Source organism: Hetaerina americana, unplaced genomic scaffold (genome assembly GCF_022747635.1).
Source record: "Hetaerina americana unplaced genomic scaffold, ioHetAmer1.1.p SCAF_1, whole genome shotgun sequence".
NCBI lineage: Eukaryota > Metazoa > Arthropoda > Insecta > Odonata > Calopterygidae > Hetaerina > Hetaerina americana.
The window spans coordinates 115,674,020-115,818,198 of NW_027286069.1; the positions used below are offsets into that span (position 1 = coordinate 115,674,020).

General features: G+C 37.6%; 3 protein-coding genes across 5 annotated transcripts; 2 read left to right on the plus strand and 1 right to left on the minus strand.

The window, feature by feature from the left end:
* Nucleotides 1-53,234: 53,234 nt before the first annotated feature.
* On the minus strand, nt 53,235-71,755 carry LOC139695888 (DAZ-associated protein 2). Of its 3 annotated transcripts, none has more exons than XM_071594595.1 (5): nt 71,619-71,755; nt 68,923-68,997; nt 65,604-65,725; nt 64,355-64,552; nt 53,235-56,105 (listed from the first exon to the last, which is right to left on the minus strand). In XM_071594595.1, exons 1-5 carry the CDS (start codon nt 71,632-71,634, stop codon nt 55,923-55,925), a joined length of 594 nt encoding a protein of 197 aa, XP_071450696.1. In that variant the 5' UTR covers nt 71,635-71,755; the 3' UTR covers nt 53,235-55,922. The 3 variants fall into 3 exon arrangements, with proteins under 3 accessions (XP_071450696.1, XP_071450697.1, XP_071450698.1); XM_071594596.1 differs by having other exon boundaries at nt 68,923-68,982; nt 71,619-71,753; XM_071594597.1 differs by having other exon boundaries at nt 65,619-65,725; nt 71,619-71,753.
* Nucleotides 71,756-71,777: 22 nt separating this feature from the next.
* Nucleotides 71,778-89,489, plus strand: Cul1 (cullin 1). Its single transcript, XM_071594594.1, has 14 exons — nt 71,778-71,994; nt 72,363-72,524; nt 74,992-75,154; nt 78,126-78,235; nt 79,070-79,278; nt 79,912-80,066; nt 80,533-80,826; nt 81,427-81,690; nt 81,861-82,040; nt 83,054-83,203; nt 83,357-83,475; nt 84,162-84,479; nt 85,929-86,148; nt 88,283-89,489. The coding sequence occupies exons 2-14, from the start codon at nt 72,385-72,387 to the stop codon at nt 88,361-88,363; spliced, it is 2,403 nt and encodes an 800-aa protein (XP_071450695.1). The 5' UTR covers nt 71,778-71,994; nt 72,363-72,384; the 3' UTR covers nt 88,364-89,489.
* A 7,763-nt stretch (nt 89,490-97,252) lies between these two features.
* Nucleotides 97,253-111,134, plus strand: LOC139687012 (protein FAM136A-like). Its single transcript, XM_071584098.1, has 4 exons — nt 97,253-97,507; nt 97,634-97,774; nt 110,715-110,792; nt 110,875-111,134. The coding sequence occupies exons 1-4, from the start codon at nt 97,421-97,423 to the stop codon at nt 110,992-110,994; spliced, it is 426 nt and encodes a 141-aa protein (XP_071440199.1). The 5' UTR covers nt 97,253-97,420; the 3' UTR covers nt 110,995-111,134.
* The last annotated feature ends 33,045 nt before the right edge of the window (nt 111,135-144,179 follow it).

Consider the following 144,179-nt stretch of genomic DNA (forward strand, 5'->3'; position numbering starts at 1 on the left):
AGTGGATGAAGGGGGTATTGACCGGCAGTGGGATGTTGAAGAGTGTAATTGAGGGGAGAATGTCAGGCAAACGAGGAAAGTGCAGGAACGGGATAGGGATGTTGGACGGGATGAAGGGAGGAAGAAAGTCCTCAGAGATGAAGAGGGACCTGATGTATAGTAGGTTGCTAGCTTTTGTGTTTTTTTTTTTAGGAATCACAAAATATTAATGTGGTAGTTGTTTCTATCCAAAACCTACATTCACCGGTAGATTACCTTATAATAAATTAACATTAAGAGGCAACTTTGTAATTCCTTACGCATTTCATTTAAAACGCAACCTAGGTTTCGACGTTGGACCCAAAACCTGATAATGACGTCTAATGTCGAAATCTAGGTCGTGTTTTAAATCAAGTGTGCAAGGAATCACAAAGTTGTTTCTTTCGTTCAATGCGTGGAAGGAGTTTTTATTTGCTAATCCGCATAATTTACGAGATAATAATTTGGCTGAAAGGCTTTTGCGGTATTTCTCATTCCAAGAACAAGAGAGCCACGCAAAGAAGCATGGGAAATACTGAAGATAGTCATGAAATTCTGCGGGAAATTTACAAAATCAGTTAGGTATACAGATGACCAAGATTTAGGTAGCCAGCCAGCCAAGGGGTTACAAGCATTGCTGACTGTATTAAAAAATTAGTGCAGTAGGTACGGGATGAGGAATCAATGCATACATTGTCTTTAAGGAGAGAACCTGTAAATATTACTGCGTTCGTCGGGCAATTCAGAGGAGAGAGGTTGGAATAGAAAAGAGTGAATTCAGTGGACGTGAGGAAGAATTGGATTTGTTCGTTGATATCTAATAGATTTTATAAAATCGAGGCATTTATTATATTCCAAGGTTTTTTCCGAGAGCATTTTTAGAAATTTCACATTTTTACCCGCTATGGAATGAAGACGGATTTCTCGTAAAAAACTGCTGAGTGAAAACATAGTTCACACAAAATACGCTAGGAACAGTTTCATATTCTACTCTCTGTTCGAAATGGAATATTAAAAAATAAGCGCACATTCAAAATTAGAATTAAAGTAAACTTTCATCTGTGTTATTGCAATTTTGCCGCACTGAAACTGATTCAAAATGGGCTCTGAAGCATATGTTAATCTTCGTAGATAACGTGCATTTATTCAAGTTCGTGATTTTATAGGACCCTGTAAAATCACGAACGACATCGGAGAGAGAGAGCTCCGCCATTCTCCTTCTACGCGAAAATCGTGTCCATCGTCAAATAAAAGCAATTATCTCGGATGATGAAGCGAACGGAAAGTTAGGGGGGATGGGTTGGGTGTCGGAGGGAGCCCGGGCATAAAGGTCAGCATCGGGAGGTGGTGTGGCCAGGCGCAAGGAAAAGAAACCACAGGAGCAAGAGGATGGAAGGAAGACAAGTGCTGCAGTCGGCTTCTACTGGATACTCGTCGCCATTGTTTTTTTTGACTCTGATCAAAATTATTTTCAATTGCGCCAAAGATTTTACACGATTCATTCCACAAAAAATACTGGCTTAACGACCAATCTTTTGCTAAGCTATTATGTATATTTCATACAAAATGCTATCCTTGACATTGTCTTCTGGGAAAGGGACTCGCAAAAATTACGGCTGGTGGTTATCAGGGTATCCGTTGGGTATCAATCCCAAGGGAGGGTTACGGTTGCCTTCCCGCAATCCTATTCTTTGTTAACCTTTACACTCCGTTCCATAAAGCCTTTCATCGCTTCTTGCTCGCATTTAGCTTAAAGTAAAGTGCAGCTTTATTCTTGAAATCCCAAAACCGAGTCCTCGAGTTGAATCTCCTGGGTCTCACTCGCCAAACTTTTAAGTCCGTATACTTGATTATTGTTATTATTAAAAGATAGTCAAGTCAGTTCGTTTAACCACTTGTTCCGTAACTTGTGAAATGCGTTTTTTCTTAATCGTATGTCATTCCCTTCCCCCAATGCGTTTCCATCTGAAATGAAATGCGTATCATCTCTCCAATAAACTGGGATGAATATCATTGTTTTGCCGTATTGAACGCCTTCCAAACATAGTGGTTAGTTTAGCCGATAAAAAGTAATCTGAAATTATCATCAAAGCCATAGTAAAAATTTGATTCATTTCCCTACTTTGGAGCTAAAGTATAGTTATTTGTTCGCTTAATAGTTGCAATGCAACATTCATTTAAGAATCTGCTTAGTTATGATTATTTTTCTCTGAATCTGTGTTTTTTATTTTTTTCTCCTCTGTGTTTTCACGCTTTTTACTTCATTTCGAATTCCATGCTTGGCTTCATTCATCTCCTCCCCTGTAATTTGTATGAAAAGGTAAGTAAAATTTTCACCAATTAAAATTTATTTAATATTATTATTTAATTATTTTTAAGTTGAATTTCGACCTCATAGTAAAAACAGCCAAAAAGAAGCGCGTTTATGATACATTAATATCCAAGAAACTGCGGGAAATTCCGCAACGGTAACGTTTGACGGAGTCATCCGCTGATATGCATTTCAATGCAACAATTTCAGAACGTAAAAATCATTCACCTTTACCAGGATTCGAACCCGAATCTCTCTATGACTGGGCATACATTGCATATACAAATGCATCACATACAGACATTCATTACATACGTACATACATTACATACATACCGGTATATTTCGTCAAAAACTATAGTTTTTCATGAAATTAAAATGGAAGAGAGTCCGACACTTCCTACGTACAATCATACCTGTGAGTATGTTTCTTAAGACGAGTGGCAGGTTACTTCGAAGGTTTTGCCAATGTCGACAGGTTACAGAAAAACTGATTTGAAAAAAATTAAAACAAGTTCTTTCCGGCAAAAGATACTACAATACCATTTACCATAACATAATTGAATGCATGCGACAAAAATCAATTCTTACTCTAAACACCTTTGCAACCTTTAAAAGTTAACAATAGCCGTTATTCAATTAAGTTAAAGGTCACTGCTTTACTATGATTCAACACCAGAAAGTGGCCCTGGTTTTTTTACCGGATGGCCAGCAAAATTCTCTCATATCGTGTTCGGCAAAGCGAGGCCAACAGAAAGTGCAAAGAAGGGGTCTCAAACGTGCTGTCCGCTCGACAGTTAAAAAGGCAAGGGAAAATTATTGGGCTAAAAAAATAGGACAAGGGCGGAACGTATGGATAACTTGAAATAAATAATAGTCCCTTTATTGTTTAATTTTAAAACTTTTAGCTGAAACTGCGTCCTTATGAGCGAAGGAAAACTGATGGCATCAAAAATAAACATCAAACAAAATTATATATACGCTTCCTGGGATAAATAGGTAGTCGAGCCCAGCGTTGGGAATGAAAAATAAGGTTAATATTAACATTTTGTACGGTATTTCAGCTCGATATTTTAAGACATTTCATCTGAGTTTCGCTTAATTACTTAGTTGCAAAACATATCATGACGGGAATAATTCAATGCTAATTGATTAAGAGATTCTCATTTAAGCTTCCATAACTACAAGTACTTAAGAGTTATCACGACTATTTAGGCGATATTTACCAGAAAAAGATTTTCTATTCTCGTGGCTTCTCCAAATATCTCCGTTTTCGGTATTTCAGTTCAAGAACAAGTTTCTTATCATTTTAAATTTAATTTCAATATGAAGAATTTCCACTAAGTGACGCCAGAAACTGTTTCATTTATCAAGTTTCTTATCAGGTAGGCTCCTAATAAACACAACGCTCTAAGACAAATTTAAGTCGCCTTTAAGATTTCGAGTTTATGTGGATTGTTGAGGTTCTTCTGCCTGTGTACCTAAAACATGTTTTAAATCAAAATATCCATGTCTGTTACTCGTATTTTTGTCTTTTAAACTTTCAAAGGTTGTATAAAAGGCAATTATTATGCGCATCAACGTTCAAAACAAGAAGAGAGCACTCAAAATGGAAAATTCCGGATCTTCTTTTAAATTGTATATAGTATTACATATTTTCGGGGTTGACTGCAACTTTTTTTTTAAGTCTCGGCGTCTCACTCCACTTACTGGGAGTATTATTAGAATAATTCACCTACGTATCTACTTTCTATTATGACCTTTAACATCCAACAAACTCTTGATATTTTCTCCATCCACTTGTTCTACCTTCTTCACCTATCAACTCCTTCCTCTACCACATTAAACATTTTTTCGTCAATCTTCCTGTATGTCCAACTTCTTTTCTCATCTTATTCCATGTCTACATCTCAGAAGCTTTTAATCTACTCGCATTCCCTTCCATGAAAGACCAGATTACGGAATCCATATTCAAATCTTTACAAATCTCTTCTAGACCTCCTTACTCACAGCACCTGCCATCAATGTCCTCTTCTGGTATAGCTGTTGAAGAGCTACTCCTAACATAATAGTAACTAATACATAACTAAACTTCCATTTTTCTCAAAAACCCTTCCCAAATACGTAAACTACCCCACCTACTCCGCCTACTCTGGCGTTTAAGGTGAACTTCTCACTGCTATGAAAACCTCGGTGCTTTGCATTTCTTTTGTCTCACATTCATCTCATACGTCTCCCACCAGTCCTGCAACAATTGAAATCTTTTAGCTGTCAGACATTATACCGTTATCCGCAAAATTGAATAACCTAATCATCTCACCACCCACTTTAATTCCTTCGCCCAAGTCCTCCCATGTCAACCCTTGATGTTTCCTCAGTATAACACTGAAGAAGCACAGCGATAACGAAAAATCATCTCTCGGGGCACTGCCTATCGCCACCCATCCCCATTCACCCTCTACTAGCCTTACATATGCTATATCACCTGCAGGTTTCAAGTAAGATATCTATTCTTTCATTTAACATCTGTAATCCTTAACAATTCCATCAGCTTTGTCCACCCCGCGTTGTCTAAGGCATCGAAATCGAATTAGCAAAGTAAGACACACCCTATTCCGAGTTCCTCTCTACTAAGATTATATTTACCAAAATAGCGTTGTGCGTTCCTCTCTTCTTCATATACCCAAACTGATATTCGCTTTCCAATGCAACTATTTCAAAGTGTAAAAATTTACCAGGTTTCGAACCTAAATCCCTCGACGTCTGGCCGAGTGCTTCAGCCAGTTAAGCCATCGAGCTTTCCTCATGCAACATGAAATTTTGGGGGCTTTAAAGGAACAAGATGTTGTGACGAAATACCGTGTATACAATGAATGTCACGGGCATTCGTAGTCATGCGCGACGCGCCACAGTCCACGAGATTAAAGCCAACTTTTAAACACTTAGGCTCTTTATATCTTTAACAAATTCCAAGAAACTGCGGGAGATGCCTCAACAGTAACTTTTAACGAAGTCATCCGATAATATGAGTTTCAATGCAACAATTTGAGAGTGTAAAAATCGTTCGCCTTGACCGATAAGTTTAAGAGGACGCCTCGATCAAAATATATGTTCTCCCGAGAAGCTGCGGGAGTTGATGCAGCTGGTACCTACCTGTTCTTCAATCCATGTCTAACCATTATGTAATCTAAATGGTATCTACCCGATTCTTGAGACATTTTCCATGCATATCTTCTGCCATATCTTCTTTTGCCTGCCACTGCTTTCAAATCCACCGTCACTAATAGGTGATTCATTCCAGGTACGTTTCAAGTGATTTTTCCTAATTCATAATAAAAACTGTCTATTTCTTCCTCCCGGTGACTATTTGCCGGAAAGTACACCTGAAATGCCACTAGAGCGGTCGGCTCTTCTCTCTACCAATAGTGTTCTATCACTCACTTGCTCCATATTTAATAACCTTCCCCGTAGTTTCCTATTACGAATTACGGCTTCATCAAGTTGACTCTCCTTCCCGCGCTATAAATTATCTGTATTGTCGCTCCGTTAACCCCCACTATCCTTCTCTATCTCACGTCATACAGACCTAACATGCCGACACTTATTTTTATAAATTTCTATTGATGTTTCATAGCATCCCTAATCTTAGCATTGTCTTAAGACTTATTTGTCCAATTCTGCCATTTAGGATACACTTCTTAACGCACATACAATTAGTAGAAGGTAAAGTGAGCGGAAAAACTGTAATGCTTTACTTCGTGATTACATTCGGATTGGGAAGTGAGAGGCTACGGTCACGGAATTGTATAATTGAAAGATGTGATTATAATGATCTTTCAGCGCCACCTTCATCTTAACAAAATGAAGATGGCGCACGACGACACCCTTGAAACTTGGTAGCCTTACAGTTATTATACATGGATATTAATTTTAACAAAAAATCGAATAGTAATACGACTAATAATTGAATATTTAATTCAATTTCAAATCATCACCTCTGTTTTCGGTAATATGTCATAATGAACACCTGGGAAACTCCAGTGCTCATTACAGTATGAGCATCAAGTTTAACTGCTTTAATAAATTCTTGATAAAATCCAAATCTCCGCGGCGTATAGTTGGGTGGCTTCAAAAATATTTATCGTATTTCCACTAAGTAATTCAATAGTTTCCGCATTATAAAATAATTGTATTTAAAATACATCGAATTAACGCCTAAGTAGTCTTGGGAAAGCCCTCGAAAAGACTGACTGTAGCTTAGTTTTCCCAGTTTCGCTGATTCCCTTTTTTTTCCCAATCGCCTTCAGCCCGTTATATTTCTTTGTCCATTGATTTTTTAATTACTTCGTAGTCTTACAAATTCCATCTAAATTTTGCGACTTGGACATCCACATTAAGTCGAAAAGTAAACATTTTGGTGCACGCAAGGAAAGCCAGTGGCACAAACATTTCCGTTATGTTTTTAAGACTATCCGCTCGCGGTCCATATCATGCTACCGATTGATTTATCCGCGAGGAACCGAGCGAAACGAAGAACGGAAATTTATCGGAGATATATTATCGAAATAAACATTAGGGACGCCGATTTCTCGCCTCAGGGACTCACAGGAGTGCATCGAGTGCGCCCCAATTGTCACTTGAAATTAAATCCGATCGATGCTATCCGCGCCGAGTATCCAAGACGAAACGAGACGGATCACAGGCAACAATAGGCGAGTAAATTGCATTATTCAACCACATCGTAGAGATGCTTATATGATGAAAAAGAATTTGAGGGAATTGATAACGTTTTTCTGGCTGAAAACGCGAGATAGTTATTAGGGACACAATGTATAAATACTACACTGTCGTTTGCGAGGCAAATGCAGGCCAATAAAACTTCTACTCGAGTCAAAGATAACCGTCTCATCGAAACAAAAATACAACGAATAAGAATATAAATTATTATATTTGATGGCAGTAATCTTTTTAAATTGATAATTTTATGTTTTCATTTGAGTCTTACGCTACATATTTTAAACATTTTTTATGCAACACAATTACTCGTAAATTATCAACAACAATAAATTAGCCAAGATTTTCATTGTCATAGATACTCATGTTTATGAGATTTTATTATTTAAATATATCATTATTAAGTTATCTACCGGTTAAGGTAGGATTTGGATGGACACAACTACCAAATTAATATTTTGTGACTCCTAAAAAAACACAAAAGTTAGCAACCTACTATACATCAGGTCCCTCTTCAGCTCTGAGTACTTTCTTCCTCCCTTCATCCCGTCCAACATCCCTATCCTGTTCCTTCCCTTTCCTCCTTTACCTAACATTCTCCCCTCAATTACAGTGTTCAACATCCCGCTGCCGGTCAATACCCCCTTCATCCACTTTTCCTGCCTCCATAGGATTGCTCCCAACAAACCTCTCTCTTCGCCCACCATACCAAGTACTTCCTCGTTTGTTTTCTTCTCTGTCCATTTCACCTTCTCCATTCTTCTCCACACCCACATTTCAAAAGCTTCCAGTCTACGTCTATCCTCCTGCTTCAATGACCACGTTTCCGCGCCGTACATAGCTACGCTCCATATCAAAGTTTTTACGAGTCTTTTCTTGATATCCTTAATACTCAAGGTCCCCGTCATCAACTCCCTCCTCCTTGTGAAAGCCTCTTTGCCTAGCGCAATTCTACTTCTTACGTCCTTACTACTTTGACCGCGTTGGTCCAAAACACTTCCGAGATACGTAAACTGTCCTACCTGCTCTAGTTTTTGCCCTCCTATTCTAATGATAAGCTTAGAATTTTTATTTCTAGAAAATCGCATAACCTTCGTTTTGTTAATATTGATTCTCATCCCATACCAGTCGCACTGAATTTCCAATTCACTCAGTAATGCTTGCAATCCCTTGGCTGACTGACAAACTAATGCTTGGTCATCAGCAAACCTAACTGATTTTACAAATTCCCAACCCACTTTCATTCCTACCTCCAGTACTTCCCATGCCTCTTTGATCATTTCCTCCTCCTTGTGAAAACCTCTTTGATACGTTGCACAGCACCGGTGATAATGGGCAACCCTGCCAAACATCTTTTCTTAACATTGCCCATCTTGACTCCCCGTTCCCCACTCGCACCTGAGCCGTCTGAGAGATGTACATGTTGCTGATTAGCCTCTTGTCCATCCTATCTATTCTTATTCTCTGCAATATACTCATTAGTTTTTCCCAATGCACTATATCAAACGCTTTTTCTAAATCTACGAAAAAGGCAAATACGTTCTGATTGTGTTCTATATTCCTCTCGTTGATTGATGTCATCACTTCTATGGCATCGCACGTGCCTAAACTAAAACTGGTCATCCCCTGAGTAATCATTTTCCTGTTCAACATCCTTCTGTTTATAATCCTGAGAACAACTTTAGCTGCGTGGTAAATCAAACTGATTTACCACGCAGTCCTCAGATAGTCCTCACATGACGTGGCCTTTACCTTTTTCGGAATAGGAACTAAAACTGATCTCACAAAGTCTTCCGGCCAGATACCTTCCTCATAAATACTACTAATCAGCCCATATAGCCTCTTCCTCCCACATTTTCCTAAACATTTCAGTAGTTCCGCAGGAATGTTATCCACCCCCACGGCCTCATTTAGATTCTTCTCCCTTAATGCCCTGGCCTTAATGAAAACTTTCTATCTCATCGTCGAGTATGCCGGGACCTAAGCTATCTTCCTCTACGTCATGTTCCTTTTCTATGCCTAACCTTGTTGGTGTAAGTTCTTTACTATATAGCTCTTTTATATATTTCTTTCATCTCTCTTGGATATTTTGTTTCAACTCCTTCTCACTCCCTCGTTGAGAGAAGGGACACGAGGTAGGTCTCTAATCGCCCAGCCACGTGTAGCATTCGGACGAAACCGTGCATCCCTATGGGTGTGGCGGGTATTTCCACCCCGAGCACCATCTCTCCTGAGGGGAGTCCGGCCGGCGATCTCCGATCGAAGCTCCCGCTCCATCCTCTCCAACATGACGATACGGGCCCTTAAAGCCGCGCATTCGCCAGTGCCTTCGAGCATGGCAACGGGGACCTATATGAAGCCATCCTAATCTAACCACCGAATCCCCAACAAAAGCTAACCTGTATACGCTACGCTAAAATTTCTAAGAGGGGTTTGCTAAATTTAGCTCCATCAATAAGTTACGCTTGGAAAGATAGTAAAGAAAGTAAAGAAAGTAACCAATTAGTTTCGAAGGTTAAAAACCACCGCAAGCCACTAAGAGTATCCTCTAGGGATACCACCACACTATTAAAAACTAATAACAAGCAACACAAAAGTTAAATAAACTTAACTATTTCACAAAATTAAAGCTAACACTAAACTACACTTCACTAGGGAAGAACAAACACAGAAGTAACAGCAGGCACGCAGGTAGTCTCAGGTAGCGTCGAGCCGGTTCTAGGGAGCGAGCTCGAGCACGTCTGTTCTCGGCAGAAGCCAGGCAGAGAATGATACAGTACAACTACTGGCAGGAATAACTCACACTGACCCACATTGTAAAACATTTTTAATAACACGTTTCCACCATTCACCGCCATAAATTCAATACATTCCCGAATTCACGTTAAGGAATCGTTTATATTATCCGAAAGAAGATATTTAAAGATGGGTAAAAAATATGAGCACGTCAATAAGGTAACCTTCCTTGCCACCCCCATCAAAAAGGATTCGATTCCTAGCAAATTCACTCCGAGATTACTGCGTCGCGGTAATTGTATTTGCTGTAACAATTAGAAGGATCTTTAACCGAGCCCAAATTGCTTATACAGCAAGTAAATATTATATGGGTAGATCATATTATATAGATCCATTATTTCCATATACTACCTTGATCAAAAAGTTCCCGGAATAACCACCGTGTGGCGCTCCCATCGTTCCGATTTGAGTTCTGTTTTTTTGTTAAATTGGTACATCTGTTGTTGATATTCCCTTTAAATCTTAGTGTCATAACTTGACATTTGCAAAAGTTACGTAGCCAAGAGTACATCTATCTCTGTGTGTGTTGGCGATTTTTTACAATTGCAGAAATGGATTTAAATTTGCAACAACGAACTTGTATTAAATTTTGCGTAAAAAACGGATTTAGTGGCGCACGGACGTTGGAAATGTTGGAAAAGTGTTTCGGCAACGATTCTCTAAAAAAAACGGTCGTTTACCAGTGGCACGAGCGGTTCAGAAGTGGTCGTGAGTCAATCGAAGATGATGAACGCAGTGGCAGACCATCGACATCGAAAGTCGGTGAAAAAATTGATAAAGTAAAAGAAATGTTGGTCAATAACCGCAAATTAACCATCAGAGAAATAGCGGAGGACTTGAACATTGCCTATGGATCCGCCCAAGACATTGTGGTTAATGATTTGGGTTTCCGTCGTGTAGCAGCAAAGTTGGTGCCGAAAGACCTCAATTTCATGCAAAAAAGAGACCGTGTTGACGTCGCAAAAGACATGATTTGCGAGGCTGAATCCGATCCCACATTCATCAAAAGGATCATTACTGGAGACGAGACGTGGGTTTATGAGTACGACACGCAATCCAGACATCAGGCAAGTGAATGGCGTTCACCAAATGAGCCGAGACCAAAAAAACCACGTCGTTTTCAGTCAAAAAAGAAGGCAATGCTGACGGTTTTCATGGATTACAACGGTGTAGTGCATCATGAATTTTTGCCAGAAGGCCAGACAGTAAACAAAGAGTATTATTTGGGCGTTATGAGACGTTTGCGTGAAGCAATTCGCCGAAAGAGACCAGAAATGTGGGCAGAAAACTCGTGGATTTTGCACCATGATAACGCACCGTCGCACAGTGCTATCATTATTCGTAATTTTTTGACGAAAAATGCAACAAATACCATCCAACAGCCACCGAATTCACCTGATTTGGCTCCTTGTGACTTCTTTCTGTTCAATCGAGTTAAAAAACCATTACGGGGAACGCGTTTTAGCAGCCGAGAGGAAGTAATGGAAAAATCGCAGGAAGCACTGATGGACATACCGAAAACCGAATATAAAAAATGTTTCGAGGATTGGATCAAGCGCTGGCATAAGTGTGTTGCAGTCGATGGGGATTACTTTGAAGGGGACAATATAGATTTAGATGAATAAACTTGTATTTTTAATTTTCTGAATAAATTCCGGGAACTTTTTGATCAAGGTAGTATTATATAGATCCACCCGTTGTCCACGTTTTTTTGTTTCACATCATGGCGGCGTTAAGAAAGTTTACACGTAGCGCCTCCTGAGTTCACTGAGGTAAATCTAAGCCTTTACTTGTTCGTTCTCTTCAGTATAATATCGTTTCTATCCCAGTAAATATGTATTTCCTGAGACTATTTGATACAGCGCAGAATGGTGTATTACTGACCGTTATAACTTTTCTTATCTCGAAGTGTCAAGGGGGATGCAACATAAATGGTTCTCAATTTATGCCATTTGCCATTTGGGCCATTTGTCATTTTTAGATCATTAATACTATTTTATTTATTAAGTAATCGAATTTTTATTTTGCATTTTCTAAAGATTTGAATGTTAATATTAACAATATAAATAAAAATTCAAAATGTTCATGATATTTATTGTTGCACATTTTATCAACATATAAATTTCCCTCTATATTTTATTTCTATAAGGAGAAGCAGATTTCTTTCATCTTCAAAAAACACAAACTAAATCACATTAAAGTTTTCCAAACCCTTTTGGAAATCCTTTTGTCGACAGACATGACCTAATATTCATTCCAACCGTAAAATTTTAATGCCATGGTAAGGAAAATAATTTCAAAGCTTATTTCTTTTCCTATGTTTAATTATTTGTTTTAACGGGAGTGGCATTTCGCCTGGCATTCGCCCGGGGTGAAGGGAAACCCGTAAAAACCTTCACAGGCCGCCTCATAACCCAATTTATATGACATCAACACAAGTTCATGCAATTTAAATGGACATACAGAGGAGATTCGTGGAACATGAACGATTCCAGATACTTACAAAACACATTCACAAAGTATACAGGTGATATATTTGTTAATTCGCAGTGTGTTAATAGTGACTCATACGCACCAAGCACCACTCTCAAACCATACACGTTCGCACAGGTCAGTTATTACAGTTGGAAGTACTAGTTCAATAAACTACAACTGGTTAGGTCGACCAAAACTCATATGAATATATCTGTTAATTAGAAACCAATGCGTTAACACACACTCCTAAATACTCGCATCCAAGCACACAATGTGTATCCTACGAGGGTCGTCTGAGTGATTGGAGGTGTTGCAGTGTTCATATTTACATCCATAATACATAGAACCCTTTACATTTGAAACGTGTACAACAATACATTTACAATATACAAAAGTGAGTGCAAAATCTTCTCAGGCAATCTCCTCTTCACCGCATCCATGGAAGGCTCTCTGCGTATCGTCGGTGCGCCTGGCCTAAAATCACGACACACCTACAATCACTACAGAGTCATACTGCAAAATAACATCTTTTTATACTTGAGAGAACACAAATGAGTACATCGCATGAATCATCTTGAGGCTAAAAGGGCTAATTCAGAATTATATTGCGCAATTTTTAGCATTCCTTGATAAAACAGTATGCTCTAGGACTCGTTTCTGAATATAAATTTATCTGATTTCCTCGCATTAATTGAAATAATCATTGGATATAATTTCAATTTGTCCAAATATTCTATTTTGAAAATCATATGATAGTAATAAAAATATATCAACAGACTAGGTTAAAAAACAAACGATATATATGCGATACTTTTTTCACAAACAAAATTTATTTTCATAAAATTTAGCATAGTCACCTGGTATTAGGTAAAAACGTATTCATTTTAATAAAAAACTTAATGCTGCTACAATCACTGATCATTGAATTCGTTCAAAATTATCAGATTCTGAATCAAAGACAATAACAAGATCGACTCTTCTTTAGAAGATTCTGTGAGTGATAAAATATATATTTGTTTTAACACAACGATAACAAGAACAAGGAATTAGCGTAAACATAACCTCATGATCAAGAGAAATACTGTTCCAGGAAAAATGATTATTTCGTGTATGCTTAATTATTTCATGGCAAAAAAAGATTTTGTAAAAGTCTTAATATGAAAAAATAAGGTAGCAAAAAGGCTTAAAATTTCCTTGAAAGACTGACTAAAACGTAATCATTCACACTAAAAAGATCTGAATATTGTAGGGTAAGGAATTTTTTCATAACATTAAAAAATTTATTTATTTCTGCTGGCTTAGATTTTTATATAAATCCTAAAAGACGCCCTCAATAGGACCAGGAGAAACTTAAATTATGTCTCCTTTCTTGCGATGATCCTAAAGACTCAACATCACGATGAAATACAAAAAATTCAAAAATGCCCAGTGCTCAGGTCTCCGTACCAGAGTGAGACGACGAAAGCACGACATGATTGTGACCCTGAGTGCCGGTTATAAATTATGGCGTTTGCAGTACATCAGAACAAAACAAATTAATTTTCAATGAAAAGGAAGTAAGACTTAATATGTAAAATAATATTTATATTTCTCAGATTAAGTGAAGTCTATCATAAAAATATGCTTTGCATGAAAGCCTTCAGATTAATTAAAAGCATTTTGATAATACTTCCTGTTCTTGTAAAACACGACTCGAAGTACGAGATGAAGTCGTTAGTTGCGATATTTGCACATGTGTATACACCATAAGTGCTCCGGCTTAAGTGATATCACATTAAAAGCTCTCTCGGACTGCCATGACATTTCCTAGGAGTGTTTTTATGCCGTGTAAATAAGGCCAATATTTTCAATATGGCGGCCGACATTGAAAATGGAGCTACGGGCTCTCCAATCTACTGGATCTACGGAAAGTATTCCCTTGCAGTCAATTGCAAAGAAAGCTGTTACGTTTTATTCGCAAATGAAGTCTGAAGTCAAAGAACAATTAGGCCTCATTAGTGACAACTGCGATTTTTGCCCAAAAATGTAAACACAAAATTTAACACCATGAGTTCCTAATTCATCGTTACCGACGAGGAAGTTTTTCAAATGGTGAATTACAAGAGAAACAAACGCAAACGAAATATGGTGTTCGGAAGTTTTAAGCAGCCTACTGTTACGTGAAAATTTGTGGGAGTTCCTTGCAAGACTCTTCTACGTTGGTCGTGTCCAGTCCAATGAAACGCCTGATGACATTGTAAAGCATCTGTCCGGAATATTTGCTGGGAATGAATTCAAATGTGAAAGTTTGAGGGTTGGTGAAGTATATAGTTCTTTTGAACTCAGTGCGCCAATTAACCTTAAAGATCATGTTAATTAAATGAAGAATACAATGTATCTTCCCACTGTATTCCTGAGGACAGTGGGAAGATACATTGTATTCTTCATTTAATTAACATGAATTTCCACAAAGTTGAGCCGGGAACAATTGAATATTTAAAGATCATCTTCTTAAAGAAGATATTTGGCCCGTTGAGGTGATAGTGGTGAAATTTTGCCCCTCAAAACCACGGAACCTGACCCCTGCTCATGAAGAGACAGATAATATTCCAGAAGCTTCAGCTGCGGTGATAAATCGGAACTCCGAGTTGAAAGCTTGTGATGCGCCGGTAACCACCTCAGCAACAAGGGGCCACAACGACAACACTACGGAAATTGGTAGACAACCTTTTCCGAAACGAGCACGCTCAGATGGTGGAGGACCACGTTGCCAATCTCCCATTTCCCTTGCAGCCCACAACCATCACCACAACAGCAGAAACACGGCACGATACCTCAGGAAATATCGATGAAGACGACCTAAAATACGCAAGACCATGGAGGAACACCGCCCCACGCGAAGATGGAATCACAAGCGCACAGATAAAACATGCCCCTTCCTGCTACCCATCCATGTTGAAAATATTTAACGCCATCAACACCATTGGCTACTACCCTAAACAATGGCGCAAGATGACCACCGTCATGCTACCAAAACCTGGCAAAGACACAAAGAAGGCAGAGAACTACAGACCAATAAGCCTCACCAGTAACCTGGGGAAATGGTTCGAAAGAATCATCGCAGGGCGGATGAGAAACACTTTCGAGGCAAACGGAGTGTTGCCAGCACATCAGCACGGTCTCCGTGCAGGAAGGACCTCTGCAGACCCTCTTGCACTGCTCACAACTGAAGCGGCAGAGGCTATAAACGAACGCCACTTCATGGCAGCTCTCTTCCTCGATAGAGAGAGAGCATTCGATCATGTTTGGCACAACGGACTCATATTCAAGCTTTCCAAAATGCCAGGTGTCTCACCAGCCTTCATTACCCGTATTCACACATTTCTTTCCGATAGGGTTGCCAGAGTAAAAGTCACTAACAAATACTCAACACCCTTTTTTCCCACTGCTGGGATACCGCAGGGCACCTTGCTGTCCCCATTACTGTTCAACTTATACTGCTGGGATATGCCGAAAGACGAAAGACCACGGCGTGTCGTCATCACGGCGCAGTACGCCGATGACACGGCCATCTGGACGTTGGCACGGTGGCAAATCTACAGACACACGCCATGGAACTAGAGGAGTGGTTCCGGAAATGGCGTTTACGACCAAACCCTAACAAATCAACCCTGATGATTTTTAAATGTCATTTAGAACGAAGGATGGTGGGGCGACCAGAGCCCCGGCAGCACCGCATCCCGACGTCTACCTCAGTGAAATATCTGGGGGTCAACTTGGACAAACATTTAATGTTAAAATTACATGTCAGGGACGCCTGGGCGAGATGCAGCCGTCGAAGCTATCTCATAAGAGCAGTACGGGTGAGGGTTAAGGGGGTCTCCATAGAGTGTGGCCTACTCCTATACAAGGCCTTTGTACGCCCGGTTATGGAGTACGCCGCACTGGCGATCCTCCTCGCGAATGATCAATTAAACATGTGGGCAGGCTAAGGCAGTTGCATCTTCTGCCGCCCAAGTTTCCCAGCTCGGAAATATATGCCGTCACTAAAACCGAACCTTTACTCCACAGACTTTGCCGACTCCGAGCGCGCGCAACAAACCGACTTGCCACATATAACAACTCCCTGCTACAAGATATCCTGGCATGCACCAGCACAGTGCTGGGGAAATGTCCGCAGCAGAAACTACTCTCTTCAGCACGCATCATTCATGAACAGTTTCAGATGTACTTCCCGGAGGCAACCCTTCCTGCCCACCGAATTGGCCTTCAAATCCCGGTTCCGGAAACTCTACGCCCCAGAGAAGACTTCCCTCTATTTACAAGGAAGAAACGCAAGCGCAAAACAGCAAAAACTGACAGTGAACAGTGATCGGTGTTTTTGTGAACATGCACGGTGAAAGTGAAGTGTAACTATTTATCTATTTATTTATTTATTTGTTATATAATGCAAGTGATGCATATAATAGGGACATAAAACTATATTCCTTCAAACCTGTCCTTTGCGGCGGTCTGCGGAGGGTCTTTCGGGTTTCCCCTCCGCCGCGGGCAAATGCCAGACCAATGCCATCCCGAAGAAAGAGTTCCAGATATAAATCAAATGTTCTTTCTGCTACTGCTGAACACAGACTTTTAACATTCAGTGGAAAAAGACCCTGAAGAGGCTTGTTGCCTAAAACAGGGCTTCCTAGTAGGTGCACTGTTGAATTTTATTAAATTTTATTGTTACAATTGTTACTTGTTAAATGTATGCACACCTACTTGGATAAATAAACACTTGAAACGCGAAAAAAAACACTTCGCAAAAGTGTTCATCAGAGAAACGTGTTACCCGGGAATATCACAACCTAAGCCCTTCTGACTACGTAGTGGCATTAATTTATTTGGCCAAAATGTGAGATGTCTATGAAATAAGATAACGTAGATAGAGCCAGTGGTCAAGCATGGTGGCTACAATGTGCTAATTCTCAATGAACACTGGATTAAAAAAATTAGCTTGGCATCATTCTACAGCCGATCTGTAGCAAAAAACGGTGGTACCTGTATTTATGTCTTGAAAGGTATGCCCTTCAAAGTAATTGACTTGGACAACTTCTGACTGGAATTGCACTTCGAAATATCTGCGATTATGTTGAAGGACCTGAATCTGATCATTGCCTCTGTGTATTGCTCCCAAAATGGTGTATTTGAACATTTCTATCATTCTTGACATTGAAATATATTCCCTATTCTTGACTCTGAAAGCCAATATCATAATTTGTGGAGATCTCAACATTGGCATAACACTAAAAACTAGCGATTCTCAGGTCATCGGAAATCTTTTGCTTTCATATAATTTATACTGTGCAAACAAACAGCCTACTCGATTTTCTGCCTGCCTAGATAATGTAATTACCAATTATGGTCCTGAACTGTACAGTTTAAGTGTTATTGACTATCTCCTATCTGACCATCAAGGTATTAGCTCCACTTTTAATACAAAAATAACCCAAAAAATATTCTCAAATAGAGGCAATACCATTATCATGAGGCCCATGACAAGAGAATGTTCAGAGAGACTGCTTCTATCTTCTATCAGTTGGCATGGTATTCACACAGACTCTGTAGAGCAAACATGTTTTTCAAGTTTTTTAGGTAATTTCCTAGATATCTTTGAACAATGCTTTCCTAAAAAAATACTAAACTTTATGCCCACTAAAAATAAAAATAATCTCTAGTATACTGGGGAATTATTGGCTCTTAGAAATTACTTACTTAGTTACTACCACTCTTACAAAACCAGTGGAAGCCTGCATGACAAAGAGGCTTACTTGAAATACAAAATAGATTATTATAAATCAGTTAGGTATGCAAAACATAAAGCTTATAAGGATTTTATATTGACTGCAAAAAATAAACAGCAGAGAGCATGGAGGGTAATCAATGGAGAAGTTGGTCATGATAATGGAAAAGAAAATCTTCCTTTCACCCCAGATGCTGTAAATAATTTTTTCTTAAAAGCTGTTGAAGATAATTTGTTCTCTTGAAACGTTGATGCTGCCAATATTGGCACTATGCTGCAAAGTCTTCCTCCAAATAATATAAATTTTAAATGGAATTTTGTTACTCCATTTGATATTACATCGACTGTTAAAATTTTTTTAAATCCAAGAGTAAGGATATTTATGGTCTGTCTGATTCCCTAATAAAGGACATTATTATGTTCATTGTAGAACCATTAGTTATGTTAGTCAACTTATGTTTTGAGACAGGAGATTTTCCGACAGCTCTATAATTTTCCAAAACAGTACCTGTCTATAAGAAAGGTGATAAAGATTATTTAACTAACTGCCCCAGTTCCATATTTTGGGAAAATTTTTGATGCTATAATGAAAGATCAAATATTTAATTTTTTTGAGTAAAATAATCTCTTTGCCATATTACAGTATGGCTTTCAATTTGGGATATCTACAACTTTGGCAGTAGAGTCCATAGTTAATAATGTTATTAATGCAATTGAAGAGAAGGTGTCAGTCTCTGTGACATTATGTGATCTTAGTAACGCTTTTGACTATGTTAATCATTCAATATTACTGACAAAGCTAGAATATTTTGGTAGTAAGGGAGTTGCACTGAAACTAATGAAGTCGTATTAGGATGATGGCCTCAAATTGGTTGATGGCTGTGGATCTACAGCTCTTAAAGTAAAATATGGTGTCCTACAGGGCTCTGTGCTTTGCCCAAAACTTTTCATCATCATGATTTATGATTTGCCCCGTTATATGAAAGCTGTATCTGTTTTATATGCTGATGACACTACTTTGGTGCAAAAATATCAACATCTAGAAGATGCAGAGGTACGATCTAGTGTTACCCAAAGACAGGGTAAGGAATGGTTTGGTGTTAATCATTTACATTTAAATACTAACAAAACTCAGCATATTGTGCGCAGTCTTAAATAAAAAATAATTGATGTTGAAACTGCTAAAATACTTGGAATTTATATTGATACAAAACTTAACTGGGAGACTCACATCAGTCAGATCTGTAATAAACTGAGTAAAGCTGTTATATGTTAATAAAGCTCACTTTCTCATTTCAAATGAGTATCCTTTAACCCCTTTCCATGTCTTCTTTCAATGTCATTTGAATTATGGTGTTGAGCTATGGGGTCATTCCCCTCTTTTTAAACAAATTTTGCTACTGCAAAAGCCTTGCTAATATACCACCACATGAATCCTGCAAACCTTTTTCTATTAGGTATGGAATCATGACTGTATTTAGTTTATATATCTTTAAGGCTCTTTTTCATGTGAAAGTTAATCTATAAGCTTACCAATTAAGATGTAACATCCATAACTACTCCACAAGAGGTAAATCAAATCTAAATACTACTTATTGTAGATTGTCATCACCTTACAACGCATTTCATAATATGAACATATGACTGTATAACTATCTGCCTACTCAGTTGAAATCAGACTGCATCTAGAGTTTCAAGAATAGGTTATATACCTGGTTAATTGCTCCCCCACTTTAATCATTGAATGAATTCTTTTGTGACCATCTTCATCACATTTAAGAACTTTGTAGTTTTCAGGGGAGGCAACCGACAGCTAAGGTCATTTGCGCCATAGGGGATGGACAGGAAAGGATGAAGGGTGGAGAGAAACCCGGCGTTGGCATTAGCCTAGTCTTAACGAAAAACACACAGATTAACATCCCATCTGATGGACGTTGTACTCACTCAAAGTGCCCTCCACAAAGCACCTCAAGTAGGGATCGAGATACCTCTGAAAAATATTCAACACCGCTGGGATTTGAACCTGCACCCTCTGGGTGGGAAGCCAGTACGTTAGCCCCCGCACCATCTCGATCCCCTTTAAGAACTTATGTTTATATGTTAAATAATATTTATATTGACAATATTTAATATGGTTGTACCATTTTTCAAAATGAATAAAGTATAATTATTATTACATTATATACACAGTATCTGTACAGCAGAAACAGGTAAAGAGACATTTATCCATACAAAAGAGAGCAATAGAAACCAAACAATGGTACAACAGGGAGGTGAAAAGGGTTTGGAGACAACAAAGGAAATTGCACTCCAAATAAATACAAAATAACTTTGAAAAACGGCCAAGGAACAACTGTATTTATTTATTCTATTTATTTATATACCTTGAAAGCCACTGCTAGGGTGTGTGGCAGGGGATAATTACAAAGCAGACTTATTTTTGTGATAACATGACTATTGCGGTCCGACAATATTATTATGAACCAATATCGGTCATAAGAAAAATGACATGGTGAATCTATCTAGTGTACACTTATTCTATCTAATTTAATGGACTTGATAACTCCTTCCATCCTACGATGGGGGAAATAATAAATTTTCACCATTACTGCTAAAGAGACCTTCCAAATTATGCAAGAGTTTCAACATATAATTTACCCTTCACTCCATGATAGCGTATCTCCTCTAATATTTTGGACATGCAAATTCAGCGCTTATGTAATAATAAAATCTTATTTGCTATGTGTTTATTTGGGTTTATTCCTCATTCAAATATCTTAAAAGGTAGCAAAGAAGATAACAATTATTCATCTGTTGAAAACAGTTGCAATGTATATTTAAGTGGTGACGAAATGTAATATTATTATCATTGTGAAGGTATGTAATGTAACCATCATAATGCCAAACAAACAAATGGGTATTTTTCAGTCCTTTTAAATGATTGATGAAAGAAGTCAATAAAGGCATTATATATTATGAGCTACTTATTAGGGGTCCTCTGCAAATTAATTGTAATATATGTAAATGCAATGTGCAACAACAATGGACCATGCGCCATTCCTGTTAGTCAAACCCAACAACACTGTTGTTATCTAGACATGTTTGGAATCATTTCATCACTTCAAAAATGGGTGTATGTTTGTGCGAGCAGCACTTTATATCCTCTTTAGTAATATTTCATAATGTCTACAAGAGTTGTCTTATTTTAAATAATTAATAATATCATTCACAAATAATTTTGTGGAATCAGTGGGAAATAAATAACCTTGGGGAATTTAAATACTTCCTCATGTGCCTCAATACTCTATGCAAACGGTCAATTAAATAAAATTGCCATTACATGCATACATTTCCTACCGCTTTTTAGGGCTAAAAGATAAGAGTCTAAACCTTTTAAACATCAAATAACTCCTTCAATGTAGTGATGCATCAAGAAAGGTTTTGGCATGCTATTGAAGAGCATCGAAAATGTATTGAAAACCCTGAAAAATAGAAATCACATGTGGTCCAGTGATTTTTAGTGTGAGAAGTACAATGAATTGCTGAAAAAAAACAGAAATTCCAAAACAAAAGGATTTTCATAAATGGAATCCTACTTCTTCTTATTCCCAGGTTACTGCAAATCAAAAAAGGAGGAGGACAATTTTTATACTGATGTCGACAGAGGTGGTGAAGTGTTACAGGAGGGAGGAGAGAGCATTGCGGTGGAAAATGTCAACGTTGGAGAAGAAGGTAACATTGGCGACGGGGACTGTGGACTGAAGGGGGTTGATACAGGTTTGCACCCAAAAGTGGTAGGACTGATTTTCTCTGGCGCAAACAGAGCGGTGGAGGGGGGTCTGTCTGGCAGGGTAAGGTGGAGGGGGCTCTTAGCAACAGACCGACACCAACCTTAGTCGCCTGCGGGCTGTCGTTGAGTGAGGACACAGTTTTTAGTGAAGCAAGTTTTTTGTCCGCGTCGAAAAACAAAATGAATCTGAATTTAGAGCAACGTTATTCCGTGAAGTTTTGTGCGAAACTCGGGAAGACGGCAACTGAGACCCTCGATAAGATCAAGCAGGCAACACACTGGGGACACTGTCTTAAGCCGTTCCACAGTATTTGAGTGGCACAAGTTGTTTAAAGAGGGTAGGGAGCTCGTTGAAGACGACCATCGCTCCGGACGGCCGTCGACGGCAAGAACCGACACGAATGTGGACAGAGTGAGGACACGGCTGAACACAGACCGACGCTTAACACGTGAAGAAATGGCAGACAAGTTGGGTTTGTCTGCATCCAACGTCCAACGCATTATTTCACAGGATTTGGCCATGCGCAAGGTGTGCGCCAAGATGGTGCCGAAAATTCTGAGTGTCGACCAACAGGCAATGCGTGTGCGCATTTCCGAAGAAGTGTTAGCCAATTTGCACCGAGTTGAAAATTGTTTGGACAATGTGATAACTGGCGATGAAACATGGGTTTTCCAATATGACCCCGAAATGAAAAGATAATCCGCCGAATGGCACACTTCCGCGTCCCCACGTCCAAAAAAGGCTCGCATGAGCAAATCAAAAATCAAAACGATGTTGATTGTGTTTTTCGACCGTCATGGAGTGGTTTACAAGGTGTTCGTCCCACCAGGGGAGACTGTGAATGCGAAATTTTACGTGCAGGTGCTCACCCGCCTCCGAGAACGCGTGAAAAGAGTCCGACCGGCCTTCGCAAACTGCTGGGTGCTTCATCATGACAACGCGCCGTGCCATGGCGCGCTCGTCGTCAGACAGCTCCTGGCCAAATACGGCGTTGCCACGTTGCCGCACCCGCCCTATTCTCCCGATCTGGCACCACCGGACTTCTTCTTCTTCCCCCTGATGAAAAGACAGCTCAAGGGACAACGTTTTGACTCGATAAAGGCCGTTCAAGAGGCTTCGACGAGGGTCATCAACGGCATCCCCAAAAAAAATTTCCAGCGGGCGTACGGGGAATGGGAGCAACGTTATACTAAGTGTGTAGCAGCTCAAGGAGCATACTTTGAAGATTATTAAGTTGATGTAAGCATATCTTCAATAAAATTCTTGCAAAAAAATCAGTCCTACCACTTTTGGGTGCGACCCTGTATCCTTGGTCAAGGTCCAAATGTAGCCAAAGGATTTTAATAAAAGTGGAAAGAAGAATTGAGTGAAGAGATAGTCAGGGCCTTGACCTCAGTTTCTGGTGGTGGGCGATCCTTCAATAGCTATTTTTGTTTTCTACTGCTCTGTCCAAATGAGATATTGCTCTTGTAAGTACTCATGCATGAGGTGTCAGAAAAGGGATATTTGCTAGAATGGAAGTGTGTCATTTGCCACCACATATATATGAAATGCAATTTACCAATATGCATTTGCATGTTGAGGATATATTGTTGTCTTTACTGTTACTAGGTATGCACCATTGGCAAATACTGCATTAAAGCGCAAGGGGAAAAGGAAATGTTTCCAAAAAGAATACCAAGCACTAAATGTTATGCATTGGTGCTTCTGCATCAATGGTGAGTCTTTACATTGTAATGAATAAGATTGACTGCAGGGTCATGGGTTACATAGACATAACCATTGTTCCTTTTCTGTAGGTTCTTTGATTTTTATTTTCTTTTCTCTTTGAAGAAACTTGGATAATTCAAACGTGGATATTCAACTTAAATGAATTATAATATGAATTATAGAGATGACAGAAATCTGGTTCCCATTTGTGTCACTTCAGCTTCAAATTGCATGCTTCAGCAGGTATCTCCAATGGAGAAAGGACTTATTGCAATGGATTTTGCTAAAAAAGTACCCTTGGCCTTGTTTTGATGGTTCTCCTCCTCGTAATGTTGCTGGTTGTTTTTAAAACACATTTTTACCTCTGTGTGTGTTCCAGGATTGCAAAAACCTTGTGCGAGAGTTGCAGGGTTCTTGAGAATAGCATGTCCTCATAGGGATGCCATTGGGTGTCAAGAAGCACCTCCTGCTCATGGACCCAGAGGAAGTGGTAAGGCGCCTCCACTCCTAACAGTACCTCACATCTTGCATTCACTCTCCCACTTTGGGTTCATCCAACTCCCTTCAAAGTGCACCATTTTAAGTCATTTGTTACACAATAAAAATACTAATTGGTTTTCAGTTTCTTCAATAGGTCTTTCTCTTTAAATATTGAGCACACTTCATAAATTGAAAGAGATAGAGACAGACGTATGACAAATACCACTAGATTCAGTTTGTGATTGATGAACATCAATATGACAATGACGCCCATCAGAAAGGTGATACAGCAAAATAGGATTACATACTGATGACCTATTAAATAGATGTATTCAATTCTGCAACAAGAGTTTATGATAAGTTCCCAACATTTGTGAAATCTTCTTTTAAAGCCAAAATCTAACGAAAACTGAGAAAATTCCTCCTGGGAAAAAAGTTTCTATGAGGTGAAGACTATTTTCTGTAACCAGATTTGTATTTAACTCTTCATTGTTAACTCTGACCCTGCTTTGTGTCAAAGTTTTGACTTAAGAAGCCAATAAAGACCACAGCTACTCTTAAGTGATGTGTGCGGACAAGAGAGTTTCTTGCAAAATCCGCAATGACATGTTCCATCATAAATGTAATGGTTTAAACGGCATATACTTATTGAGTGACTCTAGTTACATGCACTGGAAGCGTTTTCATATCGACATCGAAAGTTTCGATTCGTCAAAATCGTGGTCCAAAACGAGGCTCTAAAATTAGAGTTAAAAACTCTCAAACGGAACTTAGTGGATGATCAGAAACTATCAGCGAAGAAAAAAGTGACTCATTTGTGGATGTAGTTAAGGCCGATTCTAAACAACAGAACACGGAATGTGCCACTCAAACTCTAAATGCCAGAAGTCAACGAGAGATCGCGGACCCTGCTGCATATAAATTAAACAGAAGTAAGACTTATCTAGGGAGCACTATTAAGTTCTTGCAAGAGAAAGTAATCCATTATCTGGCTATATGAATCATGTCGATATTGCGGCGGCCAGTGATGACCTATTCAACTACTTACAATGGGACAGTAAATGTATGAAATTTGGTTCATTTTGTCTTCAAGAGGGCAAATTTTGCACCGTTAATGTACTCAATTCATGTGCGCTGAAGGAATGAGTGCTAAGACACGAAAGGAATCGAAGATACTCAGAAACTGGGAAAAATATACGGCAAAGAAAATCACTCCTATAGATTTGAGCAACAACCGCCTTTATTAGGAATGTTGAAGCTTACTCGGGGCTAACCGATTGTACTTCCAATATTTATTTCAAATTTATAAATGGGAAGGGAGGAATATCGAATGTACGTGCACGGCAGTTAGTAGGTACAATTTGGATTGGCTAGTAATTATAATTTGGATGGACATACCTCATTATGCATTGAGAGCTTTCAATTTACCGTGAAAATCTTTTTCGGTGGTATATTGCACATTTTTCTCTGTTTAAAAGACGAAAGTCGCATTTTGAATCACACGCGGATTGCTAACTTTCAGATAGATTTTAACACACAGTGGCAATCACACGTGCATATACTCAACCTGGAGTTTTTTTTAGTTGACTTCATACTTGGACTTCACACTAATGCAGGTCACCAAAACTTATTCGAATATTAACGCCTAATTGCAAAGGCAAAGTCTTAATGTGGGTTTACCGGCTATTAAAAGTTTTCATGGATTTCTTTGTGTTAGAAACACAAAGGAAAAGAGATTGTCATGAAAGAATTCATCAAATGAGTAAAATGGATAAGTGAGCAAGTAACCAGTTATATGCCCGATTCTTGAAACTCTGGATACGGTCCAATTTCAACTGAGTAGGCAGATATTTATGCAATCGTATGCTGACATTATGAAATGTGTTGGAAGTAAATGACAACCTACAACAAGTAACACTTAGATTTGCTTTATCTCTTGGGGTGTTGCTATGGATGTCAGATATTTATCATTTCACATATCTATTTTTCTACTTGGTTCCTTCGTGCAAAAATATGTACCTACGTTGGTGTGAGATGCAAGATAATTTGACTCAAAGTTATCTTTTAAAAGGCCACCCAGGTGCTCGTCTTTGAAGAAAAGACCGATCCTTTGGAATTACGTAATAGACGTCGAACCCACTCAACAGCTTAATATTTGCGAATGCCTAATAATCAATTTTGTTTATTCCTGGTAACTATGGTTTTTAACGTGTTTATGTCTCCAACCACAGCTAAGCATTTGTTTAACTTTATTGTTGCTGGAAGCACATTAGCACTCTTGTATTAATTCTTTGAGTTTTCCGATCCTAGAAATAGATCTCAGGGTATAGATAGAAGTTTTAAGTTAAATTGAATTTACGTAATAAATGAATTGTACTGATATTCAACTTTGAGAAAGAAAAGTACGATACGTGTGGTATTTCAACCAGGGTATGGAACCGACAGAAATGAATGGTTCTGACTCATCTGCTTGTTCTAATGATAAAATGTATGATGAAGGCTCATCCTTGGAAACGTCTTTAGAAAATATCAATGGAACTAAATGTGGTGCAAGTACAAGTAGCATGCAAGAAAAAACAATTGAAACAAAAAAGCAGCCTATAAATGACAATGTTTCTGGCAGTGATATAGATCAGACCTTGAGGGATGTACCTAATGATGAAGAGGGTAACTGTGAGCGCATTTGTGATGAAGGTATTTAGGGTAAAAGTCTTCTATTAAATATAATAACATATTTCATCTATATTTTTCCCATAATGAATGGCCAAACATTTCTGTGGTCTTTCAAGATTTACTGTAACATTCTAAATAATGAATTTATTTTCTAAATGCAGACATAAAGTTCCAAAAGATTGTTCAGAATCTTGCAGAGGAACTTGATAGGGCTGCAAAGGTAACATTGCTCACTAATGTCGTTTTTAGATTAAAAGAAAAGAGGGAGTTCCAATAAATTAGTCGCATATTGAATGCCAAATCAATTTATTTTAGGTGATAAAAGAAGAATTGGGCGAAATTGAAAAAGAGGTACAAACTTATAAAGACCTGAGAGAAACATTTGAAAAAATATCTAAGGATTTTGATGGGAGTGGTAAGGTTTACTTCGATAGCTATTTTTTTATTCAGAAACAATGCAAAATTCAGCATATTCATATCTGTATAATTACTTGAGACCAATATTGAATCAGCTAGAATGTTAAATTTATATTACTTTTCAGCTGGATTCAAGCCAAAATCATTATTGTCTCACCAAGTTCACGCCAAGCAACCCAAGCAGGTAGGACAGCTAATTTTATCCACATTTGTCAAATTTCATCAATGAACATTACTAGTAGTTTAACATTATCTCTCTTTCCTCTGTTCATGAATCAGCAATTAGGGTGTTAAGCAGAGAAACAATATTTGTGAAAAATATATGTGAATACTCAGGTAAAGTAATATGTACTGTGACTGACCCAAAAGCTTGTCTCTATTTGATCTGCATAGAGTAGTGAGGATTATTCAAAAGAGATGTATTGGGGATAAATTAACATTGGTCCTAACTGGACTAGATCACAACTGGTCTGGACTGAGAGGCATAGATATGGACTGAATTATGCTTTCTAAAGAAAAATATCTCATTTTCCAATGATAGATCCTGGCTTATGCATATCATCCAAAAAGATGGTCTAAAAATGACCTTTTTATCATCAGGACTGTAATTGTTTCAATTTTAAAGTATTTCCATGGTAAAATTTCAAAAAAATCAATATGAAATTGTTTAAAACAATTATAATATCAAAAAATTATTATGACATCATTGTCAATTAACCAACTGTATAATGAGCAATTGGGTGGGAAAGGTGAACAATCATTTTCTTAAATATCATTCATTAATCATCAGAATTCTGTTATTCCTATGAAATAAAGAAATCCTGAATTTATCAAATTTTAAGTCTCCAATTAAAATGGTTATGATGGGCACAACTCAATGAATGGATTTACCAATAGTAATATAAATTGAAAATTTGTATGTAACAAGTGCATTGGTAGAAAACATTTTCACATAACAGATCTTAATTGAACTTATTTTACAGGAATAATGCATATGAAGTTGTAAAATTAGATTATGGAGTGATATTCATAATTTTTGTTCACCATCTCCAAATTTAGCAAAATATTGAAAACTGAGCACACCCTAGGCCTGAGATGACTAGCCTTTGGTGTTTGAGTGCATGGTATACATGTATGTATGTAATAATGTAATAAGAGTATGCTCCTGACTGTCATGCCAACCCATCGAGTGATCATGGAATTTCCAGAAGCACCCTTCCAGCTCTGCATGCCAATATAATTGCTTTGGGCATACATGCCATAGGTTTGCCATTCCCTCCCTAGGCTATGGTACAGACTGATGTGAAGGCTGAAAAACTCATCCACTCGTTCCTCCTCTTTCATCTTTTTTCTGAAACAATAGGGTTTATGTTAAACTGCTAATATTTTTTAAATGCATTAAAACACATGTGTATGAATTTATATCGTACTTCAAAGTTTCACAAGTATTCTAAAAGTGCTGCCGGCTCCCGTAGTGTGCATCATTTTAGCTCATTTGCTCAGAAACCTTTCTGTCCTAATTTACCCCACTTTTTGATATGAGATAAAATTATACAATAGTACTTATATGGTCATATATTTTAATAGTGAATTTTATAAAACTGGAAGACTAAAAGTATTCTTTCTGTGCCACAATTAAGGTAAAAATTTCTCAGCTGATCTCATCACAAAGATGTTTACTTTTTTCATATTGTGCCTTCATTTAATTCTAATTGATTGATTTTTCATTTTTGAAATTGATTTTTAAAAATCTTTTGTAATTTTTATTCAAAATATTAATTAATATCTCAATTAAGGGTTATAGGATTGTACCAAATATTAAAATTTATTTTTAAAGATGTGATTGACTTCAAATAATACTCCCTCATAATCTCCCTCAATTGACATGAGAACAAATGAAAGTTTTCATAGCCTCAAATAATAATTCCCAGCGATTTGCAGGAATACTCTGTTGTCATATGCCTTTGTGAATCAAAAAACTCTCAACCAAATTCCTCCATCATATCTATCAAGTTTGCTATCATATCCATCAAGCTTGCTCTCTTCTCATAGCAATATTCAACAGATAAAGCAGATTTTTCCTGAAACTTTTCCAATGCTTCAATTAACATTTTTTTCTTATCGATCCTAAGTACTTGATGGATAAACATAAAAGTGTCCAGTTTTACTTTGTGGAATTCCTTGATGATGAGGGTAAAAAAGAAACTTAAAACTTCCATGATTAAGATTTAATATTGCACGACCATGGTTTTGATGCTGTGCATCATCATCAGGTAACATACAACTCACATAGTCTGGCTCCAAGAGGGAAGCAACTAAGGGATAGTAAGGGAGAGGGGGTAAGTTGACTATAGGATTAGCAACTTATTCGTGGGCTAGGGGAGTGGGAGGGTATGTATTGGAAGGTTTCTGATTCAAATTTGTGAAAGTTTATGTTGATTAAATGATCATTAAATGAAGAACATAATGTGACACTCCATCGTTCTTAGAAATAGTGGCGAAAAAAAAACATATTGTGTTCTACATTTAATCAGAGGGGGTGTTTGTCTACCTAGGTTTGGCCTTTATTAAGGGACGGTCGATGATCATCACTGCCTTGGTGGGGGTGGGGTGGGTGCGGAAAGATATTGATTGGAGTCTTTGAAGAATTTTAGGAGGGAGAACGGGAGAGGTATAATGTTTCATTGACCACCTCAAACCTGTCAGACTGAAGGGATTCTCAAATTTCCAACTCCTCCAAAGCATTCAACCTGCATCTCTTCATTTCAGTGTGAAGAATGTCTGCTGTGAAGTTACTTGTGTGATTTTTATCTAAGAGGTGTTTGGCAAAATTGGGATCTGTTGTCTTTCTTTGTGAAGCATGAACGGTGTTCTTTGATCCTAATATCAAATGTCCTCCCTCTCTGTCCAATATAGATGGCATTACAGTCCGCACAATTGAGTTTATAAATCCCGCTTTGTTGTATTATGTCAATTTTTTCTTTGGGTGAACCTATCATGTTTTTTAAAGTATGTGTGTTGTAAAAAGCTGTGTTGATTTAGTTTTTGGAGAGTGTTTGTTGTATCCTGAGTGAAATGTGGCCAAGAAATGGAATTCTCTGCCATCGGTGCATGTCAAGTTTAGAAGTGTGGTATATGGATTTTTGGGGTATCTATGTTTGTCTTCTGTTGTACATGTTGTCAATTATTATTTCCCTGTAAACATCATTGACTGCAATTTGTTTTATAATACAGAGTTCCTCTTGTTTGTTGTGTGGTGACATGGAAATATTACATACCCTGTTAACATGGAATGAAAGGTTGCAAGTTTTTGTGAATGGTGATGCTTGGATGTGGAGTGGATAATTTGGTCGGAGTAACACTTTTTTTCTGAATGTGGAAAGGTCAAACCTTTGATTAATTATTTTCACTGTCAAATCCGGGAAATTCAAGGCACCATATGTTTCCAACTCACTTGTGAATTGCATAAATACATCTAAAGAATTAAGAGTCCAGAATTGTTCAATTGTCTTTCGGATCCAGTCCAAGCAAAGAAGATATTGTTGACATATCAGAACCAAGATAACACATTTTTTGTAGGGGATGGTTTAAAGCAAAAAATTGTCTTTCCCAATTGTCCATATGATGTCCGCTAGGATAGGAGAAGAGGTGAGCCCATGACCAGGCCTTCTAATTGTCTATAATGTTGACCATTGAATACAAAACTACTTCGATTCACGCATAATGCTAGTAAATTGCACAATTCACTCATCACAGGAGATCGTGTTTTCGCCATTACGAGGGCTATCTGAGCTAGTTGCTGGGCTTCCATCCTAGGAATACTTGTGAACATGTTGGTAATGTCGAAGGACACCATAATACATTTTCGCGGTATTACAATATCTGACAACGTAATCGCGAGCTCATTTGAGTTCTTGGTGGCATATTTTGGGGGAAAATGAGCATGTTATCTGAGTAGGTTGTTTAACTTATGAGCAAGTAGGTGGGCTGATGCGGAGACACTAGATACCACTGGTTGGAGGGGGCTATCACTTTTGTGAATTTTAATGATGATGATTCGATGAATTTTGAGTCTATTTGATGGATATTGCCAAATGTGACAAAACGAAAACAAAGCAGTACCTCTCTTTCCCCTGTCATTATATTTTCTTACAACCGGTCAAATGAAACCTATTTTATTTAAAGCTGACATACATAATTTTCAATGTGTGTCCTCCACAAAGGCTTTTAATAAAGTGTATCACCAAAGTATTTGATCTTTTCTGAGTTGCCTAAGGTGAACTTTTACTTTGTCTTAATCCATGTTTATTAATTATCAAATGTTCATTTCCATGAATTTTTGTTATAACCCTCATTACACTCCAATATCTGGTCCAATTCACTAAAGAGAAAAGCTGCCTGACCTTATCCCTCTGTAAAACAGAGTGTCACCTGCAAGCAAAACGACCTTTCTAATAAAGCAGATGTTAGATCATCAATGTTAATGAAACAGCTAGATCCTCCACCACTTGCCTTTGAAACTCATAATGTTACAGCTGCCCCTTATGAACTTAGCCAATGAAAGACTGCCTTTTGACTACTACTGATTGCTTGATATATTTTGTTTGTACTCATATAAGCTTAAAATTATAAATCATTGTTAAGATAATCATTGTAAAATTCTCACTAAAATTTACAACTAGCCAAATATTCTATGTATGTGAACAATTTCAGGGCATTGTTTCTGCTTTTAATCCTACTAGAGTAATTTAATTATTTTCAACCAATATGCATTTCTTTTGTATGTATGTGTATGTATATATGAATGTATATACTTGTACATATACATACATACAAGATCCGTTGAAAGGTTTACACAGATCAAAATCAGTCTTGTCTTTTTTTGATCACACCTTTTGTACATATATTCGTATTCGTGCGCGAGGCGCCACGAATGCCTGTGACATTGTATGTACGGCATTTCGTCACAATATCTAGTTCCTTTAAAAGCCCCAAAATTTCAGAGTTTAAGAGGATGCCTCGGTAGCTTAAGTGGCTAAGGCACTCGACCGGATATTGAGGGATCTGGGTTCGAATCCCAGTCAAGGTGAATGATTTTTACACTCTGAAATTGTTGCATGGAAATGCACATTAGCGAATGACTCCGTTAAAAGTTACTGTTGCAGCATCTCCCGCAGTTTCTTTGGAGACATGTACAGGTTGCGGATTAGCCTGCTTTCCCTCCAATCTATTCCTATTTTTTGCAATAGACTCATTGGCTTTTCCCAAATCACTCTATCAAACGCTTTTTTGAAATCTACGAGACCAGAAAAATACCTCCTGGTTGTATTCCTTATTCCTCTCTATTAATAATCTCATTACAGCAATGGCATCACGTGTACCTCTCCTCTTCCTAAACCAATATTGACCGTGCCCTACTCTCTATTCTTTTGTTGACAATCCTGAGAACAATTTTAGCTGTGTGGGATATCAAACTTATTGTCCTGTAGTCCTCACATGATGTAGCATTTACCTTTTTCAGAATAGGAACTAACATTGATCTCACAGTCTTCCGGCCAGATTCCTTCCTCATAGATACTTTGAATCAGCCCATATAGCCTTTCCTCCCACATTTTCCTAAACATTTCAGTAGTTCCACAGGAATGTTATCCACCCCCACGGCCTTATTTAGCCTCATTTCCCTGAATGCCCTTTCTATCTCATCATTGAATATGCCTGGACCTAAGCTATCTTCATCTATGTCATGTTCCTTTTCTATGTCTAACTTTGTTGGTCGAAGTTCTTTACTGTACAGTTCTTCTATATATTCCTTCCATCTCACTTGGATCATTCTTGTGTCAACTATTTACTTACCCACCTTATCTCTAACTGTTAGCATGTTCCCTTCCTTCTTCCCGATAAAGATTTAACGTTGCTGTACAGTGCACCAATTTCTCCCTTCCTCTGCAGACTTTCCATCCTCGCACTGCATCTTCCACCATGCTTCTTTCGCTTTATTTGTTGCCCGCTTCAATTTATTGTTTAATCCTTTATACTTCATTTTGCCTAATTCTGTATTGACATTTTTCCATTTTCGCCGCTCATCCATCTTTGTAATCATCTCATCCTTGATCCATGGTTTCCTAGTCCTTTTAGCGTTAACGGTTCCAATAGTGTCTTTTGCGGCTTTAAACAACCCTTTCTTGATACATTCCCATTTTTCTTCGATAGTACTTAGCTCTTTACCATCCTCCATGATTTCCTCTACCGCCTGTTTGTATTCCTTCCTTTTCAAACCATTTAATGCATCTACATTCCATTTTCTAACTCGCCGCCCCTGCCTTATCTTTTTGAAATGGATGCTACATTTCATAACAACTAAATTGTGGTCAGAGTCCGCATCCACTCCCGGGAAGCTGTGCGAATTTATCACACTGTTCCTAAACCTGTGTCTAACCAGGATATAATGTAGCTGATACCTTTCTGAGTCACCTGGCATTTTCCATGTTTACCAGCGTGTTTTGTGGTGTCTAAACCAGGTGTTTGTGATAACTAAGCCCTGTCTCCTGCAAAACTCAACTGCTTTCTCCCCGCGGTCATTCCTCGTGCCTAAACTGTAGTCCCTGACCTCGTCACCATCTCTTCCTTTGCCTACCGTCGCATTCCAATCCCCCACAACTATCAAATGTTTCCCTGCGGGAACACACGCGGTTATGTCCTCTAACTGATCCCTACCTATCCAATCAACCTCTTCTTCCTTCTGGTTGCTCGGTGGCATGTATACCTGAATGATAACCAAGTTCGTTGGTTCTGCTTTTATCTCTACTAGTAATAATCTCTCCGTTACCTGCTCTATGTTGACTACGCTTCTTCATACCTCTTCATGTAATACTATGGCAACCCCTCGTTGGCTCTCGTCCCCTTCGCTGTATATTATTCTATAATTATCACTCCAGTAATCCCCGCTATCCTTTCATCTCACCTCGCATAGACCTAAAATATCTATAGTTCCCCTTTCCATTTTACGCTTAACATTCTCCAATTTCCCTGTCCTCATCATTGTCCTAACATTCCACATTCCTATTCTAACTAATTTGATCTTCTTCTCCTGATTCTCCTGTCCTGCTGCTGCCAGTTTTCCCTTGCAAGGGTTTCGTGGGATGACGACCGCGGAAGGCTTGCCTCCCCCACTGACGGGCACGACACACGGCCAATTGGGCCGAGCCCCATGGTAGCTAGGACTCAAAATCTCTGTAGTGACCATCATATTTATCTTAGGAATAATAATTGAGGTGGTTTCCCATTGTCTTCCTCAATAATGGTTTTAACATGTACACCATCACTTACTGGCCACCCCATATGCATATATGTACACATGTATATATGTATATATATATACATATACACATACATATACATATATTTACATATATATATATGTACATATATATATATATATATATATATATATATATATATATATATATATTACTATATATATTTATACTATAACTACTACTATATTATATATATATATATATATATATATATATATATATATATATATATATATATATATATATATATATATATATATATATATATATATATCCTTACATATGTGTGTAACACATGCGTGTGTATCATATATATATATATATATATATATCCTTACATATGTGTGTAACACATGCGTGTGTATCATATATATATATATATATATATGTTATACACACACACATACATACATATAATCCAGGCCAATACTGACCGCATCAGTATTCATTGAGATTTTGTAAGTGTAATTGTATCTTAATCTAATAATGGTATATCAATTTCTAGACAGATAACATTCGGCACAACACACCAACCACCCCTGTGTCTGTGAAATCAACAGCAGAGTTTTCAATGACAACTATAAATCCTTCATTTTATTACAAAGTGAGTACTTACATTATCCATACATGAAGGCCATTGAATACCCTTTAGTTTCAGTAGACTAAAAATTTTATGGATAATTCTCTCTAAAATAATTAATTTATATGGATATACTCTCCATGCAAATATAGAGGAGGTTCATTCATGTGATAGATAAGCAAATGAAAAAAACGCCTAAATGCCTTTCAAGTGTAAAAACTGTATAAATAAAATACTACCTTGATCAAAAAGTTCCCGGAATAACCACCTTGTGGCGCTCCCATCGTTCCGATTTGAGTTCTGTTTTTTTGTTAAATTGGTACATCTGTTGTTGATATTCCCTTTAAATCTTAGTGTCATAACTTGATATTTGCAAAAGTTACGGTCGGTTTTCGGTATGTCCATCAGTGCTTCCGGCGATTTTTCCATTACTTCCTCTCGGCTGCTAAAACGCGTTCCCCGTAATGGTTTTTTAACTCGATTGAACAGAAAGAAGTCACAGGGAGCCAAATCAGGTGAATTCGGTGGCTGTTGGATGGTATTTGTTGCATTTTTCGTCAAAAAATTACGAATAATGATAGCACTGTGCGACGGTGCGTTATCATGGTGCAAAATCCACGAGTTTTCTGCCCACATTTCTGGTCTCTTTCGGCGAATTGCTTCACGCAAACGTCTCATAACGCCCAAATAATACTCTTTGTTTACTGTCTGGCCTTCTGGCAAAAATTCATGATGCACTACACCGTTGTAATCCATGAAAACCGTCAGCATTGCCTTCTTTTTTGACTGAAAACGACGTGGTTTTTTTGGTCTCGGCTCATTTGGTGAACGCCATTCACTTGCCTGATGTCTGGATTGCGTGTCGTACTCATAAACCCACGTCTCGTCTCCAGTAATGATCCTTTTGATGAATGTGGGATCGGATTCAGCCTCGCAAATCATGTCTTTTGCGACGTCAACACGGTCTCTTTTTTGCATGAAATTGAGGTCTTTTGGAACCAACTTTGCTGCTACACGACGGAAACCCAAATCATTAACCACAATGTCTTGGGCGGATCCATAGGCAATGTTCAAGTCCTCCGCTATTTCTCTGATGGTTAATTTGCGGTTATTGACAACATTTCTTTTACTTTATCAATTTTTTCACCGACTTTCGATGTCGATGGTCTGCCACTGCGTTCATCATCTTCGATTGACTCACGACCACTTCTGAACCGCTCGTGCCACTGGTAAACGACCGTTTTTTTTAGAGAATCGTTGCCGAAACACTTTTCCAACATTTCCAACGTCCGTGCGCCACTAAATCCGTTTTTTACGCAAAATTTAATACAAGTTCGTTGTTGCAAATTTAAATCCATTTCTGAAATTGTAAAAAATCGCCAACACACACAGAGATAGATGTACTCTTGGCTACGTAACTTTTGCAAATGTCAAGTTATGACACTAAGATTTAAAGGGAATATCAACAACAGATGTACCAATTTAACAAAAAAAACAGAACTCAAATCGGAACGATGGGAGCGCCACACGGTGGTTATTCCGGGAACTTTTTGATCAAGGTAGTATGTTTCAAAACTGATAGCTTTTAACCAAAATTAATGATTATAAAATTTGTTTATGCATAATTTTTCATCAATTACTTCATTTTCTGTGGAACTCTGACATTTGCTCATTTCATCATTTTTCAAAATGTAATTAAGTGACCAGTGCCATGTTACATCCTTATATAATATGATATGCTATCCCATTGAAGGGCATCTTTCATTATTTTGAGAATAATATCTAAAGCTTACATGCATTACTAGATAAAATATAAGTAACTCATGCATGTTTGGCCAGCACTAAACATATTGCCAGCCAAAATATTTTTATCTTTCTTTACTAAATATAGGCAAAAGCATAGAGGTGTTTATTTTATGATGATCTTTAGCTAATTTAAATAACTATTGAACAGAAATACATAATCGTGAGTGCAGTGCATACAATTTTGAATTCTTGAAAAAAAACAAATGAAAATAATGGAAAGAGGGTTGATAGTCTTGCATTACGAGGGTAATCCCAAAAGTAAGGTCTCCAATTTGAAAATAAACCATTTATGTTCTATGATATATACATAATTTTAAAGATTGGTCAATTACCTATTTTTCTACATAATTGCCATTTTGGGCGATGCATTTTTGTAAATGCTGTGATAGTTTTTGTATGCCCATGTTGTACCAGCTTGCCACCATGAATGAGTTGATTCTTCTCGTGAATTTCTTCGCCACTATGCAAATGAAAAGGATAGATTTTTGACTCGATTGTCACGGGTGATGAAACTTGGGCATTCCACTTCACACCTGAGACCAAACGACAATCCCTTGAGTGATGGCATCCCTCTTCGCCAAAGCCACGAAAATTCAAACAAACACAGTCTGCTGGTAAAGTCAAGGCAACTGTGTTTTGGGATGGGAAGGGGGTATTGTTGGTCGACTTAATGCCTGCTGCGACTACAATAAACGCGGACAGGTACTGTGAAACATGGAAAAAACTCAGGCGTACAATTCAGAACGGAAGAAGAGGATTGTTGAGCGAGGGCATATGCATTCTCCACGACAATGCTCGCCCACATGTTGCCTGCAAAACAGTCACTCTCCGGCAAGACTTTGGTTGGAACATTGTCAGCCACCCACCCTACAGTCCTGACTTGGCCCCCAGCAAATTTCACCTGTTCCCTAAGTTAAAAGAGCACTTGGCCGGAAGGCGATTCAGCTCCGATGAAGAGGTGAAAGATGAAGTCCAAAGTTTCCTCAAGGACATGGCGGCAAGCTGGTACAACTTGGGCATACAAAAACAGTCACAGCATTTACAAAAATGCATCGATCGAAATGGCGTTTATGTAGAAAAAAAGGTAATTGATTAATTTTTAAAATAATGTATATATCATAGAAAATAATTGTTTTTTTTTCTATTTCTAAAAAATTGGAGACCTTACTTTTGGTATTACCCTTGTATTAGCAGATATGTTAAGTATTCTAATACTTGTACTGTGGTTTTAATTATTATTATAATTATTAGTAATCCACTGGGTTAGGGTAGGTTTTCGATAACCCCTTGCCCTACCCATTATTGTACTGCTTGGACCTTGTTAACTGGATATTTCACTTTCCTCAGACAGCATACAAATTGCAACTACTATTATTTAGCTTAGCATACTTTCTTCATCACTTAGTTCCATCCAAAATGCCTTTTCTTTTCCTCCCTCAACCTCTCTTTTCCATAATTCTCTTCTCTACATACTTCCATCCTCAGGAACTTCGCAATTGCTTTTCCTTTCTGTCCATCTTATTTTCTATATTTTTCTCTATACCCATACATAAATAGCCTAAATCTATTCTTTTCTTCATGCCTCAGTGATCATGTTTCTTTGCCATGCACAATGATGCTCCATTTTAAAGTTTTCTCTAATCTTTTCTGTATACCTTTACTTAAGGAAGGATTGAGATGGTGCAGTGGCTAACATGCTGGCTTCCCACCCAGAGAACCCAGGTTTGAATCCCAGCAGCTGCAGATATTTTTCATGGTATCCTAATCCCTACTTCAGGTGTTTTGTGAAGGGCACTTTGAATGAGAATGCCATCCGTTGAATGGAATTTTTAGCTGCGGGCCCCTAGGCATGTTTCTTTAAGAATAGTCTAATGCCAACGTCGGGTTTCTCTCCACCCTTCATCTTTTCCTGTTCATCCCAAATAGTGTAAATGACATCAGCTCTCAGTCCCCTCCCTTAAAAACTACTACTACTTTACTTTAGGTTTCCTTAAGTTTGCCGTGTCATCAACTACTCCCTCTTTGAAAATACTTCTTTACTCAGCACAATTTCTCCTTCAATGTCTTGACTACATTGCCTACTTTCCTCTGACATGCTACCTCTAACATGCATCACACTTGTGCATTCTGAGAGATGCATCAGGGCTATTAAGCATACATGAATTAAGACCATTAGGCTTATAGCATATATAGGCCTCTTGATTAACCCTGGGGTGAGTGGAAATGGGTGGCCCTTGCTCAGGAGAAAGATTTGTGAGGGCTAAATGTGTGGGCAAAAGGTTTACAGCTCCAATGCCCACTGGGTCTTGTGCATCGTCTTGTTTCCCGAAGGAACATGTGAAGGATCAGCATTTTGAAGAATGCACGGGGAAAATTCCAAAAGGGTTTTGGGAGGTGCAGCAGTGGAGGATGTTTGGAGAGGATGACAGCGTACTTGTGATGGAAGGCCTTAGTGGAAGTGAGACATGCAAGTGGAGGTCACTTTCATGAGTGATCTCATGTGGTGGAGTTATAGAAAGCGTAGAGCTGATGTGAGGATCTATTGGGCATTAGACAGGAGATGGGGTGCTGAAACAGTAAGGATCTTGATGAGGGAATTCTTTGATTTGTATTATGTATTCTTGCGTTTGGAATATGGATTCCAGATGGGATGTCATAGGAAATATGAATATTGGTGTGATAACATGTTGAAAAATGGGTGCAGGGAGGGTTTTTTTTTGGATTAGACATAACAAAGCCAGTGTGGAATCAATTTTATAGGGGGATAGGACACAAATAAGTGGTTGTGGCTTAATGCACTGGAAGCTAAGGCACAGCACATTCATAGAAGAAAACACAGAAATGATGCTCTGGGTGGCGATGAGTATATCTCCTTATCTATGGATGAGGCATGAATCAATGAGGCAGCAAATTATAGAAGTTTGGAGCAAACGGGAAATGTGGTGCTACTGAAGAATGATATAAATAAAACAGATAGAGAGAGGAAAAAATAATGAAGTATTTCAAAGAGTGGATAGAGAGAAAAGCCCATTGAGGACACTTATAAGTAGAAGAAGGAAATTATATGAACATACTCTGAGGCACCAGAGTAAGTAAGTAAGTACTCGAGTCTGTAACCGAAGGAAAAAATGAGGGTAAGGATTCCAGAGGAAGGCAGAGGATAAGGGAACTAGGAGTTGATTTTGAAGGGAATGAAAATGGCATATTGGAAGATGGTTTTTTTTGGAGATGCTGAAAGCAATTATTGGGTTGATCACCAGTGATGGTTATGTGCTTAACCTTTATTTTCATAAAAGTCATTGTGGAATCAAAAAACAGCATTTGAACCTGCCAGTTATTTTATTAGCTGGGTAAGTTATGAGGTATTGAAGCTATGATAAGTCAGTGCAAAATAAACACCAACCCTGACATTTTTTGGCATATGAAAACATTTGGAAATAGTCAAACAAGGATCTGGAGAACACAACCGACTTAACAGAACAAAGCTCACAAATATCATATGCTATACCCAAACTCATGCATGGAAAGGGTCACATCAGCAGAAAGGCAAATTAACTTCTAGAAGCAATTTAAAAAATTCATATAATTGTCTAGGGTTAGTTAATTTAAAGTCAAATATCTGACATTGATCTTCTTATACATAATTAATTTCAAAATACTGGCAGTAGTTGTTGATGATCAATCATGAATATATATAGAATGCCTTAACTCTATAGTTATTCCACCAGAATTTTTCTTCTATTGATGTAAATTATTGTTATTTCCATCATTATTTTGCAGATTTTTTGCTCAAAATATTCTACTTGAAAATTGAAAATAATCTATCATAGGATACTGTTTTTGCATTACTTACAAGCAGCTAAAATTTTTGGTGCTTCATATTCTCATTTTTCATCAGTATTTCCTCAGCTTTTCAGGTATACATATCAGATATATTCAAATTTACCTACACCAGCAATGACCTGTGACCTAAGTAAAATTGCTAACTTCAGCGCACTACATAGTGGGGTCCAATACCAGAAGTTTTACTCATTTTCAGCGCAATCACTTTTTCAATGATTACTCCGTGAACAATCGTGGAATTGTGTTTACTAACAACATTTTTGATCATTTTATTCATATTAGACTCAACCTTGTGAACATTCATGTTGAGGAATAAGACAGACTTTGCAAAATTCACAAAACAATTGTATATATACGGAACTAGCAGTGTCATCACATGGGTGGCATTTCTTCAAGGACAGAAGAGAATAGATACATGAAGGCTCTGAGAAAAAGATAGGGGTTAGGGTAAAGAGGTGAGGTGAGATTGGTTTTGGTTCCACGGAGATGGGTAAAGGGGAGGGAGATTTAATAGGAAGGGGAAGCGGGTGGATAGGAGGTTAAGAAAGAATCATAGGTAGAGTTTCAAGGTTAAAGGCCTCTTTTTAAAAAAAGACATGCTTCTAATAATTTTAAGGTATTATTATATTAAGGGTGTATAATTTTTGTTAATATGACAATACGGACTATATTGTTGATTCAAATGATACTGCAAAGATGGATAATGCTATAAACATGAAAATTTTGTTGCTGTGATAATGCAATTGATATGATGATACTAAAAACATATTTGTAGTTTGTATAATATTGGACATATTTGCTTGCTCTGCCCAAAACATATTCTCATTTTGCTATGCATCTTTGCCGAAACCTTTATTTTATATTGATGATCAATAAAATACAATCCCTACTGCTAGGGTCACACTGCTGGGGTCAAGCATCTTTGTAGCTGCCTCACTCTGGAATGAATTTTTTATGAATAACCATTCATTTGATCATACCCTTTGACCTATCACATTATATGCAGGGTGACTGATAGCGCCTTTTCACATTCACAATATTTTTACAAGCTTTCAGTGGTTATACAAAATTTAAACATTTGAAATATTTGAGGGTCATTAACATTCATTGTTTAATTTATAACTGTGTAAGTGCTTTTATGGTATAGGAATGTTAAGACAACATTTTTAATGGTCTAATGACTGTAGCTTGTTCTTTTAGGTATGAGGGAATCCGGTGGCTTTTATTGTTACAAGAATAATCATGTTAGATGAAGAAGCTTTTACAAAAAGGTTTTAGTTGACGATAGATGCCTTAAGTAGGGATTTAAAGAAAAAATGGTGACAAATTATATGGAGTGCAGTTCTGTATGGCTTGTAAACTTACCCATAGAGGCAAGAGTAATAGCATGGTTTGGAAGCTCTTCTTAATATGTGGGTGTGATAAGCAAATGTGCTAGGTATGATGGGGGAAGAGAAGGGTTTGGGGGAAGTTTAAAGATGCCAGGACAATTGGATACAGGACATACAGAGATGGAATGGGATGCTGGAAATATTGACAGAAGGGATAAATATTGGAAAAATTGAGGGATGAAAAGGAATTTTTGAATGGATTGATGGAAGGTAGAAATTATGCAGAGCTAAATAATGGGTTGTCATCAATTAATTTAAGGGATGTTTTTGCCTTATTAGTAAGAGTTTAGAAGTGCAGTAGTAAATAGTGCCTTAGTTCGTTAAAGACTTGCCCTAACCCAGTTAACTATTGCTAACAAAGGGTGTTACTGTATTTAGTGCTGTACAGGGAAAATACGATAAGTGTAGAAGTGGTTGATCTCTGTTTTCATGTAAAATCTACAATAATTGATCAAGGCCACCCTATTGATAATTTGCTTTCATTGGCTTTTGAAGGATATATTAGAATGCTTCTCATGTTTAATATTATGAATCATTTTGTAACAGGGGTGCTTCACCTCTCTTTGTGATGATTTCCTCATGCTGTATAAGATTTATTTCATACTATTCTGACCATGAGATTATTTATAAAATGTTCCAATAAATCTTTCATAAGCGGAGGAATTATCCAACCCCTGACAAGGAAATGGCCCCGTGCAGCTATTTAATTCATTAGAATAGACATTCAGGAACTTAAAGTAATACAGTGATATCACAGAAGTGTTTAATCACATTAATTAACAGGACAGATGAATATTAATACCTAAATTCAGTATTTACAGGATGCAGAGAAGTTTTGTGACCAGCAGGTGGAGAGAGTGAGAAAATGTATTTCTGTTTCCTCCATAAACACCCACTCGGCAGACATGGGCCTGCTTAATCGTTCTATGCATGCACGAGAGCCTTCATTGGGCCATGAGAGAGCAGGGAATAGCATGGAAATGTCTGGAGATGATACTCCAAAGCGGAACCTTAACTCCCTGTCATGGAGGAGGCAGTCATTAAACTCAAAGTATTTGGACAAGAAGTTGGGGAGCTATATGGAGAGGGGTGATGGAGGAGATAAAGATACCACCTACTGCCTGTGGCCAACCACTGGAAAAACCATGAGTAACTAAATTAATTGCTCAGTGGACCCATGTGTTCATTAGGCAAACAAATTGTGTGTCTACATTGGAATGTAATTGTAAGAAAGTGTAATTTCCTCTCCTCTTGTTAAGGTATCAGTAAAAATGGTGGCAAAGATAGCACATGGAGAGGCTTTAAAAATGGGTTAATATTTTTCATTTCTAATTTGATTTCAAGTGTAGCTTCTCAACCTTTTTGTTTTATTGTTATGAGGGTACGAGTGTAATGACTATAGCCTCATAAGCAAACTTTGTGCATGTTCCAAAATATTTGTCAAAATGTATTATTGAGCGTTACGCTGTCCTTAATTCTTGTTCTGAAAATGTAATTTTTAATATTTTATGACCATAATTTATGGCATTCATTGTAATTATGCAATAAATTTTGCAACTAATTTGTGAAATATAGCTCTTGAAACTATGTTAATTAATACCAAATTTGAAGTCATGAATTGCTTAATGAATTTTCTCAATGCATAATAACTGGCTTAATAACTCTGGGAATGATAAATATAATATATCAAAGGTCATCTTACGGTAAAATTTGAATTAATAATACCAATATTGGCAGATAGGTGGATATGAAAATGATCATTAGGAATAGTTTTTAACTTGATTTGGCTTAAATAACCTGAACCACATAAAATAGCATTTTTTTAGCAACCTGTTATCCCTATTATCGATATAGGGATGGCTCCCTATAATATTTGTGCTGAATATATTTAAGATAAATGGGCACCTTGTCAATGATTTAAGTAGCTACTTTTGTCAGTGGGAGATAGTAGTCTAGTGGATAGAGTACAGGGCTACTAACAGGAGGGCTTGGGTTTGATTTGGTTGGGGGATGCATCTGGGCACCCTCAGCTACACGCACACTGTGCAATTATTTTAGGTACCAGATCTTCTTTGGAAACTATAGGCGACACAGGGACAATAATCGCCCTCCTACTCAATTTTGTAAATTACACATGCTGTTGGGCTAAGAATTAGGTGAGGTCTATCCTTACCTATGATGCGCACAGCTTGAAAAACCCTATAATATATTGGTGTAAGTAATGCGCTTCCTAGACAATTATACTGCTCTTAGTTGAAGCTACACATTTTGAAAGTGAAAGTGTGTGAAGCACAATTTGCAGTTTTCCTTGGAAAAGCCTGTAAATAGCAAGCAAAACTAGTAAATAAAAGAATTTCTCTTCCAAGGCAAATAGGGGTGGAGAACATGAAATTTACAAAGAAATGAAGCATTGAAAGGAAGAAATATTAGCTTATTGGGACCCATCATTTATCCTCTGCCATCTCAGGTATTGTTGGAAGCATGGGAAATGTTCAAGCTTTTTTGTGCCTTTGGAAGAGCGGCATTGAATTTCCTTTGCATTTTGGTTGAGCAGGTTAGGGTTTTGAATTTGATACTTCAAATCCTGGAGACAAATAGTTTTCAGTGGTATCCCCATCCCTACTTAAGGCGCTTTGTCAAGTGCACTTTGAGGATGACGACCATTGGATGAGACTTTAAACTGCAGACCCCTTGGTGCTTTTTGGCAAGGGTAGGCTAATACTGACGCCAGGTTTCTCTCACCAATGCTTTCCTATTCATCCTTAATGGTGCAAATGACCTTAGCTGTCCGTCGCCTACTACTATAAGATATTGATGAAATAAGAGAAACTTAAAACATAATACTCTAAAATGTAAAAATGCATTGGGTTTTACTTTTTGAGAATTCTCACCAAAAACTTCTCCATAGCTTGAACCTTATTGCCACCACCATTATTGGCAGTAAAATCAAGGGCCAAAATCACGTTTTGTTTCACATGAAGAAGCATGTAATCTAGTAGGATATTTAGGTAGCTAAGTTTGATTTTGCAGTTAAATTATGGAAAAACAAAGCATTGTGGATGAGGGTTAGAGGACTTGTTTCTCTTCTCCTAGAGAAAATTAAGTCTCTATTTCAAACACTTAAAAATGTGGCACTTTCAATGAAAAAGATAATAAGAGCCCTTTTCAATAAAGAATTTATCATAAATTTTTTATTAAGTCATTTATTATTCAAAAATTTAATTAGTGTGAATATGTGGTAGAAATTTAATTGATTTGATCCTAGTATTGCATCAACAGCGGGTATCACAAGAATTAACTAAATTTGTGTGCAGCAAAATATCTGGACTCACCAACACCAAAAAAATACATAGGCGACTAATGCTGGGAAAGTCATGATCAATATCATTTTTCGATTTTCTGGGAATGGTGTATGAGCTTTTCACTCCATCAGACATAACTGTAAATGGAGCTTACCACAGAGATATACTGAACATTCTACAAAGCCATACCACTTGCAAAATACTACATTTCAAAGCAACAAGCTGGATGCTGCACCAGGATAATGCATGGCCACATATCACAAATAATTTCAGTGAAACCTCTCTTTATCACCACTTATTAATTGACCAAGAATTCTCATTTTTTGAGGAGTTTTGTCATGTAACAGATTGTAATGCCCATATGCTCCATAACATAATACCCCTAGTCAAAGATAACCCCTCACCCCAAGATAAGACCGATGCTGCAACGGTATTTTCCCACTTTTTAGTGATGAAAGATAACTGTGAACTTGAGTTTTCTTCAGTTTCTGGAGATCAGACACCCTGCCTGCACCCATCACTGTTTTGACTGCGGAGACATGGGAGCATTATGTATTATCACTTTTCATGAAGTATGGGCTCTTGAAGTTATTTCAATTACCCATGGTATTTTGCTTCAGGTAACTACATAAGAACAATCCACCGATTAAAAATGTTGGAGAGGAAAATTTGTTTGAATTTGGAGGAAAGGGATGGAGTTCTCAAAGAATGAGATAAAGGGGCACTGAAAAGAAAGTTAGTGGAATTATTCTAGAATACGAAGTCTGTCCATTAAACCCGGGAACGGAGGCCATAAAAACTTTATTTTGTAAAATTTACCCTACATCGTCATTGTTCCCTTTAAAGTACTCTCCATTCGTTGCAATGCTAGTATATGTAATCTTCTTTTCCACTGTTTAAAGCCCCCTTGGAAGTGCTCGGCAGTTTGGCTTTTTAGTTTTCTTGTCGTTTCTTGGTTTATTGTGTCTACATCTTCCCAGTGATATCCCCTCATCACACTCTTTCATTTTGGGAATAGGAAAAAGGCACAGGGGCGAGATCTGGCGAATGAGGAGGATGATCAAGGATGGTGATTGAATTTCTTGCCAGAAATTGGCGAACAATCAATGCTGAATGTGTCGGTGCATTGTCATTCTGGAGGATCCATCCATCATGTTCCGTTAACATAGTGTGCTTTGTTGATTTTCCTAAATTCAGTCCATCAGCTATCATTCGGGCAGTTTTTCAACCATCGTTGAGGATAAGGGACGCACATGATCAACGTTGCCGTCAACACAGGTGGTTGAAGGTCGCCCTGGCCTTGCATGGAGTGGCGTCTTGTAGGCCCACCTTTAAAACACTTAATCCACTTGAAAACTGATAGTTTCTTTAGATCATTGTCACCATAGACAGCAGTCAATATTCAGTAAAGTCTTGATAAATTTTCCGAACTTCCCCAAAAAACTTGATGTGGATTCATTGCTCCGTAATTTCGTCAATTCCCATTTACTCAACTCAACCCACGCTCAGCTACGGAGTCAACATGGTTTTTGCGTGATAAAATTTCGCAAATATTAGTGCTCAAATTTTGTGGGTGATACTGTTTGTACTAACAAATACTTTACTGCGGCTTAATATCCATTTGGTATGTAAATATTGTTTGGAATCGGAAAAATGACATGTAATTTGTAAACCATCACACATTGGGATTAATCATCTAGACCTCATTAAATGTTGGTTGCCTTAATTTGATGTTGAGTTGAAAAATCATAATTATGGATTGATTAAAATGAGATAGGAGAGTTTCATAAAAGGAGAATAAACTTGAAGGGGTATCCTTCTACGCTAGCGGACGTTAGAAAAGTTAACACTATAGTGTTAAATTCAATGGGTTTACTGATAACACGGATGAACAGAAGATCGCTCTCCCAATTTCTTCACTAACCGCACACTGCTTTATCCCGCCGTCCACCTTTTAGTTGTACCAACGCCGTGTCCCCTGGTGGTACCTTCCCAAACTTGGAACAAATAAATCCCGCCGTGCGCTCCTTGTACTCTGCTTGCACCGCCACAAACTTAATTACCAATCGAGCGCTTATTCTTATCCATGTTTCCATCATATCAAGATAATCCTATGGCTCAGTCACTCTATTTTACTAAGAACTAGCTGCTGTTTTATTTTATGAATTTTGAGGAGCACCATTATCATAATTTATTTTCCCATTGGACAATATAAAGATCTCACTTTATTTGTAGTGTTTGTAATGTAATATTATTAATGGCAAAATTTGTCCAAGCATTTGCTGATTTAATGCATTTATTAGGAAATAGTAAAATCTCAAATGAAAATGACGTATGAAGCGAACGGTAACTTCAGCCGTATGAATATTATGTGAAGTCTTCCCCAGCCGTACTCCTGGGGTTGATGTAAAATAATCTTTAATCAAATCCTTAGTGCCTTCAAGGAAGTTTATTTATTATACCCTTAGCTATAGGGGATACATCATACCCAGGTTACAGGCTAAACAAAGACATCTAGAGTTAAGCATGCTGCACACAATGGTGAAAAACTGATTTACTAACCCCTCTGCCACTCACCCCTGGTGAATTATAGGGGGCGTTCGTTCATCCCAAAATAGCCCAATGGTTGCCATTGACATCACTAAACATCTTAGCTAATTCTCATGGCTCTTCAACTCAAAATTAGTATCCTCAGATTAAGCAAAATATTCCTTTGCAATTCCACTCGATGGAACATTATTTCAAACGAGAGTTCTTTTACAAAACTGCCATACAGCCAATCATCATGCAAGAACTTAAAGTAGCTCTAGAAACGTGTTAGGACAGTTGTCAAAGAGCATAGATTCATTTCACAGTGAAAAAGGAGGCAGAGAGGCTTTCAAATGTCTTGCTCCAAAAAGCATTTGTGGACATGGTGGTCCAGTGGTAGGTGAACCAGAGGCACCAGGTTGATTCCTGGGCACACTCACCTTCACCCAAGAGGTGTGATTTTCTGGGTATCAGATCATCTTGGGAAACCATAGGTGGCATTGCAAAGGGAACTACACCCTCTGCACTGATCTCTTAATTTCACATGCCATTGGGCTTAGTAGTAGGTGAGGTCTATCCTCAAAAGTCAAACCAACAATTGGGTTTATTACTGCAATATTGAGGAAGGCAATGTGAAACCACCTTAACTATTTAAAAATACAAATTCATTGTTGGGAGAAATCCAAAGAAGGTGGGAAAGAAGATGCAGAGCATGTTGATTGTGGTAGAATGTTGAAGACTGCAAAGGAGGAGAAGATGCTAGGTTATTCATGTAGGGGAAGGGAAAGGATAGGATGTTGCATGGAATAAAGGGAAATATAATGTATGTGGAATTGAAGAACTGTTTGTTGTTAAGTCATATTTCATGTCTTCTCAGGTGCACATTAGAAAAGTAGGATAGTATAATCTGTGTCCATAAAAAAACCCTACAAATAGTTGACCATCAAATAAAAATAAAAACATCTTTTATGCATGCCATTGGAGAGTTAATGGTGATAGCATTTTAACTTACTATATACACACACATTCAATACATATAGGCGAAAAAATGTAATAAAACATATGAAGAAGAATAATGAAAACATATACTCACAAATATACATATAAAAATAAACAAAAGATTAAAAATAAGGCAAATCAATAGCAACTTTCCACATGAGTTTGTACTACTAGCATCAAATATCATCTTAGATAAATTCCAATAAACTGCAGGAGATGCCAGAACAGTAACTTTTTAACAGAGTCATCTGCTGAGTGTTCATTAAAATGCAACAATTTCAGAGTCTAAAAATCATTCTCATAGACCAGGATTCAAACCCGGATCCCTCGATGTCTGGCCGAAGGCTTTAGCCAGTTAAGCTATCGAGGCATCCTCTTATCAGAAAAATATTAATTTGGCCATCAAAACTTTTGTGAAATTAGAAATATACATAAATGAGACAGGGCTAAGTTTTGGTAAGTGATAACACTGATGGATCACCATGACTGGATGAACGATGGCATCTTTGTGTGCCTCAACAAAATAATCCATTGAGATTTAGACAACAAGAAGGGAACAATTAAAACAGGATAATCATTGGGTAAATAAATAGTTATTATGAATATGTGCATTAATTTACCACTCAATAAACATTTTGTCAAAATACTTCCATTAATGGTTACAATATTGTGTATTCTGATAAACTCTATTCCTATGATATTTATAAGAATTATTTGAAATTGTCAATATCAATTGAAGTCAGTGTTCATATTTCTGTTATTTAGCATAATGAGTCTGAGGAGTAACAAGGTACAAATAAAATAAATGATCCAAAGTATATAATACAAGGTGATAAAATATTCAATGCCAATTAATTATTATTATTCAATTCAATAAATTTTTCAACAAATCTTAGTTTCCATTATATTATTTGCAATTAATAATCAGCTGTCTTGTCTCTGCAAAATATTAACCATAATTTGAAAGAATGAAGAGGGCACAAAATTTTTCAAATACAGGATATTTAACTATGGAAATTAAATTACCTTCAAATATTTAATCAAATTGCTGTTTAACTTTTGGGTAATCATACAGCCTGCATCCCTACTACATCCAGCATAGGATATAATTTCTAGTTTATGAAGGAGCACATTTTATCATCTGCATTCTTCACGTGATTAATTTCAAAGATATGTCCAGGTTCAGGCATGTTGTACCCACGCTGGTAGACTGACCCCCTTCATTATTTTGCTGTACTCAATATTTCACCATTTTGAAGTGCTTATTCTCATGGCATACTTTGAATTTTAACAGACATATCTAGTTCATCATCCTCTGTCATTATTAATTGCACCTTCTCGTGTATCATTGCCATATGAGAGTTTCTACAGTACACCCAACACCTACGAGTACAGCTTGACGGAAACATGCTACTTCCATTAGCTACTTCCCATTGTCACATATTAGGTTATAATTTGCTCCATATTTGCATATCCCTTCATAATCATAAACTCTCTTAATGAGCACCATGTACACTTTCATGCTCTTCCTACCATAACCGTAGTGACCAGTTTTTGCATCTGCCTTTCCAGAGAATAAATTCAAAATGCATTGCTTTATTAGGACATCTTCCTCTAGCCCTTCATGCTTGGTAATGGTATCAAGATATCTTCCCTAAAATCCTCAATCACAAAACATCAAATAAAATGTACATCTTGATAATGTGACATTAACAGCAAAGAATTTAAGGATGATGGTATTTTTCTCAATGAACAAACGGAACCTAAGAAGGAATTAAGAAATGAGGCATGATAGTGGTCTTATCTTTCCACCATGTTTCTTATTTCTTACTTCCATTACATGCCATCATTGCGGGAGAAGCCAACCCTGATGCAATTGAATGTCGAGAGACTTGTGCTGCTGTAATGTGCATGGGCCCAAGCAAAATTTCCAGCTCCAACTGAAGGAGCATGAAGAACTAAGGCAAATAAAGCTGGTTTTTTTGTGGGGGGTATTTTATCAAGAATCAGTGCAATATTTTCTTGCCCTATCTATAATTTCCAAGTTGGATAAATCATTATTGAATATTTAATTATCACTTAACAGGTTATATAAAGAAAGTTAGACATACCCCACAATATTTGATGTGGAAAGGAAGATTCTTTTGTCATACAGGAAAACCATTAAATCAACATTTTCTATGCAGAATAGATAATTTACCTAGAAAACACAAAAGAAATGCAACATAATAGCTAGTAAATATATTCCTGTGATCATCACTTATGTGACTGAAACACGAGGCTTGATGATCTTTTATAGCACTTCATGAAATCGTAGTTAGCACCTATCAACATTTAAAAATTTTCCAGGCCAAACTTTCTCTCAAATAGGATTTTCTAATCTTTCCTATGGTTCTGTTAACTTAACTAAATACTACCATTTAAATACTTATGTAAATTTAATACTATCTAAGCCACCACAGTCTTGTGAAGCAAGTGATCTTAAGTCAGTGGCAGGCCAGGTGATTCATTCAGGTTCAAGTTCATTTCTGCACGTTACAAGTGTTTCCTATTGTTATGATCTCAAATAGTGTGAGAGAAAAAGGATTGTTCATATCGAATTGGTCTGCAGTCAATTGCTCATAACTTCTCACAATGATAATTAGTTCTGCAATGAGTGAACCCACCTAATCAGCTGAATAAACGAAAGCATGAATACCAGAGTTAAATTGTATGGTAATTCAACTGTGAACAGCTAATGTTTGTGTTTTCCAAGATCAAAACATTTTTTTACCATAGCATCATTTTCTTTATGACAGTCTTGCAGAAAGTAGGGATTGTCGTAACGATGCAAACCTAGAGATATATATCTCCTTTCTGAGTAAATTTGAGAGGACTACTGAAGTAAGAAAACTGCAAGGGAAAGCAAACCCGCCCACTTTTTTTTCTTCTGATTACCTAAACTGCCTCCTGCCATCCTCTCCTCGTCCACCAAATTTACAACTTGGGAGACCTGGTTTTCCTCTCTTACAATTACACCATAACCACATTTCAAAAGATTCAAATCTACTCTCAACTGTCCAGTGCATCACTGCACTACATAGAGCTCTTTCATTTTTTTCTCAGCAAATCATTATTCATAACTTACATTACATCATCATATGCAGATTGTTTTTAGTTAATCGCTGGACAGCTCTTTGTCATCCTCAAGATCTCTGTTAATACTGACAGCAACAGATGGTACAACATCTACCCAGATGGACTGAAACATTTTACAGAATTTCTTTCTGTGATGAATACTATCGGTGTAGTTAAGTCTCCTTAGATAAAAGGATTGGTAAGAATTCAGCAATCATGCATGTAAATTGGCTGTATTGGCAATCTTTTAATTTACATGAAGCAATTCATATGGCAATAATTTTCTGGGTCATGTTAGAGATTTCGAGGACTTGCCCCAAAATGCAAATTTCAGCTAAGTTTTAACAACTTAAAAATTCTTCATTACCTGATATTACGATGTTTAGTCCCCTATTCGATTGACATTCTACATCTCAATGCCGTTATGCTGTGATGGCAAAGCTTTTCTAATCTCATATGAAATCAGTAAAAACCTTGCCTTTCAAAAAGTAGTATTAAAACTAATGAGCACCAATGTATTAATAAAAAAACGGTGTGACAATTACTTTAAATTCATAAGATTCTTGATTTTATGAGAAATTATACATGTTTAACATAGCCATGAACGCATGGCTTTTAGCACGTTGGTAAGTTACTAAAATACGTGGAATGAGGTCATTGACTTGCATCACAACTATTTCACTTATAAATAAATACATCCTCATATTTAAACAAAAAAATTGTAACTTTTCCACGATATTAAGATTTAATCATATTCTTATTGGAGTAGCAAAACATTCTTGAGCACAAATATGAATTTTCACATGAACCCTTGCCAAGTGAAATTGCTAAATTAGGTGCAAAAACTGCCCGACTATTTTGCTGAGAAAAATAATACAATATTAAGTGTCCGTAAATAATTGAAATTCATTCTTATTGAGAGAGCCTCAAAAATAAATAAATGAATTAGTAACTATATTCATAGCCACAGTAACAAATCACTAAAGAAAAATGGTGGTATTTTAAGGGCCAAGTCAAAACAGTTTAATTGCAAAAATACTCCCGGCCATCATTACAAATGACCACATGGATATGAACTTGAGAATAGAAAAATTGAGGTCCAACATTCCTGCAGCCGAAAACCCAAACAGCCAAGTCTGTGGCCTTATTACGGGAAATGAAATAGGAAATAATCGAGAAAAAATCTTCAACTTTAAATAAAAAGGTTTTAATCATTGACTTTAATTAAGTGAACCTTGTACAGTTACACAATATATTTGAAAAACAATTTTATTCAAATTATGTCAACTTGTGTACACAACTGCAATGGAGTACTTCACTTCAGTTACTAAGAAAAATCTGAAGTTACATTAATTTTGAAATATCACAAGATATATCAAAAACAAAGATACGTTTCATTATGCATCCTAACAAAAAAAACAAATTTTAATTTAGACATTGCAATCTAAACATCAACATTAACATGGTTAAAAACTTTTACACACTCCAAATATGATGCATTTAAATACATAATAAAGTCCATTTTAAAATAAAGAAATACAAGTGAAGTTGCTCAGCAACAAAAGTTACAACAGGCAGATAAGACCAATTTACAATAACAGTAGCTGCAGAAAACATTGTGAAGTCTAAAATTGCTCCATGATAGATTTTTCAAACTTGGATAAGTTTGTAATTTAAATACTAATCAGGTCCTTCTGAGGGACTCAGGCTCACAAAAATATGATCACAGTCAAATATAGCTGACAATACTTAACTGACGTGGCTCACTTTTAAAAAATAGAAATTAAGTCCTATTTCACCAGAAAACATGAACATTGGGTCACAATTTTGAATACCAATGTTGTCTAACATAAACATGAAACTTCTACTTCATAATTTCTTTGAGATATCACTGAAATGTTAAATATAAGCTACATTGATTTCATCTTGTTATCTGAATTTCATAGTTCCCACAGAATAGAAGCTATTATTCCCTCCCCAATCGGGATACATTGTGCAGAGCAACAATTGATTACAACATAAGATGAGATATTATTACAGAAATCAAGTCAAAACATTCTTTTACTAAGATTTATAATTTATTGTTCCAATAGTTTTCCTAAAGCAATGCACAAGGACATTCCCATTACCACTGCTTGCTTATCTTTTTAAAACTTTTTAATCGTTGCAATTCAGCAACATCTCAAACGTACCATGACCTTTCTTCTTACGTCAGCAGCAGACATTCATCCTACTGAATGGAGGAGGCAATCAGAATCAACAGATTCACATCAATGAGCATAGGAGAGTTTTCAAAGCAATGGGACAGACACTTTGATTTTTTTTAACCATATCCAAACCAAATTAAAGATTTTTACTGTTCTTTATTCATGCACTTAAAATGCATTTACATCAGAAAAGATGACAATCAACAAATCTGACCATGTATATATCTTTTCCTTTGATTTTTTTATTATTTACATATACACATGCTTTTGCTCTGGTAACAGAAATGAAAAAATAAATAAATTTGAATTTCAGAAATTGTTTTGAACATGGTATAAACAAGCATTTCAGCTAGGTTTACTTTCCTTTTTTTCCCAGTTACTGATGTTACTGCTATCAGAAACGCACAACACTGTCATGGTAACTACAACAAGGAATAAATTCATTTTCTCAAATTACTCGGAGATTAACAAGATTTATCTTCGTTTTCCAGAAAGACGGAAACACTTGCAATATTTGTTATTATTATCCTTAGTGAGCTCTCCTTCCCTCGGATATGAGGATCCACTTATTTTTTCATTGCTAGACACAGTGCATCCAACACATTTTAAAATAAAAATGTCATCATTGCTTCAGCAGAGATTATGCACACTGCTAGAAATGTGATACAAGCCAGATGGCCAAACACAATTAAAGAAGACTAGGAATGGAATTCACATACATATGAAAGAATCCATATTCTTAATACACTTCAAGTTGTGCTGCGCAAACACACTAATGAGAAAAATTGAGAATGGGGTGAGAAATCAAGACTTTCGCAGACTTTTATAAATGTAATGACAGAAGACTGATGGCTCACTTCTATGGTTATGTATTTTGTTATAATTATTTTTTCAACTCTCTTTCACTGACCCGTTACTGCATCAAGTCACACATGGGGTTCATCTTTCACAACTTCCAATACATTCCTGCAATTGCTAACAATATTGTTCAATGAATTAACCTTTTGGTACTCCAAATTACACCAACAAAGACTTTTTAAAACTGATCGTTGAGACTACTGTTTAAGATTAAATGCCACCAAAATGTAACCCTGCAAATACTCTCCTGAAATTTGAAATTAATACTGAAGAACTTATATGTTGTAAGGGATTCCAATAATTCATTCAACAAACTTGTGCTCCCATGTTCCAGCCCTAAGCAGAGGAGATAACAAAACCAGAGGAATTATCCCCTTTCGAGAGGACATTGTTAAGTTCCCTACAAACCAACTCAATCTCACAACCATTCATTAAAAAAAAATCTCATTAATTAAAAAGAGATTATTCCCCTCATTCTGCTCACTTGTATTCCATCAAAACCATGTCTATCATTCAACTCAAGCATCCACAAAAAAATTTAACATCCATGCACACAAGCACTCCTCAAAGCAAAAACAAATCGGGTTACATTCAGCAACGACGCCCCGTCACCACGTACGTACCACAACCTTCAGCATGCTAATCTCCCATCAGTAAAAGATATAACACCGATCTAATTTATGCCCTCCTCTGTGGAGATTTGCTCAACCCCCTCGATACTTTTCCGAACACACCACTCCTCTGACCCTCCCCATTGCAACCCTTTGCCAACTCCATTCTCACCGATATTAGATCTTTTTTCTTGTGTCTACCAGAAAGTGTATCCACCTTCAGAGCCACCCGTGAGAAACGAACCCTTCTTCTGAGTGATGGCTACATTGTGGCCTGCCATGGCCGCTAGTTGGGCAGCATTAGCTGCCACGCCTGGGGGTGGTGGTGGCATGACAGGCTGTGCAATCCCATCAAAACGAGCACCAGCATCAAATCCATTCTGCATCATGAGTAGGACGAAGAAAGGGGAATGTGAAAATCACAGAGACAACGGCAAACAGAAAATTAATAGCTAAGTATAGTTGATTCTAATCTATCGGTAAAATGTTATAGTTCACTTTATACAAAATTATTAACTTCTTATTCCTCCCATAACTGTGCCTGCCCAAACGAATGCCACAACTATGGAAAGAAAATCCATCAGGACATATTTTCGTTCATTGAATGAAAAATTACATATTTCACATAACTAACATTGCTTTCTTTCAAAATACAATAACGAAAACACCATACAATAAACTAGAGGCATTGAATTTTATGAATAAATATGATTTCGGCTGAAAATAAACTAAATAGGGAATAATATTTATTGAATCATTTCCAAGAGTTAAGGCTGATTTGGATGGACACAGAAGTACACACTGACAGCTAAGTAATGAGAGGCATGAACCTAACCTATTTTAAGAGGCCAAGGGCCTGTTACATCACGTCCTTAAATCATGCACTTACATAATTTCAATACTTAAAACTAGTTACCAAACAAACTGATGAGTATGATTTATTTTTAACCGAGATATAAATTTGTCAATTTATTAACTTCAAATGATTTCAATATCCACAGATGTTCTTCCTAAAATATAATATACAATAAAAAACTTAAACAAATATATTTATATTATCTATTTAATAATTACATTTATAAATTTAAATACCCTCAAATAACGATCTATTAAGCTTTTACATAATTAATTATGAACAGTAATTTCAAGAGATAAACATCAATAACAATACATGGCAGGTATTCTAATTACCTGTATTATCCCAAATTCACGGAGTTCTGTATGCAAAAAACTATTGCAATGATAGTTTAAATTACTCTCACTGTATTAGATTTATTCTGATTTCATTAAAATTCATACACATAAAATACCAAATTAGGAATATTCGTAAAACACTTGCCTCACTAAAGAGGATTATTTGGCTCTAACATAGTATCCTAAAACAACAATATTAACTTGAAATGTACTGATTGAGGACCGTTCACCTCCTGTAAAGATATTTATTTTTTGGCAAAAGAAAATAACGGAGGAAATGTATAATATGTACATACATATATAAAAAGAGGCGAATTGGTAAAAATGACATTTGAGCCATGGGAGACCTATACCATTTACAGTACGGGAGCATCTATTACTATACAGAGTTCATTCAAAGGATGCTTGTAGGCGATAAGCAAGTCACAAACAAAACTTAGATTAAAACATAACGACCTATTTTTCTCTAACCAGAGCATTTGCTGATACCTATTAAGATATGGCATCTTTGCGAATCAAGAAACTTGTCAATCAAATCCAACAGAGGATTTTGTTTTCCTAAGAACTCCAAATTCATACCTCAATACCCAGATCGATACAATCAATGAATCCCAATATATTCTTCCTTTGAATATGTTGATCCCCAAAAAATATCAATGAGGTTGACAAATAGTATTAACTGCACATTTGAAACATCCAAGGCATTGAGAGAGACAATGTTTACACAAATACTGTTACCTAATACATTTTCTCCAAAAAATTAAGCAAGAACAGACGTGGTCTGAGCAAAAAATGCACAAACTGGTGCAATCTGGTGGCCATGACGAATATAGCCCCACTCACTAGAGGTGCTAGTTGCCTTAGGCTCAATGAGCCATCTGTGCTCAGCCGATTGCTGAGTTGTGCATATGGTGCCAGTTATATTAGTTTATGTTGTCATTGTTTTCACTGTTTGTCGAGAATGGAAATTGACGAAATCATGGGGCAACGAATCAACAAAGTTTTTCGGTGAAGTGGGGTAAAAGTTATCAAGAAATTACTGATATGTTGACAGCAGTTTACAGTGACAATGATCCGAAGGAAACATCTGTTTTCAGGTGGATTAAGTATTTTAAAGATGGGCCGACACCACTCCATGCAAGGCCCGGACGACCTTAAACAACCTGTGTTGAAGACAACATTGATCGTGTGCCACCCCTTGGCCTTACTGATCGATGACTGTCCGAATGATAGCCGATGAACTGAATTTAGAAAAATCAACAGGGCACACTATTTTAACCCAACATGATGGATGGACACTATGGCAAGGCACCTGCACATTCAGCATTGATTGCTCGTCAGTTTCTGGCAAAAAATTCATTCGCCAGATCTCGCCCCCTGCGATAAAGTTTTTATGGCCTCAGTATGTATATTTACTGGACAGACCTCGTATAAATGAAACACTAAGATTTTTAAAAAAGCCCAGGTATTACTTTAACATTTGGCTTTATAGGTTAGGGTGGAGTTCACCTAGTTTATTACCAAGCCCAATGGCATGTGAAATTTACTAAGTAAATTTTACAAAGCAAAGAAAGAGAGCAAGGTCCTAATTCCATGTGTACTGCCCGTGGCTACCCGGGAAGGTCTCGTATCCAAGAATCACACAGATTGGGTAAAGGATTGGCCTTTTCTTGGAGAACATGGATAAGACCCAAGGAGATAGATCCTTCAAAAAGAGAGGAGATTATCTACACAATGGTTATGAATTCTCAACAATGTTGAAAGGTTGCTTGGATGAAGGAAAAGCAACTGGAATGTGACACCAACGATGATATAATTTTTGAAAAGGAGAAAGATTTCCGCTGGCCTCATTAATAAGATGTCAGGATCATCGTGGCCAAAGTAGATTTCAGGGGAGCCATGCATGGTTCGAGAAGTTAACAGGAAGAACCGTTGCCAATGGCATTGTGACGCAGCAAGCTCCGAGTCAGCAGAGAACTTAATTGCTGGCTTCAAAATGAGCGTAGATTCAGTAAGTTACCCCACACAACATTTTTAATTGTGCTAAGACAATTCTGTTTGAGAAGATGATACTAAACCAAAGATAATTGTGCACCTAACTGAATCGAACGCATTGCCCGATGACAAGGCATGAAAGGCAGTGCCACACTGCTATTTTGCGCGAATGGGAGGGACGATTTGCAAACCAAACCCCTGCTCATTTATCATTCAGGAAGTGCATGACCCTTCAAGAAGTGTCAAGTCCAAAACAGCAGGCTAAAATGTGATGTGGAGGTAAAAGGAAACTTTTGCAGTGTACCATGCGTACGAGGCATCAACCTAATAGGCCATTGGTGAGGCACATCATAAATTAATGTAACGATCATTCCAAATCGCATATTAACCAAATTTTTAAGTGTCAACAAAAACACATGGCTCCAGACAGCTTTCTAGTAAAAAGTGATAAGATATATATCGTAAATAATTAAAAATTTATTTTGATTCTTTTTTGCTTTTACAAACCGGGTTCGCATCATTCCGCGATATAAGAAAAGGTAAACGTGACCCACAATCCTAAAAAATGTGTACACAATTTTCTTTGAATAATCCTTGTATATAATATATTTATATTAGGCATGGATTGCATTATCATATTTTACATTAATTTATGTGCAAAAAGTTGTTGAACTAATTGAGTTATTTGCTTTATCAGAGAGATTGTGGAACGGTTTATATTCCTATGAAGTTTCACTGCCAATATACCAGATTAGGATTCTAGATAAAATGAAGAAAGAGACTATAGGTTCTCATGGATAATATTTATAGGCACTCTCCCTTAGGACACATGAGTAATAAAAATTTATTTCTAATTGGCAAACCTATTTAATGTACCACAGTGAATCAGATATTAAAGTGACACTGAGTTGAGGGGGATGTAATACAGTGGGTGCACAAGCCAAAACCCAAAGAAAACCAATATTTAGTCTATTGGATTAGGTACTATAACATTGCACTTCTATTTCATTATAGTTTTTAGAGTTGTAAAATTCACCTTGCATAGAGTATAATAAAGGGAATACTAATGAAATTGAGAGTATGCTGTTATATCAGGCTAGGAGTAAGAGATATATCATTGCGCTAAAATGAAATTTCATTGGGCTAAAAGAAATATAATAACCCACTATTAGGAATGAAATTAAGGAACAATTCCAGCAGAAGATGAGAAACATTTATGAATTTTGAGAATACGTTGCGAGGGATGGAAAAAATAGAAAAAAAAACAGAGCAATGACTCAGGCTTTTGAGTAAGAATTACAAATCAATGAGAATTACAGCGGACAAAGAAAATTATAGTGTTGAAGATTACAATATATACAACCTAATTTAATTAATCATCATGATATAACTTAAGCCCTTACTTCAAGATTAAAAGAAATAACCACATTATTTCTAAAAATGGAATATCATCAGTCATATACGAGGGTCATCCGGAAAGTAGTACCCGTTCGTGCCGCATGAAGTGCTGACGACGCGAGTAGCCGCTGGACGAGGTCAGATAGCTTCAGTGGCTTGTCTGCCTTCTCTGAGCCAAGTTGCGTGACGCTAGCATTGCCTGTGTTGTTTCTGTGATTGTTTACAATGTTTAAAAAAATTGAGAACGCCGCCAGTTGTGAAGTGAGGGCAGTGATTAAATTCCTCAATGCAAGAAACGTTCGCCCATGTGATATTCATCGCCAATTAAAGGAGGTGTATGGAGACAATGTAATGGACGAGTCGTCTGTTCGGCGGTGGTGTCGCAACTTCAACATGGGGAGGGGGAACACACACGACGATGAGCGTTCGGGGAGACCGTCTGTCATTACAGACCAACTGGTGAGTTCAGTTGACGAATTCGTGAGGAACGATCGGCGCGTCACAATTGATGACATCTGTGAGCATTTTCCCAATGTTTCTCGAACAATTGTTCATGAAATTGTTAAACACCATCTGCATTATGCAAAAATTTGTGCAAGATGGGTCCCTCGCGTATCTCAATGAGCTGGCGGCGAAGGACTATGCAGCAGGAATACAGAAACTTGTCACACGTTATGACAAATGCCTTAATTTGCTTGGAGATTATGTTGAGAAGTAGTTTAAAGTATCCTCTTTCAAATAAAATTTTTTATGTTTGTTAATATTTACTTTTGTGTCTTTATTTCACGAACGGGTACTACTTTCCGGATGACCCTCGTATTATTAATCTACCACTACATAACTGTGCTTAGGTGGCTATAATTGACTCACCTTGAGAGTATTTAAGTTAAACTACATTTTATAAAAAAATTACTTTTTTCTGCACAACTGAAATATGCACCTAGGAATAGAATTATATGAACTATGACCTATATGCAGTAACCTTAACAAGTTTTTATAGTTAATGCGACAAGATTAATGGGAAATCATGACTTTGAAAATGTTCCAAAAAGCTGAACAATTCAGTGTAAGCTTGAAGTAGACGTCACTCGTCTAACCCCCAGTGAAGTTGGGCACATGCGGTTGGTTCCCAGAATCTGTGAATACCCTTCACCTTAGGCAAAACTTTAGAATAACTCAGCATCTAACGAAAGTAATAAATTCAAGAACTTTTGATAAAAGCGAAACTTTTTCTTAATGCCACATAGATTAGATATAACCATTTTCGATTGGCAGTTCTGAAGAAATGAATAATATTTATATTACAAAGAAAGAATGGACAAATATAAGAACTAAAAATCATAACTTCAAATCAATAAGTTACATAAGACGATTAATTATATTTTTCAAGGAATATTTAGGCAAGCTGTAAGTCGACACTACTTTAATTTTGTGTAATTTGTGTTTAAGTTATGCTCCCATACCTTTGGATGTGTATAGACTAATGATTTTTTAAGTACGCTCTGAAAGACTATTGATGAGTGTAAACAAGAGAATTGTCATGAACATATTATCAGTATTGTCCATTCCTTTAAAAATTAATAAACATATTGCATATAAAATATTTCTGCATTATTCTCACTTTGGCATCAATAGATTTGCTGAACATAAACATACTTTACTTCAAATCATTAGGATCATACTATATTTAAAAAGCTTAATCTTTACCAACCACAATTTTAATCTCAACTTGAATTAATTAAATATCCATTACACAGAGTCAACAAGAGTCGAACAATTTTTTAAAGGAATGCTAATGTTTTAAGTAAAACCCTACATTAAACATTATCAAATACATAGTGTTTACTCACAATTCTTTGCTAAGTAGGGCAATAAAAATAGGATCTCACATTGTCCAAATAGTATTGAAAAATCAAAGACAATGAATGACTCACGATTACTGCTTCGGCCATCTTAAATGATCTATCCATGAAAAATGGTTCAAGTCATCACTATTCACTTGTATTTCAAAACAGACTTTAACTCTCCTGCTTTTGAATCAGAAAGTAAAAGAGAATACAAACATAGAGAGATGCAATTGCTTAGGAGCAGAGTGTGCAGACTTTTTGAACACGATCAAATACTCAAAAATAATAAAATAAGACTTGAGTTTTGAAGTTATTTACCATGGAAAAATATTAATTATGTTATTATATTGATTAATTTTCCAGAGATAAAGAATATAGATACCACAACCATGTCATTAAAGTTATTATCATACCAATGTTAAAAAAATGTGCAAAAGAATGGAATTTACAATACAACTCCACACAATGCTACAATTCACTTTGTAGGAAGATAAAATCCGCTAAAATGCAATTACCTCATTAATCGACACTTTTTCAGTGTAGTATTTCTCTCAATCTGAAGCACTGTTTCTGGGGAATCACAAACAGTTGTGTCCTATATGTACTAGAGAAGCAATGATGGCAATATTTCATAATTATCTTAAGTATATGCTTGGCTGTGAATAACAACATCCTCTGCAATCAAATTTGTACCAACATTAGATACCATTTACCCCAATCTTAGTGACATAACATCGATTTGCTGTGATGGGCAAACAAAAATTTCAGAAGACAATTTTTAACACTAAAACGCACATTAACACATTCATATATATAACACACATCATAAGAAAACGAACGTGCCAGTTAAGAAATAAAAAAAATTTAAATACCAATTAATGCTTAAAGAATTCAAATGCCAAATAATGAAAATCAAGCTGATACATTTAAAAGCTTAAAAAAGTAAGTTGTTCCAAAATGTGCCAAAAAAGTCATATCAAAAACAGCTATAAAACAAAATATTTGGATTTGCAAGTAGTAACATCTGATGAGCGAAGCACTAAGTTGTGGTATGATAATAAAAAAGAATAACAGCCTACATAGGCAACAATAATGCGTAAGCGGTGTTTTTAAAGTGGCACTCAAAATTTCCACCAAATATTGACCAAGCCTAAGGGCTAACCAAAAAGCAAAGAGCTATCAATGCTTCCCAAAAATATACCCCACAGTGAAACATTTAACTTGACAGTAAATGATTGATACAAATGACATAGGAGATGAAGAAAATTGTGAATATTCGGATCATGCACCAAATTCAAAAAAGGCAGCAGCCAGAAGTTAACAAAGCACAAAATTACAGCATGCAACAAACAGCATAAAATAATTCATATTGCCTACCATTCAACTTTAATGACAATTACCTTTAGCACTCGTATTCATAAAAAGGTCAGCCTCTCATTCTTAAACTATAAAAACAGAAAACACTGGGAGGAGAAAACATCACCAAGCACATGAGAATAAGTGTAATGCAAAAAGCAATTATCACAAACCTCTTGTGATAACAGCTGATCTTGACCATTACTCTTCTAACAGAGAGAAGTCTTCCACCATTACAAGCTACAGCAAATTTACCACAAATATTTTAGTGATGCATTTTGAAAATTTTCCAAAAAAATTAAAAATTCTTTTCCAAGTATTAGTATTTCACTTTACAGTCAAATCACCCTAAATGAACTGAAGTTGAGCATTTATAATGTTGAAAGTAAGAAATACCATATTTGCACCGGTCTATGATGATGGCAATGGTGCAAAACCTTTTGAATAGGTAACGAGAAGAGTGAAATTAGCAAGAAGGTCCACTTGGACCATCTCACACAGTTTTCATGCCTTGTTTTTATTCAGCACCTTAAAACCCAAACACACAAATGATAAATATGCAATTACTTCCCTAAGGTTTTTGTGGATCTAATCTTCAACAAACACAAGTGTTTTCAGGGGTGCACGGTAAATGCAATTCAAATTACTACTCAACTTGAAACATCCTCCACTGGGTGCAGTTTTAGTTTTGCCAGAAATAAAAGATCCCTTACTTCTTAACTTCCAGGTGAAAGAACACACCATCATCTTAGAGCCGAGCAAATACAGCATTACATATGGGGATTTCCAGACGTGGATAGGATTTCTCAACAACAACATTAGCAGCAGCGTGTTCATACCGGGATCATAACAGTGGAGCGCAGGGGAGCAGGCTGCATGCCAGGATACGAGTACGTGAGCGATGGATAATATGCCTGCATAGGTGAGTAAACGGGGTAACCAAGGGGGTACCCCTGAGCTGCGGCAGCCGCGGCCGCTGCAGCAGCCTGGTAGTTTTGGGCTGCATAAACAGATGCACCAGTAGTTGGTGGGTACACCTGCAGCAAGTAAGTTGGCAACAAAAACATTTACTCCTACTGCTTTCTTTAAAACTGTGCCAGGTGTTAAATTTACACCCTTTACTAAAAAAATATTACAAATATTGAGAACATCCCATCAGCATGAAATCTCCACACCATACCAACTGCTCCTGCAAGAAAAACTTTTTAATGCAAGTCCACAGAAACTACACATTAATAATGCACTCTTCCCAAATAAGATAAATGATTAATAAAAAAACATTCAGCAGCTTATCCAAACAATACATTTAAGCAAACTTAATTCATGCACTATTCAACAAGTCAAAAATATTTTCCTTTTCTAATTTTGAACAGTTAAACACTTTATAAACATCAGGGTCATGATGCAGTAATGCACGTTAATTTTAATATTTTAAAAAATTACATCCAAGGTTAATCCTCGCATGCATCCATGCACTTACTTTTCAGTACAAATTCATTACTTAATTTCTCTTTAAGTACTTCCCCTGGAATAATTTACATTACAAATTGTAAAAATACAGCATCAGCAAAGCAATTAAACCAATGAATTTATTCAAAAAAGTGTACAGCAAAGCTTACACATATTGACTACTAGGTTAAGAGGTTAAGGAAAATGATTTACAAAAATGAACAATAGTAAAGAGAAGGATAGAGGAAAAAGCTTATTATTATAATCATCTAACAAGCTAATTTATTTAAAAATGTGCTCTTCGAAGTAAATACTTGTTACCAAATTAATTTACCGGTTGCAAAAATCACAAGTTAGAAAAGTGAGAAATCTAGTTGCAGATATTTACATTTTGTCTTAAATAGAAGATAATTTCAAAGAATCAATCATACAACCATTTGGTCTAGGAAATGAGTTATTCTCTCTTAGAGATATAAAGGTTATTTAGAGTGCTTCATACAAATACTGATTTCAATATCACAAGAAAAGAATTACAGCAATGGCAAGTTTGCAGAGTGTTTTACCCTTAATATAAGTACTGTTTCTTTTAATTTGACTTGAGCACTAGATACACAGTACTGAAGTGACATCCCACCCCACCTGCTGTCCCACTACCTGGTGTGTCAGTGACTGGTCGTAAGTTGGAGGTGGTCCTTGAGCAGCGGCTGCCGCGTACAGCTGTGCCTGCGCTGGGAACACTCCATATGGACTCGCCCCAGGAACTGCCAAAATGAATTCCCCTTTTGAGGTATACATTTTCATTCGAGGGAAATATGTTCACTTGTACCTTCATACTACGACAAAAGGCACTCCTGCAAAAGCACAACACTTAAAGAATGGCCATAAACACACGACCGACTATTTCTCATGGCAGGTCTAAAACTATACTACTGAACTTAGGAAACAAGGCACAACAACTACACACAACCAAACTGACGGGGAAACTTCAGTCTTCATAATTTTTTTTATTATTTATGGATAGCCATATAGTTTAAGAAAACATTTTTGGTTTCCAGTTTGGTAGTTTTAATGCAATCAAATAAAATTTGCAAGCTTTGACCATTTGCTATTGAATACCTGGCTAAGAAAACATATGGCATTGCCATAGTGTAGTAAAATATATCAAATACTATTGAGAAAATTACACACAAACTTCGGAGATTGGAGGAGATGATGACTGTGTTGAAGTGTAAGACCAATGGAAATTAGTCCTTAATAAATAGAAAGTGAAATGGTAGGAGGTGGAATTAGGTGAAGTGAATCTTGAATGTACATTAAATACTAAAAATTTATCATTTATCATTAATATTCGAGGCCACTTCAGAATCGGTGAGAAATGCAATCACATCTTGCCTTCAAATTACTTAAGCTGACCTATGATTGATTTAAAAGAATGTTCACTGTTATGGCATAGTTTTTTCTGGCTTAGATATATTTTTATGCACAAAAATTTACTATCCAGAGTTTTCATTAACACAGCATTCATGATGCAAAAAAATTAAAATGTTTTCATGATTTAAAAAAAAACATTTGAAATCACAATGGAACTAAATCAGGTTAGTCCACTGGCGTAATTCTTTGGTCCCTTGCCATAGCAACATCTTCAAAACCCTTACCCTAAGCTCATTAACCTATTTTAAATGATGGAACTATGTTAAGCTTTTGCTGAGAATCAAGATATTGCCTCACTTCAAAGCCTTGATATTTTCTCCAACTCATTACTTTAGGAAGAGCTGAGGGCCTAAGTTGACTGATATGCCACTCGCTAATGTTCTAACTGAAAAGATAGTCATTTGATCATAACCAATAATTAATGGTTTCCAATTAACAGTAAACTGAAATATGTAAAGCTTAAGTAACTCTGAAAAGTAAACACAAAACATTTATTGCCACAACATGCCTCAGGTAATAAAGTGTCATTTAACTGACTAAGTTTCGAGACACTGACTCTGGTCATCAAATCTGGCCTTTTATGTCCTGATTCAATAAAATTGATAATAAAGCTCACAACATAAAGCCTGGCAATATTAGTGTTTGAAGGATCCCCCGTAAAGAGTTTAAAAAAATTATAGTAACTCATTGCACACAATCAATTCCAAAAACTGAAGTAATTAACCCTACCATTTCAGTCTTTTAAAAACAGCAATTGTCTTGAAACCTTATCTCATTAGATGCAGCAAATTACTATTTATCATGTTGTGATGCATTGACATCAATTGAAAATGGTTCATGTGGAAATTTATCGAGTATTCATGAACTTTCAGCTACATGTATTTAATTGACACACTGGTACGTGGCACTGCAATCACATTGAAATGAAAAAAAAATCACAATCCTCCAAATTAAAAATTCTCCCCACAGGTTTATGTAAAATGTTACAGATGCCTAACAGCATAATTTACAAGGAATTACAATTTTGAAAGGAATAGGGTCTTGTAATATGTAGATTTCTCCTCGATTAAGGGAAAAGCAGGCCATTATGTTAAAAATAATCGAATGTTGTCTACACTATTATAATCTCTGGTTGGTTCTGTGATATCAGAGTAGCGATTGAGATTCCATTGCGCTTTGCATTGCAACACGAGAACCTACACCTGCTTTTCTTAAACACGATTTATTTTGGTGCACTTCGCCTCAACAATTAAATACTACGGAATTTACTAAGTATTTTAAACTACTGATCACATTCTCTGATATAGCACGGTCCTCGGGTGTCTGCGTCGAGACTAATATTTCGCGTCACCTAAATTTAAACCTTTATATCGCTGACTTTTAATTCCCTTATAACACAGTATTGATTAATCTGTTACCAATGTAGACACCCGCAAACATTGGAGAAAATCAACAACACTAATGATAATTCAGTACCAACATTAAACAAAAAAACATCGCTTACCCTGTTTTAAAACGATCAAAGAAGCACAAATTCAGTTTAATATGCCTTCGTCGGAATATAATTAGATACATTCCATTTCAAACTGAAATAATAAATTTCATCGAATACGAAGCATCAACACAACCGCATTCGTGCGGTACCGTAATGGAGTTCCTATATCTGCATTACGTCTCGGGAATGTTCAAGAGCAAAGGCACTCCCGGCCAATGCGCGACATTTGCCCTTGACCTACTTCCGAGGATTGCTCGACTACGGCACAAAATTCTTTTCAAAGTAAAATTCCGACGAGAATATGAGGCATTAAGGGTTATTCATTTAAACATTTCATTGAAGTTGACCGGTGGACATTACCCGTTTTAATTTTTAAAAATCGATTGCGCACCGCGGCACAGGACCGTAGTTTGGAGGGGCGAGGCAACAAAGCTTAAATGCTCTAATCAGCTCATACTTTTTAAAGCTATTCCGTTATTAGGCTCACAACGGGTTTCGCTTGATAAACGATTTATTTATCACCGAATGCACACCCCCATGTAAGTGGAGCGTTTGACACAGATAAGACGAACTCAATTTCGCGTCGAGTGAATATTCGGGTTGCCTACCAGCTTATCAATCGCTGCACCAAAAATCGATCGTTAAACCGTAAGGAGATTGTTTCTCCTGACATTAGAATAGGCACCAAGACTTTTTCGGCGGAATTCTAAGAATTTAGAAATGATTTACGTTGCACGTTTCGCCCTAAACACAAGACGATTTCTGTGCATCCTTAATCCTCCCGTAATAATTAAAATTTATAGCTAGAATACAGTTCAGGCATTTCTTGTTAACAATTCCGCAGAGGTAAGGTGACGCAGTGCGAAACAAGTTAATCGGCGACACCCTTTGAATAATGGCGACTACACAAGAACTAAATCGTAGTTTATTCGACGGATGACGCAAGTGAATTGCAAATATGATTAACAATTTCGAAGTAAATAAAAATAAAATTTGGAGTTTTTCAAATAAAATACTTAAGTTAACACTCACCACCATATCCAGAAGGTGGAGCGGTAGGTACAAATCCAGCCTGAGCCTGGCCTGGGTAAGCTGGAATAAAGAAATCTGCCATTGACATGTTGGGCATAACTAATCACTTCTAGAAGGTGGAAAGGTAGTGAAAAGGATGTGGCAGAGGAAGGAATAGACAAGGAATGGAAATGGGTGAAATTCCTCTATAAGAGAGCAAAGTTACGACTAGTGAAGAAAAGTCAACTTTCCTCTCAGACAAGCCAAACCTATCTGTCCAAAAGACAAACTTCAGTACGAGATCTGACTTTAGGAAGGAATGTAAAAGGTTAAACGGGAAGGATAAATGGATGGATAAGGTAGTTGTACATTTATTATTGTGGAAGAAAGTAAGGTAGAGTGAGGGCAACTGATTCTATGCATATTGAATGCAAACTAAAACTTAAAAAGACAAGCACATGCCCGTTCACATGAAAGGAAGTAGTCTAAAGCAGGTATGTTCAGTCCAAAGACTTTTAACTAACATTGAATAGAACTCTAAGATTTAATATGCCTGTGTGGCACTTCTGCAGCATTATGAAAGCCATCAAACTTTTATTGTAACCAAGTGATTTCTAACAGACGTTTTCAAGACTTCTCTTGATATCATTATCTAAAGAGGTCAACCTTAGTTTGTTATGCAAATACTCATGATGAGGCATGAATGAATGGTACTTGAAACGAAATAAGACAAATCTCTCCTAGTTTCCTTCCAACATACCTCACAAGAATCTCAACAATATCACCTTTCCATTCTTTCTAAACTAAAGAATATACAAAACAAAATAAAGCAGACTGAAGCCTTGCAAAAGCAATGTACATTCACATGGTAATGGCCAAAATATTATAAAACAAATTTATTAGTGCCATATAAGAGCAGCAGTCCTGTTACTAACATCAGCCCAAGATGAAATAAAAATGAAGAAATGCAAAAAGCCCAACAAATCACATATGTGCTACAGAAAAATCACAATTTCCATATTTATGCAAACATAGGAATATATTTGTGAAAGGAAAACTGCAAGGAAAGATTATCCGAAAAAGAGTAATTTAAATGCGATTTTTCTGCTACAACTACATTACATACAATACAGTGAGAAGCTCAAAACTACTAGTGTATTACTGGCTTCATGCACGAAACTACAAGCAACTTTGGAGTAAATGACAATGAAATGCCATCATTAAGTGTGAAGTATAAATGGAAAATCTTAAAAGAATGGGAATTAGGTAAATCACGAGAGGTCATGCATTACTGTGGTATCCAAAAAGCCCATTAAATCATAAGAGGAAAAGTGAAATATTAGCTTAAAATGGCCATAGATACATTCAAAAATCATTGCTCTTTTTCAGGCAGAAGAACCAGAATAGCTTTTGCAATTGATCATCCTTTTCATACAGTCTACAGAACTAACGTTGTGCATATTTCTAAGGCACAATTACCAAAATTGTACTTGCAATTACTGAATTAGTGGACCAACATAAATCATGAATGCATGCATTTCAAAAAGAAGAAATGAAAAAACAGCGCTGAATCGCTCAAAAAAGACGAATTAACCCTATCTCCTGAAAATATACGAACATTTCTAACCACATAAAATTCTGATTTTTCTGCCAAGGTCAGTATTAGTGCCAATTAACACTGGTGACACTTCAAAAAACCCATCAAAAACTACAGCATATTAAAAACGGAACGTTGGAATTAATCCACTTTCACAGAGGGTTCTGAAATTCAATTCATCCATTTAATTGGGAAATCAAGTTTACTTCTTCAAATCTATGAAAGACCATAGACCATCTTATTATAATGAACTCTGTGAATGTATTTCAATTCCTTTCTTCCATTCATGCAGTCTTATCACATTATGTAACAAGAAAATAACATATATTGCACTCAATTACTACACTAGGTCTAGTGAAGGAGATTAGGCAGGCAGCCGGTACACGTAGAAGAAGAATACGTTTAATATGATGTCACTTTCTAGAACAGCCAACGATATCCTTCCAAGAAAGATCCACAACAGGAAAGCTGAAAGGAATAATTATCATGTTTACCCTGGACATAGATATTTAACGCATAATTTCTCTCAAGTTGAGCCAGCGGTCAATAAGCCTTATTTGACGTGGTGTTTGCCTACTATGATGCACTTGAGAGTTGTCCTCTGAAATAAAAAACAACAGCAGCACTGAAAGTTGTTGAGATTTGCTTTAGCTAATCATAGATAAATTCAATCCCCAGTGACATCTTTGGTAGGCAAAGAATTAAAGATAAATTCCCCTTTACTGAAAAAAATCCACCAATCATCGACTTCTAATTTTAACTTGTCGGCATAACATATTTCAAAATTATACTTGAACCCAAGCTAATTCAGTTTTCCAAAGATAAAATCATGGCGGCCATAACGTCAGCCTCCGAAAACTCAATATTCACCTATCCATTTGCGGTTCGATATGTTACACTTCAAACCAACTCGTTAACAGAAAAATCGTTTGCATTGTATTTGCCTACTTTAATTGCACATTTTTTGCATATTTACCGAGAAACTCTATGAATAGACGAATAATGAAAATCACAAAAGGAGAACTTGGAAAATAATTATTTCCATCGTTAGCGAAATCTTTTCATCGAGAAATAAAACAAAATATTTGTACATTATTCCACTTAAGCCATCATACCGTACCTTTTTTGTCTGACATAACTAAGATATACGATTCGAGCAGGGAACAAATGTTAAATTGAAGATTTCAATCACGGGAACTCCAAATGGCTGCTCTACAACACTCGTCCTCTCTAAACCGGAAGCTGCACGACGATCTCGTCGTGTACGAGACTGGCCGAGAACGTGAATGCAAGGGAAACTATTGCCGTCATTACTATAGTCTTGGAATTTCCGTGTTACAGGATTCTCTTATAATACAAAATTGATTTTGTTCCAAATTATTGGTGACAAATTATTTTCTGTAATAGTGAATAAATCAAACAGGCTGGAATGCTCAGTGTTCAAGACCATCCTTGAAAAAGTCACATAGGAAGAACGGGACTTACTAGGGTGAGACGTAAGTGGATTCATTTGTTTCATTTATTAATCGTACAAATATTTTCTTAACATCTATGCAGTTTTTAATCTCCCATCGTTTGATATTGTCCTGAAGTAACATGGTCAATCTTTTTTGCGTCTTTTTAATATTTGTGATGAAGATTCTATTTCCGTGTTAATTGAACTAGTGCTAACTTTCTAATTCTCGGGCAAATTTCTAATGTGTTGGTAGTGTTTCGTGATGGGAAGTTAGTGGCGTATTCGTTTTTAATGAGTGGTTAAGTTTCTAACTTTTATCTCGGTCAACCTTGAAATTTTGTGTGAGCGAAATTACCATTTACTTTTAGTTTTCACGTAATTTTGGACTTGCACTCGCCTAAATTTCAGGTCTCTAGAGGAGTTCCTTGAAATGTCCGGCCAGAAAAACGCAAATCCACCTGGCTTAAAGCAAATTGATTTGGATCAAATATGGGGAGACCTGAAAGAAGGCATCGAAAGGGTATACAACCGCCAATTTATCCAGAGATGTCGGTACATGCAGCTGTACACGTATCCTTTACCACAAGTGTTAACTTACTTTTATATAATTTGTGAATCCGTTTTTACAATGTTACTTTGAAGTGCATTTTTTGCCGTTATGACATTGAACACCAGCACCCTAGACGTCTCATGTATCACATGCAAAATGTATGCTAATTGTTTTTAGTGCTATTCCTCAATAATAGGAATTCGAGTATGTACTGTTAAATGTGTGCATCATGACTCCAAACTGCATCACAAAATGTGAAACATTCCGCCCGAATGTTTATTTTTTTTTAAATTGTTGATACCTCTACCTTCCACTGTGATATATTTGAAATAAATTGTATCTTAGTTTAGGCCTAAACTATATTAAAATTGGAAAATATGGATCCCAGTCCATTCTGATAAAATATGTGAAAGTTGGCACGTTATCGCATATCAGGTGGATCATGTGTCACATTGCCACTATAAGAAATTAAAACCGCATTTTATCTCTTCAATTAGATACGGTAAATGTATCAATTATCTTTGAATCGTCATTACACTCATCGATTTTCGAGGAACTCCCGTCCTTTCGGTTTTGACTTGATTAATGACGCATAATAGATGTTTGAATTTACCATTCCCAAAATAAATAAGTCGTTTTCGTCCATAATTCTCTCACCGCTTTGAAAGTATCCCTCATTCTATATTTAGTGATGTGGACCACACTTAATGCTTGTGCACTTAGAAGTTTATATTGAAAATGTCAAGAATCTTATTAAAGGAACAATGTTGATACCTCTTGAGTAATAAGCCTCATTGCTCAAGTTTATACCGACAAGTTGTTTTATTTACAAAATGTTGTATTATTTTTAATAAAAAAATAGCTGTTTTTTATGAAGTGTACCTAATTGTTGGTAATATTTTACATGTAAAAGTTTTTTTGGGTATTGGTTTCTCATCATTGGAATTTATAACGAAATATATATGGACTCGCCAACCTTTCTTTAATCTATTAATCAATATGATAATAACCGATTAGTTAGTGCCATTCTCTATCTTGTTTATATTGTGCCTCCATGTACATTAAGAGAAATCCAATTGGTAGTCTGTTATTTTTATTTTGTTTAGGTCGGAAGCCTTCCATTTATTCTAGAAATGATTGATGCGTGCAGTTAAGAAACTCTGGCAGTCTTATTTTTTTGTTTACACCAACTACTAGATTCTTAGTAAAAAAAGTAAATGGGAATGCCATAATTTTGATGAATTTATCCTTGGAACAAAGTGACTTCATATTGCTGTCAAGTATCGCAGGTGAATTCCTAGAGACAATTAATATCTAATATAAAGCAGAGTTCTAGTCAGATATATTGGTGAGAAACTTGGCCACTGAGAAGAATGTGTGGATGGGATGGCGCAAGAGGAGTAGTGAAGAGCCTCAATCAATTTTCTAGGTGGTGGTCAAGTTGCTGTGGGTTTGGATAAATAGGGCAGGTGATGACAGGAGAACTTGAAATTATGCTTAAGTGGCACAGAGAAATACCACAGAAATGGCCTGTGTGTTATTTTCCAGTGTAAATAGAATTTTATAATCAAAAACAATTGCAAGATTTAAGAAATTATGTATTAATTCTCGTTAAAATGCATAATGTGGAAGGAAAGGGACCACACACAAGGTATCTTATGTCACTTTTTTGTCACATTTTGTGTAAACACTAATCCACCATATTGACTGTTGAATAGAATGACAGGAATTATACTTTGTCTTTAAATAGCAAATTGTAATTTGTTCAGTAATACTTATGCCATTTCTGTGAAAAAAAGACCAGGCAATCCTCTCTTGGGAAAGGAGATAGCTTCAGGCGTCACTTTGTGGAAACGATACATATCGTGTTTCCTTTGCTCTCTTGGGATGTGTTGGTAGATAGGCTTTTGATGGGAGGTTGATTAGGGGTTTGTTTGGTGTTCTGTTTCTTCCCATTTTCTGTGGCTTGGCGCTCCATGGTGCATTTTCTCTTATTATGGTGTTCACATGGATGACCAAAATGTGGACATTGAAGGATCTTTTATATTATAAGACCTTTCCCAGCTTTGGGAATTGACTTCTGTGGTAATGCCTTAAATCCTTTGAAAGCCGAATAAATGAAGGATTAAAAGTGTTTTTTAAACAGCATTTTCTGTATTTTATCAATGCTAAATCTCCTGTATGCCAATTAAAATTTCTATTGTGCCTCATCCTCTATCATTCTCCCATTTTACATAGTACCCCTCTCTTCCAAACTCCTAAATTACCTTAAGGTGCATTTACCACTGGAATGAATAACAGATTTGCACCTTGTGATGCCTTACAAGGTGAAACTATTTATTTGTGTTATAGTCATGGTGTGGAAGGAGTAATGTGTTGAATTTGCTTATGATTCTGTGAATCCCGTGGTTGACTATTGCTTTGGCTTATTTAATCATGCCCTCTCCATGTTGCAAGTCAATATTTGCCTTGACTCTAAATCTAAAGACATGTGTATGACTACTGCACGAGTGTACATCAGCAAGTATCTCGTAATCTCTCATCCAAAACCAAGAAGGGAGTAGCGACTGGAGGAGCTCAGCTTGTGGGGTTAGAGTTATACAAAAGGCTGCGAGATTTCTTACGAACTTACCTCATAGGACTTCTTTCGGTAATAATCCTGTTTTATATATACATATATATATATATATATATACACACACACGTATATGTAGTTATGGCTCAAGAGTTTGAACTTCAGTTATTATTTGTTTTCATAATGTATTCATTGCACAGACAAAAATGATGTGGAACCAAATCTGGCTGCATATAAGTTAAGTTATAAAGTCAAGTGATTTGCAAAATTCCAGGAGTAACATGTATACTGGGCACAAAATTATTTTCTGGCAAACTGAAATTAAGGAGAAGATGAAATGTAATTATTTCCAAGATGTGCTGACAACTTATTAGCTGCAGTATGTGGTTTCTCATTTTGAACAATTTTGATGAATTAAGTAATTCAAACCTTTTGAGAAATTGGTCTGATATATCCAGTGAAATCTTTTGTCTTGTGAATTTTCTTAAGATTTTTAATGTATTTATGTATCATTTTTATGATTTATTGTATGTGTGTGATTCTAATGGCTCTAGGTGGTGATTCAAGGAGTTCGAAGGAATGTTTGTATCATGTCATAAAGCTGATGGAAAATCTTTCCATTAGTACGTAGCACCCACCATAATTACATGATTCATGCTCTAATACACTTCGTGTAAAACACTGTTCAATGCACTGTACTTATGTTAACATCTATATTCTTATATAATTATGATATCAACATTACCCAGAATGAAAACTATCCCTAGTGTGTACTGACGAGGAAAAGTCTAAGAATTTTGACCTAAAATGAAGACAGACTGAAAACTAGTGACTAGATTTTGAAATAATTGCGGTGAACATGTTAGTTTTATTTAGGAAGCCTAATATCTCATTGCAGTTTTATAAATGTGTTACTTGGTTAGAAGCTATGCTGAAGATTTGAGTTCTGAAATTTGCATCAGAAAAAAATGTTATTTAATTTTTTGTTTTATTTTTGGAAGAATTTCATGAATCTACTGCATGTTAAAAGCTCTGAAGGTGCTTTTGTGTTTGAAATAGAACTTGAGCCCAGTAATGGAACAAACAGTATTAATATTGTCAAACTATCCAAGTTTTTGTTACTTGGAAGGCTGAGATGACTATTCTTTCTGCTATCAACTGGTTTAATTGCCAAGTGACAAACTTCCATGCTGAGGGATTAAAGAAGCTGCTGCAGTATTAATAAAAGCTCTTTGAAGTGAACGTTATGATGTAGAGGAGTGAAGTAGATTTGTAGAAAACTAAAACCATCAGCATAAAGTTTTCCTTATTAATACATTTTTTAATGACCAAGTGGCGCTTACCTTACAAATATGCCCAGTACTTTCCTTGTGGACATGAGATGCTGAGCTGCTTTAGAGTTGGAGGGAATATTTTGATTCAGACTTCTTCACTACGTGACAAAACAAATTTTTGGAAAGATATTTTTTCCAGTGCTAACATTACGCCTCTTGAAATAAGCGAATTAGTGTTATACTAATTCGGAACATTAATCTTTGTTCCAACATATTGTGAATTGATCCGCTTTAAATATGTAAAGGTAAAAGCATTATTTGGGCGACCACCAGTATCTAAGGTAAGTATGACGGGTGATGGTTTTCATTAAGTAGCTCAGCAAAATCATCAGCTAATACTGTGAAAGATAAAGATGTTCCTGCATAGCTCATCCATTCAATGTTTGACTTTCATTTTTTAGATTTCATTTCCAGCTTTTAATTTACCTTTCTTATCATATTCTCTGTTATCCTGGTTTTTCTCAGCCCGCCTATTAACTGTTCGTATTTTATGCTGGAGCATTCACTATTCCGTATTTGACATTCCCTCATGTGTCCTCGCTCTGAATTTTGTAACTACCGCCCGTTATTTCTTCCTTTTTGTCCTTGTTTGAGCATCATTATTCAATTTTCTCATTCCTTGTCAATTCTCTTGAATATTCCTTCAAATTGCTCTTCCTATCTTTGTTTTAATATGGTTGCCACCTAATGCCTGTACTGCCACTCCATTGATACCCCATAGTTTGGTAATTTAGCTCAGGGCATAGTTTTCTCCATCTCTGTCCTTTAGAGATTGTCCAAGCATTCCACCCTCCTTATTCTGATAGTTGACTCCTCCTGCCCCCCCCCCCCTTTTTCAAGCATTTCGTGTGATGTTGACCCGTTACCTTCCCCCACTTCCAACCACCCCTTGCTGAGCATGGTAACCACTTGTGTCATTGTCTATCCTGTCTTTACCCTAGTTCAATATCATATTTGTTGCCGCTGAATTTGTGAACATTGTACTTCGGTCACATGAAACCTACAGGTTTCGAAGGGCAATAGGCAATATCCTCATCAGGTGTATTACCTGATGATGTTGCCTATGCATTTAAGCCAGTAGTAATGAAATAAAAGTTAGTGTGAAAAAATGCAATGTGAACAGTCTCAGTGATAATAAATGAAAAAGAAACACTTTGTTCCAATCCACCACTTGGATAATGAAGTGGTGGATTGGAACAAAGTGTTTCTTTTTCATTTATTAAAATGAACTTCCACAAAGTTGAGGCTGAAGCTATTGAAATAGTCTCAGTGATTATGAATTTTTCCAAAGTGAAGTCTGAAAGCATTGAATTCATGTTTTTGCCATGATAATTGTTTGGGATAAGTCATTGAGATGGTTTCCTGTTACCTTTCTTCATAGTGTGCTTAATGGAACCTTAAATAGCTTCCACGCTGGGTTCAGATGCATTTGCAATCATTTTACTGAGTAACAGACACTTCAATGGATTGGCTCCTACCTTTTGGCCTATTCAGCATTTTTTATCTTATCAATGGTCCCCCATCAGCATGACTGTATGGGGGATCAGAACACATATTCCCTTTCATCTAACCAAGATTATAGTCCATGAGATAAGATCAAAATGGATGGGACTTATTCGTAAGAGGCACTGTTATAACAATAGCATTTGAGCAACTGATGTTTTCAACAAATAAGGTATTACTTTTTAAAATATGGTTTGCTCTTCTTTTAGGATGGTAAAGACCGTATGGATGAAGAAGTTTTAAAGTTCTACACAAGAGAATGGGAAGAGTATCAATTCAGCTCAAAGGTTTTAAATGGAGTGTGTGCATATTTAAACAGGTAAGCCTGCCTATTAAATTAAGAATCGTAATATTATTGCAGCCTAAGTGGTATTTTCTGTGGTTGATATTTTGCTATTGCATTGAAAATTAGTTCATTGCAGAATTTTGGCACTTATTGATAGCTATTTTCGCGGTACATTATTCTTGGGTTTTCACTTTGTAATGAGTAGTCATTGAGAAATAAAGTAGAGAATCAGTCCACTCACATCAAATGTCTGCTCTGGATGTGTATTAGAAAACATGGTTAAATTAGTATAATTTTCAACTTGAATTGCTGGTTAAATTATGGTAATTCTTGGAGCTGTATTATTATAAATGACTTCATTTTTAAGTGTGCATATGAATTGTCCTGAAGGTCTACATTGGAGAACCAATAGTAATGGAATAGGGTTGGAAATGGAATGCCATTAGCCATATATCATGGGTGCATTTGATCAATTTTCATGCATTTGTCCAGCATCCATTAGAATTTATGATCTTACATCTAAGGAGTATGGGGCATTTAATAATCAATGGTATTCATTCAATACGAGAAGTGTTTGCAGCTTAAATAATGAGTTCAACGTATTTCAGTGCTCACAATACTTGTGCCATTGTCACCAATTGTTTTTGCCAGATGCCTTCAATGTGCCTTGAATTGCCATGTTTATATGCTATTTTTTATGGAGGGTACCCTGAGATAAATCATTTGTTGAGAGAGGGAAATGAATGTGCAAAGAGTGGGCATGATTAAAATAGTTGTATATGTTTGAGAAAATATTATGAAGATATCTCTTCAGATGAAATGATGTGACTTCACATGGAGGTAATCTGTGCTTGATTCTCACGTTAGGCATTGGGTGAGACGGGAATGTGAAGAGGGGCGCAAAGGAATCTATGAAATCTATCAGTTGGCCCTAGTTACTTGGAGGGATCACTTGTTCAAGCACCTCAACAAACAAGTGACAAATGCTGTTTTGAATTTAATTGAAAGAGAAAGAAATGGGGAGACGATTAACACAAGGCTTGTCAGTGGGGTTATCAACTGTTATGTGGAATTAGGTAAGTACTTGTGTTTCCATATATACATTTCAATAATATTCAAAGAAAAATGATTTAACATTATTGTTAAGACCACGCATGAATAAGCTTTGTATTGTGTAACCTATATCTGTTATCTATTAGATAAATTATTACCATTTAAAGCTGGATTAAGGTTGGCTATTTACAGTCCGAAAAGCAATTTCTGTTTGTCGAGCACATCTTGTATTTCCCATGATTTCCTTAATGTTTGTTACTCTAATAAAATTTCTATAGTTCTCTTTATTAATTATTATAGAAATATATTTCCATTACTTGAATTTACTTTCACTCTAATTTCAAAACGTCCTCAAAAGCACAGTTATGGTCAGGAAGAGAAACTATGTACATTGCTATGGCTTATGTTATAGAAAGAGAAAAAATTAAGTTCATGGGAATAAGGATTATTTATGGTTCAGCTATTACAGATATTGTGATTTAATGGGAATTGGCATATTGACATTAGACAATCTGAATTTTCATTCAGCTTCATGTTTGTACCTTAAATATAAGTGGACCCTGTGGATTTAAATGATATTTTGGTCTTTATAATCATTGTATTATCTAATATATGCAAGTAAAAAAATTAACCTTTCCTAATTAATTTTCTTACAGGTCTCAATGAAGAGGACCCAGGAGCCAAAGGTCAGAACCTATCAGTTTACAAAGACTCCTTTGAAAATGTTTTTCTTGAAGAAACTGAAAGGTTCTATACCAGAGAAAGCACTGAATTTTTACAGCAAAATCCAGTGACAGAATATATGAAAAAGGTATGTTTGATCTTGTCTTAACACGTTAATAAAAATGAGATTTCTGTAACTTATCATGGGACATCACCAATGTAAATAATTTTAGAAAAATGGCAGTAGGAGGCTTGTTTAAAATTTGTGAATGAACATATTGTCTTAGTTTAGAAAATGTCAATCACCTTGACATTTTAAAGAATTGGCCTCTGTTGGATCAGAAAACTTGCCCACTGGAATATTGCTGAATTGTTGAAGAGGCCTATAAACAGAAATGCACAGCAATGATGTCTTGTCACATGGTGAGAAAGGGCAATCTTATTTATTTGGGGCCTCGGAACTAATACCTTCAGTTGAGATGTATAAGCGGTATTTTTAGGAAGAATATGTTGCCTCTTATTAGGGCTATGAAGGGCATGAAGTAATAACATAGTGTTTTATATTATGTATAATTTGTCTTCAGATGTGAGTAAATCGAACTCTTTCACCTTAGGGAGAGCAACGGCTTTTAGAAGAGCAGAGGAGAGTTCAAGTTTACCTGCACGAGACAACACTAGATCGACTAAACAAGACTTGTGAAAGAGTCCTCATCGAAAAACATCTAGAAATATTTCAGTCTGAGTTCCAGTCATTGTTGGATGATGATAAGGATGAAGATCTTGGGAGAATGTATCAGTTAGCTGCCAGGATTCCAGATGGACTGGGGGAACTCAGGAACCTTCTAGAAAGCCATATTTGTGGTCAAGGCCTTGCTGCTGTCGAGAAATGTGGGGAATCTGCAATAAATGTAAGCCACCCCTGCCTATTGAGCCTTTTCAGTTAGTGCTTTCAAATTCTGGGCTGCAGGGCATTAAAACATGCAATGCCTTATACTAATGTGCAATACTTTATAATCGGGTTGACTAACATCCTTGATATGGTGAAATTTGGTAGTAATCACTTAATTTTCTGAGATTTTATTTTTTCTGGGTGTATACTTGGCTGTGCCCAGGGCCACTGCTTGTGGCCCTGGCTGTTGTTGGGACACTGTCCTCTTACTAAGATGAAGCTAATGCACTGTACAATATTTCCGTTGACACCAGCATAATTAGGGTTGCTTTTTTAAACCCACACACAATGTCGGATATGAATATGCTCTAAAACTATCCGTTTCCACATCCTTCTATCACTGGATGCTGTGATTTAGGTTTAAATTTTTGTCCGTCCAGGGTATGAAATTAGATAGTTTAAATTGAAGATATACTGTAGTTCTCTCTGCTATAAGTATACATAAAGAGTTATATCATGTTATAGAGGTGATATCTTGTTACAATAATTGTTACAAGTTGTCAATGAGAAGCTATTATTTCTCATTTCTTTGTTTTCTTGCTTTCCGTAATCACCCAAGGATCCCAAGGTGTATGTGAATACAATTTTGGAGGTGCACCGCAAGTACAATGCGCTAGTGCTCACTGCCTTTAGTAACGACTCGGGATTTGTGGCAGCTTTGGATAAGGCATGTGGGAGGTTCATCAATAGCAACGCTGTGACCAGAGTGGCCAATTCTTCATCCAAGTCTCCTGAACTTCTCGCCAAATACTGTGATTTGCTTCTCAAGAAGAGCAGCAAGAACCCTGAGGAAGCTGAACTGGAGGACACTCTTAATCAAGTGGTCAGGAAATTGCTTTTTCTCAAAAAACAATGATCAGGAAAATGTTATTGTAAATTTATACAATGGTGAAGAAACAGAAAAATTCCCTTTGGTGTTTTGTGAGATACTTTTAGGGCAGTCTTGTGTGTTAAACTTCATAAGTCCTTGCTTAGCTCATTTTCTCTTTCTAGATGGTGGTGTTCAAATATATTGAAGATAAAGATGTCTTTCAAAAGTTTTATAGTAAAATGCTTGCCAAGCGTCTTGTTCAACACATGTCTGCAAGTGATGATGCAGAAGCATCCATGATCTCAAAACTTAAGCAGGCTTGTGGTTTTGAGTACACATCAAAGCTTCAAAGAATGTTCCAGGTTAGTGATGGTGTTTTTTGTGATTCAATTTTGACAACCCCATCAGGCAAGGCTAGAAACCAAGTTTCTTTTCCAAATGCTGAAGTTTTTTGATCTTGGTTGCCAGAGACCAGTGTATTTTGGTGGGTATTAAAAGGTGGCCACTTTATTTCTGTCTAAATTATCAATACGGTAAATCTAGAAATTTGACTGAAAGATAGATACAGAGAAACTATTGACTAATGCATAAAATAATAATGAGGTGTTTTCTTAATTTAGTGACTTCTTAATGGTTACAATTCAAAGATTCTTATAGAAGACAATATTTTTTCATTCAATTGTCTCTTGCACAATGAGCAAAAAATATTTTAAAATAATGATGCGATTTATTAATGACATTTTGCATAGTAGAATTACTTGGAGGGGGAATACTTGGAAAATTTGCATTTAGCACTAGTTCAGCTTGCATTTTAGTATCACTAGTGATCAAAAAAGTTTCCAAATTTTATTAGACATAGTAATTGATTTTTTTGTGCATGGTTGAAAAATATTTTGTGTGTACTCAAATAAATGTCCCAAAAAAATCCACCAGAAGATAGTTGTACAAGATTAGGGATAACTATGAAATGAAAAGTAAAATCCAACCAGTTCATATATTTAATCAAAGAAAGTCATAAACTTGATTCATACAATTCAATGAAATCCAGCATTCTGTGTTAAATGCAGCAATGAATGACCTCAATGACACTACCTCACTTACAAGGAATCCATGAGGTGATAAAGTGAGGAATGCAGAAAGTTTTATTTCCAAGTGAGGAATGCAGAAATTTTTATTTCCAAGTGCTATCCGAAATTATAACTTTTTAAGGTTTTGGAATGACCACTTTATATTAATGGTGGAATTAATTTTGTTTTCTTAAAACCTGTAGTGCATTACAGGACTATTTCATGTGTGCTTTTGGTTATTGTGTTTTCTTATGGACTCTGGATTACTTTTTAATATGCATATTTACTGATTGGTGATTAACTTTCAGGATATTGGTGTCTCAAAAGATCTGAACGAACAGTTTAGGAAACATTTGGTGAATTCAGGGGAGCAGCTAGATATAGATTTCAGTATTCAAGTATTGTCATCAGGGTCGTGGCCTTTCCAGCAGTCTTTTACCTTTCCTTTGCCAGCTGAGGTAAGTTTCATGTATGGTTTATATGGATATTTATTAGTTTAGTGTATACTTGTGTGAACAACATTAAGAAAGGAGCTATCTCTCATTTTAACTTTTCTTTTTGACAATATTTCAACAAAGTATACTTAAGCACTCTTTTCTTTTTATTTTTAGCTTGAAAGGAGTGTCCATAGATTCACTACATTTTACAGTGGTCAACATAGTGGCAGAAAATTAAATTGGCTATATAATATGTCAAAAGGAGAGCTGGTTACCAACTGTTTTAAAAACAGGTAGGATGCTTGCTCACAGTGGATCTGAGTGGGCTGAGTCACAGTGGATCTCGGTTTTCATGTTACCATTTAAATGTTTTTATTTGAGGAATAGATGACAGAACCAACTTTTTTTGGTTCTCCTTTTTTTTCCAAAACCCAGTAGTTGTGACTCATGTATACCATAGGGGACATATCTTACAGTTTTGTATTGTTAAACTATAATTTTTTATAACTAGTGGTTGGGAAGATTTTATGATGGAATCATAAAGTTATAATTTATGGTATCATAAATTAAAACTGGCATAAAACAAGAAACTGATTACAGTAAATAACTGCATAGGTGGTACTCAGTTCTGCTTAAGGAATCGTCAATTTAAAATTGAAAAGAAAATGCATAGCCATGGGTGATGCGAGGAGATGGGGTGCTTCCTAAGAAAAGTTGTTGCCTCTCGGTTCACCATGAGCACTAAATAAACAGCCTTTCTAGAGTCCTATGTGTCTTCCTCACTTTCCCTCTTCACAGTCCTTCCTTGTCCTCTGACTTATTGCCACTTAACAATCCTATACTTACCTACCTAGAGTGGCATTTATTTTCAGTAATATGATGGCAGAAACTAGTTAAGATTTTTTCTCTATTTGTTGGAAGTATTAATATAAGAAAAAAAGCATTTGTAGCTCACTTGGATGTGTAACTTTCCTCATAGGTACACACTGCAAGCTTCAACTCTTCAAATGGCTGTACTCTTACAGTACAATACTAGTGAAAGTTGGACTCTACAGCAGCTCCATGAATCAACACAAATAAAAATGGAAATCTTGGTACAAGTGCTGCTGATATTACTTAAGGCTAAGCTGTTACAAGCCACAGTGGCATCCTCTCCCTCCTCCCCCCCGTCATCACCCGCCATCACTGCCTCGCATGCTGCCACCTCTGCGATTGGAGCGGAGGATGATGAAGAGGATGGTGATGAGAGTATGCTAAATCCTAACACCCTTGTATGCCTTTACACTGGCTACAAAAAGTGAGTGCTCTCTTTATTATTTTCCTACGCGTCAATTATTGAGGGTAATTCCTAATGCATTGGTACTTGCAGTAAAGCACGTGCCAGAACTGCCATGCATCACCTCTGTGAATCATGATAGTGATATCAATTCATTCTCTAATGGAGAAAGTTCTGGGAAATATTTCTTGTTTCCTATGTTTAGGCAAGCAGCAATGAAACTGTGATTTGTTTTATTTGTTAACAGTGGTAAACAATTCTGTAGAATGTAAGGAATTTATGGAATTTTCAAAGCTTTCTGTAAAGAAAGGTTCCTTGCTATGATTTCATAAGGAAAATATACACAGCCATTCTGGAAATACTGTAGGACTAAGTATTCTACAGCAATCATCCCAGCAACCTTTACTCTTTGAGGAAAACATGGCCCACTGCCGTAATTCTCCTGAGAATTCAATAAAAGTGAATTAAAAGAATGAAATACTGTTATTTTTTAAGTAAATAAAATTCAAAATTCAATTAAGTTAATAATGTATTTACTAATGGGGTGACAGATTTATTTTAAAATAACTTAGTAACCTCTACTGGTATTCTATAGCACATACTCATGGTGTTGTGTTTCAAATTTGATAAATCTTCCCAATGAATTTGTATTTTGAGAACAATATTTTTGTAACGGTATTTCATAGAACCTACAACAATATTGCTTAAAGGCAGGGTTTTTTCATAGGGTTTATTCATTTATGTAAATTTAAGAACAATACATTTCTTTCGAATCTTCCAGGAAACTGGTCCATCTAGTATCCCTTAATGTAGAATTTTTCTCAGCTTGGAAGAAACAGTTGATAAATTAACTATTTTTTAGCAATGACAGATACACTTTTGGACTGACAATTTTGAGTGTTAAGTCATCCTGGCAAATGTTTTTTATGATCTGAAATTGTTGCATTTTGATGCACATTTATTGGATGACTCTGCACTGTTGTGGCATCTCCGGCAGTTTATTGGCAGCACGCCAGAGGGAATCTACTGAATGCGTTAAGGAATTCCTTAAAAAAGTGTTTCAATATTTTAAGGAATATATATGCAGAATATTTGGCAGGGAAGATGCCGTACAACTCTGGTCTGGGCTAGACCATATGCCAGCTGAGCCTTTGTAAGGAGGTTAAACATTTGAAAAATTTGTAATTTTGTATTAATTTCATGTAATGTATTGGTGCAGCATCTATGCTCCTATAATTGTGAATTTGAACTCATTTGTATCTTAATGTTGAGTCAAGTATGTTTTCAGTTGAAGTGATAATTACTGTGCTTTAGAAAGAATCATCACATGTTAAAACTAAGGTTTTCTGTAATTAAATTTGGTTTTTAAAATTGTGCCCCATTATATGAGCTTTTATGTATGTCGGTGGTTGATAGTGGATTATCTGGGTAAAAGGATATTTTTGATTACTCTGTAACATTCTCTTACAGCAAAAAGCTTCGAGTGAACATAAACATACCTATGCGAACCGAACTAAAAGTTGAACAAGAGACAACACACAAGCATATAGAGGAAGACCGAAAATTACTCATTCAGGCTGCCATTGTTCGAATCATGAAAATGAGAAAAGTCCTGAAGCACCAGCAGTTAGTTGCAGAAGTTCTGAATCAGCTTTCATCACGCTTCAAACCTCGTGTCCATGTTATTAAGGTAATGTTTTAAAAGAATGGAAATGGCCCTAACTGTGAGAGTTACCATATTTATGATCATTCTGATGAATCTACTGGCATTAAAAAAATACTTTAGTGATTAAAACAGTGATTGTTGTAGGACCTGATACAATTTAATGGCATAATAGTATTTTATGGTTATGAGTAGCCAATTACATTACATTTCAATTGTGGAAACAAACAGACAAGTATTCACAAAAAATACCACGTGAAAAATATTTTACAGCAGCTCCCCCTTAGATTACTTGAGCTGAGTTCATTTTCTGTCGGTGGGTATGCACTGAAGACAGGACAGGTGGTTTGATCTTGCATGCACATAATTCTTCTTGATCCATTGATCATTTGGCAGTTTCACCACTCCTGGTTACAAACCCTGCTTCGATAGGATTTTCACAAATACCAAATTTCCAGGCCCATAATGCCGAGATAAGCCATAAGGCCCAGATGCACTGGCGTGTATAAGATCCTGATTTTTCAGGTCAGAATTTGCAATAAGTACTCAGATCAACAGGGAAGATCAAATAATTTTTAAGTTAACATTTAATGCTAACAAAATTGAATTGTTATGGTTAAAAATGAGCAACTAAATGTGTCAATGTTTATTCATTGCAGTATCCCAGAAATTCCTTATAACTAGGCAAAAATGCCTTTCATTTCCCTTGTTTCTGGATTCTGATAGGTAATTCATGGCCCAAGTGGAAATGCAATACTGTATGACAATATTCTCTCTTAAGATCCTGTGTGGTTATTATCATGAAGCTTTTTATGTAATGCTTAGTTTTTGTTATTTATTTTTGCTCAAATCAAATTTTGTAATAAAAGGAACAATTTTTATTCCTTTGCAACACTCTCAAACTAATTGAAGTTGAATGCCTGTAGGCTCTTAGACAATCAGAATAGATACAATGTATGTATGAATGTATTGGCAGAGGAGTGACGTCCCCATTAACCCAATGCAGATATGCTTCTCAACAGCACCACATGTGAGATGAAACTGCTCTGCATTGTATACACCTACAATTTATTTAGGAATTTTTTTAGGGAGTTACACATTACAATTTATTTGGGAATTTTTTTAGGGAGTACTTTCAATGAAATATTCCTCAACTTGACTTCTTGAACTTCTGACTCAAAACAATGATATTATCAACATTTGCAAAACCAGCTATTGTTTTTCTATGCTTGATACAGGAAAAAATACATAATTGTTAGTATTTTTCCAGCAAATCAGCTTGTGCTTACAGGTCAAAACTGTACCCTGAACATCCCCATGTGCTCATAAGACAGGCTGATTTTTAGAGCTCATTTTGGAGTAAAAAAAGTGCATTTGGGAAATGCAGTAAATTTTATTGCTTTTTCCAGCACCTCACCGTTCTCTGGGTAAATGAAATGTTCTCAAACTGCTGTGGCTGTAGGCTTTGGATGTATAAAAAATTTTGATTTTATTTTGTGCTTCATTTCTGCAGCACACTTTATTCCTCATGCTTGATGCTTCAAAGCAGGTTTTAACCATTATGATTTACTTTGTATTATTTTTTGTTAAGTGTACATCCTGTTCTAATTTATATGCTTATAAAACTGGAGAGGAAAGGTGGTTATACACATAGTTGATGTTAATTGGAGTAGCAGTGGTTTAAGGGTTTAAAGGAAATTGCAATTTGCAAGAAATGCAATTTTAACCAAATTTTCCACAATTCTGTGTAATTTTTCCTAGTAAGAGATGGGCTACTGAATCATGACAGACATAATTGAACACGCATAATTGCAGTAAAAACTGCTGTTGCTGCCAGAAATGTAAATAAGTTCTCTGAAAAAATAAGCTCTGCATGTACTCAAATGTGGTTTTTATAAATTAGGCATGTTTTCCAGCCATTTTACTTGCTTCATCCTTCTCCTTTCTCAGTTAACAGATGTCTTTAAAATTTCTACAAATCCATGTCAATTAACCATCATCTATCCACAGTTCTGCCTCAGAGCCATCTTACTTTGATTGCTTAATGTTATTCAGACTTGAGTCATTGGTAGCAACCCAGTTTGTGATGCAAATTATGCCATTCCTTTCATTTGGAAATGTTGGGTGTATCTGTTAATTATTTACTTTTACGTTATTCCAGAAATGCATTGACATCCTCATAGAGAAGGAGTATCTAGAAAGGACTGAAGGACAAAAGGACACGTACAGTTACTTGGCATGATTACTCTATAGTTCCAGGTATTGGGAAGGAACATCAAGCCTCTAGATAGGCCTATTATTTGTTGCAATGTGAAAGCTGTGATGGTGTGACATTTTAAACATGAGTGGGTTGGTGGTACTTGGAGAGTGAATTGGTTGTTGAATGTGAAGATCATTAAGCTCATTTGCTCTCTCAGTGGAAGACTAGTGTGTGTTTGACCCCACCATTTCCATCTTTAGGAAATGGTGGCTAGGTGCAGTTTTATCAGTCCACATTTCTCATTGGATTTATCACAAAAAGTTGTTATTATCCGAGGTGTGATAGTATTACTGTCATTCCTTTTTTATATAATTAAGAATTTTAGTTGAAAAGAAGGATCTGAAATGGCTAATGAATGCCAATGAACTTGTTGTAAAGAAAGGAGAACTTTACAACCTATTTGAGCTTCCTTGCCACTAAATATTGCCGAGCAAGTTTTTGGTGTGCATTTCCATGTAAAAACCTAAGAGATTATGCCATTGATAACGAGTGGGGATAGGGAAATCTGAGATCTCTTCACTAAAAATAATAATTTGATGTGGAGCCTTGTTTGCTTATATGGCATTAGATGTGAAAACCTGAAAATTCCACCTTTGGGACTTTAGTTCTGCCTTGCTGACTTTTTTTGTGTGAGTTGTCATATTTTTTGTGACCTAGTAACCCTTCCTACTCAACTTCTGATTGTTGTGCTTAATTTATGTGACCACTATCTCATTTAAATACTCAAATTTTCATGGGGTCATTCCTAATTCAGACGTTTTCTTCCATGCAGCAGTTCATTTTTGTGATGGAAGAATGTAAATAAAACTTGTGTTATGATAACACATAACTAAAATAATTATTTTTGTCACATTTGATTTCATAGGTTATCTCATAAGTGCACATGACTCATAGAGTGCCACTTCCTGGAGGTTTATGAAATTGGCTCTTGGTGTACGAGTCAGATGCGCTCACAGGCATGCAAGCGTCATTGTAACATAAGAAATGCACCAAGACCTAGTGCTCTATTTTAAGCCTGTTGTTCAAAATTCAAACTGAAGTTGCACTAATGATTGGATATTTTGTGTATTTGATTTTGCCCCCAAATTAAATCATATTTACTGTTAAATGTATTTGTATTTTCTTTGTCTTTTGTTTATTATGCTGAAGATGTTCATTGTGGTGCCTTGAGTAGGCATCAGCACTTTGTGTGCACTGCATGCAAATTTGGGTGAAACTAAAAGGATGAATGTGAGATCAGTATCATGAATGTTTGCAAAAATCACAATTATTTCTGGAATAATTGGGGCACATAGTTGCCTATTCATTATGATTTTCTATTATTATTATTAGGTAATCTACTGGTTAAGGTAGGTTTTTGGATGGACATAATTACTAATTATATGATTTGTGACCCCTAGCAAAACACAACATCCTGCATCCTACTCCATATCAGGTCCCTCTTCATCTCTGAGTACCCTCCTCCTCCCTTCATCCCGTCCAACATCCCTATCCTGTGCCTTCCCTTTCCTCTTTTGCCCAACATTCTACCCTCTATCACAGTCTTCAACATCCCACTGCCGGTCAACACCCCCTTCATCCACTTTTCCTGCCTCCATAGAATTGCTCCCAACAAACCCCTCTCTTCGCCCACCATACCAAGTACTTCCTCATTTGTTTTCTTCTCTGTCCATTTCACCTTCTCCATTCTTCTCCACACCCCCATGTCAAATGCCTCCAGTCTACGTCTATCCTTCTGCCTCAATGACCACGTTTCCGCGCCGTACATAGCTACGCTCCATATAAAAGTTTTTACGAATGTTTTCTTAACATCCTTACTCAACGTCCCCGTCATCAACTCCCTCCTCCTTGTGAAAGCCTCTTGCCTAGCGCAATTCTTCTCCTTACGTCCCTACTACTTTGACCGTGTTGGTCCAAAACACTGCCGAGATACGTAAACTGTTCTACCTGCTCTAGTTTTTGCCCTTTTAATTTAATGTTAAGCTTAACCTTCTTCTTTCTAGAAGATCGCAAAACCTTTTTTTTATTAATATTGATTCTTATCCCCTACCTGTCGCACTGAATCTCCAATTCACTAAGCAATGCTTGCAGCCCCTTGGCTGACTTAACGGTGACAATGGGCAACCCTGCCTTACACCTCTTCCTAACACTGCCCAACCGGACTCCCCGTTCCCCACTCGCACCTGTGTAGTCTGAGACATGTACAGGCTGCGGATTAGCCTCCTTTCCCTCCAATCTATTCCTATTTTCTGCAATATACTCATTAGTTTTTCCCAATTCACTCTAGCAAACGCTTTTTCGAAATCTACGAAACAGGCAAATACCTCCTGGTTGCGTTCTATATTCCTCTCGATTAATAATCTCATTACTGCAATGGCATCACGCATACCTCTACCCTTCCTAAACCCAAACTGATCATCCACCAAGTAATCATTTGCCCTACTCTATCGTTTTGTTTATGATCCTGAGAACAACTTAAGCTGCGTGGGATATCAAACTAATTGTCCTGTAGTCCTCACATGACGTGGCCTTTACCTTATTCGGAATAGGAACTAAAACTGATCTCACAAAGTCTTCCGGCCAGATTCCTTCCTCATAAATACTATGAATCAGCCCATATAGCCTCTTCCTCCCACATTTTCCTAAGCATTTTAAAAGTTCCACGGAAATATTATCCACCCCCACGGTCTTATTTAGTTTTATCTCCTTTAATGCCCTTTCTATCTCATTGTCTAGTATGCCTGGACCTAAACTATCTTCCTCTAAGTCATGTTCCTTTCAATGTCTAACTTAGTTGGTCTAAGCTCTTTACTATACAGTTCTTCTATATACTCCTTCCATCTCTCTTGGATCTTTCCTGAGTCAACTAATACCTTACCCGCCTTATCTCTAACTGTTAGCATAGATCTCCCTTTCTTACTTCCCGATAAAGATTTAACTTTGAATGCCCTTTCTATCTCATCATTGAATATGCCTGGACCTAAGCTATCTTCATCTATGTCATGTTCCTTTTCTATGTCTAACTTTGTTGGTCGAAGTTCTTTACTGTACAGTTCTTCTATATATTCCTTCCATCTCACTTGGATCATTCTTGTGTCAACTATTTACTTTATCTCTAACTGTTAGCATGTTCCCTTCCTTCTTCCCGATAAAGATTTAACGTTGCTGTACAGTGCACCAATTTCTCCCTTCCTCTGCAGACTTTCCATCCTCGCACTGCATCTTCCACCATGCTTCTTTCGCTTTATTTGTTGCCCGCTTCAATTTATTGTTTAATCCTTTATACTTCATTTTGCCTAATTCTGTATTGACATTTTTCCATTTTCGCCGCTCATCCATCTTTGTAATCATCTCATCCTTGATCCATGGTTTCCTAGTCCTTTTAGCGTTAACGGTTCCAATAGTGTCTTTTGCGGCTTTAAACAACCCTTTCTTGATACATTCCCATTTTTCTTCGATAGTACTTAGCTCTTTACCATCCTCCATGATTTCCTCTACCGCCTGTTTGTATTCCTTCCTTTTCAAACCATTTAATGCATCTACATTCCATTTTCTAACTCGCCGCCCCTGCCTTATCTTTTTGAAATGGATGCTACATTTCATAACAACTAAATTGTGGTCAGAGTCCGCATCCACTCCCGGGAAGCTGTGCGAATTTATCACACTGTTCCTAAACCTGTGTCTAACCAGGATATAATGTAGCTGATACCTTTCTGAGTCACCTGGCATTTTCCATGTTTACCAGCGTGTTTTGTGGTGTCTAAACCAGGTGTTTGTGATAACTAAGCCCTGTCTCCTGCAAAACTCAACTGCTTTCTCCCCGCGGTCATTCCTCGTGCCTAAACTGTAGTCCCTGACCTCGTCACCATCTCTTCCTTTGCCTACCGTCGCATTCCAATCCCCCACAACTATCAAATGTTTCCCTGCGGGAACACATGCGGTTATGTCCTCTAACTGATCCCTACCTATCCAATCAACCTCTTCTTCCTTCTGGTTGCTCGGTGGCATGTATACCTGAATGATAACCAAGTTCGTTGGTTCTGCTTTTATCTCTACTAGTAATAATCTCTCCGTTACCTGCTCTATGTTGACTACGCTTCTTCATACCTCTTCATGTAATACTATGGCAACCCCTCGTTGGCTCTCGTCCCCTTCGCTGTATATTATTCTATAATTATCACTCCAGTAATCCCCGCTATCCTTTCATCTCACCTCGCATAGACCTAAAATATCTATAGTTCCCCTTTCCATTTTACGCTTAACATTCTCCAATTTCCCTGTCCTCATCATTGTCCTAACATTCCACATTCCTATTCTAACTAATTTGATCTTCTTCTCCTGATTCTCCTGTCCTGCTGCTGCCAGTTTTCCCTTGCAAGGGTTTCGTGGGATGACGACCGCGGAAGGCTTGCCTCCCCCGCTGCTGGGCACGACACATGGCCGATTGGGCCGAGCCCCATAGTTGCCAGGACTCAAAATATCTGTATAGTCCATCATTTTAATCTTGGGAATGATATTTGAGGTAGTTTCCCGTTGCCTTCCTCAATAGTGTTTTTAACGTGACACCATCACTTGATTTTCTATTATTCAGCTTATTTAATAGTCAGCTCTCTGTTAAACCATCAGAATCCATTTTAAAAAATAATGAGAAATTATTCTTTGAAGTCTGTTTGATTAGGAATATGGACTTTCATGATAAATCAATATATTACACTGTGCAAGTTTTTAATCAAATCAGTATGTTTTATGGTGAGGGAAAAATATTTTGTCTTTTTTTTCTTTGGATGATGATTTTCAAAGTCCAATTTGTAAGTTTTTTATTTATGATACCATCAATTTTATCATGCCAGTATTTCGTACCATTCATTATATTGTACCAGTTCCCTAACTGAAGAGAGCCTGAATTATGTGAACTTGGTGTATCGTTTGGATGTAGTGTATTGAAATGTTCTGCTGGAGACTAACATTGAAGCTGACGAAATCCTAATGAATGGTTGTCAACAAGGTTTGACGAACAGGAAAAATACAATTGATGGAAAAATTAATTAAGTGACTAGGAGAACAAAGAACATTTTACAGAAGAATAAGGAATTGCTGAGAAATATTATTTTACAATTGGAAATATAGTATAAAATAGGGGAAAATAACTAAATTTACTGATTCGATTACCTCTCGAAATCCTCCTATAGTATCAGTACCCAAGGTATACTCTACGTTTGTTCCAGGTTTAAGTATTTTTCCTTCCAGATAAGGGTCTAGTATCAGAAGTTCTTGCTGAATGCAAATGTATGCATATTTAATGCACCCACCTAATTTTGGCTTTGATCGTGTCTGTTTTTCCCAGATGAAAGAATCCCAAGTAGCAAGATAGGTGAGGCCATAATTTCAGTCAGGATGAAGATATTTTGTGGCCATTACTCGAACCTCATTGCAAGTTTATTTTATTTATTTATTTATTTATTAAGTGATTGAACTCCGCAATAGATGTCTAAAAATTATAAATATATGACACGACAGGATTATTCTCATTAGCCTTTGCATCACGCAAGTCGTAGAAGTGTACAGTCACAATGCCATTGGTGAAAAAAAGAGTGCTATAATGGTCTCTAGGTGCTATATTACATCTAGCATAGACAGCCTTTTTTGTAGCAGAAAGACAAATTTTAAGTTCAATGGAGTTGTCCCACAGTTCAAGACCATATATGATTGTACTTATGAGACCTTATGTAAAAAAAAAATGCATGCTAAACAATAACAAAAATTATACAAAGTCAAGTATGTATTCCTCGGGAATCATAGTTTTGAGCCTTTGGACAATCTCTTACATGCCATTTCTACATCTGCATCTCATTTTACTTGATTATCTAGTAGAAATCCCAAAGTTACATGTAACTCAGTGGCTATTAGTGTATCAAGTTTCTTGGACTGGACATGCTCAAACACTGGGTTTAATCTTTATATAGTTTTAGATAATGACCATCAAGCAAGATTCATCCCGGTTAATTAGCGGTGGTTCCCAAGCCATGCTCATGCCATTGTACTAGAAAATAAGGGCAGTGCATCTGAAAATAGTGTAGGCTAACATGAAAAATATCTTGGAAGGTAATTCGCCAAACCAGGAACTAGGAGGAACCTAAAACCCTGAGAAACTATTAATTATGTTTTACTCTTTGCAGTGCTTCTCCATACTCTTCCTCATATTGTTTCTTATTTGCTTAGTGAGAATTGATGAGCTCTAATTTGGTGTCTTTAATACCTTATGATACATTTTTTATAAAACACAGGGTGTGATTTGCATACTCTCAAATGTATTAGGTGGGTATATGTACCACTTAAAAGTTAAATTCAGTCATTCATACTCGTTCAATGCCCCAATGTTTTTTGGACTAGGTGTCGAATAGCTGAGCTTGTTGATCAGCCACCCTCAAGCCATATTGTGCATGGGATGTTAATTTATTATTTTGAAAGTACGTAAGATTGTCTGTTTTCTAATGATGTGGTCAGATATTGGAGAGAGTGGGAATCAGGGATATTGAGTGGCAGGTGGCTGGAATATCCCATCACATATTTTGAAGATGGGTGTTAACTGCTGGTACTTCAGAAATTGATGTAATGGCCTAGAAGAGCCTTTTTATGTATGCAGTTTCTTCATCTTGGAGCCTTCAATGGTCACGAGATTTTACAGATTCTTTGGACAAATGTGATTTGCTTTTCCCAGGCAAAATAAATACTGAATTAAAAGAAATGGCATTATAAAAGTTAACTCTTAACCGAAATGGTTTGAGACTCAAATTTACCAGCAGTTGTTTACAGTGTATGAAGCATCTGCTCAGCTGCTGGTATAAATCGCAATAAATGTTTGTAAGCAATATAATGGCCAGAGAGAATACAGAAGTTTAATTGACAAATATAATATATGGTAATAAAAAATAAAATTGGGAGAATCCCGACAACTAAAACCCACCAAACCTACATTTTGAATGAAATCATAATGACATAATGGTGGTTGTTTCTAAGTGTAGACTTGGTGACAAAGAGTGCATCCCAGTCTGACCTGGATAATCCAGAATATGACTTCAGACAATGATTCTGCATTGCATGTTTGATCCTTTACAGGTTAAATAGTAAACTACTCCAGATATGATTCATCAATCTGTATTCAGACTTTATTCTCAAGTGAAAACAATTATCAATGGTTAATTAGATCCTATTGCACCAGGTATGATTCTTCAGTCTGTAGTCAGAAGTTATTCTCAAGTGAAAACGTGTCGCAATAAATATTAAGTACATTTTGTACTTTTGTCTTTATCTCTCAATGTTTTCTTTTCTATCCACCCTGGTAGACTAATCTTCTAATTCTTTTAAATCGTTTTAACTTTCAAATTCCATCATTTCCTTTTCCCCTATTCTGAGATATTTGTACAAAACATTGGATATTCTCCTCCCGTGTGTCCCAAGGTTCTCACCTCCATCCATCAATAACAGAGATGGAAACCCATGCAACCGCAAGTGGATAATCTCCGTAGCAACACTTATCGAAGAGAGGTGAGGGAAGTTAACAGCCAAAAGTCAAAACTTTGCGGCTGAAATAACAGCATCTGGGAGTCCAAGCACCATGAGAGGCTCATCACCCTTTGACAAGATGTCTCCAGCCTCTCTGAGAGAGACCACTTCGATCCCCCTCAAAAGTATCTCATTCCATCTTTTACCTAAGTGCCTCTTTTCCAGGGTAATCACAAATACATTGATGTTTCAAAAGTCAAGCTGTGCAGCAAGTTATGGAAACTGCTGCCATTAATTACATCTCACTGTACCAGCTTACATGAGATGAATCTTACTGTGACACAGTGGTTACTATAATACTTTGATTAAATCAATTCACTATGGATTCCATTCTATTTATTAATGAAATTCAATTCTCTAACATCTCTTTTGCTACTCTCCCACTTAAAAAAATGAAAATGACTGATCAACTATAAATATGCAATCATAAAAATTAGGTAGTCTAAGCAATCGCAGCATTAAGTTATTTTCCCATGTATACCCTGAGAAATTTTTTGGAACAACCCAGGCAAGAGATTTACATGATCATCAAAACATCTGGCGGCACATCCATCCAGTAGTTTAGTAGCTCGGTCCACCTAAAAAAATGAATATTATCAATAAGATATCATCGCCCAGAACATTGGAACACAGAACAAAATATTTCTTCAAAACAAAAGGAATCTTTTAAAGTCCCCAGTACTCATGACAAAAAGTGTTTAATCAATTGGTAGGAATTCTAGCTACTCCTATCTTCTACTTACAAGAATTCCTTTCACAAGTATATGAACGTTCAAATCTGTGAGCACAGAGCAGACACCTCAAAAGGTGTCCAGCACAAATTTCGGATGAACATGCCCTACTTTGCAAGAGCATCAATACATTTGGCTTTAACCATTTAGTGCCATCATATTATTATCGCTGGTGGATGTACAATATAATTATCTAATTTTTATAAAAATTTCAATTTTAAGCATTGGTAGCATGTAAGAGAACATACATGGTTTGACAGCCAATTAAAATGATAGGAGATTTTTATATTAATTCCAATATTTCCAGGTCAGCTATATTAAACTATTTTGTCTACTGAAGCAAGTGGTTAATTTTTACCTAGGCATTATTTTTCGAATAGACTTAGTTGCTTATCCATTTTATGCAAAATTATTGAGACAGGACTGGTAAAATTTATCGTTTATTATCGCATTCGTGAATATTGACAGTTTGCGTTATCCTTCAGCATAGACTTGACTCAAATGCACTTGGCCATCACGGTTTGTAATAATTTCCCTTGACTTTTCGCAATACGTTTTTCAAGTTTACAATTTTATTTTTGACTCATTTTGAGCGCATGGACGAGTGTGGTTAGAGAGGAGGATGATGTAAGTTAGATTTTGAATGTAACGTGGAACACCGGCGACATATGCTTCTGTTTCTGTGAGACATTTTGACAAATAACCGTGACAATAATTTATTATAAATTTACGGGAAAGGGGCAAAATGCATGAAGGAAAACAAGCACTCGTGGAATCGGGGTTGAAGAAGTTGGTGACGGATGTAGACAAATCTTTCCTAAGAAAAATGGAGGTAATACATAATAAGGCAGATTCATATCGTAAGGGTAAACATTTCCATTAGTATTGAAAGTATTTATGTGGCCATTCAAAGGTAAGACGTGTGTCATTTAAATATTGTTCACTATCGAATTTTCAGGGTAAAATGTACCTTTGCTCTGCGAAATGCTGCGAGAACAACGATTTATCTTATGAAGACGTACGTAGTTGTGTGGAGAAATGTTCGGCTCCGGTAGTAAATGCCCAAAACCTTGTCAGAAGTGAGCTGGAATATTTTCAGGTAAGTCTGGAGACTAAGGTGAAGTGTAATGGGATATAGCGGCCAGTTTGGTCGTATATTGCCTGAAACTGGGTCGTTTTAGCTGTCAATTCAAGCAATCAAGTTTTACAATCAGGCGTTTGAATGGTTGGCAATATGAAGAGAGGGAACTAAAAACTAAAAGGTTGTGAACTGATAGAGAAACAGCTAATAGTAGAATACAAATACTATGAAATGAAACGGTGCAATGGCCATTCCTCAACTTAATATGCCCTCCTTTCCCTCCATTCCAACCAAAATGCTTATATTTTCCTCTTTCTACCTCAAATTCATAGCATCATTTCATTCTCCCCTTTACCACAGTGTTGTTTCACTGCTACGCACATATGCACTGTATTTAATTCACTCGCCGTGTTAAAATTTCTAACTACAACCTAATCTCTTCCGCAATATCATGCTCAGTTTTTCTAAATTTTCTTTCTTTCCATTTTTATTTTTTCCATGCTTCCACACCCTAATAAGCCTCCAAACTAAGCATATACCCTGGCCTCAACGGCTGAGTGTTAGAATAATACAAAACTGCTTTAATCCAAAATTTGCTGTGATAATAAATTGGAGCTTAGATTCGCTGCTTTACAGCCCTATTTAAGGTTTATATATGCCCTTTACAGCCATACTTAAGGTTTATACCCCTGCCACACTCACCAACTATGGCTTGCAGGGTACTATAAAATAAACTAATAAAATAATGTTTTCTGTCTGTGGCTCCTCTTCACCCCTTGACATTTTTATAAGGGTCTTTACTGCTTTTGCCATATTTTTCTAAAACATGTAAAATCATTAGATAACATTGTACTCGGACATGTACGAAGGCTACATCATGTTTAATGTCGTGTGATGGAAAGCAATGAATTGAAAGTGTGGAAATGCAATTAGCATGAGGCGAAATTGCCTAAAGGTGTTGAGGGCATGATGTGTCAGTCCAATGCCATACTAAAGTGTTTCCATTAATATCAAATGAGAAACAATCAATAATGAATATGTCCTCCTCATGTTCTAGGTTTGATACTTATTTAGAGAAATGAAATTGTTTTGGTGACATAATAATGTGGAATTGATTTATCCACTTTGATAGTTGAGATATCTCTAAAGTTGTCCATTTCTCCGTACACTGTTGAAACTTAGTTCTATTAACTGAAATCCAGTGCATGTGGTGTTTTAGATATGATGGATCATGTCTACAAATTTCAAAATTGAAGTATCTGGCTAGTTAATGACATTCTTATCATGTATATGTTTATTTTTGTCACAAACTGTCAAATAAATTAGTTCTCATATGTTTCTTCCAATTGCAGAACACTTACTTAATAGCATTCTAAAATTGTAATGCATTGCAAATACTAAATGAGTGACAGAAGCACCAGTAAGTACTCACCAATTTTACACTCACTCAGGGAACAGAACTTTGAGAAGTAATTTTTTTCTTTTCCTATTGTTTTTAATAATGTATAAAGTCCATAAGGTTATGTAAAATTAGTCTTTTCTGTATGTACTAATTGGCACTGATACTTACTTTATATTTTGAACCAGACATTTTTCTAGATAAAAAATAATTGATACAACAAAGAAATGAGTGTTTTTTACGTTTGTCAACCACTTGAACATAAAGTAACTTTTAGATATCACAGCACCCTTTAGCAGATTGTGTTCACAAATACTATGGGAGTTTTTAGAATTCAAATCTACGCAGTAGGCAAATGATTATATGACAATACCGAGACTAAAAGTGTCATTTGAAACTCATCTGGCATTGACTACTGGCATTTAAATGCACCCCTTCATTTTACACCATTCACCATGACCAATATCATGAGCTATCATCATGTATCTGTTCGATGTGCATGGATGGACATTTTAAGGGTTGGTTCGTAGCAGCCCTCCTGTCCCCTACCAATCGCTTCATTCCCTCAAGAGTGCCCTGCACCAACATTTTCCATCATGTGCCTCTCATCCCCTGCCTTCTCTTTAATTCTGCTTTTCTGTTTCTTTTAATTAGTCTTCAGCTAACTGTTGTGCCATAGAATATATATCCAATCAATATCTCTCTACATCTTGTGTCCTCCATAGGCTTTTCTCTTCAACCAAAATACTCCTTCATCTGTTTTTGTCCTCTCTATTTACAGCATTCGCCTGTGGCATTACATTCCTATCACCTCCAACCTTATTTCCTCTTTTGCTTCTATTGCCCAAGTCTCACATCTGTAGAAAAGTTGATTAATGAATTGTTGTCTTTAGTCTATGCTATTACTATTAATTTTTAATTAATGAATCTTTGATACAAGGGATTTTCGCATCCCAATTAAAAGAATTTATAAAAACCATGGCTGTGTCAATGATTTGAATGACTACAGACCAATAGCCATCCAAAATACATTTGCTAAAATATTCGAAAAAGCCATGTATATGCAAATAGCATCTTATCTCGAAAAAAACTTCTTACTTTCAAATTCTCAGCATGGATTTAGATCTGAAAGGTCTACCACAACTGCCATATGTCAGAGAATCGACAGCATACTTAATTCATTAGATGCTAAACGCAAAACTCTTGGAATGTTTTTTGACTTGTCAAAGGCTTTTGATAATGTAAACCACAATAGGCTACTTATTAAACTCAATAGAATAGGAATTAGCGGAATTCCTTTAAACTGGATAAAGTCCTATCTTCATAATCGCACTCAGAAAGTAGTGTTATCAGTTGATGGGTCAAAATATTCATCTGAAGCATATCAAGTTAACAAAGGTGTTCCACAAGGCTCAACCCTTGGGCCACTCCTCTTTCTGATATACATCAATGACCTACCTAAATGCTTACCAAATAATGATGGAATAATACCAGTGTTGTACGCTGACAACACTAATGTAATAATTTCAACACAAACATATCCCAGCCTTGTGGAAAAATCTAAGTCTGTCACACTTGCAATAAACAAGTGGTGTACAGACAACCTTCTAGACTTAACCTTTTGCACTCGGATGTCGAGTGTGACTCAACACGGTTAGCAACGGCAGCAGCTCGTATGTCGAGCCACACTCGACACGGAGTTTCACCACGAGGGGAATTGGGATTTTTGTCTATTTTTCCAATAACTTTTCTTGTAATCATCTGCATGAAAGGGAAAGGAAAGTTAAAGCTTAATTAATAGCATGGCTTGTTTTATAAATGAATAGTATCGACCCATGATGTCGTCGTCGACATAAATGCTGTCTCCCAAAGGATGCCACCACCTACGCAGATGTTTTTTGTAATCTATTTACTGTGTTGTAAGTTCTTTTTCATTTGTATTGTTTGCTTTTTATTATTTGGAAGTCAGCTAAATGTAAAGCAATGTCTTTTAGAGATTATCGGTGCCTGAAAAAAGATCGCCAGAATGTAAAGTTACCTCAGTCAGCTGATCCTTAGTTCATTGCTTTCTAGTTTTGACTCTTTCATTTCCTTTTCGTCCTAGTGTCCGCTGTCTCATCAAACATTCTGCCTGCTCTTTTCCTATCTATTGCATAGTCAGGAATCTTGAGTAGGAGGGTCCAAGATATGATATATTATATTCATAGTAAAACACGAACCTTAGGACTTTTCCTGGAGTCGTTCTTTTTTGAGGTTGCATCATCCCTCCTGTGGTAAAAAAACCTTCCTTATCTTAGTCTCCGAGGTTTACTTACGTTTCTAGAAGCATAATGCAGGTGTTTTCCCTAATGGCAGAGGGTTCTCTTACAACAGGTGTTTTCCCTTTGGACAAATGCTTTGCCAGCTAGTAGTTGCTCATTCTGAACGATTTTCCCCTTCTCACGATGGGTAAGTATTCCTAAGAACTAGAAAGCAGCTGTTTCATGAGGAAAACTCTAAAATGGTGGCGTAATTTGTTTTTCTGGGGGCTTCAGGTCAGTGTTGTAAATTCATTTATATTGTATAAAGAATGCCAACAAAGAAAAAATGACAATTCGATCTCGCATGTGAAATTTGTTAGCAAACTAGTACACAATCTCTTTGGAGAATTCCGAGATGGTACACAAACGTCCAGGGTTAGATTCCCATCCACAAACATAGAGCAACGTTTAGATGGAAAACTCCATATATTCACACCTCACCCTAACAAAAAACATAAAGATTGTGCGGTTTGCTCTAACCAAAAAATCAAAGGAGGAAGAAGAGAGACGATATATATCTGTGAGACGTGTGAATGTAAACCAGGTCTTCATGTTGGTGAATGCTTCCAAAAATATCATACCATGAAAAATTATAGAGTTTAAATTAAGGTTTATCAATAAAGTTATCAATAATTATGTCAAAAAATCCAAATAAATAAGTTTGTATGAAAAGAAACTCCAGTTTTTCATTCTAGTGCCACGCTTAGCTAATTTAGGGTATTTAAAAAATTGAATCCCGAGTAGACTAAGGCAATCGAGGAAAAAGCACCCAAAGAGTGCAAAGGGTTATATGTAAATAAAAGTAAAATAGTATACTTTACCCACAATAAGAACGTGTCAGATGATCTGCTGGTAAAAATCAATGACCAATCAATTGAGCATGTGACAGAATGCAAATTTCTAGGTATTTCTCTATGTGCAAATATTTCTTGGGATACTCATGTAAAAGCCCTTCAACACAAGCTCAGTTCAACTTGCTACTTATTAAGACACCTGTATGAAAGTACAAGTAATACTGTACCACTCAATTTGTACTATGGGGAAATTTATTCAAATATAACCTACAGTATAATATTATGGGGATCAGCTGCTATTTCTCAAACCATCTTTAAAATTCAAAAGAAAGCTATTAGAATCATCACCAGGAAACCTCACAATGCCCCATCAAGGCCTATTTTCCATGAATTAAACTAGCTACCACTCCCGTGCATCTACATTATGTTTTTACTTCTGTATATAAAAAAAACATCAGCAACTATTCTCTTAACTCTGCCTATCATCATCATTACACCAGAGGCAGGAATGACTTCCATTATGGGAATATAAGAACTAAAGCATTGAAATTAGGACCCAATGAAATGGGCATCAGATTATATAACAAACTACCCAAAAGTATCAAGGATACAAAGGGAACTGCTGCATTCAGCCATACATTAAAAAGATATCTACAGCCCAATATGTTCTACTCGGTTGACGAATATCTCAACAATATTCCCAACCAGTAAGTTCATACTTTTAGTTTCTAGCACTGATCATGGTCTGTTTCATGTTAATGACCCAATGATTTTTCTGAATTTGATATTGCATGTGCATGTTACAGCCGATGTTCATGGGTTTGTAACAAACATTTATGTAACTATGAGCATCATTTCTTTTATGTATCTTAACTGAGCCTGTATCTTTGCTCCTCTTTGACGTGCCTTATATCATGTACATACACCACCCACCTGGTATTTTTGTATTGTGATCTCTGGGCAAATAAAAAGTAATAATAATTATAATTAACCTGTTCTAATGGAAGTACATCTTTGCCTTTCCTTTCAGCTCATTATATTCCCTTGCTTCGTCCATCTCAAGTGATCCTGCCTCCTAAATAGCAAAACTTTTGATATTTCCCTTATTCCAGTTTGTTTTTCTTCCTTATCGTTTTGAGATTTTCCTCCCTACTTTGGCCGCAGAACATTACCTTAGTGTTAAGCATGTTAATATTGAGATTCTACATTTTGATCTCCCTATCCCTATTGACTGTTATCCTTGTTAGGCCTTCTTTCTTTTCTGTAAATATAGCTATGTAGTCCCCGACCTCGTCACCATCTCCTTTGCCTACCATCGCATTCCAATCCCCCATCACTATCAAATGTTTCCCTGCAGGAACACACGCGATTATGTCCTCTAACTGATCGTATATCCTATCGACCTCATCTTCCTTATGGTTACTCGGTGACATGTATACCTGAATAATAACCAAGTTCGTCGGTTCTGCTTTTATCTCTACTAGTAGTTTTCTGTCCATTACCCTCTCTATGTTGACTATGCTTCTTCCTACCTCTTCATTTAATACTATGGCAACACCTCGTTGGCTCTCGTCCCCACCGCTGTATATTATTCTATACTTATCACTCCAGTAATCCCCGCTATCCTTCCATCTCACCTCGCATAGACCTAAAATACCGATATTTCCCCTTTCTATCTCTCGCTTAACATTCTCCAATTTCCCTGTCCTCATCATTGTCCTAACATTCCACGTTCCTATTCTAACTAATGTGGTCTTCTTCTCCTGCGTCTTCTGTCCTGCTGCTGCTGGTTTTCCCTTGTAAGGGTTTCGTGGGATGACGACCGCGGAAGCCTTGCCTCCCCCGCTGCTGGGCACGACACACGGCCGATTGGGCCGAGCCCCGTAGTTGCCAGGACTCAAAATCTCTGTATAGTCCATCATGTTAATCTTGGGAATGATAATTGAGGTGGTTTCCCGTTGGCTTCCTCAATAGTGTTTTTAACGTGACACCATCACTTATTGGCCGCCCCACTGGGGTCAGATGCCATTGCAGCCGCCTCACTGAGGAACAGACGCTGCATGGACTACCTTTTGTCCGGCTCCTAACCGTAGACCTATCTGGCATGGGTGACCCCACCTGGAGCAATTATTATTACTTCCGCCAGCACAGCTCTAGGGGTCATCGGAACGCACAAGCCCTTCCACCACGTCAAGGTTGTAGTCCGGGGAGGGATATGTGTGTATATATATATATATATATGGCATATATACATATGCATATATATATATTTATATGAATATATTTATATGTATATATATAAATGTATATATATATGTATATTGTGTCAGCCCATTATTGTGCCGCTCGTGTGAGTTTATCCGTACAATTGTTATATATATATATATGTATATATGTGTATATATATATATATATATATATGTACATATATATATATATATATATATATATATATATATATATATATATATATATATACATACATATATATATATATATATATATATATATATACATATATATATTTATATTTATATATATATATTCATATATATATTTATATATATATACATATATATATATTTATATTTATATATATATATATTCATATATATATATTTATATATATATATATATATCAGTTATGTTCTACGATGAGAGAGAGGGAGAGAGAGAGCCGAGCACCGGGATGGGATCACTATTAGAAGATGGGTGACTGGCTGACAGGGGAACGGTGGTAGACGCGGCCACGGTGTGGAGCAGGACCGGAGGTGGAGATGAGGAAGCGAGAAACGCGGGCACGGCGACCGTGTCCCCAGGCGGAGCCTTCATTTCTCAAGGACGGATGGGGGGGGTCTGATCGTCCAGCCGAAGTCACGGCGAGCGTAACAAGCCTTGTGCTAGACACGGTCACGACATGCAAGGCGCAACTGCCCCTGATGCCTTGCCGACAGCCGAATTTATTCCCACTCCTGGGCATGAACCTTGGCCTCTGGCCCGCGCAGCCAGGAGTCATACTCAGGGAAGCAAGGCTTTCCCGGCCCACGTCACCGGCACTCGGTACTGATAGCGGAAACTAGTCATGCCCCTGCGGAGTCATGCCCGGTATTTAGTTTCCACGAATTAGGTGGTGCTAAGGTGCCTATCACGAGGGTATCACGAATGCATGTCCTCAACATGCACTTGCATCTCCCTCCATATCTGTGATGCATCGCTCCATCATCCATGTGAATTTCCTTTTCAAAGGAAAGAAATTAAAATTTTCATTGCTCCCCAACAAATTTCTGAATCTACAGTAAGTTTTTATAAGTTCCTCAGAAAGTTTTCTTTTTGCTGTTAATATCTTTAAAACTAAGATTTGTCAAATTGTTTTTGTGAAAGTTGAAAATATTTTCCTTAGACAATTAGATTACAGTAAAAAATTGAAATATTGCTCTGTTTTATACTGTTTAACATTAATATGCTAGGTAGAATTACGGAATAGAAATAATGAAATTCACTTTTAAAAGTATAAACTTAAACTCGGTAATCAACCTGAAGGTCGGTTTGGTAGGTGATGATATTGTTCACCCAGTATTAAGTCCGACGGTGTGTGAAATTCACACATCAGGGTAGGGTGGCCAGTTCCTATCCCTGTGCAGGTTATGGTTTCCCATGAAGATCTGGTGCCCGAAAAATCACATAGCTTGGGTGGAGCTGAGGGGGCCCTGGGTGATTGCACGGGAATCAAACATCCACCCTCCGGCCAGTAGTCGAATGCACCACCCCTGGACTACCTCAACCCATCTTTTAAAAATATAATCAACTCAATTCGTAAAATAGTTACTGAAGTATCAATAATGTGAACATGCAGTAAAACATGGTTTTCAGGCTGGTGTAATGGCTAGTGTACTGGCTTCCCACCCCAACCTCGTGGATTCAAGTCCCAGCGGTGTCAATTTTGGAGTTATTCCTACCCCTACATAGGGTGCTATGTGGAAAGCACTAAAAGTATAGTACACCGTCCATCAAGTGGAGCGTTAAACTTTGGAGCCCTTGGCATCCTGCAGTTAAAACAGGCTAATGCTGACACCATACTGGGCGTACATCCATCATGCATGCCCCAGTTCTTATCTCTCCATTAATATAATTAATTTAATTTTTGCTATTTGTCTGTGTCTCCCTTGTTTTTACTGTCCAATCGTTACAACCTGCTCAATCTATGTAGCATTTAGATACCTGTTATTGTAGTTCAATCCAGTTTCTTGTAGGGTGAGCATCATATTCTGGTTCATGTTGCCCAAGGCTTTCCCCAGATAAACAAATTCAATGTAAGTGAATTGATCTTCCTGTTATCCTCATCTCTGTGATGAGTTTGAGAGCAAGAATGGCTTCTCTTGTTCCTATACTTCTTCAAAATCTTAATTGCTCCTCCTTAAATATTCTTTTTCTTTCTTCAGTAGAATTCTTCCCGTGGTTTTCTATGCATGTGCCATCAGACTGATGATTCTGTGGCTACGAATGAGTCTCATTTGTCTGCCTTTTTCTTTTTGGCATTAACATTATTATTATGTCTTCATCAAGTCTGTCAGTATTTCATCTTTCATGTACACATTAGGATGTATAGCTGTGTCAAATCTCCTGCCTTTTTATTCCTTGGGTATACCCTCAATTCTCCCCGGCTTTTCTGGCATTGTTTTTTATTGTATTGAAGGCTTTTCATGATCATTTCACTGATCAAGAATGCAATCAGCATGTAATTGTTTGTTTCATAGATTTCAAGAAGGCATATGATATAATAAATTGGGTGAAATTAATGAATGTATTTCAAAAAATGAGGCTAGATTAGGAGGATAGGTGACTAATCTGCAACCTGTTTATGTCCCAAAGGAGGATGAATAGTGTGTAATGGACAGGAAATAAAGCAAAAGAGGTAGTGCTGGGGACGTTGGGGGAAGAGAAAGGATTTTCAAGAGAAATCCGAGTGAGGCAGGAAAGATATATGCAGTGCATTTAGATTGGCTATGGTATTGACGCTGATGACTGTGATAGAGGGGAGAATGCCAGGAGGGGTAGAAGTAGGTTAGGCATGTTGGATGGAATGGATAAAGGGAGGAAGGAAGTATATGGAATAGGAGAGGATTATACATATATGGTATAAAATGTATTGGGAAAAAGTTTTGGAAAAATAGATTTCTTTCAAATATTGCTATAATGTAGGTGCTTTCCTGACATATCAGGGTCTTCCCCTGGGTCAGGCGTTCCATGTTGGCCGGTGCAGGTGAAACTGAGGAAAGAATACTGTGCCATGGTAACCAACCAGGAGGTTCCAACATCTTACCCTCTGCCACGGACCAATCATGAGTCACCTGACCTGTGGCCAAGATGCAGGGCTGGCACCTATCTGCCTTGAGAACGATGCCTGAGTCGAGCATCGAAACGTCGGCCAGCATGGAATGCCTCACCTGGTGGAAGACCTGGCAAAACTTGATTTAATTCCTACAGGGTCGCACCCAAAAGTGGTAGGACTGATTTTCTCTGGCGCAAACAGAGCGGTGGAGGGCGGTCTGCCTGGCAGGGTAAGGTGGAGGGGGCTCTTAGCAACAGACCGACACCAACCTCAGTCGCCTGCGGGCTGTCGTTGAGTGAGGACACCGTTTTTAGTGAAGCAAGTTTTTTGTCCACGTCGAAAAACAAAATGAATCTGAATTTAGAGCAACGTTATTCCGTGAAGTTTTGTGCGAAACTCGGGAAGACGGCAACTGAGACCCTCGATATGATCAAGCAGGCTTATGGGGACACTGCCTTAAGCCGTTCCACAGTATTTGAGTGGCACGAGTTGTTTAAAGAGGGTAGGGAGCTCGTTGAAGACGACCATCGCTCCGGACGGCCGTCGACGGCAAGAACCGACACGAATGTGGACTGAGTGAGGACACTGCTGAACACAGAACGACGCTTAACCAGTAAAGAAATTGCAGACCAGTTGTGTCTGTCTGCATCCAATGTTCAACGCATTATTTCACAGGATTTGGCCATGCGCAAGGTGTGCGCCAAGATGGTGCCGAAAATTCTGCCATGGCGCGCTCGTCGTCAGACAGCTCCTGGCCAAATACGGCGTTGCCACGTTGCCGCACCCGCCCTATTCTCCCGATCTGGCACCACCGGACTTCTTCTTCTTCCCCCTGATGAAAAGACAGCTCAAGGGATGACGTTTTGACTCGATAAAGGCCGTTCAAGAGGCTTCGACGAGGGTCATCAACGGCATCCCCAAAGAAAATTTCCAGCGGGCGTACGGGGAATGGGAGCAACGTTATACTAAGTGTGTAGCAGCTCAAGGAGCATACTTTGAAGATTATTAAGTCGATTTTAGTATATCGTCAATAAAATTCTTGTAAAAAAATCAGTCCTACCACTTTTGGGTGCGACCCTGTATAATGCCTCAAAAGTCTTCCAAGTACATCCCTTGAGTGTCAGCACACTTTTACCAGTGGCTTTTCCACGACTCCAAGGCTCCCTGGTAGGTGGGTACCAGAATGTCCGTTAAGGTGTACATTGCAAGTGTCTTTGACGGCACTCAGGGTCCCTTGGTGATGTCATTTGTGGGAGGATATGAAATAGTTTGCTGGTGCCAATTTGGGACCGTAAAGGGGTTTGGGAATCATCGTGATGCCGTTGCAGAAAGTCTTCTCCAGCAGACACTCGACTCTGCTCTTGGTCGTCCAACAAGACCTAAAGAGATCTAAAGCGTTTAGATAACTTTTGCATTGCCAAATTTCAGTGATAATGGTGTGCACTGTCATCTTATCAATGCCAATGCAATCTGCAATAATGCACACACTTAACTGACTGTCTGAATTCAGCACTTCACATACACGCCAGGAAAAAATTGTTATTGTTACTTTTTACTCAAACCTTGTATTGTAGTTTTGGATTTCAGGTTGTGTTTTGCTAGGAAAGACTGAGAAATGTATTGTTATATTCTTCTATGGTGTATGCCAAATCAAAACCTACTTTAACCAGGAGAATTCCAATAATAATCTTGATTGATGTCAATTAAGTTTATTTCTTAAATCCTGACATTTCCTTCACTTTCTTTTATTGCTATATTTCACCCTATTTCTGTAAACTCTCCCTATTCTCACACTCCCTTTTCCAACATGTTTCTTTTGCCCTATTAGCTTCTCATCTCATTTTATTGTAAAACTCTTTGTATTTTCTTTTCCCTATTTCAGTTTTTGCATTCTTCAATTTCATCCTGCCATCCATTTTAACTATCATATATCATCTGGTGGTATCTATGCAACAACCATCCTACCTTCCTGTGGCTCCTTGTATATATACCTGGACTATCAATACTTTGACCAAGTCTGCTCCTATTTCTAGCAGTAATGTTTGTTTATTTACCGGCTCTGTGTTCGCTGCCCTTCTCCCCAGTTTCCTATTAAATATTGTGTCTACCCCAAATGACTCTTTCTCCACTGTGCATTGCTCTGCAACTATTGCTCCAATAATTTGTTGCAGTTATTAGGTCGGGTGACCTACGGCTTAGGTCATTTGTGGGGATGGGTGGGTGATTCAGTAGGGGTAGGACATTCAGGGAATGGAGGAAGGGTGCAGAGAAACCCAGCATCTCACTTAACGAAAGGCACCTAAGGATCGAAGGGTTAGCATCCCATCTGACAGATTGCTAACTCCAAAGAGAGCGCGCCCTCTCCCCCCCCAAATAGGGATTGAGATACCTTTGATGAATCTTGAAACCTTTAGGGTACATCGTGGGATCTATGTCCTCAGCATCATCCTAAAGTTCTCCGGTCCTATGTTTATGGAGATCTTCCTCTTCTGTCCTGTTGCAATTGGCTCGGTTGTGCAAGGATTTCATGTGACAATGACTGCTAAGGTCTTGGAAGGAAGTTATGTTGCCACACCCTTTATATTCTTGGGGCAAATTATTGAAGTGGTTTCCATCTGCCTTCCTCAGCTGGTTGTTTTTAATGTGAGCTATCAGTAGAAATGCCCCCTCCCTTGGGGCGTTGTCCTTTGTCCCAGCCACTGCACCAAACAGGACCCTTGCACACCCTGCCTTTCCTCTCTTGCTCCTCACTTCCAACTGTGCACCAGGGTTGGCTCCACTTGGAGCAATTGGTATTGCTCTCACCAGAATAACACAAGTAGATTTTAACTTTATAATATATTAGCTCACTTCAGTGCTGCCTAAAATTTCTAATTTTAGGCTTGACTTGTGGAACTTATAGATCACGGGAAGAAAATGGCAGCTTCGTTAATTCTAAATAATATGGAATCCAACATTATGTGGAATTAACAAAACTGCAATTTTTCTTTCCGTTCAGTGCCGCCATTGACTTTCTTATATGAAAGAGGTTTTCAAGAAGTGATTTTTTAACATATCGCAAGTTCTATTTAATATTTGCATTGATTTTTTTTAATGATTCTGTAAAGATAAATACATATTTTAATTTGTTTTTCAGACTCGTCTGCAGCGCTGTATAACTCAGTGTCATGATGACATTCGACATAAGATGTCTGCGAATCCTGATTCAGAAGAAGTAAATAATTTTTCTTTAAAATTAATTTTCTTGGCCAATGTTCTGGGCGATGATATCTTATTGATAATATTCATTTTTTTAGGTGGACCGAGCTACAAAACTACTGGATGGATGTGCTGCCAGATGTTTTGATGATCATGTAAATCTCTTGCCTGGGTTGTTCCAGAAAATTTCTCAGGGTATAAATGGGAAAGTAACTTAATGCTGCGATTGCTTAGACTACCTAATTTTTAATGATTGCATATGTATAGTTGATCAGTCATTTTCATTTTTTTAAGTGGGAGAGTAGCAAAAGAGATGTTAGAGAATTGAATTTCATTAATAAATAGAATGGAATCCATAGTGAATTGATTTAATCAAAGTATTATAGTAACCACTGTGTCACAGTAAGATTCATCTCATGTAAGCTGGTACAGTGAGATGTAATTAATGGCAGCAGTTTCCATAACTTGCTGCACTGCTTGACTTTTGAAACATCAATGTATTTGTGATTACCCTGGAAAAGAGGCACTTAGGTAAAAGATGGAATGAGATACTTTTGAGGGGGATCGAAGTGGTCTCTCTCAGAGAGGCTGGAGACATCTTGTCAAAGGGTGATGAGCCTCTCATGGTGCTTGGACTCCCAGATGCTGTTATTTCAGCCGCAAAGTTTTGACTTTTGGCTGTTAACTTCCCTCACCTCTCTTCGATAAGTGTTGCTACGGAGATTATCCACTTGCGGTTGCATGGGTTTCCATCTCTGTTATTGATGGATGGAGGTGAGAACCTTGGGACACACGGGAGGAGAATATCCAATGTTTTGTACAAATATCTCAGAATAGGGGAAAAGGAAATGATGGAATTTGAAAGTTAAAACGATTTAAAAGAATTAGAAGATTAGTCTACCAGGGTGGATAGAAAAGAAAACATTGAGAGATAAAGACAAAAGTACAAAATGCACTTAATATTTATTGCGACACGTTTTCACTTGAGAATAACTTCTGACTACAGGCTGAAAATCATACCTGGTGTAATAGGATCTAATTAACCTTGATAATTGTTTGTAAATTGATATTTTTAAATAACTTATTTGATTGTGTATCGATTTCTTCCCTCATCAATTCTTACTTGCATATAGGAAACACTTGTAGGCAATGGATGAGCACTCGAAATAGTGAAATATAATTAGTACTTCCCTTGGGTTTCAGGTTCCTCCTAGTTTCTGGTTACCGAATGACCGTCCAAGCAATTTTCCATTTTAACCTTTACTATTTTCATATATACTACCTTTAATTTCTGGTTGAAGGATATGAGTATGGCTAGGCAACCAGCATGTATTAACTTGGGAGCAGGAAATTTTGCTTATTACAGTTTGTTAGATTTATATTTTATACACATTTTGAAGGATACTTTATTGCTTGTAATTAAATCTTTAGCTACTGCACTATGATATTTTCCTCTGTATTTGGAGGTATTTTGTATCATCTGTTAAACTCTCAAGATAGGCTCATACATTTTTTATATGTGGTAACAAAATTTGTCAAAAACTCTTCCATATCTTATTTCAGTTAATTCGTATTTAAAATTATAGATATACTTCTATGTAATTTTAATCCTGGTCCAGCCCCCCTGGGCACCATTAGCTTTATGTGAACTTTTTTGAGCTTCTTGGGAATTACCTGCACACAAACAGGAACTGGTCTCCTCTACCCTTTTGTGTGATTTTCGTTGTGGGCTTAGTATTGGGTGAACTTTATCATCACATACCAAACTGTCCTTTTGGTTGATTACTGTAATAATGATTTTTTGATACTTATTATCGCTGTGGTTCAAGAAATGAACACTCCTAGTGGTTTAAGTTATCTTATATTGTTCTAAGAAAACTAATTGCAAGTTAAATTATGGCATTTCTGAGTTGTTTATAGTACTGTTCGCTTCCTGTGGTGATTTCTTTTCCTTTGTACATCAATTTTGATACTTAAAACTTTCATAACGAGGAATCTGGTTTGAAGGGTTAAGTGGATACATTTTCTAAGACCAAAAAATTATTTTTACTGTCCAAAGAAGAGATATTTAAACTAAAAAATACAATTATTTGTTACTCCGGGAGGGATGTTTAGGCTGAGATACAGGGAAAACCAATAGGAAAGCAGTTTGTGGAACCTCTCTTCTCAACATTTCTGACTCTGTTGAAAAGAGGTGGTTGAAACCCCATTACATATATTAGGGTGCTGGGTGAAAGGCTAATTACAAGAATGGATAGACAAGCTGTTGGGACATCTATGTGCCAAAGATTAACAATCAAGCTTTAGACTGTATATGTTACTTTTATTTATTATAATTTCAGGAATGACAAAGGTCATTCATGTACCTTTAATGCATTTTTAAAATTTCATTTTTAAATGTAAATGCATTTTAAATTTTTAGACTTCCTATTCTTCCAGTGAGTACATAAAAAAATTAATTGTTGAACTCAGTGGGACACAAACCTACGCAAGACTTGAATACTGACTGACACTAAGGGCAAAAATAGCCTTTAAAATGGGCACACACATGGACCAAATATAATTCAAAGTAATTATGAGCTCATAAATGATGGCATTTTAACTTTTGATGCTTTTTAAAATAATTTTGAAGTTTTTAACGAATGGATGAAAATATTTACATTTGCTTTCAATATTATTTTCCACCACAGATCTATGGATGTGGGAGTACATTTTTCACGAAAATATTTGTACAGGTGGTGGTTCTAGGAAGCTTTTACTTAACACCCCCTACACTTTGATCCGAGGGTGTCTTGCTATCATCGGCATTATTTCCCCAGGCAACAAATACAAAGAACTCCGGGAGATACGCCTTCCGTAACTTTTAACGGAGTCATCCACTAATATGGGTTAAAGTGCAACAAAATGTAGAAAGGATTCACCCCAAGGTCATCTTGATCACAACTTATGATTTTGAAATTGTATTTTTTCCCCGGAAAACGGTTTCATCCATTTAATTCTAGGGAGTATTAAAGTATATCTGAAATTGTATCTATTTACTCCTTCCGTTAGCGCTGATTAAAGGCGGTTATGAACTCATAGCATGCAAACTAGACATTAGCGCATGAGATTTGGAATGGCGATGTACTGGTTTTATGACATAAACTGAGTTTTTATGAATAATTTTGTTTTGGGCCAGAAAAGCCTTTTCTTGATAAATCTTTTCGTAAAACTGCTGCTTTTCGTTGGTACACGTCATTTAATACTTGCCGATACTCTCTTTTTCGCGTCCCTTTTTTTGACTGAATGGGTTATCACCGAAAAGTAGATCATTTATTCAGTGTGAATTATCTGATATAGGGTATTTTATATTAATATGTTTACATAGTCTTGATTCGATGAAGTAAGCGGTGCACGAGTAATTCTACCGTGTCCTCGTAAATAGCAATTCAAATTCAGTCCCATAAATACGGCTATGACGCGCGCCATTTCACTTGGCCCGCGTCTCATGAAAACGTCGGGTTCGAGGACCTCTTCGGGGTGCTTGCCCAGCTCGCTTTGCCGCCGGCCGCGGAGAAGGAAGGCGTCGGCGAGCTGTGGGAAAAGATTCCCTCCGAGCCATTTGCATGTCCTGATCGCGTCTCCCATTCCTTTGTTTCCTCCAATTCACGCATTCATTTCGACCGCCATCAATTTCAATCATTGCGTCCGCGGACTTTTCAAGGCTCCCTTTCCGAGTCGCCGTGCACATTTCGCCTACTTACCGATCTTTCCCCTCCTCGGGGTAATGACCCTCATTCGTCTCGCGGGCGGCTGGCTGTCTTCCCTCGGTGCTCGAAGGCTCATCCACTTTCCATCCTTTACACACACCCACCATCCCCTGTTGCGACCCAAAAGGGGTTCCAATCCACCCCCGCCCCTCCCTTTCCCCCACCGCCTCTCCTCCCCACTTGTCGACGCAAAACGATTCAAAGAAACTTACTCCTGGGGATGGAGGAACTTAAACCTACATGGTTGAACAGTACTACTTTAAACTTACTCGATATCCCTGTAAAAATGATCGTTTTACTGACATTCACAGAGTTAAGCCTGAGAAATAGAAATTAAATCTTATTGGTCAGCTGTTGACGTACCCTTAAAAGCATCCGGAGTGGGTGGGGGGAGGCAGCGTTGACCTCCACCGCCGTCTCCTGCTCATCTCGCTGCCGTGACCCCCTTCCTCCAGGGGGAAGAACCGAGGAATACTGTCCTCGCTACGGCTTCCATTTTCCGGCCTCCCTGGAGGACGGGGTCCACTGGTCATGTGGGGTTGTAGAACAAAACGGGGGGGGGGGGGGAAGGAAGAGGCTCACAAGGGAGAGAACACTTGGCCGATTTTACGCATTCGTCATGGGCTTAACGTTAACGACATTGACTCCGTAGTCAGTAGTAGCATACGTTTATTTGCCGATTTTACAGTGGTTTAGCGTGATATCCGTGATCCTGAGGACACGGCAGTTTTATCAGATGACCTTAATGCTATACAACGCCGGTGCAACGCTTGGAAATTAGCGTTAAAATTAAAAAAAAATATTGTGATGAATTTTTGGAAAAAGAGCAACCCTCCCGATCATCAACTTAATCGGGGACTCCGAAATGGAATGTATAGATTCCATTAAATACCTGGGCGTTACCCTCACTCACGATCTCTCCTGGGTGAAACGCAAACGGGGATTATGATGACAAGCTAACAAAAAATTAGGATTAATTAGAAGAGTGCTCGGTAAATGTGATGAAAAAGGTCAAAGAGAAATGTTATTTATCTCTGGTTAGGCCGTATTTAGAATATGCTTCAAATACATATATGGATAGATCCTCACGAAGTTGAATAAATTGCCGAATTGGATCGCGTGCAGTGTAGAGGAGCTAGATTTGTATAAGGTCATGATAAACTTAGTAGCGTGTCAGAAGTATTAGAGCAGCTAGGTTGGGAATCACTCACGGAGCTAAGGTTAAATTTCAGATTGAAGCTCTTGCATAAATTGGAAGGTCTCTTTAGCAGTGATGTCGAAAAGGTACTATTACCCCCATCGTACTTCGTAGGAGAGTTCATCTCAATAAAATTAGAGAGATTAAGTGTACATAGAACATTTTAGGTGCCATTTTTTCCACGAACGGTAGGGGATCATAATAATATTGTTCGACCGCGGTAGGGTCATGTTCGGGTGAAAATTAGTCTGGTTTATATTCACCCCCAGCCGCACACCCTAGCGGTGGCTTGCAGGGTACATAAATAAATAAAAAAGATATCGCGTTGGGCATTAGCTGGGTAAACAAAAATGACGTGACATTGAGGGAGCATATCAATTCTGACGGGCAATTGTCTGCCCTCCCATTAAAATCTTGCAAAACCGCTTCGATCTAGAATCAGGTGTTACAAGGAGCAAAAAAAAACTTTTAGCGGATGACTACGTTGAAATAACTGTCGCGACATCTCCCGCAGTTCTTTGAATGAGCATAAAAAACTGTTGGCAGATAACTGTCAGCCTGTGAGAGGAAATTTATAGAAAAATATGTGAATCCGATTCATGACTCATCAAATTTCTTGCACCAATTTATTTTTTTGCAAAAACTAAATGCACAGTATCCTTTTCAGGTTCCAAAGAACACGGAATGAAATCAAATCTATGTAATGGAAATCATATTTTCCAAATTCTGCATCAAAAACTCACGACTTCTTTCGGACCATTAAGACTTACGATGCAACCTTACCAAGTTGGCTTTGCTGTCAACGATCCCTTAAGAAATTGTGCGGAAACAATTTGTTCCCTCAGGATGTCTTCTATAATTATGAGTTAGTGTTATAAAGCCTGAAAACGGCGGGGGTAGTGCTAACACCACGCCTTTCATGGTGAGTACATATCCGGACAAAATGGGGATCCACTTTAAAGAAACTCGCCTTTATTGAACGGGTGGTGGGGAAAAGTAATGAGAAAGCTGAAGAGAGGTGTTATTTAGCTTTAGTTAGACCTCATTTGGAATATGCCGCAAGCATTTGGGGTCCTTGGGAACAAAATTAGATAAAGTCCAAAGAAAATCCGCCAGATTCGTTAAAAATTGTCATAATTGGAACACAAGTGTGGCAGGTCTCTTAGGGGATTTAGGCTGGGAGCCACTTGAAATACGAAGAGAACAAGCGAGGCTAAGTGTTTTAGAAAGGTGCAGAACAAGCGAGTTTAACTATGACACTGAAGGAATAATAATGGCCCCACAATACTTATGTAAAGCACACTACAGAAAAGAAATAAGGGAGATAGATTCTAACACAAATATATACTCATTAAATATACTCATTCTTTCCCCCGAACAATCATAGCATTAAGAAACCGAAGTCACTTAAGAAATATTAAAAACATATAATTTACAAGTCTGGACAAAATCAAGCATTGCAAAGATATTAGGTATATTTGTAGGTGCATGTGTATGTTAGTTGGTAGTTTGAGTGTTTGCATGTGTGTGGGGTGTGAAGGTTTTTGCATGAATGTATACCATGTTTTGTTTGTGGACTATAAATTCGTGGCTTTTGCATGCGGTTTTTTCCCTTAATTACAGGTGGTGCCTTAACACCACACGCCCTTGCGGCGGCTTGCGGGGTATTAAGTAGATGTAGAGCAGCAAAACTATGGGCTCGCGTGGGAATCTTGTAAATGGTTGGTACATTTTGGCGAAGGAAAATACAGCACCTCCTTTCGTAACGAAAAGCCAAACATGATTATTATTATTTGGTAATCTACCGGTTAAGGTAAGTTTTTTGATGGACACAGCTACTAAATAAATATTTTGTGATTCCTAAGAAAATTCAAAATCCAGTATCCGACTCTACATCAGATCCCTCTTCATCTCCAAGTACTTTTTTTCCTCCCTTCATCCCGTCCAACATCCCTATCCTGCTCCTTCCCTTTCCTCGTTTGCCTAACATTCTCCCCTCTATTAGAGTCTTCAACATCCCACTGCCAGTCAATACCCCCTTCATCCACATTTCCTGCCTCCATAGGATTTTTCCCAACAAACCCCTCTCTTCGCCCACCATACCAAGTACTTCCTCATTTGTTTTCTTCTCTGTCCATTTCACCCTATCCATTCTTCTCCACACCCCCATGTCAAATGCCTCCAGGCTATGTCTATCCTTCTGCCTCAATGACCACGTTTCCGCGCCGTACATAGCTACGCTCCATATCAAAGTTTTTACGAATGTTTTCTTAATATCCTTATTCAACGTCCCTGTCATCAAGTCCCTCCTCCTTGTGAAAGCCTCTTTGCCTAGCGCAATTCTTCTCCTTGCGTCCCTACTACCTTGACCGTGTTGGTCCAAAACACTTCCGAGATAAATAAACTGTTCTACCTGGTCTAGTTTTTGCCCTCCTATTTTAATGTTAAGTTTAGCCTTTTTCTTCCTAGAAAATCGCATTAACTTTGCTTTATTAATATTGATTCTCATCCCATACCTGTCGCACTGAATTTCCAATTCACTCAGCAATGCTTGCAACCCCTTGGCTGACTGACAAACTAAAGCTTGGTCATCAGCGAACCTAACTGATTTTACGAATTCCCCGCCCACTTTCATTCTTAGCTCCAGCTCTTCCCACGCCTCTTTGATCATTTCCTCTGCATACAGGTTGAACAGCAACGGTGATAATGGGCAACCCTGCCTTACACCTCTTCCTAACACTGCCCATCTGGACTCCCCGTTCCCCACCCGCACCTGAGCAGTCTGAGACATGTACAGGTTGCGGATTAGCCTCCTTTCCCTCCAATGTATTCCTATTTTCTTCAATATACTCATTAGCTTCTCCCAGTTCACTCCATCAAACGCTTTTTCGAATTCTACTAAACAGGCAAATACCTCCTGGTTGCGTTCTATATTCCTCTCGATTAATAATCTCATTACTGCAATGGCATCACGCGTACCTATCCCCTTCATATCCCCAAACTGGTCATCCCCTAAGTAATCATTTGCCCTACTCTCTATCCTTTTGTTTATGATCCTAAGAACAACTTTAGCTGCGTGGGATATCAAACTTATCGTCCTGTAGTCCTCACATGATGTGGCCTTTATCTTTTTCGGAATAGGAACTAACACTGATCGCACAAAGTCTTCCGGCCAGATTTCTTCCTCATTTTTATTTATTAGAACTCACTATTTTGACCAAATCAACCCTAATAGTGTGACTTTGCTCCTCTTCAACCTTCTCTGAGAATAAATTTTTAAAATCGAGATCACATTCGTAATCATTCCGTTCAAGGAAATTATATACTCGCTCAGAGGAATGGCCGCGGGCCAACATGTAAGAGGTCATTACGAACTTTCGCACTGGTTCCTATAGTCTTGAATAAATGAGATATTCCTATTCACCTCCCCCCACTTCTCCCTTCACCTTCCTCCCACTTGCTCCTCCTCCCACCACATGGCCCTCACTGCTCCCCCTCCCCCTCTCCCTGCTTGAGGCCGCCCTGACCCCCAGACTCCCCGGGTTGGGAATATTAATGCACCGCATGCCAAGGAGCTCTGGTTTGGTTAATTTCAGTTCAAAAACAAGAATCTTGGTGTTTGTTTTGGGGTATTTTATCCGTCGTCATTAGTCCGCGTTAACTGTTCACGAAGCGGAAAGATTAATGAGGAGGAAAAAAAACAATATTTGCAAGGAATCTGCGGCACATTGCCGTCGTTTTGGCCCGAGATGCGAATGGTATTCTAACCCATCCGTTGTTGAATGTATAATCTATGGCGGAGTTTGGATGACATGTGAAATAAGAGACGAAGAAATTAAAATGCTGGGATACTCGAATACTTCGTTCCACATCTCTCATTCATGAGTCCCCGTGAGTTTCTTATCCCGGTCAAAGGTAGAAATTGGCTTAAGATGAAGGAGCTATGTACACATTCGTTCTAAAATTATTCTGTATGGCATTTAAAATACTAATGTTGAGGACAGGAAAATTGGGAAATATAAGTCGAAAGACGGGGATAGATGCGACCGCTGTGCGAGTTAAGGTGGAAGGATAACGGAGATTACTGGAGCGATAGTTACAGATTATTACACCGTGGAGGGAACGAGAGCCAGCGAGGGGTGGCCATTATATTGAGACAAAGATAAGATAAAGTGCAGCAAACGTAGAGCAAGCGACTGATACAATATTATTACCAGAAGTAAAAGATCTATCGACGAACTTAGTCATTGTTTGTTCAAGTTTAAATACCCCCAAGCAATCATAGGGAAGAAGAAGTCGACTGGATATACGTACAAACAGAGAACATTCAGAGTGCGTTCATAAAGTAATGCAATTGAGTTTCCCGCGCCGCTCCTAATGGTTGGAGTGGGCTACGTTTTGCCGCGGAATATAGTAAGTCTTAGTGCTTTCCAAGCTGTGGAAGGGGTAGGACGTCAATTATTGTAAACCTCTGCGCGCCGACCGTGTCATGAAAAAAATGGAATCGACAATCGAGCAACGTTACGCGATTACTAAGTTTTGTGATAAACTGAATTAAATCTCTTGAGGAGACTAAGAAAACGATTCGTGAGGCTTACGGAGACTGCTCTGTCCTACTCACGAGTTTTGAGGTGGATAAAGGTCTTTTAGTAGGGCCGGGAAGAGGTGCACGACGAACAACGCTCTGGGCGGTCGACAACCGGCAAAACCGACAACAATGCGACTCGTGTTCGACAATTGTTGGACTCTGACCGTCGATTGAGTATCAAAAGGGTTGAAAATGAACTGAAATTGCTGTCTACTTTTATGTTTCACATTGTTACTGAAGTATAAGCGATGAAGAAAGTGTGCGCCAAGCTCGTGCCCTAGGTGTTTGCCACAACGCGCTACGAGCCCGCGAGTTCCTGGCCAAACACCAGGTGCCAACGCTGCCCCACCCCCCTTATAGTCCTAACGTCGCCCCATCAGACCTCTTTTGTTCCCCTTGGATTAAGGCAACCCTGAAAGGAACCCGTTATTCTTTCATAGAAGAGATCCAATCAGCCGTGGCGAAGACCTTACGAGAGGTCACCGAAGACCCCTTCGCTCGCGTCTCAGGGCGCGTATCGGTCATGGCAGAGTCGCTGGAAAAATGTGTAGAGGCCCAAGGACAGTACTTTGAAGAAATATAAGTGTGTACACAAATCTGTTGAATAAATGAAAAAAATAATTGTATAACTTTCGAAACGCCCCCGTTATTGCGGGTGTTCCTGGAGGGAAAAATCTGATAATGATTGTAACGCGATGGAGCACAAAGGAAGAGATACGGTGGTGGTTTACGGTTTAGGAACAAGGAATGACCGCGGGGAGGAAGCAATATATGTCTGCAGGAGTCAGAGCATAATCATAAAAAATACTTGGTTCAGACACGACAAAAGGCATAAATGGAAAATGCCCGGAGGATTCAGGAAGATATCATTTAGATTATATTATGTTTAGGCACAGATTTAGGAACAGTGTGATCAATTTGCACAATTTCTCAGGAGCGGATGCGAACTCAGATCACAATTTAGTGGTTATGTAATGTACTTGTAGCGTCATATTAAAAAGGCTTACACATATAAGGCGGTTTAGGAAATGAAAAGGAGAAGCATTAGCGATAAGGAAGAATTAGCAGGCTGTAGAGGAAATAATGAGTGAAGAAACGAACGTCAATTATTGTAAACCTCCTCCGTGTCACGAAAGAAATTGAGACTATCGAGCAACGTTACGCGATTAAGTGTTGTGCTTAGCTAAAAAAATATCTTGATGCGGCTAACAAAGTGATTCGTGAAGCTTACGAGGATTCTGATCCGTCTTACTCACAAGTTTCGAGATGGTTGAAGACCTTGAAGGAGGGCCGGGAAGCTTAAAAAGGCAAGAATGAGCAAATAAAAATTGAAAACAATGGTCATTGTGTTTTTGACAGTAAAGGAGTGGTCCACAAGGAGTTTTTTTCCTTAAGGACAGACAGTTAACTCTGCCTACTACGTGGATGTGCCGGAAAGACTCCGAAAAAGGCTCATCAGGACGATAAAAGACATCTCCGTTACCTAGCAACTCCATCGCGACTACGTGCCTTGTCACAACGCGCTACGAGTCCGCAGACTTCTCTATGTCCCCTTGGATCAAGGCAGCCCTGAAAGGACCCGTTTTTTTCCATAGACGAGATCCAATCAGCCGTGACGAAGACGTTACGAGAGGTCCCCGAAGGCACCTTCCGGGGCACGTACCGGTTATGGCAGAATCGCTGGAAAACATGTGTAGAGACGAAAGGGCGTTAATTTGAAGAATTTTTAGTGGTTTGTGCAAATCTGTTCAGTGAATTACTTCAAAAAAATAATTACATTACACTCGGAACGCACCCTGTAGCATTTAAGGAAAATGTGGAAGGAAGAGTTTTTTATGGACTGATCCAAGGTATTTACCTGTATGAGAGCACTCAGCCGGAAGACATCGATATATAAGGTTTAGTTTCTATAACAAAACAGGGAATGTGGGGACTACAGGACAATAAGTTTGATATCCCACGCAGATGTTCTCTGTATCATAAACAAAAGGATAGAGAGTAGGGCAAATGATTACTTAAGGGATGATTAGTTTGGGTTCAGGATGGGAAGAGGCGCACGCGATGGTATTTCAGTGATGAGGTCACTAATCGAGAAGAATATAGAATACAATCAGGACGTATTTTCCTATTTCGTTGATTTCGACCAGGCGTCTGATAGAGTGAATTGGAAAAAAACTAATTAATGCACTGCAGAAAATAGGAATAGATAGGAGGGACAGGAGGTTAATACGCAACCTGTACATCTCTCAGACTGCTCGAGTGCAAGTAAGGGGTGGAAAGTCCGTATAGGCAATGTTAGGGAGAGGTGTAAGGCAGCTCATCCATTAACACCGGTGCTGTTCAACCTATATGTCAAGGAAATAATTAAAGGGGTGTGGGAAGAACTGGAAAAATAAATGAAAGTCGGCGGGGAATCAGTAAAATCAGTTGGGTTTGCTAATGGTTGGTCATTAGTAAACCTCAAGTTTCTCAGTCAGGGAAACGGTTCCTAGCATGGCTTAATGGATTGGCAAGACATGGGAAGGATATGGGATTGTTATTATATTATTAGATATGATATAATTATTAGGTTATTAGGTATGGGATTATTATTAGATTATTAAATATACGATTATTATTAGTTTGGCATAGTTATGGGATAAGAATAAATATAAATAAAACAAAGGTTATGCGAATTTGCAAAGAGAGAAAGGCTAAGTTAAACCTTAAAATAAGGGGGCAAAAATTATAGCAGGTGGAACAGTTTACGTATCTCGGAAGTGTTGTGGACCAACACGGTCAAAGTAGTAATGACGTAAGGAGAAGAATTGCGCTAGGCAAAGAGGCTTTCACAAGGAGGAGGGAGTTGACGACAGGGACTTTGAGTAAGGATTTTAAGAAAAGACTCGTAAAAACTTTGATATGGAGCGTAGCTATGTACGGTGCGGAAACGTGGTCATTGAAGCAGGAGGATAGACGTAGATTGGAGGCTTTTGAAATGTGGGAGTGGAGGAGAATGGAGAAGGTGAAATGGACAGAGAAGAAAACAAATGAGGAAGTACTTGGTATGGTGGGCGAAGAGAGGGGTTTGTTGGGAGCAGGATATGTGGAGGCAGGAAAAGTGGATGAAGGGGGTGTTTACCGGCAGTGGGATGTTGAAGACTGTGATAGAGGGTAGAATGTTGGGCAAAAGAGGAAAGGGAAGGAACAGGATAGGGATGTTGGACGGGATGAAGGGAGGAAGAAAGTACTCAGAGATGAAGAGGGACTTCGTGGTAGGTGGTATTTTGTTAGGAGGAACAAGATAAATATTTGGTACTTGCGTCCATCCAAAACCTACCTTAATCGATATATTATCCACAATAGTAATCCTAATTATGGATTTATAATATCTTTTTTGACACAATATGAACTCTATATCATTTACATGTAGTAACTCTGCTTATACTATGGGCTCGTATTTTCTCGATAATTCCAGATAGCCAGACATTCTTCAGCTCGGATGTACAAATGTACTCGAGTACAAATGTACTCGAGTACATTTGTACATCCGAGATGAAGAATTGAAAGAAGATTGCACACATTTATACGCGTACACGTGGGAAAATTTAGCAGAACTACAATTTAGCGATCTGTAAACCTTCAAACACTGCATTAGTTCAAATATATTAAAATACCAATCATTTTCATTTTAAATGTAGCCTTTGCATGATACTAATGCATTTTTAGAACTGCTTTTTATGCACTTCGGAGTGCAATGGGTGATCTCAACCGTTTTTATTCTAGTTTTTGGTTTCCTTGCTTACCCTTAGCGCTCCTTGGTGTGAGAGAGACGCAATGGAATCCTAAATCATAGAACATCGCGACTTGGAGAACGCTTTAAACGCCCCGATGCCCGAAGGATGTTCGGCGAATGGATTACCTACTGACTCGTGCGGAGTAGATTTCGAATAGAATGGGAAGCGGGGGTGATGGGCCAAGCGAATGATGGGGGGATGATGGGCCAAGCGAATGATGGGGGCATTCACCAACTGACCTCATTTCTTTTGCCGAGGTGTGCGTGTTTGTGTGTGGTGACACGCTGGAGTCGCTCCCTGCCGAGGGAGGCTTGAAGGATCACGCCGGGAATGGTCGTCGAGGGAAATGGGGTGAGGGTTGGGGTAAGGGGTGGGGAAGCGAACGCACAAAACCTTGCGCGAATCTTACGTAACGCTGAACACGAACCGTGAGATTGAACCGTGGTTTGAGGCGACATCGCTTTAGGTCGGAGAGAGCGAGCGAATTACCACTAGAGGTATTTTGACCCTTGGACTGGAAATTAAATTGGACTCATTTCTTTGTGGCCTCTATGATTCGATTCCCACAATCGTGTGGGACATGGGAAACAGCAGAAAATTCCAACTGGCCAACCAGTTACTTTGAAAATGGTAGCCAATGGTGGTAGGTGTTCTGTAGAACGAAGATTTCAGAGGTGCCCTGGCTAAAAAAAACGCAATGACTGATTGTGTTGGTGAAATTAGGTTGATATTATTGGAGATATGGCGCGACTCGTGTTTGCATGGTATTTTGGACGAAACATGGCATAGTGATAAGGAAAAATGTAGATACATAGATTGATAAAGGTCTTTATTTGGGCGAAATTTAGACAAATTGGTCCCCCCTTCCATTCAAGTAGCAGTCGAGTGACGGGAGGCAAGGTACTCTGGTTAAGCTGGTTAGCATGTTACGTTTAGTTTTAGTTAAGTTAAATTTTTAACCTGAGGAAAATGAACTTGCAAAGTGCTCTTTTAAACGCTGGAGAGTTTTTTTATGTCATCTGGGAGAGAGTTCCACGGAAGGGATGCTGTATCATGAAAAGATTTGTCATACATTTCCGTTCGATGGTGTGGGACTAGAAGTTAATTATTACCCCTAGTATTTCTGTTGCTGATTGAGCTGATGGGAAGGATATTTTTTTATAAATACTTAGATGTATGGTTTTGAAAATATCCTGTGAAAAATTGAAAGAATACGTAAATGCCTGCGACCCTCTAGCTTGAACCAGGATACTCTTGTGAATGAGTTAGAGATATGATCGTATTTTCTAAAATAATATATGGACCGCACTCAGGAATGGGGAAGTATGGATAAGAATTGACAGAGCAACATTGGCACGCACAAAGACAAGGGAGTTGATAACAGCGACCCTGAGCTAAGACGTTTCGAAAATATTTCTGTTTTCTTCGATAAGTACCCAAGACCCGGGTTTGAATTCCGGGGGCGGCAGGATTTTACAGTGTTATTTCGATCCCAAGTTGGGGTGCTATGTGTGGAGAGGACTTCAATACGCCGTCCGTCGGATGAGACGTTAAACGGTTGAGCCCTCGGCGCCGGGTAACTCTTGAATAATTCCCATACAAGTGTATAAGCTAGCCAAGTCTACAACTGTGTATAAGTTTGTGAAACCGGAAAGCAATATAAAATATCCCTTATTTTGTTTCACACAATGCAGAATTGCTTTTCTGATTCAAGTTAATGCCTATATCCATAAATGCCAAAAAGACAAAATTCACAGGAAGTTATTGATAATTCATTCACGGAAATGGGCTGGATTAGCAGCCATAATTGTGCGGGCCGTTTGAAAATAATTTTAACATGATTTTCACGGAATAAATCATGAAAAAACTGGTTTTAAAGGAATAGTGATGTGTTTCTAAGTGGATTTTTGAACGCACTCGTAAAGGATTCCCACAAAGAAGGGAGGAAAGACAAGCTAGTGTCATGAAATATCCCGAGAAAACTAAACGCAAAAGTCCTTTTAAGGGTAATTCACAAGGAAACAAGTGGTACCATGGCATTTTAATCCAGTTCCCTGGTTTGTTATATCCAAACTCCTGAAGGAGTTACTTCCTCAAGTCCACGAACGAGCGAGGACGACATGAGAGGGCAAGTTGTACCCGTGGAGGATATTCTCAGAAGAAAAAAATATGTTTGGTATCTAGTCTGATCCGAAATAAGTGTGTTTAACGATAATATAGCGAACTTAATGTTATTTTCCGAAACAGAATCCAGTGCTTGAATCTACAGGATGTAGAAATGCATGCGAAGTAGAACATACTCATGAAAAAGAAACAAAATCTCTCTGTTAAGTTCACGTTCTCGGCGTATTTTTTTCAACAGAGGTAGTTGTTACTACACCATGGCGAAATTTCTTTATTTACATGAGGTATTTATACAACAGGTTGTTTTGGGGACACCACTTTATTACTTACATTATTTTACACAATTGATAAAAACAAGCCAAATATTACAATAAGTGCCTAATGCATTGACGCACAGAGAGATTACATGCACGCCATCTTCCTACAAACAAGTGGCCAGCGCTCTTCTTTTCGCAGTCTTCGTGTTCCTTCTATTCCTTCGTGTTCCTTCTATTCCTTCGTGTTATTTTATTCTTTGAATAGCCCTTGATTAGCCTTATCAGTGTAGTCTTCATAGCAAATGTCTCACTTTGGAATAACCTTTGAATTCTGTCTTCTTTCGGTTGAACATGCTACAATTTATTTATGTTTTACAGTGTTACTTTCCCCGGATAGCGGAGTTCTTGAATGATTCCCACATGATTAGTTTGATGCTCGTAGTCTTGGATTCCATATTATGCCAGATATTATGTCTTTGTAACTCGAATTTAAGGCAGTTATGTATTCTGTGCTTGATTGTGTCTTCCAAGTTGCAAGTTTCACGTTTTCCTTTGGGCGATTTGCCAATATTCTTAAGGTAGGACTGAAAATTCCCATGTCCAGTCAATATCTGAGTTAGTTTTATTGTAGTTTATCCTGATGTTGTGGCTGTCTAATATCCATGGGGTAATCTGGAAAGTGTACCTTCCATTAGGACTAAGGTTCCAGGGCCGCTGGAGGACAGCGTCTTCACAGGGGTTCTGCATCCTCTGCTGAGTATTTCTCAAGGTGTCATTTTAAAAAATCCCAAAAAGTGAGGCACAGAAATAATGGGTGGATTAGACTACAAGTTTTTGAATCAATTGAAAATGTTTATCATTTCCATATTTTGGAAAACGAAAGCCCATTGCCAGCAGTATTGTTGGTTGATGGTCACAATACCCATCTTACGTACGTGTAATCTAAGTTTAATATTAAAAAACTTCAATTCATTCCATTTGCTCTCTACAAAAATCCCATCAAAATTTTGCAGCCCGCCAATGTGTCTGCCTTCAGGCCTGCTAAAGAGAGTGGGGAAAGTCCTCTAAGTACTTGGTCGAATAAAAATAATATCAAGGCTGTAATAAAGGAGAATATTGTTCCGGTGATTTTCCCGTATGGTAAGGATGATGCCACACGGCCCGGATGACGAAGATTAGCACCAATACGGAGGTGTGGACGCATGGTCGGGCAGCTTGTGGACACACCTCGTAGATTATTCAGTCTTTGGAAAGAATTTTCTTGAGGTTTATCAAAATATCTCAAAAATAAAAATGGATCCACCACTGCATGAAAATATTTACCTGATTTTGGGTGAAGAGTTGATCGAAATGTTTGAAAGAATACAACAAACAATGGAAGAAGAAATGGAGAGGAATATTTTGGTTCTCTACAGTCTGTGGGGGTGGCATCAATAGAGAGAGTCACACTTAATAGAATCAACAAGCGGGCAATGGTTTGGAAGAACGTGCACACATTGAGCGAAAAGCATTAGATTCAACCGCTCATTATTTTATTGTAAATACCTCAGTTGCTGGCGCGCCAATTTTGAGTTCTTCAGAGCCAATTAAAGATTCAGGGCCAAATAATACGACTCAACTTATTTGGCCTGAAATGAGAAAAAGAACTGGAAAGAGAAAGGTTGACAGGGTACTCCCCATTTGTATTGACCGTAGAAAATTGAAAAGAATGCTATGAAATGGAAAAACCAATAAAAGAGGAAGCGCGATGAAAAAAGGAAAACAGGAAAAGTAAACGGGAAGATAACAAACTGTTATAGCATCACAGAAATATAAAAGAAGATACGTATTAAACACTCGTTTAAAGTGCGCTAAGAATAACTGGTATTAATCAGAAAAAATACACGTCTGGATAAAGATAAAATTGCCGATAATATTTTCCGGTACGTACCATGCCATCGCGGCCAGAAAGTTATATTGCTTTCGGATATCGAATCTCACCCTACATTAATACTACAGAAACATCTAAGAGCCAGTTATTCTCCCTCCCTGATTTTAGAGAAAAATGATTACCGATGGTGTGAGCTTCAGGTGCACCTGCTCAGTTCGGAATAAGAAGAAAGGAATCAAATACATCAACTGCAAAACGTTGTGTAATCGGAGTTGCATCCATAAAATGCAATTCGCAAACCTAAAGATTCCGATGATGACCCGTTAGTTTTTGAGGACTGGTCTGTGGTTTTAGTCTACCATTCTTCTGGAAACAAAATTATTTTACGATTATTCTCATAATTTAATTTTAACAATAAAAGCTGAGGAATTCCCGGAGACTGCTGGAGATGCCGCAACAGTAACTTTTAACGGATACATCTGCCAGTATGGATTTTAATGGAACAATTTCAGAGTTTAGAAATCATTCACTTTGGCCGGGATACGAACCTGGACCCTGGACGCCTTGTTAGCTTAATGGCTAAAGCACTCATCCGGACATCGAGGGATCCGGGTTCGAAACCCGGTCAAGGCGAATGATTTTTTACTCTCTGGCATTGGTGCATTGAAATGCACATTAGCGGATGACTCCGTTAAAAGTTACTGTTGCGGCATCTCCCGCAGTTTCTTGGAATTCGTCAAAGGTAAAATAGGCCAAGTGTTTAAAGTTGGATGTAAGCTCGAGGACTGTGGCGCATCGCGCACGACTACGAATGCCTGTGACATTGAGTGTACAGTAATTCGTCACAACATCTTGTTCATTTAAAACGCCCAAAAATATTTCAGAGTTTACGACGCCTCGATAGCTTAAACTGGCTAAAACACTCGGACATCGAGGGATGCGGGTTCAAAACCCGATCAAGGTAAATGAAATTTTATACTCTGAAATTGTTGCAATAAAATTTGAAATCTTATTCATATAACTGAAACAGCATTGCGTCACCCTTCGAAAGTATGAGAGCATAATGGAATTGGATGAATTTTCTCGGAAAAGGAACTGTTAACTTATTAAACGATCAACTTTCTCCGTCGGATGGAGCAGTGGTATACCGTTGTCATCGAAACAAAGATATCCGCTTGCTTTCTCTTGCCCTGGGCCGCACTCACGGGCGCTCTGAACGACGGGGAATGAACGATTGGTTCAATGGGATGCGGCCCTTTCCATCCCTCTTACGTGCGTTTCCGGGGAATGCGCCGTGAGTGGGATCCGTTTCAATGGAGATGGTTGTCTTGGTTGCCGAGGGCGTCTATGATCGCGGAGTCGTGAACGTCGGCAGGTCAGAAACCCGCGGACTCGTAGCGCGTAGTGGCAAGGCGCGTTGTCGTGATGGAGTCGCCAGTTAGTGGAGATGTCTTTTATCGCCCTGATGACCTTTTTTCGGACTCTTTCCGGCACATCCACGTTGTAAGCAGCGTTAACTGTCTGTCCTTGCGGAGCAAACTCCTAATGGACCACTCCTTTACTGTCGAAAAAGACATATTTGTCAGTTTTGCTGGTTGACGGCCGCCCAGAGCGTTGTTCGTCGTGCACCTCTTCCCGGCCCTCCTTAAAGGTCTTCAACCACCTCGAAACATGTGAGTAGGACAGAGCAGAGTCTCCGTAAGTCTGACGAATCATTTTCTTAGTCTCCTCAAGAGAGTTTATTCAGTTTAGCACAAAACTTAGCAATCGTGTAACGTTGCTCGATCGTCGATTCCATTTATTTCGTGACACGGTAGGCGCCCAGAGGTTTTACAATAATTGACGTCCTGCCGCTTCCAAAGTTTGGAGAGCACTAAGACTTATCCCGCAGCAAAACGTAGCCCACTCCAACCAATAGGGCAGTAACAACTTAGTAATCGCGTAACGTTGCTCGATCGTCGATTCCATTTCTTTCATGAGGTTTACAATAACTGATGCCCTGCCACTTTTACAACTCAGAGAGCGCTGGGATTGATTTCGAGCTTCGGGACCCTTCCACGAATTTCAAGTAGTTTGATCCCACTTTAACCAATAGGAGCGGCGCGAAAGATTTAATTGAATTGCATTTGAAACGCATCCTGTAAGACTACCTTGAGATGCGCATGTGAAGAAGAAGAGAAAAATGAATGGAAAAGAAACAAAGGTCTTATATTTATTGGCAGAGAATGTTGTTGGAGGCATTTGTCGAAGGCGAGGCAGGTGGGAGACAAATGCTTTGAGAAGCAATGGGATACTGAAGGTGGCTATTGTGGGTAAGTGATGGGATAGGGAGAAAGTGGGAGGAAATGACGGGGATGAATCATGGGAGGTAGAAAGTACGTGTTGCTAAAGAATGACTTGTTGTAAAATTCATCCAAAGGATATTTCGTGTCATGGTAGACAAGGCTTAAGAGGTCAGTAGTAGTGCGTATTCCCAGTGTTCATATAAAACCAACCCCAAACCAGATAACCTACTACAACTACTACTACCAATAGCTATTAATGGTTGATCAAAGGTTTCGTCCTCGTTGCTCTTCTTTTAAGAGAAAAAAATTATTTCTTCTGATAGAGTTTTTAAAATCAGTGCATTCATTTAAATTGTAAGGCTAATGAAATATTTTTGTATTTATTAATTTTTTGTCATTTATATTTTTTAATGGGTAACCAATCCGGAAGTAATACGCATGGACTTTATGTTGGGCATTCATAATTCTTTTGCTCTTCTAATCTCCAAATGTTTCGTCATTTAACCATAATTTACCATTTCATCCACATCCTTTATTAAATAATGGAAATTCGCCAAAATTCAATTTGCGAGCATGGTGATCACCTACTCTTCCCTTCCCTGAATCAACATAATCGACTCATTTCCAGTGTAGTGGTGCTATTGAACTAGACTTTCATTTATCTTCCGCCGCATTTGAAAAAAATGACTCTAGCTGTTACGACACAGGCTTCCTTCGAGTACTTCGGAGAATACTATCCAACTGATCTAACCTTTTCTGGGTTACAACGTGTCGGATATCATATGTCACGGGTATAAAAATCAACTACCTCAAAAAACCCAGCTTGACACAAGCCACCTCGTCAGGCACCTTCATTTGAAGAAATAGGTATGCATGCGGCAGAAAGCAACGTTAAAAATATCGACAGCTCGAAAATCATTGAAGAGCCATGCTGCAGAAGCGGTAAGAGTATTTTATTCTCCCGCGTATAAAATATATCGGTCGAAGGAAAAAGGAATGAGCAATGCGAATCGATGTAAGTTCATATCGAATCCATCATAGGATGTGATTCGATACTCAGTCATCATAGAATCGAAAGTTTACCAATTATGGATAATACTACTCCGTCAAATAAATACTTGAATTGAGACCATAAAAACTTAATTTTTCAAAATTTAGCCTATATCGATTTTGCCCCCTTCAAAGTACTCTCCTGTCGTCGCTATGCACTTATTCCATCATCTTTTCCACTGTTTAAAGCACCCTTGGAAGTCCTCGGCAATTAGGCTTTTTAGTTTTCTCGTCGTTTCTTGCTTTAGTGTCTGCATCTTTCCAGTGATGGCCCCTCATCACAATCTTTCATTTTGGCAATAGGATAAAGTCGCAGGGGGCAAGATCGGGCGAATAAGAAGGATAATCATGGATGGCGATTGAATGTTTTGCCAGAAACTGGCGAACAATCAATGCTGAATGTGCAGGTGCATTGTCATGGTGAAGGGTCCATCCATCGTGTTCAGCTAAAATAGTGTGTACTGTTGATATTCCCAAATTCAGTTCATGAGCTATCATTCGGACAGTGTTTCGACGATCGGTAAGGACAAGGGACCGCACACGATCAATGTTGACGTCAACCCAAGTGGTTGAAGGTCGGCCTTGCATCATCCGTGGCGTCTCGTCGGCCATCTTTAAAACGCTCAATCCACTCGAAAGCGGACGTTTTCTTCTGAGCTTAATCATCGTAAACAGCTGTCAACATTTCAGTAATTTCTTAATTAATTTTACCGCTCTTCACCAAAAAACTTGTTGTTGATTCGCTGTTCCGTGATTTCGTCACTTTCCATTTTCGACTAACGTTAAAAACAAGGACAACAGAAACTAACATAAGTGGCACCATACGCACAGCTCGACGATCCGCCAAGCATAGACGGCTCATTTGGCCCCAAGGACAACTAGCACTGCTAGGGGCGGGACTGTAGTCTACGTCATGGCCGCCAGAGTGCACCAGTTCGCTTATTTTTTGGGCAGACCACGTTGATATCGATCATTTCGTCTCGCCATTATCTTTCATAAGTTACTCATTAAAATATTTTGTTGACATGCATGAGCCATTCAAAGTGCGCTTTAATTTACTTTTAAAAGCCGCGTCTCAATGTAGCTCCCGACTGGTGCAAGGATTGATTGGGTATTCGTCCCTAAGATGGTAAGGAAAATGCTCACATAAATCGGTGGTCGGAGATCACTTAAGAGTGATGAATGAAATACGACGAGATTTTTATTGTTCGAAAATGTAAAGAGTTATTCGCCGGTGCCCCGATTGCCGAAGGTCTGAACTGGGCCGGATCAATCGAGTGGGGTTTCATTCGGTGCAGGTATACAGCGAACGGTGGGAGAAAATACGCGTGGATCATGTGGGGCGATTACCAGGGGAGGGCAACTGGCGGGAACAAATGTTTGATGGTCACGGTGATTCCACTTCACTGGGTTTTCCATCTTCATTGCCACGAGGGACACGGCGTTGTGGACCGTGGGATGGAAACTCATCGAGCGGGGTTTTCGCTTTCAATAGGTGCCCGAAAAGCCTAGCCACGGACAAAGTGGTGCTCTTTACGGCAGAGACATTTAAAAAGAAGCATTACATATGGGAGATTAAACATGTAAAGACAAATTCGTCCTACCCATAATCCTCCCAAGTAGAAAGAGTAAACTGTTAAGCTAAGATCGCACTAAATACATGTATTACATCCCCTTAGTCGGGAGAGATGGAATGAAGACTTGGAAGCACCGATGGTCTCCTTTAACTCGTCTCGTCACGAGAGCTATCTATGAATGTGCCGAAGTTCAAAGTACAGCAACGGAAAAAGCGAGGCCCATGGGTGTAGAAAATTCAATTTTCCTCATGCGGCAACAAACTATTGAAATAATTACCCAAAATTCTTATAAGGAGTATAATTTTTTGTTTTTTATTTTATCACGCGTATATTTAAAAAAAAATTGAATGCCTGGAAGCAAATAGTTGATTTTTGAACTTGTTAACCCCTGGTTTTTTTTTGGTTTAGCAAAATATTAATTAATTTACTGTGATATGATCGAGACAGCAAGAGATATATTAGTTAGACTATATTATGATTTAAGCTAAGAGTTTTGAATAATAATCAATTCGAACTGTTTCCCGGGAGAGAATGCGGATTCAGATCATAATTAAGTGCTACTAAATACAAAGTCAGATTTATGAGTTTGTTGTCTCAGGCGTAACTTCATGGAATTTGCATAACATATTGAAATGAAATGAAATAATTTACTTTGTAATTCCACACACTTCATTTAAAAAACACGACCCAGGTTTCGACGTTTAACGTCATCATATACCTGATGACGTTCAACGTCGAAACCTGGGTCGTGTTTTTTAAATGAAGTGTGTGGAATTACAAAGTAAATTATTTCATTTCATTTCAACAGATTCAGGAGTATAAAAAAGAGAAGACGAAAGAGGAAATGGAATGTAGAAGCATAAGGACTCAGACCTTGATTTAGTATTGAGAAGTACAGCGCCCGAGTCATAAAGATAAAACAAGTAAGACAATATAGGAAATGGAATTTGGAGGCATTGGCAGGAACGATAAGAAAGGAGTATTAGTATGCTGTGAGTATAATTATTAGTCAGGAAGCAGGGACGAGTACAATAAAATAAAATGGAGTATATCTAAATGGGGATATCAGAAACCGCAAACGGAACTATAGGAACAGTAAATAAATTATGAACAAGGCAGCCATGGGTTGGAGACGAGATGATGAGGGAGATACGAGAGAAGGAAATGTAAAACTTGAAGCACACAGTTGGGTGGAAGACAGTTCAGAGAATTGAATGATAAACTGAGGCGGAAAAAAAGTGTGGAGGAGTACCAATGCGAGGACATGGAGAGTTTACAGGGGATGGATGAAATGGATGCGCTGTGCGGGAAGATGAAAACATTCCCGGGAAGTAACACCGGCAAATCCGTGAACAATATCTAAGATGATAGAGCAGGAATACTATTAACTGAACAGGAAAGATTCAGAAGTGATGGAAAGGATTAATTGAGGTTCAATATGCGAAAGTTATTAGGCCAGCCAATTAGGATAAAGAAATGATACATGGCATTGCTGAGAATAGTTTAACCCCTGACGTACTGGATGGTAAGACATGAAGGGTATTAAGGGTTTTGAAAGGGGGCGTAAAAATACCGCCGTAAAACACATTTGGAGTCTAGGTAAATGTATAAAGTTGAGCGTTCATAGTTAATTCATTGAATATTGAGGGAGGAATTTGATCATAAGATATAGTCAGACCGGTGTAAGTTTCCATTCCCAAAAAGGAAAGAAAAGTCGTGTGTGACAACTAAAGAGCAATACATTGGGTTCGCGTACACCTATGCGCAGATCAAGCAGGCATACTTACTATAGTAAATAAGAGAGCCGAGGAGAGGTAAAATTATTACTTAGAGCATGATCAGTTTGAGTACGGGGAAGGGAAAGGTGGGTACGATGTCCTAAAGGCAATTAGGGCACTAATCGAGAGGGTCACAGAATGTAATAAGGATGTATTTTTTATTCTTCCGGAAAGCGTTTGGTAGACAATTAATGAGATGCAGAAAATGGAATGGGGGGATATACGACTCATTCGCAATCTGTACATGTCTCAGACTGTTCAGGTGTGTGTGGTGAATGGCGAGTCCGGATGGGCAGTGCTAGGAAAAGGCCGGCTTCTCCAGTATCACCTTTGATTTTCAATACATAGATGGTTTGCATAAAATGTATCGGGAAAAGTTTCGGGAAAAGTTTCGGAAAATACAATTATTTCAAAAATTGCGGCAATGCCTCAAAATTCTTCCAAGTACATCCCTTCTTGAGTGTCGAAAACACTTTTTCCAGCGGCTTTTCCACGACTCGAAGGCTCCCTGGTAGAAGGATTGCGGAAGGGCCTTAAGGGTACGCGTCCAAGCTTATTTGACGGCACTTAGGGTCCCACGGTGGTGTTCTTTTAGGGATGATTTCAATTCTATAGGGAAGAGGAATAATAGTCTTCTGGTGCCAAGTTGAGACTGTAATGGGATTGGGGAATCGTCGTGAGGCAGTCGCAGAAGGTCTTCACAAGCAGACACTCGACTTAACTTACTCTTGGTCGTCCGTCAAGACTTTTTATACGAGTTTGGCGCAGATCATTCGCATCGCCAAATTTTCAGTGATAACAATGGTTTGTGCACCGGCACTGGCTGATCAATGCCAATAATGCGATCTGTAATCATGCGATCACACGTAACCGGATTCAGCACTTCACGCATACGCCAAGAAAACACTGTTAGCGATACTTAGTATACACACCTTGTATACAGAGGTAAGGGAGGTATCGGAAGGGATAGAAGCAGATGTGAAAGTAGGCGTGGAATCCATGAAATCAGTTAGATTTGCAGATGATGATGCTTTAGTTAAACAGTTTGTCAAGGGGTTGCATCATTGCTAAAGTAAATTTAAAAAAATAGTGTGACTGATATTGGATAAAGGTAAAAATGAAACGGAACAAAAAATTGTGATTCATAATCTCTATTTTTTCACAAAAAAATTTCAATGCCAACCATTCTTCCCTTTGAGTACGAAATGCCAGCATGCTCAGGGTTCCCTCTCGCTCAAACAATCGCCTCTCGAATTCACCGCGAGGAATTGAGGAGCAACGGCGTAAGGTGTAAGGATCTTGAAAGACTGCAAAGTACTGTTAAGGTATTGCTAGTGGCGTTATTATCCTTCTCTGTCAATGAGAACAAAGAAATATTATAAGTTTGCGAATAGTCTAATCGAGTGTACTGGTGTACTTAATTAAGTATGTACCAAGGTTTTGTGACACATCATAATGGGAATAAAAACTGTTAGCACATTACAGTTTATGCTGATTAGGGCAAATGCCCACCAGGATAAATACTTTGCATTATGCTTTTCTTATAAGAGAACCTTAAACTTCATCATAAACAATTATTTTTCAAAGACTCCTGAACTCTTCCGCAAAAATTGAAAGGTTAATGAATTCTATTGCGTCATAATTTCAAAGTATCTATACTGTAGGTTATTAATTAAATGACTTGATTATGTAAAAATATATTAAATTAGCATCAAAGAGTCTTCTATTCATTCAAAATTTGTTGGAGGATAAAAAATTCGCGGAAAATCTTATTTTTTTCATTTTCGACAGTAGGTTTCAATCAGACCAATAAATTCTGGAGGAAATATGTTCTATCAATAGCTGGTTTTATTCAATCAAACCAATGTTTAATTTTTTCTGTGTGGTGGCGAGATGTTTTCTTGACATAGCGTGTGTGGGCACTCGAGAAGCTTATTAGATGCAGTAGATAATCAATCCTGATATCAACACTTCATAGTCATCAATTTTATCGCTAATTTTGACTTCACGCCTATGAAATAAGAAGAAGTTTAGTAATAATGATATAATTAAATCAATAATTCATGAATTAATCATAAAGTAGGCCAAGATATTCGCAATATTTCATGCAATATTGCTGTTCTACAATTAACACATCAGATGCAGATAAGGAATTTTGTTTGAGTTCATTTTAAACTGGTCCTTTGCATACATATTCTACTCCGGGCAGGCTTGCAAATGTTGATTGACTCTAATGTAATTGATTTAATCGAAGTTGAAGATTAGATTCAATTGTTGTTTTGAAGGATAAATGCTTAAAAGAGCCCTTTGCTCCGGATGTGGATGAAGACTGTCGTTTGTGGATTAGGGAAGGAATCTGACAACAAGGGCTCTTGTGCATTGCAATAATATGGTTTTAACGGTATTATCCAAGATACTGCATTGCGGCGTAATCGTTTCCTTAATTTGGGTATGCCCGCAGGCTTAGTGTTCGAAATCTCTTTGAATCTTTGAAATGGATCAATTAATAACTTCCCTTGCGACTTTGCGTAGTCTTCCGCCTGGAATTCTTTCGTCGAGCGCAGATTAAATAAGCCGACTCTCATTTCCTTTGTTTGTGTAATACACTGAAATGGATGTTCTCAAATTTTACTTGACAAGGTATGCAAAAATGGCCAAATATCCACAATATTGGGAAAGAGAGAAGACATTATTCTTACTGTGAGACTGTTGATTAGTTATTTGAAGGATCTCTGCTGAATATCAATAGCTCAATAACAATAGCTCTTAAGAGAACTGCCTTTTTTAATTTGTTCACCATCCTTAGTCTTCCTCCAACCAACGCACGTAATCTCGACCTGGGAGAACATGGGGAGCCCGTGGTATCCCGACTACACGGTATCGCACGCTTAAATTGCGATTTGCGGAGTTTTAGGATACACCATCTCTATAATCTCCCTCTGATAACATTACGATTGATTATGTAGGCGTCTTTATTTTGAAGTCTCTTCTATGACCTAACCCCTAATTCTCACGTAGACTAAGGTCCAAATAACGTTGGCACTAATGACATTTTGCAGGTAGTGACAACCTAAGTACCGACCCAAGCACGGCGGCGTGCATGAAGTAACTGTCATGGAATGACCAAAATTTCTACGCATTTGAGTTTTTTTCCGAATTCACAATCACTAGGCTGATAGTAAATGATAAAAATACTTAAACGGCCTTCAGTGCTTGGCACTAAGTAAAATACATTTTTGAGGGAATTCCAGAAGCTTTGTTATAATTTAGTGTGCATGTTGCTCTTAACAGCATTAATAAATGATGTTAAACGAGGCAATTGACACGAATAGCTCAAGTCCATTTAAATGACTGAACATCCACTATAAATGTCATATAAATGGATTTTGGAAATTTAGCACGGATCTTTGTGAACGGCTGTGCGCTCTAATTAAATGTATGTAATAGTTTTAGAAAATTCGGTTCATGCTGCTAGTTTACCCTTCTTATTATATTCTTTATCATTCGGCAGTTTTTGAACATCGGATAACGAGTTTGCTGAAGCAAATATATTCGAGAAACATTCCGATAGACATGATGGTTTCTTAGGATTAGGTGGGCAACCGCAGAATAGGATTTAGATACGAATATTCCGAAAAAATGAAGAAGACCTTATTTGGCAGAGCTCATAACTTTCTCAAAGGAAAAAGTCGAGATAAATAGAATATTATGAAGCATAAATAAAGTCCGTGACTGTTTCGTGTTTTTTTTTAATTTGCAGAGGAGCTTTTGTAAAACATTTAATATCTATGTGTTCACAAATTAACGATCTCTAATTCCTCAAGGAAGAAATGGTAAGTGAAAAATAAATGGATTCCGATGCTATCAAACTTCGACATTAAGAGCAAAAAACTGAACTAATTCTACTCGAAGATATCCCATGTGATAAATGATAAATTAAAAAAAATGGGATATAAATAATCTTGCTATGTGCATAATTGGAGGAGCACATATTTAACTTATTTAATAGAATATTAGTATCTGATACCTTGAAATATTGAAAATTGAGAGATTTTTCCATTTGAAAGAGCATTTTATTCGTTCTTTTTCCAGTAAATGCAATGAATATTCATTATTAAGAAAAAATAAAAACATTAAATATTCAATGTGCCCTACACCATTGAATAAATGGGAAATATTATACGCTTGATATTATTATTATTATAAGCAAAACAAATTTCCCCTTTTCCACGGATTAATTTGTAACTTACGTGTTACAGTTCATCGAGCCATCTTCAGGTACAAGACCTGAAGAATCTTGTACCTGAAGATGGTCCAATGAACTGTAATGCGTTGTAAGTTACAAATAAATATGTGGAAAAGTGCAAGTATGTTTTTCTCATTTTTACGAAATACCACTCCATCTCACCTGAATCTGTTGAATATATCATTATTATTATTAGAAGTAGGTTACTGGGATTAGGGTAGGTTTATGATCGACTTAGACTCTACACAAAACTTCCGAAGACTTATCAACTCAACTTCTAGATATTGTTCTCACATGTGATATATTTGTTTCTGTTGCCGACATTCATTCATTAGAAGTACTTACCGCTCTAGTGTGCAACTAAATTCATCGCCAGCATGTTTGATAGAAAAACAGTCCCCAATCGGTCTAAACTCTCTGGCATCATCCTCTGCAAGTATTATTGATCGTTGTTATAACATTCTATGAAACATTGCCAGTTGATAAGTACCATTCTGATCATTCTATGCAAGTAATCACAAGTAATCAGACTGAAGTTAATCACAAATGACCCTAATATTATTCACACCATTTGGGGACTGTTTTTCCACAAAAATTCGCGCAATGGATTTAGTTGCGCACTCGAGTGGTAAGTACTTCTAATGAATTATTTCTCAGTAATAAGTATATTTTCACATCTATGAGAAAACTGTGAGCCCCTTTCAGGTCTTTCAAGTGCAAATATACAACTAACATGAAAAATAATTGGGTAACCTCAAAGATAAAATTGATGCCAGAGAATATTAAAGTGATACATAAAGATATTAAAGTTTATTTTTCAAGGTTTTATTACAAATACTTATCGCAAGTGTAAAAAGCGATTAATGAAGTTGATATTCATGTAAAAGCATATCTTTGATATTGAATTAATACGTCATGTAATTTTTCCAAAAATACATAGAAAATAGCGAGAAATGCTACTTCTACGCTTTTTGATGAGCATTCAACTAAATACCTCTCTCTGAATGGTAATTCAAATAGTAACCCAGAGAAAATAGAAAATTATTTGAATTGCTCCTCATTGAAATCTCTAATCAATTGTCTGCGCTATTCAAGTCCAAAGGGACTCTAACGAGAAGATTCTTGTAACATTGGGGTAAAAATAACGCTCTGTAATTGATTTTCTCTACCCTAAGGATAGAGAGGTACAAATCTTAAGAACATATTAGGATGTGGTGCCACCTTGCGCTCTATCGCTGAATGTTATGTCAAACCTCACCTATCCGCTAAATCCCATAGTAGTAGGATTATGGGGTATCCTGCACAGCTGCGCGCGCAGAAAAGCAAGTGCGCGCGGCGGCAATTCCGATGTGGTTTATTCGGGGGGCGGCACGCGCGAGTTGGGAGGAGGAGGAAGTACTTTGCGGCGGCGGTGGTGGTGGCGGCGTAGGGCCGGGGGGGGGGGGGGGGCTGCGTGACCGCAGTTGTCTGAAATTCTTCTGAGATGCATGCTTTTAAGAATGCTAAAATTTTATCATTGCTTTTATATTGGTATTTTTGAAAGCGAAATAATTTTACAATGGAAGCCCCGGTCCCCCCTCCCCCTAACCGCGTGACCGCAGTTGTCTGAAATTCTTCTGAGATGCATGCTTTTAAGAATGCTAAAATATTATCATTGCTATTATATTGGTATTTTTGAGAAAAACAAAAAAAGCTAAAACGACAAAGCGGTGTGTTTCCCCCCTCCCCTTCCCTGCCCATCCCTTCCCTTCCCTTCCCCTCCCCTCCCCTCCCCTCCCCTTTCCCTTTCCGCCGAACTTGTTCGTGCTTGTTTTTGGATCAATTTAAACAAACACTATAGGTGAAAACATTAATGATATTAATTAATAAAATTCCATTTATATTAAAAAAGAATAATTAACAACACTGAACACCAGCCTTTCCGATGCTTGTTGTAACACGCAAGGGATGCTTATTTAAACTGGAATGGGAGATCAGGATTAAGAAATAAAACACATTATCACACTTTTTCCATTTTTATTTTATCTTTTTTTATGCACAAAATAGTTATGTCACTTTGGGGAGGGGCGCTCTGTGATTCCAAGCCGCAAATGAAATAAAGAAAAAAAGGAAAAAAACATCTTTTACAATCAATGAATTGAAAAGGTTACATATAATTTGAAATATAATTTGAATTTTATATATAATTACAATCAATGAATTGAAAAGGTTACATATAATTTGAAACTAGTGATAGTGAAATGTAGATAGGATAGTATTACTTATATATCACTATATATGGTCTGTTTGTTTTGGAAATTTACATCGATTTAAAAACAGCCAAAATTGAAAGAAGAAAAATGCCATGCAAATAATTACTCGATCAATGAAATGGTCAATACAAGACTGAAGTAAAAAGATAGTACATACCAGGAGAGGATAACACACCGGGCTCCGTCCCAGGTAAGGCTCCATTTTACCTCATTGTTATTATAGGTTGTAGTGTCGCCTTCATTTTCAAAAATGGTTGTATATCTTTTGGGAAGCCAAATCTTCCGTTTGGCTCCTCCTTCATATTTAATCAATCCCACCAACCCCTCCCCGTACCTCCCATTAACCTTTTCCATGCTCAAGATGAGATATTTTCTATTTAGGTCTAATTCTTCTTTTTTTAAAAATGCGGGGCTGTTTTTGTTTACTCCCACCAACAGGCTGTTCAACTTGTCCATCTGAAAGGAATGAAGTAATTAGTATATATTGTTACATCGGCAAATTGTATTAATAATGAAAAATGAGGAAGGATACCTTACCTTTCAATTGGGGGATTTTTTTAAAAATCGGCGTGACCTGTTCGAAGGAGGAAGATAAAAATTAATGAAAGAAATATGAATAATAAGTAATAATTTTCTAAGGCACGTCATCTTACCTTTCCCTTGTCTTGATTTACTTCGAATGGCGTTCAGGGCGACACCCTCTGGATATATACGCGGAAAAGAGCGGATGTTTTCATGAGAGAACCGGATGGATTATATGGAAAATATTGCCAATGTGTCTAGTTTAAGGTTCGTTACAGAAGAAAAATATTTTTTTAAAACGTAACGAAAATATTTTTTACCAAGCGGGAAGGTCTCTCTCTCTCTCCCTCGACGGAAACGTGATGACATAACTCGACGGAAACGTGATGACAAAGCGAATTTGTTTTTCCAAGCGGACGAGCGCTAGCAATTCATTTCATAGCATTGACGCGAAAGAAATGGACGCCCCCCAAATTGTGTTCGATCTTTACGATAGGGAAACATTTGGTTATAAATTGAATCAACGAAAATGGTGGGACAAAGTGAAGTTAAGATGGCTTTGTCTTGACGCTAGACTTCCGTTGGTATGCGTTAACCATATACGGGCCGAACGGCTAAGAGAATGGGCAGAAAAAGAGGAGGATAGGAAGGATAGCCTGGAGGCGAGAATAAGGAAAGCAAAAGAAAGTAGCGCGGTCGCGGCATTCCAATGCTAGAGGTGGAAGGATAAGCTTGTGTTCACTTGCGCTGTTGCATAAATGGAACAAATTAACATAATAAAATTTGTTTCACGTCTGTGATTCCTACCTCATGATAAATAAAAAAAGCATACATATATATATAAAATCGAAAAAACCGATATATAGTAAATAATGTGGTCTCGAAAAATGACCACCCTTAAAAAACCCCAGTGTGCATCATGCAATAATAATACATAGGCCTATGCGTTATAATAAAATTTTTCTAGAAAAAAATAAAAACTGCAATGCTAAAAATTTTAGCCTTCTTAAACGCGTACATCCCCCCAAGCGAGAGGAGTCCTCGCCGCGTTCTCCATATCTTATCTCCCTCGTGGTTTCCGGCTCTGCGCTCCCGCCGCTGTCTGTTCACGGGAAAAATATTTTCCTTTCCGACTCCTCCCGTCTTGTGCTGCCGTAAGTAGTGCGAAGCCGAACTAAAATATATATAGTTTCCGCTTCGCCCCCCATCAGTCGTTTGCTAGCATTCCACGTCCCGGGAGTAGTGGGGGTGTTTGTGAAGCAATGGAGCAACAACTTTGTGACGTGTGCTACACATATTATCAAAATTTGCAAAGCCACCAAAACTCCGATGTGCACCGAAGGCATGAATTACGACAATTTGGCGGTGAAAATCGACCATTAATCGAACTACAGTCGGCTGCGCAGAATCGATTGAAAACATATTGGGTGAGTAGAATCGAAGAAATATCCGATGTTGTAACATTTTTGGGAGCAATCAAAAGCACAATAAGGGATAAAATAACCGAACAACTTCGAAGTAATCCATTGAAAATTAATGTAATTTTAAAATGCCGATTTGTTAAAGATGAGCAATTCGATGATCGATGTTTCAAAACTAAGAACGTTAGAGTGTTTCAGGCCGACGATGTCGATGAGATATTAGATTTATTGTATTCAAAACTATTAAAAGAAAAAAGTGAGCATAGCGCGAGAGGGAGTGGATGGATTTTATCGGTGGTTGAAGGGTTAGAACTCCGAATAAATAGATACACCCCTTTGGGGGGGTCTACATATATTGAACTTCCAAAGAAAATCAAAAACACCGGAGCTGTAATTAACGTAAAAAATACCGATTTGTTTTGTTTTAAATATGCAATTTGGTCGAAGAACATATCCCTAAATTCGCAAAGAGTTTCCAAATATAATACCGAAGCGTTCAGAACCGGTTACGATTGGGAATGTATAAGCTATCCAGTAGAAATCCGAGCAATTACAAAATTCGAAAAAACCAACAATATTTCGATTAATGTTTTCGGTTTGGATGAAAAACAAAATGTATATCCGTTGAAAGTAGTCGAGCGAGAGTTTCTAGACCACAGAGATTTGCTATTTTTGACCGAAAACGAAAAAAGTCATTTCTGCTGGATTAA

Bases quoted from the DNA above. Each gene is read 5' to 3' on its own strand.
- LOC139695888 (XM_071594595.1), bottom strand. The intron at 64,553-65,603 runs GTGGGGTGGGAT...TACTTGCTGCAG, and splicing joins ACCAGGTAGTGGGACAGCAG to GTGTACCCACCAACTACTGG. The intron at 56,106-64,354 runs GTATGAACACGC...CTCATGATGCAG, and splicing joins GCTCCACTGTTATGATCCCG to AATGGATTTGATGCTGGTGC.
- Cul1 (XM_071594594.1), top strand. From the start codon at position 72,385: ATGTCCGGCCAGAAAAACGCAAATCCACCTGGCTTAAAGCAAATTGAT. The intron at 78,236-79,069 runs GTAAGCCTGCCT...TTCTCACGTTAG, and splicing joins GTGTGTGCATATTTAAACAG to GCATTGGGTGAGACGGGAAT. The intron at 79,279-79,911 runs GTAAGTACTTGT...ATTTTCTTACAG, and splicing joins CAACTGTTATGTGGAATTAG to GTCTCAATGAAGAGGACCCA.
- LOC139687012 (XM_071584098.1), top strand. From the start codon at position 97,421: ATGCATGAAGGAAAACAAGCACTCGTGGAATCGGGGTTGAAGAAGTTG. The intron at 97,775-110,714 runs GTAAGTCTGGAG...TTTGTTTTTCAG, and splicing joins GTGAGCTGGAATATTTTCAG to ACTCGTCTGCAGCGCTGTAT. The intron at 110,793-110,874 runs GTAAATAATTTT...TCATTTTTTTAG, and splicing joins CGAATCCTGATTCAGAAGAA to GTGGACCGAGCTACAAAACT.